Raw genomic sequence first — 144179 nt, forward strand, 5'->3', positions numbered from 1 at the left:
TTCAGCTGTAAAATTACACAAAAGAGTTGGTGATTCGAATTTTCTGGGGTTAAAGTTCTGACTAAGTGTTGGTGATGAGCTTCGGTCTGTGTAGGATGAAAGAATAGGAATTCATTGGTGATGTAATAAATAACAATTGAATAGATGGTGCAATGTTTGACCTGTTTATGTAATGTAATGATAAATAGTTAGCCCTGTGCTTACAACAGAAACAGACGAAAGTCTATCAGGCTGCAAGTGTGGACAGAGGAAGGGAGGCTTAGTATTTCAGAGTTAATTATGTTGTTGAAATTAGATGATCAATTTTTGACTCTGATCGTCTGATTTTAATATGCAGGGCCTCACAAAGACTAAACTGGTTTTAAAAAAGACAAAAAATGATGATTTACACTGGTGCAGTGGTCATCTGACCAATCTGAAACAAGTTCACAAACCCATGAGTAAATAAAAACTGCTCTGAACTGACATCAAAATGACTGCATAAACTTTTTGAAAAGCAGGCTAAATCCAAACTGGCCAATTATTGTCCCAGTGAGTCTGCAGGTCATTCAGATATATGTATTTTCTGTTGGTTTATACCTATCCAAAAGTTTGGAGTGGCACAGTGACTCAGTCATTAGCACTGCTGCCTCACAGTGCCCGGGACCTGGGTTTGATTCCACCTTCAGGCAATTGACTGTGTGGAGTTCTCCCCGTGTCTGCATGGGTTTCCTTCAGGTGCTCTGGTTTCCTCCTACAGTCCAAAAAGATGTTCAGGTTAGGTGGATTGGCCATGCTAGATTGCCCATAGTGTCAAGGGATGTGCAGGCTAACCATGGGAAATGTAGGGTTGCAGGAATAGGATTGGTATAGGTGGGATATTCTTTGGACTCAAAAGGCAGAATAGCTTGCTTCAACACTGCAGCAATTCTGTAATTCTGCTTAATGTTAAGATGAAAATCTCTTGCAGATCATTCAATTTGGAAAAGGCAATTAAGCTGGATATGTGAATAAACAGAGGAACATATATGGTTCTGTCCTCAAAAGAGGGCACAAATGAACTCCCAGAAATGTGAGGGAACCAAGTTAGTGAGAGGGCAGAATTGAGTGAAATCAGTATTAGTAAGAAAACAGTGCTGGCAAAATTAATGAAATTAATGACCACTTGCCAGGGTCATATCCCAGTGTATTAATGAAAATGGCACCAGGAATATCGGATGCATTAGTGGTCATCTTCCAAAATTCTATAGAGTCTGGAGCAGTTCCTATGGAATGAAGAGTGGCAAATGGAACCCCACTATTTAAAAAGGGAGAGACAGAAAAAGTAGAATTACAGACCAGTTCAACCTAACATCAGGAATGGGAGATGTGTTAGAGTCTATTATAAACAAAGTAATAACAGAACATTTGAACAAAGCCAACATGGGTTTATGATAGGAAAATTGTGCTTAACAAACTTACTGGCATTCTTTGAGCATTTAACTACTAGAATAGATATGGGAGAACCAGTGGATATGGTGCATTAGATTTTCAGAAAGGTTTTGATTAGGTCCTTTATAAGAGGTTAGTGGGCAAAGTTAAAGCACATAGGATAGAGGTAAGATATTGACATGGATCAAGACTTGGTTGACAGAAAGGAAAGAGAGAATGTGAATACATGGGTCTTTTTTCCAAGTGGCAGGCTGTAACCATTGTGGTATTGCAAGCACTGGTGCTTGTGCTATTCAAGAAAAATGTATATATTATAAATGACCTGGCTGAGGTCACCAAATGCAATAGTTCCAAGTTTTCTAACAGGACAAAACAGGGCAGAATTGTGATTTGTGAGGAGGATGCTTGGAGGCTTCAAAGTGATTAGACAAGTTTAGAGAGTGGCCAAGCACATGGCAGATATAGCACAACATGGCTAAATATGAAGTTATACACTTTGGTATGAAAAACAGAGAGCAACAGTATTATTAAGTGATGATATTTTGGGAAGTGGGATGTACAAAGGTACTTGGTGTCCTTGTCCAGCCAATGAAAATAGATAAGCAAGTGCAAAAAGCAATTAGGAAGGTATATTACCGTACATTACAAGGGGATTTAAGTTCAAAAGTAGAAAAGTCTTACTGTTGTTAGACAGGGCCTTGGTGAGACCACACCTGCAGTATTGCATGCAGTTTTGGTCTCCCTACTGAAAAAAGGATAGACTTACCGTAGAAGAATTGCAACAGATGTTCACTGTCGGACACCAGGAATGGCAGGTCAATCTTCTGAGGAGGGATTGGTTCAACTGGGCTTGTATCCCTAGAAATAAGAGGAATGCGAAGATTCTACAAAATAAATGGTGGGTCTTTATTAACAAAATGCATACTATTCTGTATGATGGGGCAAATTTCCAGTATCCATTGGACCTGCTGCCCATCACAACCAGAGAGCCTTGAGATCAAGCTAACAATTACTTGCTGGTCTTACGTAAGAGTATCAAGCCGCTTGGTGATATCTTTAAGGTAGGGACTGTTATCGTAGCTCACTTTGTCTACATATGGGTTGGTATCTATTCCCTCTACCCGTAGCTACATTCAGGACATAAGGCATTCCTATTTCACATTCCCAATTCAAAGTCTTCAACCTATGCTGCTTCCCAGCCCTGACTTGGGCCTTCCCAGTCGAGGCCTCCAATCAAGCCCTTACTCCTTTTCCTTGTGTCACAGAGTTTAACACTGACCTCTAACCTCAGGCACAACTGCACAAAGTAGACTGCTGTACACCACTTTTACTTCAGCATGTGCCAGATGCCACGGGTTTCATATGAGTTGCTGACTTTTGTCTTGATGGCCATTAAAAACTAAATGATGCTAATAAGAAATATGTTACAACTGTAAACAGGACAGTCTGAGGTGTGACACATTGCAAACATACCATCAATTTGGTCTCTGCATCTCAACTGCCGGGAAATTGAAATTTTGTATCCCATTTAATCCAATGCAACTGCGCACACCACATTTCCCCAGTCTGTGGGCTCCATATAGCTCTTGGTTTCTCCTGAATTCCTATCAATAGATGAGTTTTGTGACCTTATTATCTTCCTGAGTTTGGACTGCTGTGTGAATTGTGCCTTGAGACCACAACCAGATCAGCCAAGATCTTATTAAATGGTGGAACATCTTGAAGGACCGAATGGCCCAATCTTGCTTCTGCATCCTATATTCTGACCTTTTAAGGTTAAACTGGAATAGAAATTGCCTTGAGCAGCTTTACCAGGTCATTGGTATACAATGGTGCCTTATCTTTCAGAGATCTGCTTTGAGAATGGGAGAACCAGTCTTTCAAGAATTCAACATAAAATAAATGCTAACTTCAGAGCACTGATAGGAATCATCCCACTCTCACCCACAGCAGCCATTTTGAGTGGATTTCACAACATAGACTAAAGATTAGTAGCTGTTGGGGGAAGGGAAATTCTTACAAATATTACAAGGCACTGGCATTTGGTCACATCATCCCGACTAGGATATATCAGCATTCCTTTCTCATTGTTGCTTCAAAAATCTGGAATGCCCTTCCAAATAGATTGTGGAACCTTTCCAGTCCAACAGCATGCGGACAGGAATTATTCAAGAAAAGGACCCATTGGAACCTTCTTCATGGTAACTGGTGACAGCCAATGAATGCTCTCTGTTTCATATCGAGAATGAGTGAAACAAAACACACAAGTCAGGACAGAATAAAGATAAACGGGAAAAGTATGCAACAAATGGGTAGTGGATATGTATGTTCTGTATAAACAGTGGCAGTGACCAGTTCAGCCAAATGGCCTGTTGCACTGCCAAATCAGTGGATAGCCCATGTGACTGCTAATGTTAGCCACCGGAAGCAAAAACATTGTTTAGATTTTTAAGAATCTTTCCTCTGTTGGAAGGTTGTGGATTCAGTTCCTAGTGACTTAAGCTTAGACTGAACCTCATTGCTGTACCCACTCCTTGGATGCTGCCTGACCTACTGTGCTTTTCCAGCACCACTCTAATCTAAACTCATTGCTGTAATGTCAGAAGTGCCATCTTTTATAGCGGACTTTAAACCACTGCTGTCCTTACTCTCTCAGGTAGATGCAAATGGCCCCGTGTCACTGTATGAAAGAAGAGCAGGGGATCTCCCCAGAATCTTGGTGAGTAATTATCCCTCAACCAGCATCATTCGGAAGATGCACTATCTGCTCCTAATCACATTGGTATTTAGGTGTAGAGGTTCCTAAATTGCAACAGCACCTACAATTAAATACTTCAATTGCTGTAGAGTCCATTGGGACTTCCTGATGTTGTGAAAAGTGGTATATAAATGCAAATCTTATTTTTCTTTAAACTTCTCTATTATTGCTATAGCTAAGTAAGGGGAAGACTATTCCAAAAACAGTAACAGTGACTTGAATTAGTGTTACATTCAATAATGTTAGGTGACCACACACAAGAGGCTTGAAGTCACCTCAAGGAATAACTGGAATGTATACAAGAGGTCATGTCACCACAATATGACCAGTTACCTCTCGCTTTGGAATCACTCAAAATGCCAGGTCCACATTTCAATGCCAATTCAATGTCATTTGAACACGTCAAACATAAATTCAATAAAAGAACTGATTGCCTTTTTATTCTCTCCAATTTTATTATGAGGAATTGAAAGTTATAAATTGAAAAATGGAATGTTTGATAATTATCACATTTAAATAAGTTACGAACGAGCACCAGTTTTCAGAATGATGCCATTCTGATATATACTGATGTTCACTGGGATATATCTCAGACCAAAACAGTACTGTGTACATTCTTACAATTATACATATTGATGTACAGTAACACACTGACATGAAACTAATCTATCAATTTATTGGAACAACCAACCAAAGACATATTTAATGCATTTTCTTTACTCAGGAGAAAAAATGGTTGTACCATGTGCTACCGCAGAGAGCACTGTGAAAAGGGACAACAGGTGGGACCAGGTGATTTTGGATTTTGGTTAACATGCGTCACACAGTCATTTCACATTGTTGTGATGAAGTTTCTGAAAGACTTTCATTTGTTGTTTCATTCATTGCAGTTGTATGCTTTTTATAGCTCAATGTGACAATGAGTCAGATGTCACTGTTTACCTCAGCGTACACAGTATATCATATTGTGTAACTTCAATAAAGAGCAGACTGAATGTCTCAATATAGCTTTGTGTCTTTAAGTTCAAATGGATAAAGAGCCATTTTGGTCTTCAGGGAGTTCTAGTTTCTGCTTGGCCTTTTAGACTGATCTGGATCTGCGATGTAACTGGCTTTCTTATCCTTGTACGTAATTCAAAATCACTGGGAGAATTGTTTCTTCTCAAGAAAGGAGCTCACCTTAAATCAACCTGTCAAATGATGGATAATGAATGAGTCTGATGAATAATTGATTAATTATTAATTCAAAACGATTTTGTGACAGGCACAATTTGTCTAACACTGATTACACTTTTGCTGCCAATGAATGCAGTAATCTAGTTAATCCAGGCAGAGGTAACAAAAGGGCCGTTATTGGCAGGAATTTCTAAGGAGGCTTCGTTCCTAGTACAGCTTTCACTGATGTCGTGTTGACATTCTGCAGTGAGTGGGGCTAAGGAGGATTGATCCACCAAAAACCTATTGACGCATTTTAGAAAGTTAAGGTAATACATTCACAGCAGAGACGGTCAGTATGATTCTGACTTTGTAACATCGCTTCCTTTATTTAAAGGAAACAATTTTGGAAAGCATTCAACAGAAAAGTACTGAAAGATGCTGAACATCTAAATATAACAGGGTAAAAACAATGACTGCAGATGCTGGAAACCGTGTTCCTGATGAAGGGCTTTTGCCCGAAACGTCGATCTAAATATAACAGATAATCTTTAATGCAGCTTTGATCCTCACATACGATTCAAAATGCGTTCAGAAAATTCCAATTTCCCTTTGCTCCCCTCTTCATTTCCTCTTTCCTCTTTTATGTGCTTTGTAAAGGTAGCTGTGAGATAAGACTGGAAAAGTGTGGTGCTGGAAAAGCGCAGCCTGTCAGGCAGCATCCGAGGAGCAGGAGAATTGACGTTTCAGGCATAAGCCCTTCATCAGGCAGGATGCTGCCTGACCTGCAGTGCTTTACCAGCACCACACTTTTCGTGATGCTGCCTGACCTGCAGCTGTGATCTCCAGCAGCTGAAGTCCTCACTTTGTCCTCGTAGCTGTGAGGTAAGACTAACAATATGATATTAAAAAACAATAAAGATGCAATTTGCTTAACCCTTGAATGAAATAGGTGACACAATGAGGAGAACATGGCATGAGTGGAAAAATGAGATTCTTGACATCCAGAAAGAAAAGTGAGTTTTCACCGAAAAGTTTAATCACCAGGTAAGGATACTGTAGCCAGTGATGAAGAGCTTATATGTATCAGCATCTCACTATTATCTAATCCAGCCACAGTTATATACAAGTTGTTATCTTCTCAGGCAATACAGGGTAACAAGTCCTGAAGTGAAGTCTGAGCAGCTGTAGTCCAGTGTAGACAGGCAGGAGGCTGGAAGAACACATCAAGCCAGGCAGCATCAAAAGGTGGAGAAGTCATATTTCAGGTCTAACCTTTCTTCAGGACTGGGGGTGGATATGGGGGAGCTGCAGATAAAGAGGGTGGTGGGGCCAGGGTGGTGAAGTGGAGATAGGTGAAGACAGGTTGGGGATGTGAACTGGTTGGTCAATGGGAGCAATGAATCCGGTTGGTGGCTGGAAGGAGTGGAAGGAAGCAGGAGGGCTGGGAAGGGAGTTGGGGGATGGGGAGGGAGGTTATTTGAAATTGGAGAACTCGATGTTGAGTCTACTGGCATCTTGTCCAGACCAGCATTCCCCAGCATCCCAGGGCACACTCCATGGGCACTGGCCACCTAGCTCCCCATTCATGGAAAACTGAAAAAAACTACAAGATGCCATAAATCAGAATCAAAAACATACATTGCTGGAAAAGCTCAGCAGGTCTGGCAGCAGCTGTGGAGAGAAATCAGAGTTAACGTTTCAGGTCGAGTGACCTGCCCTCAGAACCTCTGAAGTCACTCGACCCGAAACGTTTACTCTGATTTCTCTCCACAGCTGCTGCCAGACCTGCTGAGCTTTTCCAACAACGTCTGTATTTGTCCCCATCCCTGGAGGTTGGCATCGATCACGCACCAGCCTCACCACGTCATTACGACACATTAGAATACAGAATGCAGTTCACCAACTCAATACTGTCCTCTGGAGCTCAGTGATGCCTGACATGGCAATGCTGCCTGCCAGGCCAGTTAGGAGAGCAGTCTCAGCCAAGTCCAGCAGGACTGTTGTCATAGAATCATTGAATCCCTACAGTGTGGAAGCAGGCCATTCAGCCCATCGAGTCCACAATGACCATCCGAAGAGCATCCCACCCAGCCCCACCCCCTACCCAATCCCTGTAACCCTGCATTTCCAATGGCCAATCCACCTAGCCTGCTCACCCCTGGAGACTATGGGCAATTTCACATGGCCAATGCACCTAGCCTGCACATCTTTGCACTTTATCAGTTGGGTGATGTTCCCACTGTCAGTCAGGGGCATCATCTAGGGACTTGGGCTCAGTTAGATACTTGAGGCATTCCGGATCAGAGTTCCATATAACCCCAGCTTGCTGCGAGCTGCGCTACTGGAGTAGGCAAACAAGATTCATCATAGAGGCTGAGGAACTCGGTAAGAAGCAGCAGTCTTCTGAGGGGGAGGAAGTTGAGGATATTGAACATAAGGAACATAACCTGAATTGAATCAAATCAAATTGAATTAGCTTTATTGTCACATGTACACACATGAGTACAGTGAAAAGTTTACAAGTCACTACTTCGGGTGCTATCTTAGGTACATTGGTACTTAGGTACAGACTCTTGAGTACAACTTCTTAGGAAAAGAAAAAATAGAAAAAAAAGAATGTCCAGCATTACAGAAATTCAAAAGTACAAATTCATAGTAACAAATTAGAAAAATAACAAAATAAAAACGTTCAGGAGAAAAGAGCTTCCATTATAACATAATAGAATAAAAAAAGAGAATTTAAGACAAAATTAACTGGGTCCAATTGACAGCTCAGGGCTCAAGGAACTGATCCCTGCCACCCTGGCGCACATTGGAACCCAGGCTGGACCCACCATGCTGTCGAAGAAAACTCCGTAAGGAATCACAGATGGGTGCTGATGAAAATTATCTTCAGCAAGATAGAACACTGTAATGTTAGGATTTATTGACACATACTTTCAAAGGATCTGAGCTGGTTGACTGGTTGAGGCTGTATAACATCTGATATTTGAAAATGATAAAATGTGATGCTACAGTGAGTGTTAGGGAAAGAGTAATGATGTTGAGAGCAGGTAGTCTCTTGCAGTTTCATTCTTGTAGCAATGCCAGCCAATCAGGCAGAGGATGATGTAAAGTGGCAACACGTTTACAAACGTGATATTCCATTTCCAACACAGTAAGACCTGGGATTCTTAAGTGCCCTCAGAGGTCTTCCTTTCTTGCTTCCCTCCATGAATAAATCTATTGTGAGGAGCTGGTCCTGGCTGGCAGTATTCCAGCATGGTGCACAGCTCGACTTTAAATAGACACCAGCAGTGGAAATCCTGGAAGGTCCTGGCAGTGGAGAGTAATCCTGCTGGTGCTGACCACAGATAGCAGAGCTGGGCAGTATGGTGCACTCTTAATGATGTGAGAATTGTGTGAGATCATTCACTGGAGCTCACAGAGTAAAGCCCTGGATGAACCTCCCTGAAAGTAGCACTTAGCTGATTCTTGGGAAAATTCAGTCCCAACCTACAATTGTTCCGAATATTGTATCACTTCAAATAGAGATGAGAGAACATTGCCGATTAATGACAAGTCATGTGGTGCTGGTTAAAACCATTCCTGTGGAAGACGTGAAGGATCAAGAGTGGCACGGTGGCTCAGTGGTTAGCACTGCTGCCTCACAACACTAGGGTCCCAGGTTCAAATTCCAGCCACAGTTTGCACATTCTCCCTGTGTCTGCATTTGTTTCCTCCGGGTGGTCCGGTTTCCTGCCACAGTCCAAAAACGTGCAGGTCAGGTGAATTGTCCATGCTAAAAAAATGCCCATAGTGTTAGGTGCATTAGTCAGAGGGAAATAAGTCTGGGTGGGTTACTCCTTTGAAGTCTCGGTGTGGACTTGTTGAGCCGAAGGGCCTGTTTCCACATGGTAGGGAATCTAATTTAATCTAATCTAATCTGCTGCTGCACTCTAGTGCTCCAAGTCACAGAAATGGATTGGGGAAAAGAGGGACTCTGTTACAGTAATCAGTGGCTGCAAGGAATGACCCGATATAGAGGACTGGTCATCTTGCAATGAAGTGTGCAGTCTCAGCAGGATTAAAGGTGGTGACAGAGTGTGTAACTGCTGTAACACCTGAGGTTCAAACCTGGCAGCCGATCAGAAAGAAATTCTGCATTGCACAATGTTGCCAAGGTGGCAATGAAAACATGTGGCAACATTGTTATAAATTACCTTGTGAAATAGCTTTATTGCTTTTTCAGTGTGAACTTACAGTACTATTACCAAAAGGAATCGCTTATATTTCTACAATTAGTCATGGAGCAAATATTCTCTCAGTTTGCATTGAGAGGCCACAAAATAATGTGGGGTCCTGGTTTTCCTATTCACAGACAATCTAGAACCATATAGCCATCTTCTTAAATATTAACCATATCTATTAATGACTGATCTAACAGATTGGAAATCCCTCATTTCTAGTTGCTGAAGCCAGGTCACTGGACCTGAAATGTTAACTCTGATTTCTCGCCATGGATCCTGCTTGTTTTTCTAGCAATTTCTAGCAATTAGGAAGGGCTTATGCCCAAAACATCGATTCTCCTGTTCCTTGGATGCTGTCTGACCTGCTGTGCTTTACCAGCAACACATTTTCAACACAAGTTCTTTTTGCTTGTTTATGAGATGTGCTATTGCTGAGAAAACCAGCATTTATTTCTCACCTTTAATTGCTCCAGAGATGATGGTGTGAGCCTCAGGCGACTGACTGTGTGGAGTTTGCACGTTCTCCCCGTGTCTGCGTGGGTTTCCTCCGGGTGCTCCGGTTTCCTCCCACAATCCAAAAGATGTGCAGGTCAGGTGAATTGGCCATGCTAAATTGCCCGTAGTGTTAGGTTAGGGGTAAATGTAGGGGTAGGGGTATGGGTGGGTTGCGCTTCGGCGGGGCGGTGTGGACTTGTTGGGCCGAAGGGCCTGTTTCCACACTGTAAGTAATCTAATCTAATCTAATCTAATCTAATCTAATCTAATCTAATCTAATCTGAACTGCTTCTTGAATTACTTCAGTCCTTGTAGTGTAAATACACCCATCACCCGGATTTTGACCCAGCAACTATTAAGGAACTCCAAGTCAGACTGCTGTGCGACTCAAAGGAACACTTGCAAATGGTGGTGGTGACCTTCCACAGTCAGATACCCGTGACTTTTTTTGGTGGCAGATGTTACAAGTTTGAAAATTGTTTTTGAAGAAGTCACAATGTGTGCTGAGTGCAGCGTGTGGATGGTACACACTCAGCCAAGCACAGCCAGTAGTACAGATAGTGAATGGATAATGTGGTGGATGTGGTTCCAATCAAGTGGAATTTTTTGACCTCTGGTTCACGTTTTTTAAGTGTTGTTGGAGCTGCATTCATTTAAGCAAGTGGTAAATCACTCTCCTGACGTGTGCCTTGTTGATGGTGGACAGGCTTTGAGGAGTCAGAAGGTGAATTACTCGGTGCAGAATTCCCAGCTTCTGGCCTGCTCTTGTAGCCATTGTGTTTATATGGATGATCAACATAAGTTTCTGGTCAATGGTAATCTCCTAGATGTTGACAGTGGGGTATCCCAACAATCTGAATATCAAAGTAGAGGTAATTACAGAAGGCTTGAAGGGCCAAATGGTATACTCCTGTTTCTATTTTTTTTATATTTCAAAATTTCTAAATAGTAGGCAGCTTCTTTTCAAAATTAACAGAAGCAAAATAGTGGCAGTGAAGAAAATAATGACACATAGAATGACACAAGTCCAGGACAAGATAACTTCTACCCTAGAGGTTGAATGAAAATAGGTGCCTTAACATTCACCTTCCAAAATAACTCATGATTTGACACCTCTTCCTTTCAATAGAATATTGTGTACCTTGGAAAGGAGAGGGAGGGAAATCAACGAATTATAGATCACTTAGCCTCACATCGGTTGCAAGCCTTTAATTAAGTGTGGAATGACTGAACACCTTGACAGGCTGCATGGAGTAAAGAGAGACATATCTCCTGAACACAGTTGATTCTTTTTGAAGAGTTAACCAGAATAGTAGATCAGGGAATGTCTACAGATATTACTTACATGGATTTCCACAAAACATTTGATAAAATCCCTTGTAAGTGACTGCTGATCCAAGTTGAAACTCATGGATTGTAGGTTGAATGTTATTCTGGTTAGGAAAGTGGATTTAGGGACAAAGAACATGACAGGATTGCTGGCTGGTTTCAAGACAGAAAGTCAGTGTATTAACAGTAATTGTAGTACGTGACCTGTATGTTATCTCCTGTAACATAAGGACAAGATGTGGTCATGTACTACTGAAGAATTCAATGAACTTTTATTACAGCACTTGATATTTACTTGTGGACATGACCCAGCACTTGCATGTCTGGGTAAAGCTAAGCAATTTGGACATACTGAGGCATGCTTCCCTTAATGTGTCATACTACAAGAGGACAAAACTCAGTAAGACAGAGGTCGAGAGCTTTATATCATTAGGTCACATGCCATGTTAACATAGAAAAATACAGCGCAGTACAGGCCCTTTGGCCCTCGATGTTGCGCCGATCCAAGCCCACCTAACCTACACTAGCCCACGATCCTCCATATGCCTATCCAATGCCTGTTTAAATGCCCATAAAGAGGGAGAGTCCACCACTTCTACTGGCAGGGCATTCCATGAATTCACCACTCGCTGAGTAAATAATCTACCCCTAACATCTGTCCTATACCTACCACCCCTTAATTTAAAGCTATGCCCCCTCGCAATAGTTGACTCCATACGTGGAAAAAGGTTCTCATGGTCAACCCTATCTAAATCCCTCATCATCTTGTACACCTCTATCAAGTCACCCCTAAACCTTCTTTTCTCCAATGAAAACAACCCCAAGTGCCTCAGCCTTTCCTCATACGATCTTCCTACGATCATCCTGGTAAACCTCCTCTGCACCCGTTCCAGTGCCTCCACATCCTTCCTGTAGTATGGCGACCAAAACTGCACACAATACTCCAGATGCGGCCGCACCAGAGTCTTATACAACTGCAACATGACCTCAGGGCTCCGGAACTCAATTCCTCTACCAATAAAAGCCAGTACGCCATATGCCTTCATTACCGCACTATTTACCTGGGTGGCAACTTTCAGAGATCTGTGTACATGGACACCAAGATCCCTCTGCTCATCCACACTACCAAGTATCCGACCATTAGCCCAGTACCCCATCTTTTTGTTACTCTTACCAAAGTGAATCACCTCACACTTACCTACATTGAACTCCATTTGCCACCTTTCTGCCCAGCTCTGCAACTTATCTATATCCCGCTGTAACCTGACACATCCTTCCTCACTGTCAACAACTCCACCGACTTTCGTATCATCCGCAAACTTGCTCACCCAACCTTCTAGCCCCTCCTCCAGGTCATTTATAAAAATGACAAACAGCAATGGTCCCAAAACAGATCCTTGTGGAACACCGCTAGTAACTGCACTCCAAGATGAACCTTTACCATCAACTACTACCCTCTGTCTTCTTCCAGCCAGCCAATTCCTAATCCAAACCTCCAACTCACCCTCAATGCCATACCTCCATATTTTTTGCAGTAGCCTACCATGGGGAACCTTATAAAACGCCTTACTAAAATCCATATACACCACATCTACCGCTTTACCCTCGTCTACCTCCTTGGTCACCTTCTCAAAGAATTCAATAAGGTTTGTGAGGCACGACCTGCCCTTCACAAAACCATGCTGACTATCCTTGATCACATTATTCCTATCCAGATGTTCATAATTCCTATCCCTTACAATTCTCTCTAAGACTTTGCCCACAACAGAAGTGAGACTCACCGGCCTATAGTTACTAGGGTTATCCCTACTCCCCTTCTTGAACGAGGGAATCACATTTGCTATCCTCCAGTCTTCTGACACTATTCCTGTAGACAACGAGGACATAAAAATCAAGGCCAATGGCTCTGCAATCTCCTCCCTTGCTTCCCAGAGAATCCTAGGATAAATGCTATCAGGCCCAGGGGACTTATCTATTTTCACCCTTTCCAGAATTTCCAACACCTCTTCCCTACATACCTCAAAGCCGTCCATTCTAATTAATTGTGACTCAATATTCACATCGGCAACAATGTCCTGTTCCTGAGTGAATACTGACGAAAAGTATTCATTCAGTGTCTCCCCAATCTCTTCAGCCTCCACACACAACTTCCCACTACTATCCTTGACTGGACCTATTTCTACCCTCGTCATTCTTTTATTCCTGACATACCTATAGAAAGCCTTAGGGTTTTCCCTAATCCCAACAACTAAGGACTTTTCATGTCCCCTCCTTGCTGCTCTTAGTTCTCTCTTCAGATCCTTCCTGGCTACCTTATAACTCTCAATCGCCCCAATTGAACCTCCACGCCTCATCTTTACATAGGCCGCCCTCTTCCATTTAACAAGGGATTCCAATTCCTTATTGAACCACGGCTCCCTCACACGACTCTTTCCTCCCTGCCTGACAGGTACATACTTATCAAGGACACTCAATAGTTGCTCCTTGAACAAGCTCCACATATCAATTATGCCCATGCCTTGAACCCTACTTTTCCAAGCCACGCATCCTAAGTCATGCCTCACCGCATCATAATTTCCCTGCCCCCAGCTATAACTCTTGCCCTGCAGTGCACACTTATCCCTCTCCATCACTAGAGTAAAAGTCACCGAATTGTGGTCACTGTCCCCAAAGTGCTCACCTACCTCCAATTCTAACACCTGGCCTGGTTCGTTACCCAGAACCAAATCCAGTATGGCCTCACCTCTTGTTGGCTTATCTACATATTGTGTCAGGAAACCCTCCTGCACACATTGGACAAACACCGACCCATCTAACGAATTCGAGCTATAGCTTTCCCAGTCAATATCTGGAAAGTTAAAGTCCCCCATAACAACCACCCTATTACTTTCACTCTTCTCCTGAATCATCCTCGCAATCCTTTCTTCTACGTTTCTAGGACTATTAGGAGGCCTGTAGAAAACTCCTAACAGGGTGACCTCACCTTTCCTATTCCAACCTCAGCCCAAACTACCTCAGATGGCGAGTCTTCATCCATCGTCCTTTCCACCGCTGTAATACTATCTTTGACAAGCAATGCCACACCTCCCCCTCTTTTATCCCTACCTCTGACCCTACTAAAACATTTAAACCCTGGAACCTGCAATAGCCAATCCTGTTCTACCATGTCTCCGTAATAGCCACAACATCGAAATCCCAGGTACCAACCCACGCTGCAAGTTCACCTACCTTATTTCGTATACTTCTTGCATTGAAGTATACACACTTCAAGACACTTTCTTGTTTACAGGCACCCTCCTTTGAGATTGATGCCATGTTCCTAACCTCCCTACACTCCAGGTCCTGCATCCTAAAGCTACAGTCTGGGTTCCCATGTCCCTGCAGAGTTAGTTTAATCCCCCCCCAAGAGCACTAGCAAACCTCCCGCCAAGGATACTGGTGCCCCTCAGGTTCAGGTGTAGACTATCCTGTTTATAGAGGTCCAACCTTCCCCAGAAAGAACCCCAGTTATCCAGATACCGGAATCCCTCCCTCCTGCACCATCCCTGTAGCCACGCATTTAACTGTTCTCTCTCCCTATTCCTCGACTCTCTATCACGTGGCACGGGTAACAAACCAGAGACAACAACTCTGTTTGTTCTAACTCTGAGCTTCCAACCTAGCTCCCTGAAAGCCTGCCTAACATCCTCAGCCCTCCTCCTACCTATATCGTTGGTGCCTATGTGAACCACGACTTCGGGCTGCTCCCCCTCCCCCTTAAGGACCCGGAAAACACGATCAGAGACGTCACGTACCCTTGCACCTGGGAGGCAACATACCAAACATGAGACTCTCTCGCCCGCACAGAACCGCCTATCTGTGCCCCGAACTATCGAGTCCCCAATAACTATTGCTCTGCTCTTCTCCACCCTTCCCTTCTGAGTAACGGGGACCGGCTCCGTGCCAGAGGCCTGAGCCCCGTTACTTACCACTGGTAAGTCGTCCCCCCCACAAGTATCCAAAACGGTATACTTGTTCTTGAGGGGAACGGCCGCAGGGGGTCCCTGCACTGGCTGCTTCCTCCCAGTCCCCCTCACTGTCACCCATCTGTCTGCAATCTTTGGAGTTACTACTTCCCTAAAGCTCCGATCTATGACCCCCTCTGCCTCCCGAATGATCCTAAGTTCATCCAACTCCAGCTCCCTCCGTGACTCCCTCGTCAGATCCACACCCCCCCACCAACCCAACCTCCACTCCCGGCACCTTCCCCTGCAACCGCAGGAGGTGCAAGACTTGCGCCCATACCTCCCCCCTCACCTCCCTCCAAGGCCCCAAAGGAAACTTCCATATCCGCCACAGATTCACCTGTACCTTCACACATATCATCTATTGCATCCTCTGCACCCGACGTGGCCTCCTCTATATTGGGGAGACAGGCCGCCTACTTGCGGAGCGTTTCAGAGAACACCTCTGGGACACCCGGACCAACCAACCCAACCACCCTGTAGCTCAACATTTCAATTCCCCCTCCCACTCCACCAAGGATATGCAGGTCTTTGGACTCCTCCATCGTCAGACCACAGCAAAACGACGGTTGGAGGAAGAACGCCTCATCTTCCGGCTAGGAACCCTCCAACCACAAGGGATGAACTCGGATTTCACCAGTTTTCTCATTTCCCCTCCCCCCAGCCTGTCTCAGTCAAATCCATCAAATTCATCACCGCCTTCCTAACCTGCAATCTTCTTCCCGACCTCTCCGCCCCCACCCCAGTCTGACCTATCACCCTCACCTTGACCTCTTTCCACCTATCACATTTCCGACGCCCCTCCCCCAAGTCCCTCCTCCCTATCTTTTATCTTAGCTTGCTGGACAAACTGTCCTCATTCCTGAAGAAGGGCTAATGCCCGAAACGTCGATTCTCCTGTTCCCTAGATGCTGCCTGACCTGCTGCGCTTTTCCAGCAACACATTTCCATCTCTGATCTCCAGCATCTGCAGACCTCACTTTCTCCTCAATAATTGCTGGGATAAAATTGTAGGAGCAGGTGGCTATGTATTAGAAAGAATGCCCAGGGCATGGTGCCCAAATGTACGGACACACCCATTTGCTTGAGTGGGTGGGTAAATCTGTCAAATCAAGCCTGGAATTTTGACAGAGTTGCCCCCCTTGCCCCCAGTTGGCAAATTCCCCATTCAATTGGAGGAAATGATTACCTCAGTCCAGTTTGAGAAATGTAGTAGCCTACAATGGCTGGGAACTAACTGAGAGGGCACTTCAACATGGAGGACATACTCACCAACTTCTAATGTTGAAAATAAAAATGGCCATTGCTGTGAAGTTAGGGAGCTGGTAGTGGATGGTTGGTTCCATCTGCAAGGCCTTTGTCTTGCCCTCAGAGGAGCAATAAGGACTTGTAAGGCTGTGTAATGCACTAATTTCTCTTTAGGTGTTGCCACTTTATCCATTTTTCCAATGTTGATTATTCTTCTAATAAACCTCATGCCATCTTCTTCATATGTACTTTTAGGCAAACATAATTATTCCATAGCTTTTAGATTAGATTACATTACAGTGTGGAAACAGGCCCTTCGGCCCAACAAGTCCACACCGACCCGCCGAAGCGTAACCCACCCATACCCCTACATTTACCCCTTACCTAACGCTATGGGCAATTTAGCATGGCCAATTCACCTGACCTGCACATCTTTGGACTGTGGGAGGAAACCGGAGCACCCGGAGGAAACCCACGTAGACACGGGGAGAACATGCAAACTCCACACAGTCAGTCGCCTGAGGTGGGAATTGAACCTCGGTCTCTGGTGCTGTGAGTCGGCAGTGCTAACCACTGTGCCACCGTGCCGCCCTTTTGCCATCCTTTTCTTCAAAATATCCCACTGTGGCTCTGCTTTCCTCTCTGATTCATAGAATCATAGAGTCATAGAGGTCTCCAGCCAGGAAAAGACCCTTTGGCCCATCAAGTCTGCACCTGTCAAAAAAATCACCTAACTATTCTTATCCCATTGCAAGTGCACCTCAAAATACCTGTTTAATGTTGTGGGGGTTTCTGTCTCTATCACCCTTACAGGCAGTCAGTTCCAGATTCCCACCACTCTCTGGGTGAAAAGAATTTCCTGACATTCTCTCTAAACTTCCTGTCCCTTACCTTACATACATGCCCCAGTAATTGATCTACAGAGAATATAGACGTCCTTCCTTCATGCCTCCTAAAATTATGTCATTCATATGATAGAGTCATTGAGGTTTACAGCACAGAGAAAAGTCCTTCAAGTCATTGAGTCTGTGCCAGTCAAAAACAACCGCCTGACTATTCTATCCCCATTTTCCAGCACTTGAACCAAAGACTTGTATGCCTTGGCTTCTCAAGTGAACATCTAAATATTTCTTAACCATCATGAAGGTGTAATGAAGATCACAAAACCAATCCAGCAATTGAGGTGTTAAATTTATAACAAAACCTCAGCAGCATAAAGTTTTAAATTTTGCCAGAAGCAAGTTCTCCAATAGTATTGTGCACAGACTTGTGATTCTTGATCAATCTTGCAAACAGCTTGTTTTGTTCATTTTGAAAAAGAGGGCTATTACAATTCTCAAGAACACACAATAGATAACATTCTTACAATTCATTTTGAAGCTAGGTCCTGATTTTTGTAAAGATAGACAAATTATTTCAGCTATAACCTATCTATAGACATATTCCATTCTGAAATAATTTTACTCTCCTGAAACTCCTGGGCAGGGGGAGAGCAATATTTTATTATGGGACCCAATCTGTAGCTGGCAAAGCTAGGATATTTTAATGATCTGAAATTTCACTACGTTGTGGTTTTAGGCGAACAGTAAATTTGACCGGAGACTGTTATCTTGCTGGGAGTGAAAGATAGTGGAGCCATTGACATTGGTACCAATGTGCGATGAAGAAGATATTTATGTGTGGATTATACTTTGAATAACCATGAAGCAAATAATGTAACAGAAGAGTATTACTATTACTGAGAGGATGAAAATTAAAGATGATAACTGGCATAGTACCATCATGAGGACATTTATAAAGGAAGACGATGGCATTGTGGTATTTAGAAACGTGAACACCTAGGTAATGTCTCGGGACTTGGATTCCAATCCCACATAGCAGATGGTGGAATTTTAATACAATTAAAATAAAACTGGAATTAAAAATCTTACTATGACCATATGATGATTGTGAATGGTTGTAAAAACTATCTGGTTCACTAAAGTCCTTCAGAAAAAGGAAAAGTGGTCAACTGTTATTGGTCAGAGTATTGAGTACAGGAGTTGGGAGGTCATGTTATGACTGTACAGGGCATTGGTTAGGCCACTGTTGGAATATTGCGTATCAGAAATATGCTGTGAAACTTGAAAGGGTTCAGAAAAGATTTACAAGGATGTTGCCAGGGTTGGATGATTTGTGCTATAGGAAGAAGTTGAATAAGCTGTTTTCTCCGGAGCGTCAGAGGCTGAGAGGTGACCTTATAGAGGTTTGTAAAATCATTAGGGACATGGATAGGATAACTAGACAAAGTATTTAGCCTGGGGTGGGGGAGTCCAGAACTAGAGGGCATAGGTTTAGGGTGAGAGGGGAAAGATATAAAAGAGACCTAAGGAACAACTTTTTCTTGCAGAGGGTCGTATGTGTATGGAATGAGCTGGCAGAGGAAGTGGTGGAGGCTGGTACAATTGCAGCATTTAAAAGGCATCTGGATGGATATATGAATAGGAAGGGTTGGGAGGGATATGGGCCAGGTGCTGGCAGGTGGGACTAGATTGGGTTGGGATATTTGGTTGGCATGGATGAGTTAGACCTAAGGGTCTGTTTCTGTGCTGTACATCTCTATGACTACATCTGTATGACTCTATGACTCTGTGTGGTTCACAAACCACAGCAGTGTCAGTGACCCTCAATAATGGTCTCGTCATCCACTCAGTTGGATCAAAATGCCTAAAGTCCCCAAAGAAGGAATGAAACCAAATGGATCACTGGGCATTTACTGAGGCACCCGAAGCAACAAAGGCAAACTCAGCACTATTGAGCCTTCCTCACCAACATCTGGAGGCTGGTTCAAAACTCAATGCATTAATTATCTATCCATTTCCAATGGTGTCTCTCAAGTTTGATTTCTGCCCCATCATACTATACTCTGTTTCCGGAACAACTCAACATTCACCCAAAGACTGGAATCCCATTCCATCCATGCCATCATTAAAGCTTGTGGTGTACCCAGACATACACTGCCAGTCCAGAGTCACCCTGCATGGCTACTGATAAATACCTCCAGACCTGGCAGACAGGGGATAATTGGTGCCCGACCCTGTGGACAGGGACCTGGAGCTCCTATTGGATGGGGCAATGTGAGACTTCCTTTTCTCCCTGGACAGGCAGTGGAGGCCATGACACCAGATCCTGCCAACCTGCTCTGAGGTCGCTTCCCAGTTTAAAGCAATTGCACCTGTACTAACATTAACAGCTGTACCACCTGCTTTCATCTTCCTTAATACTGGCCTCTTTCTCATTCCAGGAGGAAAAGAGGCCACGATCGAACAGGAAGAGTCAGGATGGGCAATGTGCAGCATGCCATTTGCTCACCTCCCTCTATGAGGAGGGGGTTCTGACTCTGACGAGACTGAGCAGGAATCAGAGGCTGCTCTTGACAAAACAGTGCTGGGACCCCCAATGCAGCTTATCCCTCTTGACTGATTTGAGGCCTATTGACAACTATGACAAGCTTTCTGGATTTGTGTCTGTGCTAAGACAGCTTTAATAGGAGCCTGGTACCTCTGGCTTCTGGGTGGGGCAAGGAGGGGGGGGTGGTAAAGTCCAAAAAGAGAAGGCATTGCAGGGCGGGGATGCTATGAGCATCTAGCTAGGCTCAGAGTGAGGGAGCTCTATGACAATCTAAACGTTGGGTGTGTGTCACTGTGTGCATAGTGTCCTTGCTGCAGCTTTACAATCAGTTACTGGTTCAGCCCAAAATGCAGCACTGAAGTCCAGAAGCATCCTGTAGCTGAATTGGAAATGTGGTAGGAGAGTTCTTAAAGACTGGCAGCTGTTGGATGGCAATGTCTGTGGACGTGCGTGAATGTAGCTAGTGCCCATGAAGCGTGCCCTGAGACGTTAGTGAATGGTGTCCAAAGTGGAGATTGTTGGAGTAAGCAGTGAGCAGAATCTGCCAGATGTTTCCTCTGGTCTCTTTGTTGAGTTTTCTTAATGCTGAGTTAGTTTGGTGAATTTGATAAAATTAGAGTCTGAGTAATAAAAAGAAACAGTTGGACATTAACAAGATAGTTCAGAGCAATAACCACCGTCAATTGACATCTCCCCACTACCTCGTGAAAACCTCACCACGCTGCTTGAGAAAGGTAGACCAAATGGGGCAACTTGTTCCTGGTGCCAAGATGGATCCTGTCACACTTGTTATCTGATTCTACCTCATGTCTCGCCAGACCCCACATCACTCAGACCCCGATAAGGTTTTGCTCAAAGTTCATTAAAATTTCCTGTTTGATGAAAGAACAGAAATAACCTAATGCAGTCATCAGTGTAGCAGGAAAAGAGATGAGAGACGGAACAACGTGGGATCAGAACAAAGAACAATCCATGCGTCCCACTAAAAAGGTAGGTGTAGCTGGTGTCTAAATAGGTTCCTATAGCAACGGCTTAAAGTTGTATTTGTGTTTGTAATTGACTGTGAATGAAGTTGAAGGACCAGTTGTTCAATGTGGGAACCAGTACATTGAGCTGAGCACAGTGTTTAATTGATGTTGATTAAAGGATACATATTGGTAAAGACACTGGGAAGACTGCTTTGCCTGCCATGCTTTCTATCAGTGCCACAGGATTCCTTTGGTCCACTGACAGACAGAGTCTTGGTTCAATATGTCATCTGAAAAACAGAAAGCCCAAACAAGGAGAACCCTGCCAGTACTGGGCAGGAAAGGGTTAATGATACTTTCACTCCCAGAATAGCTACTGAGCATGTGTGAAAGGGGCTATTTTATATTGACATCAGGTCACATGGTACTGGAGCCTGAGTCTGAGAGGTTCCAGCAGGATGTCTGCTCTTACCAGGCCTTGTAGATAGCCTCTGTTTAAACAAGCCTGATTTGGAGATGCCAGTGTTGGACAAAGTTAAAAATCACACAACACCAGGTTATAGTCCAACAGGTTTATTTGGAAACACTAGCTTTCGGAGCGCTGGTCCTTCATCGGGTGGTTTCAGAGCCGTGTTCCAAAAGCTAGTGCTTCCAATTAAACCTATTGGACTATAACCTGGTGTTGTGTGATTTTTAACTTTAATCAAGCCTGTTAATCATCTCTTATAGGATTGTAGACCTCATATTACTATAAAATATCAACCTCGATTCTGGAGTTTAACACCAATCGTCTTAATTAATTGCTGACTTACTCACCTCAATTGGTGGCAGGGCAGGATGAATAATTCCACTATGGATTTAATCATGTGAGTGTCGTAACACAGTCCTTCCTTACTCAGCAACCTCCCATTAAATTAACTGCCTTCCTGTCACCAAGCTCGCTGGGGGAGGGGGTACGTTAAATTACATCCATGGCTAATTGCCCAATTACTTCCTTTAAATCCAAGTATCTTTCAAGCCAGACGATCACTGGCATCCCCAAGGACCCATTTCCCTTTCATTAGACTTGTCATGAAGCATGTTTTTAGTCAAAGGGTATGAGCTATAAGGAGAGGCGAGAGAAAATTCGGGTTTTTTTCTCTGGTTTGGTGTGCAGGTTCATAGCTCCTTAAAAGTGGAGTCACATGTAGATAGGATAGTGAAGAAGGCGTTTGGTATGTTTTCCTTTATTGGTCAGAGTATTGAGTACAGGAGTTGGGAGGTCATGTTGTGGCTACAAGACATTGGTTAGGCCACTGTTGGAGTATTGTGTGCAATTCTGGTCTCCTTCCTATCGGAAAGATGTTGTGAAACTTGAAAGGGTTCAGAAAGGATTTACAAGGATGTTGCTAGGGTTGGAGGATTTGAGCTCTAGGGAGAGGCTGAACAGGCTGGGGTTGTTTTCCCTGGAGCGTCAGAGGCTGAGGGGTGACCTTATAGAGGTTTACAAAATTATAAGGGTCATGGATAGGGTAAATAGACAAAGTCTTTTTCCTGGGGTCGGAGAGTCCAGAACTGAGGGGAAAGATATAAAAGAGACCTACAGGGCAACTTTTTCACTCAGAGGGTGGTACGTGTATGGAATGAGCTGCCAGAGGAAGTGGTGGAGGCTGGTACAATTGCAACATTTGAAAGGTATTTGGATGGGTGTATGAATAGGAGAAAGTGAGGACTGCAGAGATGCCGGAGATCAGAGCTGAAAAATGTGTTGCTGGAAAAGCACAGCAGGTCAGGAAGCATCCAAGGAGCAGGAGAATCAACGTTTCGGGCATAAGCTCTTCTTCAGGAATGAGGAAGGTGTGCCAGGCAGGCTAAGATAAAAGGTAGGGAGGAGGGACTTGGGGGAGGGGTGTTGGGAATGCGAAAGGTGGAAGGAGGTTAAGATGAGGGTGATAGGCCGGAGAGGGGGTGGGGGCGGAGAGGTCGGGAAGAAGATTGCAGGTCAAGAAGGTGGTGCTGAATCCGAGGTTTGGGACTGAGATAAGGTGGGGGGAGGGGAAATGAGGAAGCTGGGGAAATCTGCATTCATTCCTTGTGGTTGGAGGGTTCCTAGGCGGAAGATGAGGCGCTCTTCCTCCAATCGTTGTGTTGCCATGGTCTGGTGATGGAGAAGGCCAAGGACCTGCATGTCCTTGGCAGAGTAGGAGGGGGAGTTAAAGTGTTCAGCCACGGGGCAGTTGGGTTGGTTGGTGGGGGTGTCCCAGAGGTGTTAGGAAGGGTTTGGAGGGATATGGGCCAGGTGCTGGCAGGTGGGACTAGATTGGGTTGGGATATCAGGTTGGCATGGGTGGGTTTGTCCAAAGGGTCTGTACATCTCTATGACGCTATGAGTGGCAGAGAATTGATAGAAGTCTATAAAATGATTAGATGCATAGATAGGGTTGACAGTCGGAATTTATTCCCTGCAGTTGGAAATGTCTAAAACTAATGGGCATGTATTTAAAGTGAGGGGGGAATGCTCAAATGAGAAATGAGGGGCGAGTGTTTTACATAGAGAGTGGTAGGAGTCTGGAATGTGCTGCCAGGAGTGGAGGTGATGTTGGTGAAACGATAGAGGCGTTAAAGGAGCTTTTTGATAAGCACATGAATATACAAGGTATAGAGAGATATGAGGAGAAAGTGAGGACTGCAGATGCTGGAGATCAGAGCTGAAAGTGTGTTGCTGTAAAAGCGCAGCAGGTCAGGCAGCATCCAAGGAGCAGGAGAATCGATGTTTTGGGCATGAGCCCGAAGGTAGGGAGGAGGGACTTGGGGGAGCGGTGTTGGAAATGCGATAGGTGGAAGGAGGTTAAGGTGAGGGTGATAGGCGCTCTTCCTCCAGCCATCGTGTTGCCATGGTCTGGCGATGGAGGAGTCCAAGGATCTGCATGTCCTTGGTGGAGTGGGAGGGGAGTTGAAGTGTTGAGCCACAGGGTAGTTGGGTTGGTTGGTCCGGGTGTCCCAGAGATGTTCTCTGAAACGTTCCGCAAGTAGGCAGCCTGTCTCCCCAATGTAGAGGAGGCCACATCGGGTTCAGCGGATGCAGTAAATGATGTGTGTGGAGGTGCAGGTGAATTTGTGGTGGATATGGAAGGATCCCTTGGGGCCTTGGAGAGAAGTAAGGGGGGAGGTATGGGCGCAAGTTTTGCATTTCTTGCGGTTGCAGGGGAAGGTGCCGGGAGTGGAGGTTGGGTTGGTGGGGGGTGTGGACCTGACGAGGGAGTCGCGGAGTCATAGAGAGATATGAACCAAGGGCAAACAGGAGGGATTAGTTTAACTTGGTGTCATGTTTGGCACAACATCATAGGCTGAAGGGCCCGTTCCTGTGCCATACTGTTCTATGTTTTCCTAATGTACCACTGCTTGTTTTATCAAAGAGACACAGCACACAGGAACAGAGTGTAGGCTTATCAATATTTCCACCACTTCTGTGCTGTCATCATGGAGACAGCTTGGGTACAGCTTGGCTCTCCATCAAAAGCCGAGATTAGAAATACATAATTATTCTAAAATAAAAATGAAGAGAAAGATCTTTTAGAAATCTATTCAAACTCAAAGGATTAAATATTTATCCCAGGTGGGTTGTATCCGTGTGTTTTAGAAGAATCGAAGGAAAATGTAGAGAGACATTGAATACTTTGATGGAAAGTAGTGTGGTAGAGATCTTGCCACAGTCCATGTCACTCAGACCTCCATAAAATTCTGGACAAAATGGATTTAAATTATTATTAAATTAACTAACAGTGAACAAACTTTGAGAGGGCAGCTAGAGTAGTCAGAGTAACGTTGGTGGCAGAAATGATAATGAAATTATTACTAATTAAGAGAAAACAGGTAACGAGATCTTTAAAAATCAACAATGCTTCACTGAAAGAATGTTTCACTGTGGGGAAAGAGCAAAACAAAGCTCCTCGGATGCTGCCTGAGCTGCTGAGCTTTTCCAGCACCACAGTTTTTGACTCTGATCTCCAGCATGTGCAGTCCTCACTTTCTCCTAACAATTTAAGAGATTTGTTTGATGGACTGGCTAAGAGAAAGCAGTTGAGACCATTTTCTCCATCCTAAATTTCCACAATCAGGGAAGTTTGAGAGAAAGTTGTGGATTTGGGTGTTTGCACGTCATAATTCTTGGACATGTGGGCATGGTAGAGGGCCTTCTACACTCTTTAAGTGCAATTTAAGTGAGTTCAACAGCGAAAGTCACAGTCAGAAGTTGTTGGCAAAGGACTTCTCAAAGTGATGGACTTTCAGCAGGTGATAAAGCCAGTTTAGATTCTCTACAGTATGGAAACAGGCCCTTTGGCCTAACAAGTCCACACCAACCCTCCAAACAGTAACCCACCCAGACGCATTCCCCTACATTTACCCCTGATTAATGTACCTAACCTACACATCTCTGAACACTATGGGCAATTTAGCACGGCCAATTCACCTGATCTGCACATCTTTTGGATTGTGGTAGGAAACTGGAGCACCCGGAGGAAACCCACACCGACACAGGGAGAATGTGCAAACTCCATACAGTTGCCTGAGGTGGGAATCCAACCTGAGTCCCTGGTGCTGTGAGGCAGCAGTGCCAACCACTGAGCCACCGTGCCACCCAGTTTCTTATCATCCTGTTATCAGTGAGTGGGGCTGGGTGGTCAGTTAGCTGTCTGGGTGGATTGGAAGTGACATGGTTCCTATGACCTTATGAAGCCACAGCCTTTTGGTCTTTCTCCAGGAAACATGTTACTGCCATTCTAGTTCCTGAAAAACAGGCCTGGCTAAAGTTGGGTCTTGAAGACAGCGGGTGTCACAAGATCAGTATTTCTCTCCTTCGTCATTACCAAATATGGTGTCTTGTACTGTAAAACATGCATTCCATCTTCTTTATTCTTTGTCATTGCTTAGCTCATTGGTTGACAATATAACATCCGTTGCTTCATCAACAGTTTGGTACCATTCAGGAGATGAGTTGTTAGCACTTTTAATACAATTTAAGAACAGCATTAGCAGGCTACAGGACCTTGAGCCAACAACAATTGAGCAAAAGACTAATACAAACTAATAAAGTAAAAAATCACAAAACACCAGGTTATAGTCCAACAGGTTTATTTGGAAGCACTAGCTTTTGGAGTGCTGTTCCGTAATCAGGTGGATAAAGGAGCAGCGCTCTGAAAGCTAGTGTGCTTCCAAATAAACCTGTTGGATTATAACCTGGTGTTGTGTGATTTTTTACTTTGTACACCCCAGTCCAACACCAGCATTTCAAATCATGACAAACTAATAACAATTATTAGCAACTATTTACAATAAATGTTATGAATAAGCTTGGTAGAACAGGACTTCACTAGTGCCTTATTACATCTTGTCTTAGTCTCATTTAATCTAACATCGTCATGCTCCTCACGCACATGTGCAATAACTGACCTTAGACTATTGATACAGTTAACCCTTTACTGTACATCTCCCTTCAAGTCTGTAACCCCGCCTTTCACTTACATGGGATCCATGTTTGTCTGTCTTTAAGGACATAGATAGACAGTGAGTCAGTTCCAGAGTTCATTCCTCAAATGTACAGACCAGGTCATCTCACCTCTAATGACCACCTTTTCGGAGCGTGTTGTCTATTTTAAAAGATGTGGGGGTGCCGGTGTTAGACTAGGGTGGACAAAGTTAAAAAATCACACAACACCAAGTAATGGTCCAACAGGTAAAAACTAGGTAAATAGTCCAACAGGTTTATTTGGAAGCACTCGCTTTCCGAGTGCCACCTGATGAAGGAACAAAACTCCAAAAGCTTGTACTTCCAAGTAAACCTGTTGGACAATAATCCAGTGTTGTATGATTTTTAACTTTATTTTATAAGAAGCATTGTAGGTAGTGGAATGTCCCATTCAAAGTAACAGCTGTTTGGGCTGAAAATGTGTTGCTGGAAAAGCGCAGCAGGTCAGGCAGCATCCAAGGAATAGGAGAATCGACGTTTCGAGCATAAGCCCTTCTTCAGGACGGGCTGTTTGGGGCCAATATTGGCCAACTAAATGGCATGCTGGGAATTGGGTCAGGCCAGACAGATAGGGTATGCAAACTGGTTACTTTGTTTGATTATATTGAGCATGTGTTAATGAGACAGGGAAACTAAGATATTAAGAGCTGAAAATGTGTTGCTGGAAAAGCGCAGCAGGTCAGGCAGCATCCAAGGAACAGGAGAATCGACGTTTCGGGCATAAGCCCCTTGGATGCTGCCTGACCTGCTGCGCTTTTCCAGCAACACATTTTCAGCTCTGATCTCCAGCATCTGCAGACCTCACTTCCTCCTCAAACTAAGATATTAAGCCAGGAAACTCGGAGCATTCACTATCAAATTGAAACAAGCCAGACAGATAGGGAAGCTATTTACCATGACTGACTATTGAATGGGTTGCTAATGAGACAATGCTGCAAGGTTTCGGGTGGAACAATAGATCAGAGTTTCAGTCGAACTGTTTTTCAGACAGTCCGGTTTCCTAGGTTCGGTTCAATCAATAGGGAAAATTACAATATCCAATGCTGTCTTTTGTGGTACCCTTCCCGAGTTAGCAACTCAATTTAAATTATGCTAACGACATTATTAGATTAAACTACTGACACGTCATTGCACTCGAAAATGACCTGGATAAGGAAAAGAAGCCGCTCAAGTCGGGGGGAGAGGTGGTCTCACACATGCTCCAGAGAACCGCAGGACCAAGAAGCAGGAACTTTGGGAGCAGGCTGAACAGGCCCAACTCCAGTCCCACGGCTGCAGTCAGGGCAGTACAAGCTTTTTAACATCTTGCATCCACAAAGTAAATTTTAAGCTAGTGTGCGGGCATAGACATTTAAGAACTGTAAGGTTACTCGGAATATTAGAGGGAAATACTAGTTTTGTAACATATATTTATCTATCTTGTGTTTCAATGATAATAAACCACGTTTCACGGTAAACCATGTCTCATTATTAGTGTGAAACGAGTTCCACTAAGTAAGCAGATCATATGAAAACAAAGCTTACACCATCGGTTAACATATTCAGCATTAAATAAAGTTTGCAAGTTTAAAGGTCATGACATGATTTGTCTCCAATGAAGCAACCACTATCATCACTAAAAGATTCTGAAGAAACGTCTTTGTGTTGAATACGCTCCCATTGGGAGTGTCTGAAGTGAATAGTATAGATGTGTTTAACGGAAAGCTAGATAGGCAGAAGGAATTTGTGGGTCGTTCTGGAAGTGAGAACAGAAGGAGGCTTAACTGGAGCATGAATCGTGTTAGTACAGAAGCCATCGTCCCAGAGGACCATAGCGCTGCTTTCTCACTAAACAGAGATCACTGTCTCCATCTAACCAAAAATCACACAACACCAGGTTATAGTCCAACAGGTTTAATTGGAAGCACACTAGCTTTCGGAGCGACGCTCCTTCATCAGGTGATTGTGGAGGGCTCAATCGTAACACAGAATTTATAGCAAAAATTTACATTGAAATTATACATTGAAAAATTGGTTGTCTGTTAAGCCTTTCATCTGTTAGAATACAGTGATTGGCTTAACAGACAATCAATTTTTCAATGTATAATTTCAGTTACATCACACTGCAAATTTTTGCAATAAATTCTGTGTTAGGATTGAGCCCTCTACTATCACCTGATGAAGGAGCGTCGCTCCGAAAGCTAGTGTGCTTCCAATTAAACCTGTTGGACTATAACCTGGTGTTGTGTGATTTTTAACTTTGTACACCCCAGTCCAACACCGGCATCCGCAAATCCATCAAACCAGTTTTCCAGCTAACTGACTCCCACAGATAGCTTGTAATGCAGAGTGATGCCAACAGCGTATGTTCAATTCCTGCACTTGCAGAGCTTATCATGAAGGACTCTCCTTTTCATCCCGTCCCCTTGCCTGAGGCGAGTTGACACTGTAATAAGAGAGCAGCCTGTGGTCATGTGACAATGGTGACTATACTTATTAAATTCCAGCACCGAGTAGTTATTCAATGTAACATGCGGTCGTTCTACCTGAAGAGATCTATTGGATTGAGCGACCTTTTGAAAAGGAATAAAAGAACTCACATGTTGGTTAATTTAATGTCATTGAAGAGCAACAGTTATAATTAGCCCTGAAACTGAATCTGTTATACTTTTCAATATTAGTAGTGCAGAAGGAGACCATTTGGCCCATCATGTTTGTACTGGTTCTACTTCCTACTGCCAAGTTCCTGCCTTTTCCCCATATCCCTGCACACCAAATCTATCTAAGTAATTATCCAATGCCATTTTTATTGCCTCAGTTAAACCAGTCTCCATCACATTTCCAGACACTGCAACTTACTGTGTGAAAACGTTTTTTTCTCACATCACTTGCATTTTGTTTGCACGTCTCTTCAAATCTATATCCTCTCATTCACGTTTCTTTTACAAAGAGCTTCTCCCTATCTAGCCTGCCCAGCCCCCTCATGATTTTGAAAACCTCTATCAAATCTCCTCTCAGCCGCCTTCTCTCCAAGGAGAATAGTCCCAACTTCTTCAATCTATCCTCATAGCTTAGGTTTCTCATTTCTTGAGCCATTATTGAAATTTGGTAGGATTTTGGCTAGTTCCCTATGTTACAACAGTGATTACACTTTCAAAGTACTTTAATTGGCTGTAAAATGCTTTAAGGCAGCTTAAAGTTGTCAAAGGCATTACATTCATGGAAATTCATTTTTTTTGCTTTCTTCTCAAGAACAAAAAAGGTGTTCATTCTGAACATTTTGATCATAATATAATGAAATCATTTGTGGTTATAAATATGGAAATACTTGTACAATCATACTCTATGACCTGGGGGCCAGTTTCACAATGTTTCCTATTTTGCAATATGCTATGATTTATTCAGGTACATATGTTGATGGACAGGTACTTCCATTGAAAAAGAGACAAGACAGAAGCAAAACTTTTAAGATATACTGCAGCCAACTTTTAATTACACAATATGTTCTCAACATTTCAAAAGAAATAGATTGACATACGAAACCATTTTTGGGTATTTCCAACTGGCCTAGCTGGTTCTTGAGTCTGCAAGCCCCTAGCTTGTCTTGATTTTGTAGCTCATGTGGATTTTACGAAGTCAAGAGGTTTTAGATTAGGTTTGGCACAGCCTCCATTTAACACCTGCTCAGGCTAGAAACCCACTCTGATAAACAGTCAATTCTAAAGAGGAAAATAGTGAAAAGATCCAGCCCATTAACACTGTGTGAAACAACCATGAATGTGCACCTAGGAACACTCACCAACTCAACCACTATTTTATTTAAATGACAGCAGCACATGTAGTGTGTGAACGAACAATGGAGCGATTAAAATCAGGTATGGAAGGAATTCTCATTACTTTGAAGTAAGGCTGGTGGAGTTTCCAGTATTATTTTATTAAAATTATTCATTCAAGCTTTGTGGGTGTTACTGGCTTGGCCAGCATTTATTGTCCATCACTAATTGTCCTTGAGAAAGTGAGGGTGAGATGACCTCCTTGAACCGCAACTGTCTTTGAGTGCTGTTAGGGAGGGAGGTCCAGAATTTTGACTCAGCAACAGTGCAGGAGCACGGATATATTTCCAAGTCTGGAATGTCTCTCACTTGGAGGGACATTTATAGTGTGTGAAATTTCCATGCATCTCCTGATCTTCTAGATTGTAGGGATCAGAAGTTTGGAGCATGCTCTTTGAGGAGACTGGATGAGTTACGGCAGTGTCTCTTGCTGTCACTGTGCATTGGAAGTGAAGGGAATATGTTGAAGCTTGTGAATGGGGTCCCAAACAACTGGGCTGCCTGGCTCCTCTGAAGGAGCGTCGCTCCGAAAGCTAGTGTGCTTCCAATTAAACCTGATGGACTATAATCTGGTGTTATGTGATTTTTAACTTTGTACACCCAAGTCCAACACTGGCATCTCCAAATCCTGGCTCTGGAGAGGCATTGTCCAGAAATACGAGTGGGACATTCCTTCCAACCTGATTCTGTTGCGTGTCGGTGATTGGAAAACCCAATCGATATTGTCAGACTGCTTGTGTCAGGTGAGTAGAAATTCACTCCAAATAAATATTGGAGAGATAATGGGAAGACATTGTCCTCAGTGTTAATGAGGAACTCCATTTCCTACATCCCAAATCAATCGCTTTCCCTGGATGCTGAGAGTTAACTGGAATGTTCACAACTTTAGCGCCATTGTTGATCCCAAGATGAGCTTCTAACTACAGCTCCACTCATCATGCCAGCTTGAAAACTGCCTCTATCCACTCCCCTAGTTGACAGGCAGGAGGCTGGAAGAACTCAACAAGCCAGGCAGCATCACGAAGGGGAGAAGGCGATGTTTCAGGTTGGGTTACACCTTCTCCACCTCCTGATGCTGCCTGCCTTGCTGTGTTCTTCCAGCCTTCTGCCTGTCTACTTTGGATACCAGCATCTGCAGGTTTTTTGTCTCCATCCACCGTCCTACCATGCTAGACTCTGCTCCCATCCCAGCTCTTATTTTATTTCCTTTTGGTAGATTCCTGGCCAAAAGCCAACTTCTCATGCAGCTCACATTCATCCAAAATTCTACTGCCTGTATCCTAACTCCCAGCAAGTCCCACTCACCCATCACACAGTTTTCTGCAGATGTGCCTTGCTCCTGGTTGAACAACATCTCACGTTTAAAACTTTTTACATGTTTTCAGATTTCACCATGTCCACAACACTTTTTGACTCTGTGGGCTTTTCCAGCTGACCTCAAACTTCAGCCTGTTCAGTATCCCCAATTGTCATCATTCCATCATGGGAAGCTTTGTGTTCAGATGCTGAGGGAAAAAGTTCTTGAATTCCTTCCCTAAACATCTCTGCCAATCTGCTTATCCTTCCTCTTTTGCTCCAGACTTTACTTGATAACACTCTGTAAAGTGCCTTGGTGTGCTTAACAGTGTAAAGATGCTATCTACATACATCTTGTTGTAATGCAGGCAGCGCCCCAGTAGATTGCGTTCCAAGATGGTGGCGGGGTAGGAAACTCCACCTCCTTTTTTTCCCTTCGACTCCTGGCCTCCGGTGTTGAATCCCAGTCTCTGGCAAGCAATTATTCCCGGCCTCCAGCAACAACTCCTGGCCTGGCACAGCGGCTTCTTGGCATGACATGAAATTGGCATGGTCCAGAGTCAGGACCCAGTGCGGACTAGAAGCTAGGTGCCAATGTGGTCTGTTATTCTGAACCTTTAGTTCTATAACGCTGGCCATCTTTCTTCTGTGTTGTCTAAAATTTTTTAACTAAAGAAACTGGGCCTAGTTACCCTTATACCTAAGTTGGCTCTGAAAATGACATATAAACTTTTCATTATATCATTGACTAAATGTGACAAGAAAGGCTGTTCTATTTTATTTAATTTTAGATTGATTCAAAAATATTTCGTTGTGTTTGTCCTGTGTTTATGAAAGGTCTAAGTGCAAGCTTTTACATTCTGTTTTCCATGGAGAGCATGGAGGTGACCTGTTATACAACAGAAAGCAGCCATGGATGCTTCATTGCTGTCACAGATCGAAATTCCATTTTCTTGTTGGTATGAATATTACAATTTTGGAGCTCCATGTACCTCATACCTTCAGCCATCTTTATATTGATTAGCAGGCAGCAAATGTTTGTACTTCCATTAGCCTACAAGCCCCAACATCACAATGCTGAACGGCAAACAGGGGGAGAAGAGACTCACTTCTTTGAACCACATTTGCTTTCAGCAGCGTAATTTGAGATCATGCAAAGTCACATAGCAACATAAACACAAAAAGGTTCACCATCTTTAGAATCATAGTGCTCCTTGACGATCTCACTGTTGTTTTGTTTTGGCCAGGTGTGAGAAATGTTTGAAGGAATTTCCACTGCAAGACCTAGTGAGATTTCTTGATGCATCTACCCTGCTGTATGGCATCACTCAAGTCTGATTCCAGCTCACCTTGTTCCCAAAAAAACTCACCATTCAGTATATATTCTGGAATTCACCACCATCCCTTACAATCTTTAAAACCTACAGTGCATTCAGACAAGCTCGGTCAGCCTGGAGCTGCCCTGCACAGTTGCTGCCATTTGCCCTGGTCATGGCAAATGGGGAGAAATGGCTTTGTGGTATGGTCCTGCTGGATGGGGTATTGCCAAGTTGGGTCAGGTATCCCCCAGGACCAGCAGTAGCGGCTACAATACGAGTTCATGCCAGTTCGGTCCAAGTTTTCCACCTGGGTTAGTGCACTCTCAGTGGTTTCGAGGAATGCCCAGCAATGGAGGAAGAAGGTCATTAAAGCTTCTCCACTCCATCAGCATTAGTGTCACTGATACCTCACACTCACTCTGTCTCTGCTACTGTGCCCCTGACTCCCCAAGGCTCACCTTTTACCACTCTCTCACTATTCAACTCATTCAATAGTTGCAGCATTTGCAACTGCAGCATCTTCCCTCACTCATCCTTACCCACCTGCACCCTGACACTACCATCCCTGCGTGCCCACTGTGCTGCCTACTCACTCACTCAGGACACCACCTCACCTGCACCAACAGTGATAGTTGTGTAACCCATCTTCATCTCCTGCAATATCCACCTCTCTTTCATCTTGGAAGGAAAACAGCCCCCTACTGGGCAGATAGCATCAAGGCGGGTGCTGAGGGGTTTTATTACTCAGCTCCTCACCTTCTATGTGGACTGGTCCAGTCCAGGAGTTGGGTGTGTCCACCTGAGCACACAGTGCCCTTGCTGCAGAATTGCAGTGAGTGTAGCCTGACGTGCAGCTCTGAATTGCAGGAGTGTGCTGTAAGTGGATCAGAGATGTGCTATGAGAGGTCTTAGAGGTTGGCACATATTGACTATGACTCCCTTGAGCAGCTGACTGACTGTGTTCAAGCCCCTGGACTGGTATCAGAGGCTCCCCTTGTGTTAGGACCCCTGAGATAAGGCTAGCCCCTTTTGACTTGACTGAGACCTGCTGACAACTGTAAGAAGCTTCTTCCTTTGTGTCAGTGCTATAGGACAAGACATGACAGCTGGAACATGAGCCTGGTATGTTTAGTTGAGGAAGTAAAGTGCAAAAAGGCATGTAAAGGTAATACAAGGCAAGATTACTGTCAGTATTCAGAGTGAGGGAGCTCTATGAGAGCAAGCAAGGAGCCTGGAGATACAGCCGAGTCCAGTCCAGGAGCTGGGTGTGTCCCACTGATCACACAGCGCCCTTGCTGCAGAATTACGACGAGTGTAGCCCAGTGTGCAGCTCTGAATTGCAGGAGTGTGCTGTAAGTGGATCAGAGATGTGCTATGGGAGTCTTGGAGGTTGGCACCTATTGGATATCAATGTCGAATTTGTGGATGCTGTGGCCAATGCTCCTGAAGAGTGCCCAGAGTTGTTGGTGCTCTGTGTACAATACAGAGATCATTTGGAACAAACAGTGAGCTGAAGTCAAAAATAGAAATTGCTGGTGAATCTCAGCAGGTCTGGCAGCATCTGTAGAGAGAAATCAGAGTTAATGTTTCAGGTCGAGTGACCCTTCCACAGAATGCCATTCTGAAGAAGTTTTCATTTCTGATTTACAGTAACTGTAGCTCTTCTGGTTTCTATTTAGTGAGCTTAAGTCAACAGGTACTCACTCTAATTTCCATGTTGTCATTTCTTGACATCATGTTTATATGGCATGTTTGAAAAGGTAGAAAGCAGAATATTAATGAGTTGAATTGGCCACTCGCAAGACATTTGACAAGCATAATCCTCCTGAATTGGCAACGTGCAGCTGCTTAGTGAGAAACTTGCCTTGCCTGTCATGAAAAGCATAAAAGGTGGAGCGATATGCTCCTGATGTTGAGGTAGGCGTCTCTGGAGATCTCATATGATTCTCCCACAAATTTCTCTCGAGACCTTGTCGCTGAGACCCCTATGAAATTGCACTCTATATATATATCTTAAAGGAGGTTGATTTAAACTCATCCTATACCATTAGAGAAACTAAAGCAGAACGATAAACAAATTTGCATCTGCTGAGTAGGAATCCCTCCTTTAAAGGTATTTTCTCTCTCTCTCTGTTCAGGGCTCCTTGCTCTGTATGCTAGTTCTGACAAGTGTAAATTGTGAGCACTCCTCCGGTCTCACTCAGCATTTTGAATGTCTCTGCCTTAATCTGCATGGTCTTGTCTGCAACAATTTGTCTATCTTCAGCTAACAATCTCTGCTGAAGGAAAACAGAACGTGCCATATTCACTAACGCCCATGTTAATAACTCCTCTCTGGGACAGATTAGGGCCCCAATGCATGATACTGTTTAGCACTTCTAAAGCTCTGCAAAATTGAGACTGTAAAGAATAGGAAGAGACTTCGTTTTGAACTCCCACCAGTTACAGAGGCTTTACTATAAAGGTAGGACTGGGGACTGCGTTGAGTGGGCCTTGGGGCCCCTCTGAGGTGATGGTGCAGAGGTTTGGTCTGAACCCTTGTGGAGTTGCCTGTTGTTGGTTCAATGTTATGAATTATGAGCACGGTGGCACAGTGGTTAGCACTGCTCCCTCACAGCGCCAGAGACCCGGGTTCAATTCCCGCCTCAGGCGACTGACTGTGTGGAGTTTGCACATTCTCCTCGCGTCTTCGTGGGTTTTCTCCGGGTGCTCCGATTTCCTCCCACAGTCCAAAAATGTGCAGGTTAGGTGAATTGGCTGTGCTAAAATTGCATGTAGTGTTAGGTGCAGGGGTAAGTGTAGGGGAATGGGTCTGGGTGGGTGCGCTTCGGTGGGTCGGTGTGGACTTGTTGGGCCGAAGGGCCTGTTTCCACACAGTAAGTAATCTAATCTAATTCTCACTGGAGAGTGTGTTGTAAATCATGGTTCATTGTTCCCTGAGTCATCAAAATTTGAAACTCTGATTAAATCACTGAATTGCCCAATTTACCTAATTGTCCAATTTAGGTTAAAAATAATATGCACGTCAGTATTTTGTTAACAAAACAAAAATATTAATTGAAATCAAACCATAGCAAAACATTGACAAGGTGAATTGCTAATCCAAAAGTCTATAGCTTAAACTCTATCACTTGTTAAAATTCCCTTGTATGTTCAAACAGACATACAAAGAAACAAGACAAATATTACGGGCAGGGGTGGGAAAGGAGATCAGAAGCACAGTGCTGGCACCAGCCCAGATCATGGATGTCAATGAGTTGCTTTCCAAATCATTGCTGCTGATGTGAAATTGTGGGCCCACCCATTCACAGTCTTTCATTCATTTCTTCAGGATCTGCCCTTTCAATCGCTCTGAAGCAATTTTTCCTCTCCATTGAACCAGGGTTTTGCAGAGACAGCAATTGACAGAGGAAAGATGTGGGAGAGTAGCTAGTTGTCGGGGATTTTCTTTTACTTCTCCCCGCACAGAAGAGAGAGAAGGAGAAATAGATGCTTTGTCATTGTCAGCTAATACAGTTATTGGTAGAGGCGTAGGAAGTGTGGTTGAACAAAGAGACCTAAATGTACAGATGCATAACTCCATGCAAGTGGAGTTTAGATTAGATTCCCTACAGTGTGGAACCAGGTCCTTCAGCCCAACCAGTCCACACCGATCCTCTGAAGTTTAACCCACCCAGACCCATTTCCCTCTGACTAATGCAACCAGCACAAGAGGCAATTTAGCATGTCCAATTCACCTGGCCTGCACATCTTTGGACTGTGGGAGGAAAACAGAGCACCCAAAGGAAACCACACAGACACAGGGAGAATGTGCAAACTCCACACAGACAGTCACCCAAGGGTGGAATCGAACCTAGGACCCTGATGCTGTGAGGCAGCAGCGCTAACCACTGAGCCACCGTGCTGGTAGATAGGAATGGAACACTGTGTTCAATTCTGGTCTCCCTGCTGCAGGAAAGATTTTGATAAGGGATAGCATTACTGCTGTACTTAGGGAGGATAATCCCAGAAATACATCCAGGGAAGTTATTTGGGTGGAACTGAGAAATAAGAAAGGGCTGATCACTTTATTGGGATTGTATTATAGACCTCCAAATAGTCAGTGGGAAATTGAGAAACAAATTTGGAAGAAGATTTCAGCTATCTGTAAGAATAATTAGGTGGTTATGGCAGGGGATTTTAACTTTCCAAACATAGACTGTGACTGCCATAGTGTTAAGAGTTTACATGGAGAGGAATTTGTTAAGTGTGTACCAAAACATTTCTGATTCAGTATGTGGATGTTCCTACAAGAGAAGGCACAAAATGTGACCCTACTCTTGGGAAATAAGGCAGGGCAGGTGACTGAAGTGTCAGTGGGGGAGCACTTTGGGGCCAGCGAACATAATTGTATTTGTTTTAAAATAGTGATGGAAAAGCATAGAACAGATCCAAAAGTTGAAATTCTAAATTGGAGAAAGGCCAATTTTGACAGTATTAGGCAAGAACTTTCAAAAGCTGATTGGAGGCAGATGTTCGCAGGTAAAGGGACGGCTGGAAAATAAGAAGCCTTCAGAAATGAAAGAACATGAGTCCAGAGACAGTATATTCCTGTTGGGGTGAAAGGGAAGGCTGGTAGGTATAGGGAATGCTGCATGACTAACGAAATTGTATGTTTGGTTAAGAAAAAGAAGGAAGCATATGTCAGGTATAGACAGGATAGATTGAGTGAATCCTTGGAAGAGTATAAAGGCAGTAGGAGTATACTTCAGAGAGAAATCAGGAGGGCAAAAAGGGGACATGAGATGGTTTTGGCAAAGAGAGTTAAGGAGAATCCAACGGGTTTTGACAAATAAATTAACTAGGTAACTAGAAAGCGAATAGGGTCCATCAAAGATCAGCAAAGTGGCCTTTGTGTGGAGCTGCAGGAAATAGGGGAGATACTAAACAAGTATTTTGCATCAGTATTTATTGTGGAAAAGGATATGGAAGATATAGAATGTAGGGAAATAGATGATGATATCTTGATAAATGTCCATATTACAGAGGAGAAAGTCCTGGATGTCTTGAAATGCATAAAAGTGGATAGATTACCAGGACCAGATGAGGTGTATCAGGGAACTCTGCGGGAAGCTAGGGGAGTGATTGCTGGGCCTCTTGCTGAGATATTTGTATCATCGATTGTCACAGGTGAGGTGCTGGAAGACTGGAGGTTGGGTAATGTGGTGCCACTATTTAAGAAGGGTGGTAAGGACAAGCCAGGAAACTATAGACCAGTGAGCCTGATGTCGGTGGTGGGCAAGTTTTTGGAGAGAATCCTGAAGGATAGGATGTACATGTATTTGAAAAGGGATAGTCAACATGGCTTTGTGCGTAGGAAATCATGTCTCACAAACTTGATTGAGTTTTTTGAAGAAGTAACAAAGAGGATTGATGAGGGCAGAGCGGTAGATGTGATCCATATGGACTTCAGTAAGGCATTCATTCGACAAGGTTCCCCATGGGAGACTGGTCAGCAAGGTTCGATCTCATGGAATACAGGGAGTACTAGCCATTTGGATACAGAATTGGCTCGAAGGTAGAAGACAGAGGGTGGTGGTGAAGGATTGTTTTTCAGACTGGAGGCCTGTGACCAGTGGCGTGCCACAAGGATCGGTGCTGGGTCCACTATTTTTCATCATTTATATAAATGATTTGGATGCGAGCAAGGTACAGTTAGTAAGTTTGCAGATGACACCAAAATTGGAAGTGTAGTGGACAGCGAAGAAGGTTACCTCAGATTACAACAGGATCTTGATCAGATGGGCCAATGGGCTGAGGAGTAGCAGATGGAGTTTAATTTAGATAAATGCGAGGTGCTGCATATTGGAAAGGCAAATCAGAGCAGGATGTATATACTTAACGGTTAGATCGTGGGGAGTGTTGCTGAACAAAGAGACCTTGGAGTGCAGGTTCATATTATCTTGAAAGTAACATCGCAGGTAGATAGGGTAGTGAAGAAGGTGTTTGGTATGCTTTCATTTATTGGTCAGAGCATTGTGTATAGGAGTTGGGAGGTTATTTTATGGCTGTAAAGGACATTGGTTTGGCCACTTTTGGAATATTGCATGCAACTCTGATCACCTTCTGATCAGAAGGATGTTGTGAAACTTGAAAGGGTTCAGAAGAGATTTACAAGGATGTTGCCAGGGTTGGAGGGTTTGAACTATGGGGAGAAATTGAATAGACTTGGGCTGTTTTCTCTGAAGTGTCGGAGGCTGAGGGGTGACCTTATTGAGTTTTAAAAAATCATGAGGGACATGGATAGGGTAAATAGACAAGATCTTTTCCCTGGGGTGGGGGAGTCCAGAACTAGAGGGCATAGGTTTAGGGTGAGAGGGGAAAGATATATAAGGGACCTAAGGGGCAACTTTTTCGCATTGAGAGTGGTGTGTGTATGGAATGAGCTGCAGAGGAAGTGGTGGAGGCTGGTCCAATTACAGCATTTAAAGGGCATCTGGATGGGTATATGAATAGGAAGGGTTCAGAGGGATGTGGGCCAAGGGCTGGCAAATGAGATGAGATTAGGTTAGGCTATCTGGTCAGCGTGGGCGAGTTGGACCAAAGGGTGTGTTTCCCTGCTGTCCATCTCTATGAGTCTATGACTATACTACTCGACGACTCTATGTTGTTAAACTTAAAAGGGTGCAGAAAAGATTTGCAAAGGTGTTGCCAGGACTGGAAGGTTTGAATTATCCGGTCAATCATGGAGCCTTAGAGATGAATAGCATGGAAACACACCCTTCGGTCAACTCGTCCATGCCGACCAGATATCTTAATTTAACCTAGCCCCAATTGCCAGCGCTTCACCCATATCCCTCTAAACCCTTCCTATACATACACCCATCCAGATGCCTTTTAAATGTTGTCATTGGACCAGCCTCCACCCCTTCCGCTAGCAATTCATTCCATACATGCACCACACACTACATGAAAAAGTTGTTCCTTAAGTCTCTTTTAAATCTTTCCCCTCTCACTTAAACCTATACCTTCTAGTTCTGGACTCCCCCACTCTCGGGAGAAGACCTTGTCTATTTACCCTATCCATGCCCCTCATGCTTTTATAAACCTCGACAAGATCACCCTTCAGCCTCCGACGCTCCAGGGAAGGCTGAATAGGCTGGGGCTATTTTCCCTGGAGTTTCAGAATTTGAGGAGGTTTATAAAATCATGAGGGGCACAGATAATTAAATAAGCAAGGTTTTTTCCCCAAGGTGGGGAGTCCAAAATTCGAGAGCATAGATTTGAGGTGGAAGGGCAAAGATTTAAATAGGAGCTGTTTTCATGCAAGGGTGGTGCATGTATGGATTGCGCTGCCAGCAAAGGTGGTGGAGGCTGCTCCAATGACAACATTTAAAAAGGATTCTGGATGGGTGTATGAAGAGGAATGGTTTGGAGGGATATGGGCTAAAAGCTAATAAGTGGGACTAGATCAGTTTATGATATGTGTTCGGCATGGACGAGTTGGATCAAAGCATTTGTTTCAGTGCTGTATGACTCCATGCTGTGTGACACACCGGGACGTGCCATCGTGTCGGGCAATGGGACCCTATGTGAGAATTTCTCCGGCTATATGGAAGGCATCTTGAAACCTATTGTACAGGGGATCCCCAGCTTCTGTCGCAACACTACGGATTTCTTACAGAAACTCAACACCCACGGACCAGTCGAACCGGGAACATTCCTCGTCACAATGGATGTTTCTGCACTCTACACCAGCATCCCCTGCAATGATGGCATCGTGGCAACAGCCTCAGTACTCAACACCAACAACTGCCAGTCTCCAAACACCATCCTACAACTCATTCGCTTTATCCTTGATCACAACGTTTTCACCTTTGACAACCAATTCTTCATCCAGACACACGGAACAGCCATGGGGACCAAATTTGCACCTCAATATGCCAACATTTTTATGCACAGGTTCGAACAAGATTTCTTCTCTATGCAGGATCTCCAACCAACATTGTACACCAGGTACACTGACGACATTTTCTTCCTCTGGACCCATGGCGAGGAGTCACTGATAAAACTACACAGTGACATCAACAAGTTTCATCCCACCATCAAACTCACCATGGACTACTCTCGACTATCTGTCTCATTCTTGGACACATGCATCTCCATCAAGGATGGACACCTCAGCACCACACTCTACCGCAAACCCACAGACAGCCTCACAATGCTACACTTCTCCAGCTTCTGCCCAAAACATATTAAAACAGCCATTCCCTATGGACAAGCCCTACGCATATACCAGATCTGCTCAGATGAGGAGGAACATGACAGACACCTGGAAGTACTCAAGGATGCCCTCACAAGAATGGGGTACGATGCTCAACTTATCGACCGCCAGTTCCGACGTGCCACAGCAAGGAACCGTAATGACCTCCTCAGGAGACAGACACGGGCTGTAACTAACAGGGTACCCTTCGTTATTCAGTATTTCCCAGGAGCTGAAAACTTACACCATGTTCTTCTAAGCCTGCAACACATTACCAATGAGGATGGGCACCTCACCAAGACCTTCCCCACACCTCCACTATTTGCCTTTAAACAACTGCCAAACCTCAGCAGATCATTGTTCGTAGCAAACTGCCCGGTTCTCAGGACAACTCCATACAACCCTGTCACGGTAGGTGCTGCAAGACGTGTCAGAGTGTGAACATAGATACCACTATTTCGCGTGGGAACACCTCCCACCTTGTACGTGGCAGGTACTCATGTGACTCAGCCAACGTTGTCTATCTTATACGTTGCAGGCAAGGATGCCCTGAGGCATGGTACATTGGGGAAACCGAGCAAAGGCTACAGCAACGGATGAATGGGCACCGCACAACAATCGACAGACAGGAGGGTTCCCTCCCAGTTGGGGAACACTTCAGTGGTCCAGGATATTCGACCTTGGACCTTCGGGTGACCATCCTCCAAGGTGGACTTCGGGACAGGCAGCAGAGAAAAGTGGCCGAGCAGAGGCTGATAGCTAAGTTCGGTACCCATAGGGAGGGCCTCAACCGCGACCTTGGGTTCATGTCACATTACAGGTGACCACCATTGCACTATACACACACAGATACTCCTACACACACACACTCTCACACACACACAGGCACTCCTATACACACATACACACGGACACACATACACACAGACGTGCACACAGACACCCACACACACACTTACAGACATACACACTCCCACACTCACACATGCACCCCTTCACAGACTTAAGACACTCTGCACTCACTACACACACACACACACTTTCTCACACTCACAACCCCCACCCCAGACAGACACACACACACAGACTGACAAAGACCCACATGCACACATATATTTTGTGGGGTGAATTTGTACTTGCAGGGTTACATTGTACTTTGCTGAAAATGTGTTGCTGGAAAAGCGCAGCAGGTCAGGCAGCATCCAAGGAGCAGGAGAATCGACGTTTCGGGCATGAGCCCTTCTTCAGGAATGAGGAAAGTGTGTCCAGCAGGCTAAGATAAAAGGTAGGGAGGAGGGTCTTGGGGGAGGGGCGTTGGAAATGCGATAGGTGGAAGGAGGTCAAGGTGAGGGTGATAGGCCGGAGTGGGGGTGGGGGCGGAGAGGTCAGGAAGAAGATTGCAGGTTAAGAAGGTGGTGCTGAGTTCGAGGGATTTGACTGAGACAAGGTGGGGGGAGGGGAAATGAGGAAACTGGAGAAATCTGAGTTCATCCCTTGTGGTTGGAGGGTTCCTCGGTGGAAGATGAGGCGCTCTTCCTCCAACCGTCGTGTTGCTATGGTCTGGCGATGGAGGAGTCCAAGGACCTGCATGTCCTTGGTGGAATGGGCGGGGGAGTTGAAGTGTTGAGCCAAGGGGTGGTTGGGTTGGTGGGTCCGGGTGTCCCAGAGGTGTTCTCTGAAACGTTCCGCAAGTAGGCGGCCTGTCTCCCCAATATAGAGGAGGCCAAATCGGCTGCAGCGGATGCAATAAATGATGTGTGTGGAGGTGCAGGTGAATTTGTGGCAGATATGGAAGGATCACTTGGGGCCTTGGAGGGAAGTAAGGGGGGAGGTGTGGGCGCAAGTTTTGCATTTCTTGCAGTTGCAGGGAAAGGTGCCGGGAGTGGAGGTTGGGTTGGTGGGGGGTGTGGACCTGATGAGGGAGTCACGGAGGGAGTGGTCTTTTTGGAACGCTGATAGGGGAGGGGAGGGAAATATATCCCTGGTGGTGGGGTCCGTTTGGAGGTGGCAGAAATGACGGCGGATGATACGTTGTACATGGAGGTTGGTGGGGTGGTAGGTGAGGACCAGTGGGGTTCTGTCCTGGTGGCGGTTGGAGGGGCGGGGCTCAAGGGCGGAGGAGCGGGAAGTGGAGGAGATGCGGTGGAGGGCATCGTCGATCACTTCTGGGGGGAAATTGCGGTCTTTGAAGAAGGAGGCTAGCTGGGTTGTACGGTATTGGAACTTGTCCTCCTGGGAGCAAATGTGGCGGAGATGAAGGAATTGGGAATATGGGATGGCGTTTTTACAGGGGGCAGGGTGGGAGGAGGTGTAGTCCAGGTAGCTGTGGGAGTACATTGTACATTGTACAAAGTACATTGTACTTTGCTCAAAAACTGCATGCATTCATGTAGAACTCCGTTATCTCACGTTTTAGATTAGAATCAATCTAAACATCATGGCATAGACAGAGAACACAGGGGGCTAACACCTTCAACATATTGTCTAGCTATCACCATTGTTAACAGCTAACCCGAGAATGCAACTTTTAAAAAAAGGTTTTGTGATTTACACATGAAAGAAGTGAAACTATCACTGTATTCTAACAGATGAAAGGCTTAACAGACAATCAATTTTTCAATGTATAATTTCAGTTACATCACACTGTAAATTTTTGCTATAAATTCTGTGTTACGATCGAGCCCTCCACAATCACCTGATGGAGTGATGCTCTGAAAGCTAGTGTGCTTCCAATTAAACCTGTTGGACTATAACCTGGTGTTGTGTGATTTTTAACAACGTATGACTCCATGACTCTGTAAATGTTTTTGTTTTACTGTCCACAAACAAGGATATAGCCATTTATCCAGGAACCAATCAAGAGATTGTTATTATGATAAGTACTCCTGACTGACAATGACTGGTGTCAATTGTAAGGCCAATTAAAAGTGTGTGCAGAATCTACACACATGCACTCACACACACACACATACACACACACACACACAAACATATACACATACACACAAATATACACACACACAAACACACACACACAGACACACATACAGACACACAGAGACACACACAGACAAAGAGACACAGATACACACACAAATATACACATACACAAATACATACATACACACACACATACATACACAGATACACTCACATATTCACATACACACACACATACACACACACACATACACACACTCACACACTCACACTCACACACACATACACATACACAAACATACACACATATACACACATACACACACAAATATACACACACAAACACAGACACACATACACACAGGCACACATACACACACAGGCATACACAGACACACACACATACATACACACACAAATATACACACATACACACAGACACACACAAATATACACGCACAAACACATACACACAGACACACACACATACACACATACATACACACAGACACACACACAAATATACACACACATACATACACACACACACACATACACCCACACACACATACACAGGCACTCACACACTCACACTCACATACACATACACAAATTCACACACACATTCACACATACACACACACACACTCACACACACAAATATACACACACAAACACTCACACCCACAAATATACACATACACATACTCATGCACACACATACACATACACACGCATACACCCACACAAACACCCACACACACATATACATTCACAATCACATACACACACACATTCACACACACACAAACACTCACACACACAAATATACACATACACGTACACATACACATACTCTCACACACATACACATACTCATACACACATACACATACACACACATACACCCACACAAACACCCACACACATACACTCACACACTCACACTCACATACACCCACACACATACACTCACACACAAACACTCACACACACAAATATACACATACACGTACACATACACATACTCACACACACAAATATACACATACACGTACACATACACATACTCACACACACAAATATACACATACACGTACACATACACATAGTCACACACACACACACACATATACACATACACACAAATTGCATTATCTGTGAAGGCATCAACAGGGAAGTTGTATAGAGCAGCTGCGACAATTGGGACATCAGAGAAAAATTTAGGAAAAGATAATATTTCTAATGACTTCACCTGTTGATCACATTTGAATTAAGTTGAAAGTTATGTCCCCCCACCAATTGACTGAACACCTCAGCCTTTGTGAATTGTTCTTCCAGTCTACCCAGCATTTATAGTCTAATGATAGGGTTTCCAAAGCTATTGAAAGAGTACTTATCATGATCTATCTCTTTATTTCTTGTTGGAGGTGGATAAATGACTTTTAATATTGGAAAAAAGTAAAACACTATCATTACGGTTGAGTTAAGTTACAATTCATTTGACCTTTCGTGACTGGAATTTCCAATTCATTTAATAAGAATGCATGATCAGTTTGATCTCTCAGCCTATTTGATGTCATCATTTGAGAATCCCAGTCTTATCTCTTGCCATCTCACACCTCACTGAGTATCACACTGGAAATCAAGCTTTACTATTATTGGTGTCAACAACAAAGTTAAAGATTCTATAGGAATTGAAGAATGTACCTGATTTTCTGACCCAGTTGACAGAAAGATGGACCAGGTTAATGCCATAGAGTCACAGAGTCATAGAGATGTACAGCATGGAAACAGACCCTATGGTCAAACCCGTCCATCCCAACCAGATTTCCCATCCCAATCTAGTCCCACCTGCCAGCACCCCATCCAGATCCCTCCAAACCCTTCCTATTCATACGCCCATCCAAATGCCTTTTAAGTGTTGCAATTGTACCAGCCTCCACCACTTCCTCTGGCAGCTTATTCCATACACGTACCACCCTGTGCATGTAAACGTTGCCCCTTAGGTCCTGTTTAAATCTTCCCCCTCACCTGAAAGCATTGCTCTCTAGTTCTGAGCTCCCTCACCCCTTGTCTATTTACCCTATCCATGCCTCTCATGATTTTATAAACCTCTGTAAGGTCACCCCTCAACCTCTGACGCTCCAGGGAAAACAGCCCCAGACTGTTCAGCCTCTCCCTATAGCTCAAAACCTCCAACTCTGACAACATCCTTGCAAATCTTTTCTGAACCCTTTCAAGTTTCACAATGTCCTTCTGATAGGAGGGAGACCAGAATTGCACACAATATTCCAAAAGTGGCCTAACCAATATCCTGTTTAGCCACAACATGACTTCCCAGCTCTTATACTCAATACTCAAGATGAGGCGTTCTTCCTCCAGGCATCTGGTGGTGAGGGAGCGGCGGTAGAGGAGGCCCAGCACCTCCATATCCTCGGCAGAGTGGGAGGGGGAGTTGAAATGTTGAGCCACGGGGCGATTTGGTTGATTGGTGCGGGTGTCTCGGAGATGTTCCCTAAAGCGCTCTGCTAGCAGGCGCCCAGTCTCCCCAATGTAGAGGAGACCGCATCGGGAGCAACGGATACAATAGATGATATTAGTGGATGTGCAGGTAAAACTTTGATGGATGTGGAAGGCTCCTTTAGGGCCTTGGATGGAGGTGAGGGAGGAGGTGTTGCAGGTAAAACTGGAGGAAGAACGCCTCATCTTCCGCCTCGGAACACTTCAACCCCAGGGCATCAATGTGGATTTCAACAGTTTCCTCATTTCCCCTTCCCCCACCTCATCCTAGTTTCTAACCTCCAGCAACTCGATCCCCTGACTTGTCCGGACTTGTCCGACCTGCCCAGCTCCTTTTCCACCTATCCACTCCACCCTCTCCTCCCTGACCTATTACCTTCATCTCCTTCCCCACTGACCTATTGTACTCTATGCTACTCTCTCCCCACCCCCACCCTCCTCTAGCTTATCTCTCCACGCTTCAGGCTCTCTGCCTTTATTCCTGATGAAGGGCTTTTGCCCGAAACGTCGATTTTGACTGTCCTCGGATGCTGCCTGAATTGCTGTGCTCTTCCAGCACCACTGATCTAGAATCTGGTTTCCAGCATCTGCAGTCATTGTTTTTACCATCGGATCAAGAGCCTGTTGTACTCACATCCACAAATGAATTTTTTAAAAAAGTATCCTTGGACAGCTAGAGGAAAGAGCTCTGCATTATATCTACACTTTTCCACACCTCTGCTTTGACCTGTGGCACCTTTGTGGATTGTGAGGTGGAATGCTAGATTTAAAGCTGCCTTGATAATTAGGTAAATAACTGGATTATCCACCAGGCAGGGACTGGTTTTAATTTTAGGCAGGGCCCCTTATAATGTGTGTTATAAAGAGCTCTACAGAGTGATAAAGAAAAGTAAGATAAATTATGAGAAAAAATTAGTTCAGAATATAAAGGCAATCACAAAAGTTTATATAAATATATAAAATGAAAAAGAGTGGCTAAAGTAAACATTGGTCATTTAGAGGATGAGAAGGGGCATTTAGTTATGGGAATACAATGAAATGGCCAAGGCATTCAACAGGTAATTTTTGTCAGTCTTCACAGTAGAGGACACTAATAACATGCCAGTAAGTGACAAAGAGACAAAGGTGAGTGATAACCTGGAAACAACCATTATTACAGAAGAGGTAGTGTTGGGTAAACTAATGGAGCTAAGGATAGACAAGTCTCCTGGTCCTGGTGGAATGCATCCCAGGGTGCTAAAAGAGATGGCGGGAGAAATAGCAAATGCACTTGTGGGAATTTTCCAAAATTCACTGGGCTCTGGGGTAGTTCTAGCAAATTGGGAAACAGCAAATGTGATGCCACTGTTTAAAAAGGGAGGTAGATAAAATATGGCAAATTATAGACCAGTTAGCTTAATTTCTGTAGTGGGGAAAATGTCTATTATCAAGGTATTTAGATAGAAATTGTCCCATTGAGCAGACGCAGCATGGGTTCATGAAGGGCAGGTCATGCACAACTAATCTTTTCGAATTCTATAAAGACATTATGAACATGGTTGGATGACAGAGACCCAGTGGATTTTGTGCATTAAGATTTCCAAAAGGCATTCGACAAGGTGCTGCACAAAAAACTGTTGCATAAGATGAATATACAAGGTATTGCAGGCAATGTATTAGCATGGATAGAGGATTGGTTAACTAACAGGAAGCAAAGAGTGGGGATAAATGAGTGCTATTCTGGTTGGTAATCAGTGACCAGTGGTGTGCCTCAGAGATTAGTATTGGGACCAGAATTATTCACAACTTACATGGATGATTTGGAGTTGGGGACCACATGTAGTGTGTCAAAGTTTGCGGATGTCACTAAGATGAATGGTAGAACAAAGTGTGCAGAGGATTATGAAACGTTGCAAGGAGACGTAGATAGCTTAAGTGAGCGGGAAAAAATCTGACAGATGGAGTATAATGTTAATAAATGGGAAGTCATCCAATTTGGTCAGAGTAACAGTAAAAAGGACTATTACTTGAATGGTAACAGCATGCTGCTGTCCTTGTACATGAATCACAGAAGGTTGGTCTACAGGTGCAACTGGTAATTACAAAGGCAAATGGAATTTTGTCCTTCATTGATAAAGGAATTGAGTTTAAAAGCAGGGTGGTTAAGTTACAGCTGTACAGAGTGCTGGTGAGGCCACACCTGGAGTACTACATGCAGTTTTGGTCTCCTTACTTGAGAAGGGGTGTACTGGCACTGGAGGGGGTGCAGAGGAGGTTCACTAGGTTGATGGTGTTGGCTTATGAGGGGAGACTGGGATTATATTCATTGGAATTGACAAGAATGTGGGGAGGGAATCTTACAGAAACATATAAAATTATGAAGGAAATAGATAAGATAGAAGTAGAGAGGATGTTTCCACTGGCAGGTGAAACTAAGACAAAAGGGGATAGTCTCAAGATTAGAGGGAGCAAATTTAGGACTGAATTGAGAAGGAACTTCTACACTCTGAGGGTTGTGAATCTATGGAATTCTCTGCCCAGTGAAGTAGTTGAAGTTTCCTCAGTAAATGTTTTTAAGGCTAAGATAGATAATTTTTTGAATAGTAAAGGAATTAAGGGATATGGTGAGAGGGTGGGTAAGTGGAGCTGAGCCCATGAAAAGATCAGCCATGATCTTATTGAATGGCGGAGCAGGCTCGACGGGCCGGACGGCCTACTCCTGCTCCTCGTTCTTATGCTCTTATGTCATACTTAGTGCCAGCCTCCATGCTAATCACAGCCCCCACAGCAAGCTCTGATGATCTGACACACTGGATTATATATATTACAGGCTGTATGTGTAAGTGTGTGGGTATCAGGAGATGGGCACAGTGTGTCTCATAGCTTAATCCGACTGGCATTACTTTAATGATCTTCTTTTCCTCTTTTCCAAAAAAGCAGAATGGGTTGGGGAGGGAGGGGGCAGGGGGTGGGGTTTGGGAAGGAGGCCATTCCCTTGGCAATACCCATCACACAGTAAATGCTCTTTCACTTTAATAAATTATTTAGGCTGCAGTAAAATACATGCTTCTGAAAAGTTGTATACATCTTGTGAGAGTTCTCTTGACTTCTGCTTCAATCAATGGAAGCAAAAGCAGTCTCATTATCCCACTGTTTAAGCTGTAATTTATATTTATTAGAACTAAAACTCTGTTTCATGGCTTCATTTACACCTGGCTGTGAGTTGAGACTCAAAGCCACAGTAAATCCTCGCATAGATTTGCTGTTTTGATGGAATTGAATCATATTTTGAGCATGAGCAGTCTAGGCCAATGAATGTACGTTGACTGCAAGTGGATTTAGTTTGAAATGTTTAATTCTGGGGCTGGATGGGTTACTGAGAGGTGAATTGGAAAGGCATATTGCCAGCAACCTTAGCTTACAATTTAAGCCTCAAGATTAGGGGGAGCAGATTTCGGACTGAATTGAGAAGGAACTTCTTCACCCGGAGGGTTGTGAATCTACAGAATTCCCTGCCCAGTGAAGTAGTTGACGCTACTTCAACAAACATTTTTAACACTAAGGTCAATTTTTTTTTGAACAATAAAGGGATAAAGAGATACGGTGAGAGGGTGGGTAAGTGGATCTGAGTCCATGAAAAGATCAGCCATGATCTTGTTGAATGGCAGAGCGGGCTCGAAGGGTCAAATGGCCTACTCCTGCTCCTTGTTCTTATGTCCTTATGCCCTTAAAATAAATCTCTTTGTTTTAAAATTGAATGAAAGCCTTTCTATTCAATCTGTCAACAATCAATTAAATAAGTAGATCGTGCCAAATATACACTGGTTCCTGCAACAAACTCCCCTGGAGCATATTTCCGACTTTGTAACCTGTGAAATTGGGCTCTGTGATTTCACTGACGGTGGTCCTACAGTATCCCTGCAGCACTTTGAATCTGCACTGACCCTCTGAAGATCAAAAGGCTCATATTGGGCTAGAAGTTGGCAGCCATTTCTGGTGTGGCCGGGAAGAGTGTGAGTGTGAGTCTGCAGTTTGTCCTTGCAATGGTTGAAGAGGTGCTATGAGTTCTGACAGCCATTCCTACTGACCTGATACTTAGGCTGTGCATGTACAGAGGCTGCCAGTGCTGAATAGTCCTCAATGAAAATGCATTAAAGGAGGTGAGAAATCTTCAATATCAGTAGCATTATTTAAAGCATCATATCAACCAACTGGTTGGGAGCTGTGGCACTATTGTGGCATTGCCATCCATAGACCTGTCAGGTGTTCACATTTTAAAACAGTAAAGGAGCTCCAACACTCAGCATCATTCGGTCACCGATTTTCATCATACTGAGGAGACTGTACACATCTGATTGCTTTTCAATAAAGGCTTGCCTGGGACAAAGTCACAATCACAAGAAGATGGCATTTTGATCAGGGCACCATTTTGAATGCAGCTCCATTTGCCAGTTGGCTAGCATCAGCGACTGTTGCTTCTTTGTCTCGGCAGGCTTGATGGACTAGTCAAGCTTCACGTCTAACACTGCAAGTTCTAACCAACCCACAGATCAGGACTGTGACTTCTCGTGTGGAGGTGTCACTGCTGATGGCAAGGAGCTTGTGCAAAGAAACCATTTGGTTATGAAGGAGCTCAGTGGGTGAAGAAACGCAAATCTTGAAGGAAGTAGTTTAAATCACCAGGTACATGCCCAATATTTATATAGTTTATGTTTGTGAACACATGTGTTCCTCAGTTTTGGATGTTTATATTGTGCTCATGAGCAGAATTCCAGAGGGCTGGAGTGTTAATGAGTATTCACAACATTTTAAATAATTCAAAGCTAGAGTCCACCCACCTGAGGAGTCTGAGAGCTTAATAGCAAAGCGTTCAACCTCTGCTGGAAAGAATTCTTGCCTCTTGCCCAATTAATTTCCCTGCCCAGCTTTCTAAAGCTTCAGGTCAAAAGGTCATATGACACCAGGTTATAGGTCAACAGGTTTATTTGAAATCACAAGCTTTCAAAGCGCTGCGCCTTTGTCAGTTGAAGTCGAAGGTGAAAGGTGACGAAGGAACAATTCTCCAAAAGCTTGTGATTTCAAATAAACCCATTGGATTATAACCTGGTGTCATATTTCTTTTGACCTTGTCCACCCCAGTCCAACCTCGGCACATCCACATTATGGCTTCTAAAGCTACCCATGTTTATGGGTTCAAATGGCTACTTCCTCTGGAGTGGCATGGTGGCTCAGTTGTTAGCACTACTGTCTCCCAGGGACCTGGGTTCAATCCCAGCCTCGGGAGACAGTCTGCATAGGGTTTGTACATTCTCCCCGTGTCTGCGTGGGTTTCCTTTGGGTGCTCCAGTTTTCTCCCATAGTCCAGAGATGTGCAGATTAGGTGTATTGGCCATGCTAAATCACCGTTAGTGTCCAGGGATGCGTAGATTAAGTGCATTAGTCATGGGGAATGCTGGGATACAGGGATAGGATAGGGTAGTGGGGGGGCGGGTCTGTTAGGATGCTCTTCAGGGGAGTCAGTGTAGACTTGATGGGCTGAATGGCCTGCTTCCACACTGTAGGGATTCCATGATTCTGAATTAAAGCAATATCTAGCAGTACTAGACACCTCATGACTGCAGCAAGTTAACCAATGTGTGATGTACAAATGCATTTCTCCAAACTCAACTCTCAGGCTCCATATCCCACAGCAGACATTCCCAGGCCTCTGATAAAAATGAGCAAACAGCCCTTTGAAATGCAGAAGAAGAGGGTTCTTAGTCAGAGGTGACCACTTAATATGAACTCAGTGATCAGCTCAAACTTGTCAGAACACACACACACAGAAACCAACGAGAAGAAATTTCCCTTTTCAACACAGGAGAAGCTTTTTCACCCTTGCCAATTTTCACTCTTCCTCCCACTACGTTTCCATGTATACACAAGCTAACTTGTTATACCTCTACAACAACAACTTGCATTGATATGTCAGAAAATGCTGCAATGAGTTTCGTTGGAGTACAATCAGAGTTACTATAACATGGAGCCACTTCAAGCAGATATTAGGACAGGTGATGAGAATTTCAGTCAAATAAGGAAGAAAGAGGGTAGGGTGAAGGGTCTTGGTGAGGTGATCACATGCTTTGGGTTTTGATCATGAATGTATGGCTACCAATAGTGGAACGAAGAATGCCAGTGATGTTCAAGAGGCTAGATTTGGAGGACTCTATCTCAACAACACTTGTCTGCCTGCTCCTTATATCCTTAGATTCCTTCCTTGAGAGTCCAAACCACTATCGATTTTGGTCTTGAATATTCATAACAATGGAGCCCAATGATTCAGAGATTCACAATCCTCAGTAAAGACACTTCTTCTAACCTCAGTTGCAAATGTTTCTTAACCTGAGACTGCTCCCCCATGTTCCCAGTTTCCCCAAGCTGAAGGAGATTACAGAAATAGGGAGGAGCTCCAATAAACCAATCAGCTTAAGTGATCAAACCTCCAAGCCAAGTCTTCAATCAGATCATTGGCCAAAGGTTGCACATGCACAGTTTAGTGAGATCAGAGCAAATCTTTCTCCACCTTAACCAAGAGACCCTGAGGAGAGTGGGTGTGTGTCCACACCACTGCTCCAGCTACCATTCTAACCCAGTACATATAACCTGGAACCTTTCTGGTCTGTATAGCTCATTTGCTGACTGGACACACTTAGTGTGCATGCATGAGTTTAATTTGCATTGAATTAATCGATATTCTGTGAAGCAAAGTAGTCTTTAAATGGACTGGGCAAACTGGCAAGGATCCTGACTGGTGTTACGACATAGTAGTGAACCCTTCCATTAATTAAACCAAACACCCAGAAAAGCTCACCTCGCCTCGTAATCTGTTAAGGTACGAGTGACAGAGAATTCTCAAATTCCACTATTTAAAGAAAAAATATCAATTTTATTCTTTAACTCTCAAAGTGAACATTAAACAAGAACAATTTACTACTCTAAGCTTCCTTTCTCTTAAAGGTCTGTTATCTACCTCCCAACTCTATAACAATATACTAATCCAATAAAAGGCCAGATTAAAATTATAGCAACTCAATTTTCAAAAGCAGACAGTCTTCCTCTGTTTGTGGATCTCCCTCAGTCGTCTTCAGTCTTCAGCTGCAAAGGTGTTTCATATGAAAAAGGTACCTTTGATAGAGAGTATTTTTCACATAGTCTTTCAATGGCAGTTGCTGCTCTCTCTCTGGCTCAAAATGACAGCTTATTTACACCCAAATAACATATCATCTCATTGATTTGATGTTGTCAAAACAGTAAAATTCAAATTTGATTGGGTTTAGTATCCCGGGGCATAATTTAAACTGATTAGTTAAATTCAAATGGTGGTCAAAACAAGTGAGGTATCTAGTTTACAGCCAAATGTTACATATTTTCAATTTTCCAGTACACACTGAGACTGCTGGTCTGTCACATGACAGTTGCCTGCTAACCCTCACTAACGGAATATCCTTCACTCTCTCTTAAAGGTACAGTACACGCCTTCAACTTTGTAACACTGCACTGATGCATTCTAAATTTTGCTGATCTACAGTCCTGGAAATACATCCAGAGAAACTATTTGGGTGGAACTGAGAAATAAGAAAGGAATAATAGCCTTATTGGGATTGTATTATAGACCCCTAATACACAGAGGGAAATTGAGAAACAAATTTGTAAGGCAATCTCAGCTATCTGTAAGAGTAATAGGGTGGTTGTGGTGGGGGATTTTAACTTTCTAAACATAGACTGGGACTGCCATAGTGTTAAGGGTTTAGATGGAGAGGAATTTGTTAAGTGTGTACAAAGTTTTCTGGTTCAGTATGTGGATGTACCTACTAGAGAAGGTGCAAAGCTTGACCTACTCTTGTGAAATAAGGCAGGGCAGGTGACTGAGGTGTCAGTGGGGGAGCACTCTGGGGCCAGTGACCATAATTCTATTAGTTTTAAAACAGTGACGGAAAAGGATAGACCAGATCTAAAAGTTGAAGTTCTAAATTGGAGAAAGGCCAATTTTGATGGTATTCCGCAAGAACTTTCAAAAGCTGATTGGGGGCAGAGGTTTGCAGGTAAAGGTATGGCTGGAAAATGAGAAACTTTCAGAAATGAAATAACATGAGTCCAGAGAGAGTATATTCCCGTCAGGGTGAAAGGAAAGGCTGGTAGGTATAGGAACGCTGGATGTTTAAAGAAATTGAGGGTTTGGTTAAGAAAAAGAAGGAAGAATATGTCAGGTATAGACAGGATAAATTGAGTGAATCCTTAGAGTATAAAGGCAGTAGGAGTATAATTAAGAGGGAAACCAGGAGGTCAAAAAGAGTTAAGGAGAAACCAAAGGGATTTTACAAATACATTAAGGACAAAAGGGTAACTAGGGAGAGAATACGGCCCCTCAAAGATCAGCAAGGTGGCCTTTGTGTGAAACAGCAGGAATGGGGAAGATATTAAGGAGTATTTTGCATCTTTGCTTACTGTGGAAAAGGACACAGATGATTAGAATGTAGGGAAATAGATGGTGACATCTCAAAAAATGTCCATATTACAGAGGAGGAAGTGCTGGATGTCTTGAAATGCATAAAAGTGGATAAATCCCTAGGGCCTGATCAGGTGTACACTAGAACTCTGTGGGAAGCTAGGGAAGTGATTGCTGGGCCTCTTACTGAGATATTTGTATCTTCGATAGTCACAGGTGAAGTGTCGGAAGATTGGAGATTGGCTAACGTGGTGCCACTGTTTACAAAAGGTGATAAGGCCAACCCAGGGAACTGTAGACCAGTGAGCCCGATATTGGTGCTGGGCAAGTTGTTGGAGGGAATCCTGAGGGACAGAATGTACATGTATTTGGCAAGGCAAGGACTGATTAGGGATAATCAACATGGCTTTGATTATGTTGTAATCTGAGGTAACCTTCTTCACTGTCCACTACACCTCCAATTTTGGTGTTATCTGCAAACTTACTGTCTACATCTCTTATGGTCACATCCAAATCATTTATATAAATGATGAAAACTAGTGGACCCAGCACCCGGGTGTGAAAATAATGTCTCACAAACTTGATTGAGTTTTTTGAAGAAGTAACAAAGAGGATTTATGAGAGCAGAGCAGTAGATGTAATATATGTGGACATCAGTGAAGTATTCGACAAGATTCCCTATGGGAGACTGATTAGCAAGGTTAAATCTCATGGAATAAAGGGAGAACTCGTCAATTGGATAAAGAACTGGCTCAAAGGTAGAAGACAGAGGGTGGTGGTGGAGGGTTGTTTTTCAGACTGGAGGCCTGTGACCAGTGGAGTGCCACAAGGATCGGTGCTGGGTCCACTACTTTTTGTCATTTACATAAATGATCTGGATGCGAGCATAAGAGATACAGTCAGTAAGTTTGCAGATGACACCAAAATTGGAGGTGTAGTGGACAGCGAAGAAGGTTACCTCAGATTACAACAAGATATTGATCAGATGGGCCAATGGGTTGAGAAGTGGCAGATGAAGTTTAATTTAGATAAATGCGAGGTGTTGCATTTTGGGAAAGCAAATCTTAGCAGCACGTACACACTTAATCGCAAGGTCCTAGGCAATGTTGCTGAACAAAGAGACCTTGGAGTGCAGGTTCGTAGCTCCTCGAAAGTGGAGTTGCAGGTAGATAGGACAGTGAAGAAGGCATTTGGTATGCTTTCTTTATTGGTCAGAATATTGCGTATAGGAGTTGGGAGGTCATGTTGTGGCTGTACAGGACATTGGTTAGGCCACTGTTGGAATATTGCTTGCAATTCTGGTCTCCTTCCTATCAGAAAGATGTTGTGAAACTTGAAAGGGTTCAGAAAAGATTTACAAGGATGTTGCCAGGGTTGGAGGATTTGAACTACAGGGAGAGGTTGGACAGGCTGGGGCTGTTTTCTCTGGAGCGTTGGAGGCTGAGAGGTAACCTTATAGAAGTTTATAAAATCATGAGGGGCATGGATAGGTTAAATAGACAAAGTATTTTCCCTGGGGTGGGTGAATCCAGGGCATAGGTTTAGGGTGAGAGGGGAAAGATATAAAAGAGTCCTAAGGGGCAACTTTTTCATGCAGAGGGTGGTACATATATGGAATGAGCTGCCAGAGAAAGTGGTGGAGGCTGGTACAATTGCAACATTTAAAAGGCATCTTGATGGGTATATGAACAAGAAGCATGTGGAGGGATATGGGCTGGTGCTGGTAGATGGGACTAGATTGGGTTGGGATATCTGGTCAGCATGGAGGAGTTGGACCAAAGGATTTGTTTCCATGCTGTATATCTCTCTGACTCTATGACTCTAATTAAAACCTCAAAGTTGTAAAAAAAAACAAGAGTTGGAATTAAAGAGTTTCATTTACCCAAAGGAGTCAAGTGCTCAGAATGAGGAAAAAATTAAAATATGCTTTGCTTTTAAAACAACAAATTGTCCAAACCCCACATTATTATCACGTGATTGCAAAAGCACAAGCCTACATTGATATCTTTATCTATCTGGTACACATACTCATGTGTGTGTACTTTATAGGTCAGCAAAGGCTAGTAAAAACGAGAAAACATTAAACTCCCAAGATTTTGTTTCTCTGAAATGTAAACAGAAAATACTGGAAACACTCAACAGTTCTAGCAGCGTCTGTGGAGACAGAGTCAGTACTACGCATATATAACTTTTTGGCATAGACTTCTGTTTCATTTTGGAGACTGCGAGTTCTGTCCTAGCAGTTTGGATGGCTCTCAATGTTACTGGCTGAAGAGAACTTGGTGTTCCAGCCGATGTGCATCTCTCCGATTGTCAAGAATAGATTAACTGCAGAGACATCTCAGTTTTCTGCTGCATGTACATTGGTTGCCATTTTCTCCCTTATAAGAATGATGATGACATCACATGTAGAGTACTTCATGTCGTGAGACATTCTGAGGGCTAAAAGACGTTACTCGGACTGTCCACTTTATCGACACAAGTGATGTCAAAATAAAATTATAATCCAGTGATTTGGAAAAAATGGTGGTGCCTTGGCCCTCTGCTTCATACCCACTGATAGGTACATGTGCATAGTAACAACCATCTTTCCGACTCTCCTGTTATTTTGTAGCACTCTTGCTCATGAATCAGAACATTTCGGTTCATGTCCTCCTCCAGAAAAGGGAATGTCACACCGTGAGTGGTATCATCTTTTGGACGAGATGTTAAACCAAGGGCCCCGCCTGCTGTCCCAGGTAGATGCTAAAGGTTCCACAACATGAGCATGACAAAGAATGGGGAGCCCTCCTATACTGCTGGCTAACATTTTATTCCTCAGTCAACAATACCAGATAAAACAGTCTGACCACAGTCACATTACCGTTTGGAGCTTGGTGCACATCTCCCTCACCTCCAAGGTTCTGACTTGGCGGGAAAATGTTTTGGAACATTCTCAGATTGTGAACGGTGCTATGTAAATGCAAACTTTTCTATTTACTTATGGATGAGCAAGCATTTGAAAAGAAAAAGTTAGACAATTGAAAAACCCATGAGTGCTGACCATAACCTACTGTTAACACACACTTTATTTGTAAACATAACGTCTCTCCATAACGTCAGAAGATAAGCGTCTGGAATCTCAGTGAGACCACTTTTTCCAATTGAACATTAACCAAGGTTTTTCTGTTAAGATCATTAAAGTTTAACTTGACATGAATATAGATTCTAATATGAGGGCAGGAAGTCTCAGTTTACTCAGTGCTATTAAATGCGATAGCTTTAAAATGTAAGATGGAAAAACCTGAAAACTGCAGTACTTTTTTGAAATGTATTTTCTTCATATGGTATGTTTGAATGGTTGCAACTTACTTGCAAAGATATGATGCAGAGGACAAGTACAAATTGCATTTTTACTGCTGCTTGTGCATAGTGGAACTGTCTAAAAGGGGATACAGGAGTGTGAGAGGGAGGTAGATGGCCATTGAGCAAATGCCTAGGAGATTCATTGGGGTTGGTTAGCTCAGTTGGCTGGATAGATAGTTTGCTCCTGTCGTGGAAATTAAATGGACTCGACTCAACTATTAGCAAGAGCAAAGAAAAGAGCTTTATTAATTTTTTTTAACCTCTGCATTGCAGAAGGGCCACATGCACTTGACAAAATTGCCTTGTGCAAGGGCTCTGAGCATAATCCAGGTATTCACACTCTCAAGGACAAAGACTGTGAAGATTTGAGTTGTCATTCTTTTCATTCCCTTGTTGTGGACATACTGTTCTTATATTTTTCTCTTGTTGCATGTTTACAAAGTTCCGCAGAGACAAGCTGTCCCTCGGCTGCAGACTTCAGCAGTGTCGGAAAGTTTTAAATTTAGAAAAGCATTGTCTTTCAGATTTCAGAGTAAATGGATTTCAGAGTGTATGTTAATTTTGTTAATTTTCCATTACATTTTCCCCCTTTTCGTCATTTTATGACAATCAGGACAAAAAATAGAGCCAGATTTTAAAAAGTCTACAGAGCCAGTTAGCTAAAACTCAGCGATCTTAACAGCTGTCTGTGTTTAAGGAGTTTTAAACGGTCACAGCCAACTCTTCGCTTTCCAGTTTTTCCTCCTGAAGTCTTTCACCACTATCCAATCTCCAGGTTCTAGATCGTGCAGCTTCCCTTCTGCTGGTTGGGGTAGTGCTGCTTTCACTTGATTCTGTACCTTGTGGGCTGCCTACCTCCACCTCGGCCTTCCCCTGTCAGCCACTCTGCTGCCCAGCCTCCAGGGCCGATTTGAACTGTCTATGTGGGAACTGCCTCGCCCAGTGGTCCATTGCTCCACAAACAAAGCACCCGCCAGATCTACCTCTGTCAGCGCCTCGTCCTCTCTCTTTTCCCGCAGCACCTCACTCCAATGGCTGGGTGACCATCTGCATCATAGTAAGCTGAGCTTTATGAGCTTGCTGTTCCATCTTTAGTTTCCGCTTATCTTTCTCTTGGATAAGCAATTTTTCAGCATGTATCGCATGTTATTCTATCAAATCCAGCTTCCCCATGTCCCAGGTAATACTTGTGTCCTTTACCTTCTTCACTATTTCGTCCTTCATTCCATTGATGAAGCTGTTCCTCAGGTGTGCCTCATACGGCGTGATTTCTGCTGCCGTTATGTCCTCGGGTGGTCTCACTCCACTACGGGTGGTATGAACTTCAGTGAGACGTGTAAGGTACTGGGACACTGTCTTACCTTCTCATTGTTTACACATTTCCAATTTTGGTCATGTCCATTCACACTGGGAATGCCTCCCTACAGGCGGTTGCCAGCGCTGCAACAAAAGCATTAAAGTCTCCCTTCTCTTCCGTTTGCAGGTTGGCTGCTCTGGCATGGACGTTTGTGGCTGGCCAGTTACACTTCTCTTGGCCTTCTTGCTTCCACCTGTTGTGGGTACAAGATGCTACTGGTGATCCAGCAGGCCCTGAGGCGGTGGCCGCTGACGTGGAACCTTCACCAGGCGGACCTTATGGGGGGAGGTTGTAGATCTCGGAGGGCAGTCGTCAAGATCAGGATCTGAAACAGACTTAAGACACTGTACAACTTTGTTAGGTTGTTTTCCGCACTCGACTGCATGTGCGCTGGTGTTTGTACGTGTATTTGATCTATCCTTTACTTGAGATTTCCTTTCCCTGATATCAGCCTCAGCCTTCCAGATATTATAAGCACTCCAATTCACAGGTTCTATTTTTCCCTTCCGTTTCTCCTTCTCTCTCTCCAAACGTGATCTCAATATTTCCAACTGCCTTTTACTAAAACATCCCTCCTCCGGAAAACCACATTCCTTGATCCACAATTCTAACTGCCTTACTGACTCTGGACCATAATGATTTAACATGTACTGTATTTTTGGTTGGCCATTTTCCAAGTCCTCTGTGGACCCTCTTTTTGTTTGCACTTGCCGGAGCCCATTTTCAGTGTTACTGGAAAAGTCTTCAGCTTTCTCTCTCTCTCACGGTACCGTTATCTTTTTCCCTTTGACTTGTTTTTTTTACCTCTGGAGGTCCCCTCTCGCATTGGGCACGTCTGCCTCAATGCCTTGGTTTTCCTAAACCAAGAAACCACGTGCCCGGTACATCTTTGGCGAGTCCAACTCAGCCAGTGGTGGTTCCAAGTCTAAAACCACCCTTAAACTTGCTGTCTCTTAAACACTCTAGATCCCCTTCCGTTGGGTTTTGCTCAATACCACGTGAAAGTTCACTGAACCCTTTTCCTTCTTTATTTATTCTCTTAGAATGAGTCTCTATGTAGGATTACTTAAGCCACGACTCTTACCCCGACCCTATTCAGTTCGGACCCCGGCACCAGGGCGATCCACAGATTCCCAGTCCTCTCACGCAAAAGGGCCAACTCAGCGCTCAAGAGCAAGTGAAAGACCTTCACGGCGCTGGCGCCTGCGCCTTCTGGGAATCCTCAGAATCTCACCCAGTCGCGGGGTCCCAGGACGAGCTCCCAAGTTTACTGTCGTGGAAGTTAAATGGACTCGACTCAACTATTAGCAAGAGCAAAGAAAAGAGCTTTATTAATTTTCTTAACCTTTGTATTGCAGAGGGGCCACATGCACTTGACAAAATTGCCTTGTGCAAGGGCCCTGAGCATAATTCAGGTATTCGTCTTATACTGTTTCTTATCACACTCTCAAGGACAAAGACTGTGAAGATTTGAGTTGTTATTCTTTTCATTCCCTTGTTGTGGACATACTGTTCTTATATTTTTCTCTTGTTGATTGTTTACAAAGTTCCGCAGAGACAAGCTGTCCCTCGACTGCAGACCTCAGCAGAGCGTCGGCAAGTTTTAAATTTAGTAAAGCATTGTCTTTCAGAGTTCAGAGTAAATGGATTTCAGAGTGTATGTTAATTTTGTTAATTTTCCATTACACTCCTCACGCAAGGTGTGACAACCCTCAGCATAAACCATTACCAGTCGTCTCTCGCTTTCTAATGAGGGAGTGGGATGATGCTGACTTTACTTTTACCTGCCGAGGAGCTTGAGGAGGAGGCATTGAATCCTGAAGCATTGTCATAGGAAGGAAGATGCAATGATTCCTGAAAAAATCGCCAATGGATGAGAGTGATTGAAAGAATGATCACTAATGCTAGACGAATGACTATTCAGCAATCCGGGTGGGGCAGGAGGGAATTTATAGCTGTAGATTTCACGGATGAGGGAAGGTAAGACTTTGGAGTCCTTTGAAAATGAGGATGAAGATATTCATGTCAATACACTCCGGTATAGGAGCCAAAGGAGCTTAGTGACAAGAAAGTTAATGGGGCCGTGAAGTGGGTTTATAATCTAATTTTAGATTCATTAGATTAACAAGAGGGTTGTCACTGTGTATGGATTAGACCACAGGGAGAAAGTGAGGACTGCAGATGTTGGAGATCAGAGTCAAAGAGTGTGGTGCTGGAAAAGCACGGCCAGTCAGGCAACATCAGAGGAGCAGGAGAATCAATGTTTCAAGCATAAGCCCTTCCTCACATTCCTGATGAAGACCTTATACTTGAAACATTGACTCTCCTGCTCCTCAGATGCTGCCTGAGCGGCTGTGCTTTTCCAGCGCCACACTTTTTGATATGGAATGGACCACAGCCAAACTGAACTCATTCAGTTATTCTCACCATCGGCAATCACTCACTAATGAGTGTGATTGCCCACTAAGCGATTCCGTGTCACTGGTTATGGGTTCTGTGGGTCCTTGCATGGCTGATGAGCCCAATCCTAGACCCACATTTCCCACCACACATTGGGCAGGTATTTCCGGGAGGTGGAGTTTGTCCTTGGCCTTGCAATCATTGGCATTCCTTTCTCTGATTCCTTTCCATACTTCCTCTTGCCAATGAGTGTTCTCAAAAAATAGTGTCCTTTCATTCAGAAATTTCCTCCAAGTCAGTTTCTTCTGCATGAGGGTCTCCCACACGTTGACATCTATGCTGCAATTCTTAAGTGAAGCGCTCAGGGAGAAATTGAAACCCTTCCTTTTGGGAGGATTTCTCCATTGGTCTTGATGGACGGATGGACCAGAACTTAGTCGAGGATGGATTGTTCAAGGATCTGAGTTTCTCATTCACAATAGCCAGATAATCTCCCAACAAACCCTTCACTGGGTCTTGGGCGCCTCCTAGCAGAGCGCTTTAGGGAACATCTCCGAGACACCCGCACCAATCAACCAAATCACCCAGTGGCTCAACATTTCAACTCCCCCTCCCACTCTGCCGAGGATATGGAGGTGCTGGGCCTCCTCCACTGCCGCTCCCTCACCACCAGACGCCTGGAGGAAGAACGCCTCATCTTCTGCCTCGGAACACTTCAACCCCAGGGCATCAATGTGGATTTCAACAGTTTCCTCATTTCCCCTTCCCCCACCTCATCCTAGCTTCTAACCTCCAGCAACTCGATCCCCTGACCTGTCCGGACTTGTCCGACCTGCCCAGCTCCTTTTCCACCTATCCACTCCACCCTCTCCTCCTTGACCTATCACCTTCATCTCCTTCCCCACTGACCTATTGTACTCTATGCCACTCTCTGCCCACCCCCACCCTCCTCTAGCTTATCTCTCCACGCTTCAGGCTCTCTGCCTTTATTCCTGATGAAGGGCTTTTGCCCGAAACGTCGATTTTGCCTGTCCTCGGATGCTGCCTGAATTGCTGTGCTCTTCCAGCACCACTGATCCAGAATCTTTTAATAATGCTCCATAGCTAAGAGAAATAATTCCAGCCAAAGAAAATGTTTTGTCTCACACACATCACAAATTGGTGGTCTGCATCCATAAGCAACCATAGTCCATAGGGGACCAAAAGCATCTTCCTCTGTTCATATTGCAGTCATGTCCAATTTTTGATGCTTTCCACCATCCAGTCTGTCTCTGCCCTAGCCTTCATTTGCCTGATGTTTCACCTTTTATTGTCATTAATGCTTGACTCACCTCCCCTACCGTGTCCAGCGCTCGATCTGTTTTCAATTTCAGCTTCTTTGCTCCATTTAAAAGTTTATGAGATGCTGGGACTTGGATTGTGCAGTGGACAAATGAATTGGTTCTGTCCATCACCAAGCACCTGTCATGAGGCTGGGAACTAATGAAGAACATACCAATGAGGAGCAGGAGTAGACCATTTGGATCTTGAGTTTGCTCCATTGTTCAATAAGATCATGACAGATCTGATTGTGATCTTAACCCCACTTTCTTACCTACCCCTATTTGTCTGTGATTCCCAGTCAGTGAAGAATTCTAAAATATTCAATGATCCTGCCTCTACCGCTCTCTAGGGAGGAGACTTGGTTATTCTGAGAGAAAGAAATCTTCCTCATCTCTGAAAAAAATCCACATTTAGACTCTCAGGTGTAGATCATAGACATAACTAGGGCATTTTAGAGATGAGAACGAGAGAAAGACAACAGTGAGATGGATAATTTAAATAGTCTCATCAGATGTATTTTTAGCTTTCCCCTCAGTCATTACCCTATGACTAATCAGTTGGATAAATGTCTACACAGAGTCATCGAATCATAGCGATGTACAGCACAGAAACTGACTTTTCAGTCCAATTCGTCCATGCCAACCAGATTGCCTAAATAAATCTAGTCCCATTTGCAAGCGTTTGGCCCATATCCCTCTAAACCCTTCCTATTCATGTACCCATCCAGATGCCTTTTAAATGTTGTAATTGGACCAGCCTCCACCAATTCCTCTGGCAGCTCATTCCATACACACACCATCCTCTGCATGAAAAAGTTACCCCTTAGGTCCATTTTAAATCTTTCCTCTCTCACCCTAAACCTATGCCCTCTAGTTCTGGACTTCCCCACCCCAGGGAAAAGACTTTGTCTATTTATCCTATTCATGCCCCTCATTATTTTACACACCTCAACAAGTTCACCCCTCAGCCTCCAACGCTCCAGGGAAAACAGCCCCAGTTTATTTAGCCTCTCCCTGTAGCTCAAATCTTCCAACCCTGGCAACATCCCTGTAAATCTTTTCTGATAGGAGGGAGACCAGAATTGCACACAATATTTCAAAAGTGACCTAACCAATGTCCTATACAGCTGTAGCATGACCTCCCAACTCCTGTACTCAATGCAATGAACAATAAAGCATATTAAATGCCTTCTTCACTATCCTATCTACTTGCAACTCCAATTTCAAGGAACTATGAACCTGCACACAACTCCAAGGTCTCTGTTCAGCAATACTCCCTAGGACCTTACCATTAAGTATATAAGTCCTGCCCTGATTTCCTTTCCAAAATGCAGCACCTCGCAATTAACTAAATTAAACTCCATCTACCACTCCTCAGCCTTTGGCCCATCTAATCAAGGTCCCATTGTACTCTGAGATAACCTTCTTTGCTGTCCACTATACCTGCAATTTTGGTGTCATCTGCAAACTTACTAACTATACGTTCTATGTTCACAGCTAAATGACAGAACGCAATGGACCTAGCACCAATCCTTGTGACAGACCAATGGTCACAAGCCTCCAGTCTGAAAAGCAACCCTCCACCACTACCCTCTATCCAAATGGCTAGCTCTCCCTCTATTTTGTGTGATCTAACCTTGCTAACCAATCGACCATGAGGGACCTTGTCGAACACCTTACTAAGCCCATTTAGATCACGTCCATCACTCTGTCCTTATCAATCTTTTTCGTTACTTCTTCAAAATACTCAGTCAAGTTCATAAGACATGATTTCTCATAAGTGGTCCTGCCCGAAACGTTGACCCTCTTGCTCCTTGAATGCTGCCTGACCTGCTGTGCCTTTTTCAGCGCCATGCTTTATTATTCACCACGCACAAAGCCATGTTGACTATCCCTAATCAGTCCTTGCCTTTCCAAATACATATATATCCTGTCCCTCCAAGATTCCCTCCAACAAATTGCCCACTACCGACGTCAGGCTCACTGGTCTATAGATCCTTGGCTTTTCCTTATCACCTTTCCTAAATATTGGCGCCACATTAGCCATCCTCCAGTCTTCCGGCCTCACCTGTTACTATCAATGATACAAATATCTCAGCAAGGGAACCAGCAATCAATCTTTATTGCTGGAACAGCACAGCAGGTCAGGCAGCATCCAGGGAACAGGAGATTCGACGTTTCGGGCACAGGCCCTTCTTCAGGAATGAAGAAGGGCCTGTGCCCGAAACGTCGAATCTCCTGTTCCCTGGATGCTGCCTGACCTGCTGTGCTGTTCCAGCAATAAAGTTTCAACTTTGATCTCCAGCATCTGCAGACCTCACTTTCTCCACCAGCAATCAATCCCCTAGCTTCCCACAGAGTTTGTGGGGATCTATCCACTTTTTACACATCCTGCACTTCCTCCTCTGGAATAGGGACATTTTTCAAGATGTCATCATCTATTTCCCCACATCCTATATCTTTCATGTTCCTCTCCACATGAACACTGATGCAAAATGCTCATTTAGTGTCTCCTATAGTTCCACACATAGACGATCTTGCTGGTCTTTGAGGGGCCCTATTCTCTCCCTAGTTATCCTTTGTTCTTAATGTTTAAGGCCATTTATCAATATTCTCTTTCACTTCATTATAGTTAAGATTAAAGACATTTTAAAGAGAGCCAGTTATTCCCTAGGAGATCTACCCTATTGTCTTCAAGTAGTCACATTGTAGAGACGTCAATAGATGAAGCCAGCTTGCAGCTATCTATTGTTGGTGAGTCAGCAGCAATCTTTCTCTGAATTGTCAAAACCAAACAGTGATTAAAGGTGTCAAATCATTATTTTGGCTGGGGGAGGGGAAATAAATTGAATTAATTTTCCTCCACATCCCCGTTTGATGATGAAATGTTTGCAGAGCTGTAGAGAAACAGAAAAATAATCTTTTCGGTTCTAACATGTCTCGGATTGTCAATAACTAAATGATTGATAATGGCCAGTCTATTAATAGAGTCATAGATAGACTCAAAGAGATGTACAGCATGGAAACACACCCTTCGGGCCAACACGTCCATGCCGACCAGATATCCCAACCCAATCTAGTCCCACCTGCCAGCACCCGGCCCATATCCCTCCAAACCCTTCCTATTCATATACCCATCCAAATGCCTCTTAAATGTTGCAATTGTACCAGCCTCCATCACATCCTCTGGCAGCTCATTCCATACACGTACCTCCCTCTGCGTGAAAAGGTTGCCCCTTAGGTCTCTTTTATATCTTTCCCCTCTCACCCTAAACCTATGCCCTCTAGTTCTGGACTCACCAACCCCAGGGAAGAGACTTTGCCTATTTATCCCTCATAATTTTGTAAACCTCGAATAAGGTCACCCCTCAGCCTCCGACGCTCCAGGGAAAACAGCCCCAGCCTGCACAGCTTCTCCCTGTAGCTCAGATCCTCCAACCCTGGCAACATCCTTGTAAATCTTTTCTGAATCCTTTCAAGTTTCACAACATCTTTCCGATAGGAAGGAGACTAGAATTGCACGCAATATTCCAACATTGGCCGACCAATGTCCTGTACAGATGCAACATGACCTCCCAACTCCTGTACTCAATACTCTGACCAATAAAGGAAAGCATACCAAAAGCCTTCTTCACTATCCTATCTACCTGCGACTCCACTTTCAAGGAGCTATGAACCTGCACTCCAAGGTCTCTTTGTTCAGCAACACTCCCTAGGACCTTACCATTAAGTGTATAAGTCCTGCTAAGATTTGCTTTCCCAAAATGCAGCACCTTACATTTATCTGAATTAAACTCAATCTGCCACTTCTCAGCCCATTGGCCCATCTGGTCAAGATCCTGTTGTAACCTGAGGTAACCCTCTTCGCTGTTCACTGCGCCGCCAATTTTGGTGTCATCTGCAAAATTACTAACTGTACCTCTTATGCTCGCATCCAAATAATTTATGTAAATGACAAAGAGTAGAGGGCCCACTGGTCACAGGCCTCCAGCCTGAAAAACAACCCTCTACCACCACCCTCTGTCTTCTACCTTTGAGCCAGTTCTGTATCCAAATGGCTAGATCTAACCTTGCTAATCAGTCTCCCATGGGGAACCTTGTTGAACGCCTTACTGAAGTCCATATAGATCACGTCTACTGCTCTGCCCTCATCAATCTTCTTTGTTACTTCATCAAAAAACTCAATCAAGTTTGTGAGACATGATTTCCCACGCACAAAGCCATGTTGACTATCCCTAATCAGTCCTTGCCTTTCCAAATACATGTACATCCTTTCCCTCAGGATTCCCTCCAACAACTTGCCCACCACCGAGGTCAGGCTCACTGGTCTATAGTTCCCTGGCTTGACCTTACCACCCTTCTTAAACAGTGGCACCATGTTTGCCAACCTCCAGTCTTCCGGCACCTCACCTGTGACTATCGATGATACAAATATCTCAGCAAGAGGCCCAGCAATCACTTCTCTAGCTTCCCACAGAGTTCTTGGGTACACCTGATCAGGTCCTGGGGATTTATCCACTTCAACCGTTTCAAGACATCCAGCACTTCCTCCTCTGTAATCTGGATATCTTGCAAGATGTCACCATCTATTTCCCTACAGTCTATATCTTCCATATCCTTTTCCACAGTAAATACTGATGCAAAATATTCACTTAGTATCTCCACCATTTTCTGTGGCTCCACACAAAGGCCGCATTGCTGATCTTTGAGGGGCCCTATTCTCTCCCTAGTTACCCTTCTGTCCTTAATATATTTGTAAAACCCCTTTGGATTCTCCTTAAATCTATTTGCCAAAGCTATCTTATGTCCCTGTTTTGCCCTCTTGATTTCCCTCTTAAGTATACTCTTACTTTCTTTATACTGTTCTAAGAATTCACTCGATCTATCCTGTCTATACCTGACATATGCTTCCTTCTTTCTCTTAACCAAACCCTCAATTTCTTTAGTCATCCAGCATTCCCTATAGTTACCAGCCTTCCCTTTCACCCCAACAGGAATATACTTTCTCTGGATTCTTGCTATCTCATTTCTGAAGGCTTCCCATTTTCCAGCCATCCCTTTACCTGCGAACATCTGCCTCCAATCAGCTTTCGAAAGTTCTTGCCTAATACTGTCAAAATTGGTCTTTCTCCAATTTAGAACTCCAACTTTTAGACCTGGTCTATCCGTTTCCATCACTATTTTAAAATGAACAGAATTATGGTCACTGGCCCCAAATTGCTCCCTCACTGACACTTCAGTCACCTGCCCTGCCTTATTTCCCAAGTTTTGCACCTTCACGAGTAGGTACATCCACATACTGAATCAGAAAATTGTCTTGTACACACTAAAGAAATTCCTCTCCATCTAAACCTTTAACACTATGGCAGTCTCATTTGATGTTTGGAAAGTTAAAATCCCCGACCATAACCACCCTATTATTCTTACAGATAGCTGAGATCTCCTTACAAGTTTGTTTCTCAATTTCCCTCTGACTATTGGGGGGTCTATAATACAATCCCAATAAGGTGATCATCCCTTTCTTATTTCTCACTTCCACCCAAATAACTTCCCTGGATGTATTTCCGGGAATATCCTCCCTCAGCACAGCTGTAATGCTATCCCTTATCAAAAATGAAACTCCTCCTCCTCTTTTGCCTCCCTTTCTATCCTTCCTGTAGCATTTGTATCCTGGAACATTAAGCTGCCAGTCCTTCCCATCCCTGAGCCATGTTTCTGTAATTGCTATGATATCCCAGTCCCATGTTCCGAACCATGCCCTGAGTTCATCTGCCTTCCCTGTTAGGCCCCTTGCATTGAAATAAATGCAGTTTCATTTATTAGTCCTACCTTGTCCCTGCCTGCCCTGACTGTTTGACTCACTTCTGTTCTCAATTGTACCCGTCTCAGATCGATCTCTTTCCTCACTATCTCCCTGGGTCCCACCCCCACCACCTTACTAGTTTAAATCCTCCCAAGCAGCTCTAGCAAATCTCCCTGCCAGTATATTAGTCCCTTCCAATTTAGGTGCAATCCATCCTTCTTGTACAGGTCACTTCTACCCCAAAAGAGATTCCAATGATCCAAAAATGTGAATCCTTCTCCCATACACCAGCTCCTCAGCCACGCATTCATCTGCTCTATCCTCCTATTCCTGCCCTCACTAGCTCGTAGCACTGGGAGTAATCCAGATATTACTACCCTTGAGGACCTCCTTTTTAAAATTCTACCTAACTCTCTGTAACCTCCCTTCAGAGTGTCAACCTTTTCCCTTCCTATGTCGTTGGTTCCAATGTGGACAATGACCTCCTGCTGGCCCCTCTCCCCCGTGAGAACATTCTGCACCCCCTCTGAGACATCCTACTTTCTCTGAAGCACAGATAACCTGCTACTTTAATGATATAGATGAAGGTATTAAAAGTAATATTAGTAAATTTGCTGATGACACAAAGCTGGGTGGCAGGGTGAAATGTGAGGAGGATGTTAGGAGAATACAGGGTGACCTGGACAGGCTAGGTGAGTGGACGGATGCATGGCAGATGCAATTTAATGTGGATAAATGTGTGGTTATCCACTTTGGTGGTAAGAACAGGAAGGCAGATTACTACCTAAATGGAGTCAAGTTAGCTAAAGGGGCAGTACAACAAGATCTCGGTGTTCTTGTACATCAGTCAATGAAAGCAAGCATGCAGGTACAGCAGGTAGTGAAGAAAGCTAATAGCATGCTGGCCTTCATAACAAGAGGAATTGAGTATAGAAACAAAGGGGTCCTTCTGCAGCTGTACAGGGCCCTGGTGAGACCGCACCTGGTATATTGTGTGCAGTTTTGGTCTCCAAATTTGATGAAAGACATTCTGGCTATTGAGGGAGTGCAACGTAGGTTCACGAGGTCAGTTTCCGGAATGGTGGGACTATCTAATGTGGAAAGATTGAAGCGACTGGGCTTGTATACGCTTGAGTTTAGAAGGCTGAGAGGGGATCTGATTGAGACATATAAGATTATTAAAGGATTGGACACTCTGGAGGCAGGAAGCATGTTTCCGCTGATGGGTGAGTTCCGAACCAGAGGACACTTAGAACAGAGTTGAGGAGAAACGTCTTCACCCAGAGAGTGGTGGGTGTATGGAATGCTCTGCCCCAGAAGGCTGTGGAGGCCAAGTCTCTGGATACTTTCAAGAAAGAGTTGGATAGAGCTCTTAAGGATAGTGGAATCAAGGGTTATGGGGATAAGGCAGGAACAGGATACTGATTGAGGATGATCAGCCATGATCATAATTAATGGTGGTGCTGGCTCGAAGGGCAGAATGGCCTACTCCTGCACTTATTGTCTATTGTCTATTCCATAGAAAGGATATAAAACTGAAGAATGTAGCTGTCATGCATGGAGCTCATATCTTCAAACTCAAGTTTGTTCGCTGAAAGCAGGAGAAATCTAAGCCAAGTTCTCCTTTTATATTTGGTTTGTTTGACTTCATTGTCAATTTGGTACTTGTGCTGTATATGACCAATGTGGAATTTTCCATACAATGCATTCACCATGGTCCATGTTCATTCTCAAGCTGAGCACTTGTCTCCTCCATGAACATGGATTGTGCTGAATGCACTGTATGGAAAATTCCACATTGATCATACACATTTCATATCTGAACTGCAGTCATTATAATAAAACTGTAAAAGTTATAATGTTACTCGTGCTCCTGTTTCTCATGGTGTTCTTAAAATGAGCTTCCCACAGGTCCAGGATGAAACACATTTCACTGCAATGGTAACCAGGAGCACTTCATATCATGGAGAAAGATAGCTAGAGGTCCACTCACTTGGGTTAGCAAACAATGCAGAGTGGGCAAATTGGCACATGTTGTGTGATATTTAATGCAAGTGATGGGGAGTGGTGGATAGGTCGACGCTAAGTGCCAGGTAGACAATTAACTGGGCAGTGGTGGGTGCAGTCATTGGGATTTAGGACACGGTGGGGGGTGGAGGGTGGTTTGGGAGGGTGGATGGACGGGGTGCTGGTACCCCATCTACCAAGAGTCGCTGATCAACAGGAGGTCCCTCACGCTGATGCCAGTAATATACCTACCAGGATCATTCAGAGGCCCAGGTGAGCAATGGCAAGAAGGAGATTATGGGATGGAGGTTGAGAGGGGGTGGGGGTTTGCATTAAGCAAATATCCTCCCTTTCCTGATGCTGTGACCCTTTAGCAGGCATTGAGGGCCTTCGTGTGAGGGATGGAGCCTCATAGGTCAGCAGACAACCGCAACAAGGTTTAATTTGGCAGCTTCGCACATGATATTTCTGTTGCCCTGCTCCCCCTCCCCCGCCTTCGTCCGTGCCCTGTGCCTAACACCCGCCATGGGATGAGCACAAGAATTACCAATTGTGAGCCAGAATTGGAGATGATTTTTTTTGTAATAATTGCACAGAGGCCAGTGTCCTGTGACCAAGTTACCCTTTATTGTGTAGAGTACAAAGGCTGTGGCCAGCCAGCTCAGAGTCAGTATTCAGTGAGGAGATTCTAATCTCCTGGTTATATAGATAATTTTAAATCACCCTTTGTTTACATGCGCATAGTAGTCAGTCCCCTGAACTGAGGAGATTCTAAGTCTCTTGTTTTTTTTAAGGAAATTCTAAGTCTCCTGGTTATTTGTTTTTAAGGAGATTCTGAATTCCCTGTTAATTTGTTTTTATTCCCGGAGTACCGCCTAACAGCGGTAGGGCTTATTTTTTTCCCCCAGCACCCAAGTTGTGTGTGAGTCTGGTTATAGGTCAACCAAGGCTTTCCTGATTGGTCCAGACTAACAACTCCTGTCAAGAACCTTCTAGTTACCGGAGTCCAGCAGGTCAGGCAGCATCCAAGGAACAGGAGAATCGACGTTTCAGGCATAAGCCCTTCTTCAGGGCTCATGCCCGAAACGTCGATTCCTTGGATGCTGCCTGACCTGCTGCGCTTTTCCAGCAACACATTTTCAGCTCTGATCTCCAGCATCTGCAGCCCTCACTTTCTCTAGTTACCGGAGTCCACCTGTTTCCAAACACAATTGGTTTGGAGGCCATCGACGAGCTTTGCCACCATGAACTCACTCAGACAGGAGGAAGCATGCTGGCTGTTGGACATTGCACTGGCTAAGACTGGCACATTCTCAGCTGCAGGCAAATACTTCAAAACTAACTTTATAAAACCCCAACAGATGGAGTGATAAAGAGGGCATGAGAACAATTGCTTCAATTTTGTAATATATTACACTTGCTACTTGCTTAGAAACACACAGGTTTGTATGTTAAAATGTGAAGTTCCTGGAATATCCTCTGTCCTATATTCTATATTCTAAAACCTGAAAATTTTGCAGGTTGGGATATGTAATTCTTTTTACTGCAATCGCAACCAAATATACAAAGCTTATACTCAGAGTAATTTGCATGTAAATTAATTTTTTTTCCCCAAAAACAACTATGTGTTTAATAAGATGATGAGAGGAGATAAAAAGAACAACTTTATAAAAATCTCTTCCTACCTACCTACTTCCACGAACCTATCTGGCTGCTTTCTCTATCTGGAAAAAGTGAGGACTGCAGATGCTGGAGATCAGAGCTGAAAATGTGTTGCTGGAAAAGCGCAGGTCGGGCAGCATCCAAGGAGCAGGAGAATCAACGTTTCGGGCATGAGCCCTTCGTCAGGAACGAGGAAAGTGTGTCCAGCAGGCGAAGATAAAAGGTAGGGAGGATGGACTTAGGGGAGGGGTGTTGGAAATGCGATAGGTGGAAGGAGGTCAAGGTGAGGGTGATAGGCTGGAGTGGGGGTGGGCGCGGAGATGTCAGGAAGAAGATTGCAGGTTAGGAAGGCGGTGCTGAGTTTGAGGGATTTGACTGAGACAAGGTGGGGGGAGGGGAAATGAGGAAACTGGTGAAATCTGAGTTCATCCCTTGTGGTTGGAGGGTTCCTAGGCGGAAGATGAGGCACTCTTCCTCCAGGCATTGTGTTGCTATGGTTTGGCGATGGAGGAGTCCAAGGACCTGCATGTCCTTGGTGGAGGGGGAGGGGGAGTTGAAGTGTTGAGCCATGGGGTAGTTGGGTCGGTTTGTTCGGGTGTCCCAGAGGTGTTCTCTGAAACGTTCCGCAAGTAGGAGGCCTGTCTCCCCAATATAGAGGAGGCCACATCAGGTGCAGCGGATGCAATAAATGATGTGTGTGGAGGTGCAGGTGAATTTCTGGCGGATATGGAAGGATCCCTTGGGGCCTTGGAGGGAAGTAAGGGGAGAGGTGTGGGCGCACTTCCAAACGGACCCCACCACCAGGGATATATTTCCCTCCCCTCCCCTATCAGTGTTCCGAAAAGACCACTCCATCCGTGACTCCCTTGTCAGGTCCACAGCCCCCCACCAACCCAACCTCCACTCCCGGCACCTTACCCAGCAACCGCAAGAAATGCAAAACTTGTGCCCACACCTCCCCCCTTACTTCTCTCCAAGGCCCCAAGGGATCCTTCCATATCCGCCACAAATTCACCTGCATCTCCACACACATCATTTATTGCATCCTCTGCACCCGATGTGGCCTCCTCTATATTGGGGAGACAGGCCGCCTACTTGTGGAACGTTTCAGAGAACACCTCTGGGACACCTGGACCAACCAACCCAACTACCCCGTGGCTCAACACTTCAACTCCCCCTCCCACTCCACCAAGGACATGCAGGTCCTTGGCCTCCTCCATCGCCAGACCATAGCAACACAACGGTTGGAGGAAGAGTGCCTCATCTTCTGCCTAGGAACCCTCCAACCACAAGGGATGAACTCAGATTTTTCCAGTTTCCTCATTTCCCCTCCCCCCACCTTGTCTCAGTCAAATCCCTCGAACTCAGCACCACCTTCCTAACCCGCAATCTTCTCCCTGACCTCTCCGCCCCCACCCCCACTCCAGCCTATCACCCTCACCTTGACCTCCTTCCACCTATCGCATTTCCAACGCCCCTCCCCCAAGTCCCTCCTCCCTACCTTTTATCTTTGCCTGCTGAACATACTTTCCTCATTCCGAACAAGGGCTTATGCCCGAAACGTCGATTCTCCTGCTCCTTGGATGCTGCCTGACCTGCTGCGCTTTTCCAGCAACACATTTTCAGCTGCTTTCTCTTTCTGTCTGCAAGTCTGCTTTTATTTCCATGAGTTTCACTCTGCTTTCTCACCATTGTTGGCTGAATCAAATCTGAACATTAACTTTGACTATCAATTCCGTTTCATGGATGTGAATGTGACAATGATTGATTTGTCTTAGTCAAAGATCCTGTATTCACTTTGTCCTATTAGTAGACTTTGTAAAACTTTCAGTTTCTTTTTGACTTTCACTTTCTTTCTGACTTTCACGTGGGCGGTGGAAGAATTTGGATTATAAGTGCTTTCTGTGCTCTTTCTTTGTAAGTTTATCGCTTTCAAGCAAATTATTTACATGAAACTATCAGAATCTGTCTCCAATTGTCACGAGCTCTGTGAATACAATGAATATCTTTACAACAGCTCCAAACATCTACTTCTTCTGATCTCCTCTGAGCTTTTCCACCATAACATTCTGACCAGCACTAAACACTAAGTTTTAAGCATTGGGTGTTATTCTTGAATGATACCAGGCATGATAAAATCTTGACCTGTGAGCATGATAAAACACTAAATTACAAGGAGAGCCATCTATTATAGATTTTGGTTGGGGGGAGCTATTCTGTTTTAGAACAGAGAATTGTCTAGCCTATATATGAGAGAAACACAGATTTACAACCAACCTAACAGATGGTTGACCAAAAACCTCTTCACAATCTTCTTCCCGCATTAGCATTCAATGAATGATGATAATGTGATTTTGGAGTACATTTGACTCCATCCTTACTTAGAAATATTTTGAAATTTTTGGATGTGGGTCAAAATCTGACACCAGTACCTGCGGCGTCCTATGAATTGCAAGCCAACTTCTCAAAACTGGAATAGCTTTGGTAGTTGTAGAATTGTTTATGGATTCAGCATTTATCCCTTCCTATAACTATTGGCCACTCCCCTTCCACTACAATGCAATCACACACGTCCTTATTCCTATAGTTTTCTCGTGCGTGACCATGGAAAGTAAGGAAACTCAGTTGGTTCATTCTCAATCTGAGACATTCTTCTTAACTTTTCACTAACTCCTTAAAATCTTCAACAACTTTGGATATCAAATATTTCTTTTTCCCTCTGCTTTCTTATAAATTATTCCTGTGTGCTTTTGATCATGTTCCTCTGAAAATTTTGTTCTAAATCTTGGCAGAATACTGACTCTGAAATGGTGTAAGAGGCAGTCTTAATTTATAGGAGAAAGTGAGGTCTGCAAATGCTGGAGATCAGAGCTGAAAATGTGTTGCTGGAGAAGCGCAGCAGGTCAGGCAGCATCCAGGGAACAGGAGAATCGACGTTTCGGGCATAAGCCCTTCTTCAGGAATGAGGAAAGTTTGTCCAGCAGGCTAAGATAAAAGGTAGGGAGGAGGGACTTGGGGGAGGGGCGTCGGAAATGTGATAGGTGGAAAGAGGTCAAGGTGAGGGTGATAGGTCAGACTGGGTTGGGGGCGGAGAGGTCAGGAAGAAGATTGCAGGTTAGGAAGGCGGTGCTGAATTCGATGGATTTGACTGAGACAAGGTGGGGGGAGGGGAAATGAGGAAACTGGTGAAATCCGAGTTCATCCCTTGTGGTTGGAGGGTTCCTAGGCGGAAGATGAGGCGTTCTTCCTCCAACATAGAACATAGAACATAGAACAATACAGCGCAGTACAGGCCCTTTGGCCCTCGATGTTGCGCCGATCCAAGCCCACCTAACCTATACTAACCCACTATCCTCCATATACCTATCCAACCGTCGTGTTGTTGTGGTCTGGCGATGGAGGAGTCCAAAGACCTGCATATCCTTGATGAAGTGGGAGGGGGAGTTGAAGTGTTAAGCCACAGGGTGGTTGGGTTTGTTGGTCCGGGTGTCCCAGAGGTGTTCTCTGAAACGCTCCGCAAGTAGCCGGCCTGTCTCCCCAATATAGAGGAGGCCACATCGGGGGCAGAGGATGCAATAGATGATATGTGTGGAGGTGCAGGTGAATCTGTGGCGGATATGGAAGTTTCCTTTGGGGCCTTGGAAGGAGGTGAGGGGGGAGGTGTGGGCGCAAGTCTTGCACCTCCTGCGGTTGCAGGGGAAGGTGCCGGGAGTGGAGGTTGGGTTGGTGGGGGGTGTGGATCTGACGAGGGAGTCACGGAGGGAGTGGTCTTTACGGAATGCTGATAGGGGAGGGGAGGGAAATATATCCCTGGTGGTGGGGTCCGTTTGGAGGTGGCGGAAATGACGGCGGATGATGCGCTGTACATGGAGATTGGTGGGGTGGTAGGTGAGGACCAGTGGGGTTCTGTCCTGGTGGCAGTTGGAGGGGCGGGGCTCAAGGGCGGAGGAGCGGGAAGTGGAAAAGATGCGGTGGAGAGCATCGTCGATCACGTCGGGGGGGGGGAAATTGCTGTCCTTGAAGAAGGAGGCCATCTGGGATGTGTGTTTTTGGAACTGGTCCTCCTGGGAGCAGATGCGGCAGAGTCAAAGGAATTGGGAGAATGGGATGGCGTTTTTACAGGGGACAGGGTGGGAGGAGGTGTAGTTCAGGTAGCTGTGGGAGTCGGTCGGTTTGTAGTAGATGTCCGTGTTGATTCGGTCGCCTGAGATAGAAATAGAGAGGTCGAGGAAAGGGAGGGAGGAATCTGAGACTGTCCAGGTGAATTTGAAGTCGGGGTGGGAGGTGTTGGTGAAGTGGATGAACTGTTCAACTTCCTCGTGGGAGCACGAGGCGGCGCCGATACAGTCATCGATGTAGCGGAGGAAAAGATGGGGGGGTGGGGCCAGTGTAGTTGCGGAAGATGGACTGTTCCACATATCCTACGAAGAGGCAGGCATAGCTGGGGCCCATGCGGGTGCCCATGGATACTCCTTTCGTTTGGAGGAAGTGGGAGGATTGGAAAGAGAAGTTGTTCAGGGTGAGGACTAGTTCAGTCAGTCGAAGGAGGGTGTCAGTGGAAAGGTACTGGTCGGTACGGCAGGAAAGGAAGAAGCGGAGGGCTTTGAGTCCTTCGTGATGGGGGATGGAGGTGTACAGGGACTGGATGTCCATGGTGAAAATAAGGCGTTGGGGACCGGGGAAGCGAAAATCATGGAGCAGGTGGAGGGCATGGGTGGTGTCCCGAACGTAGGTGGGGAGTTCATGGACTAAGGGGGACAGGACGGTGTCAAGGTATGCGGAGATGAGTTCGGTGGGGCAGGAGCAGGCGGAGACAATGGGTCGGCTGGGGCAGTAAGGTTTGTGGATTTTGGGCAGGAGGTAGAAGCGGGAGGTGCGGGGTTGTGGGACTATGAGGTTGGAGGCGGTGGATGGGAGATCCCCCGAGGTGATGAGGTTATGGGTGGTCTGGGAGATGATGGTTTGGTGGTGGGGGGTGGGGTCATTGTCAAGGGGGCAGTAGGAGGATGTATCTGCGAGCTGGCGTTTGGCCTCAGCGGTGTAAAGGTCAGTGCGCCAAACTACTACCGCGCCACCCTTGTCTGCTGGTTTGATAGTGAGGTTGGGGTTGCAACGGAGGGAGTGGAGGGCTGCGCGTTCCGAGGGTGAGAGGTTGGAGTGGGTGAGAGGGGTGGGGGAGTTCAGGTGGAGGTTAATATCGCGGCGGCAGTTGGCTATGAAGAGGTCGAGGGCAGGTAGGAGGCCAGCACGGGGTGTCCAGGTGGATGGGGTGTGTTGGAGGTGTGAGAAGGGGTCGTCAGAGGGTGGGCGAGAGTCTTGGTTAAAGAAGTGGGCACGGAGGCGAAGGCGGCGGAAGAATTGTTCGATGTCACGCCGTGTGTTGAACTCATTAATCCGGGAGCGTAGGGGAATGAAGGCGAGGCCTCTGCTGAGGACTGATCTTTCATCCTCAGAGAGGGGTAGGTCTGGAGGGATGGTGATAACTCGGCAGGGCTGGGAGCTAGGACCTGGTGTGGGGCTGGAGCTGGGTGTGGGGTTTTCCAGGTGGATGGGGTGTGTTGGAGGTGTGAGAAGGGGTCGTCAGAGGGTGGGCGAGAGTCTTGGTTAAAGATTTTGATTAAAGTCTTAATTTATAGTCAATTCATTTCTACATGTGAAATATCCTGCAATTCCTCAATATGCCAGCCATTCATGACAATGATTGTATACTTCACTAAGCTTCACATCCTGATTTCTCTTCACAGCTGCTGCCAAACCTGCTGAGCTTTTCCAGCAATTTCCCTTTTTGTTTCTGATTTACAGCATCCACAATTCTTTCGGTTTTAATTCAAAAATTACTTTGTTTTTCTCCCTAATCAAGATCTGTACTCTTACTGATCCTTACTGTAAATAATTTGACCCTGTTTAATCATAGCTCCTTAAGCCAATTCCTTCTTATCATGGAGACTTTATGTTCTCTTCATCAATGGCAATCAGTAAAATATATCTTTGTATTCCTCTCTAACACTGGAATACTAGATTAGATTACCTACAGTGTGGAAACAGGCCCTTCGGCCCAACAAGTCCACACTGACCCTCTGAAGACCAACCCACCCAGACCCATTCCCCTACACCGAACATTATGGTCAATTTAGTATGGCCAATTCACTGCACATCTTTGGACTGTGGGAGGAAACCGGAGTAAACCCATGCAGTCCCGGGGAGAATGTGCAAACTCCATACAGACAGTTGCCCAATGCAGGGATTGAACCCGGGTCCCTGGCGCTGTGAGGCAGCAGTGCTAACCACTGAGCCACCATTCCACACTACTTTTGGAACAACTCGTCAGTTTCACAACATCAGTGGTTATCACTGCTGCCTCACAGCACCAGGGACCTGAGTTTGATTCCCACCTCGGGCGACTGTCTGTGTGGAGTTTGCACATTCTCCCTGTGTCTGCGTGGGTTTCCTCTGGGATGTCCAGTTTCCTCCCAAAGATGTGCAGGTTAGTTGAATTGGCCATGAAATTGCTCATAGTGTTAAATGTATTAGTTAGGGGTAAATATAGGGTAGGGGAATGGGTCTGGGTGGGTTACTCTTCGGAGGGTCGGTGTGGACTTGTTGGCCTGTTTCCACACTGTAGGGAATCTAATCTAATCTTTACTAACTGTAAAAAATTGTAACATAAGTTGTCAATCTCTGACTTTGGTTTCTACTGTTTTGCTGGAATTTTGTTTTCAGCTCTGTTACTTTCATCTTCTGTGAACTGTTATGCTCGCTCTCTGACTGAGTACAGCTCTTGATCTTCTCACTCAATAACATCAACTTCTGTTTCCATGCCTGTCATATTCACGCTGGAGGATTTTGAGGCTCCTGAACTGGCTTTCGATCTACCAGAACCTTGGCCCACTACATGGCTGTGACCTGGAGCCTGACTTTTACTTGGTGCATGTCTGTGTTCTCGAATCATTCATGCCACCCAGATATGTTGAGGTTGAACAGGATATTGGTGAGGCCTCTTCTGTAGTGCTGTGTGCAGTTCTGGTTATAGGAGGAATATTATTAAACTGGAGCGTGTTCAGAAAAGATTTACCAGGAAGTTGCTGGGAATGGAAAGTTTGAATGAGAAGGAGAGGCTGAATAGGCTGGGATTTTTTTCACTGGAGTGTAGGAGGTTTAGGGGTGACCTTATAGACCTTTATAAAATCATGAGGGGCATAAATAAAGTGAATGACAAGGGTCTTTTCCCTAGGGTGGGGGTGTTCAAAACTAGGGGGCATATTTTTAAGATGAGAGAAGAGAGATTTAAAAAGGACATGAGGGGCAAATTTTTTACATAGAGAGCAGTTAGTGTGCGGAATGAACTGCCAAAAGAAGTGGTGGATGCAGGTACAGTTACAATGTTTAAAAGACAATTGGATAAGGGCATGAATAGGAAAGGTTTGGAGGGATATGGGACAAATGCAGGCAAATGGGACTAATTTAGTTTGGGAAACTAGATCAGCATGGATGGGTTGAACCAAAGGATCTATTTCTGTGCTGTATGACTCCATCTATGATTAGCATAGCCCATTGACTGGAAACAGGGCCATTTAACTGGTTGGTGGCTACCATTCTAATGGTAACATCCAAATTTGAGACTCTGAGACTGTGAATGTGTTGCTGTGGCTTGGATCTTGTTGAAGTCTGGTGGATCTCCCCTATCAAATCAGGAAAGGAACTTCCTTGTAATTTGTGAGTATCTCCTTCTGCCACTTCCACTGTGGTGATGGCCTCACTACAAATCTCCTTCAACATTAGCTTCTTGTCTTTGCTCAAATATTTTGTTGTTCTTTAACCTCTTAAAAATGTGTCCAAGAGATAGGTTTCAAAGTTGACACCATACCAAGTTTTTTTAACTTGAGAATGTAATCTGTAACAGTCTCACTTGTCAATTGCTTCCTTTGATGGAACATAATGCGAATCTCATTCTTGATGTTCCATGATATGAACCTAGATTAGATCACGGCACTGGGATTTACTGGGTAACTGAGGTTAGAAATGATATTGAAGTACCTTGCTCCATCATGGTGAGGAAAATATTTACTCATCGTCTATTATTTTATTTGCTTTCAACTAGAAATGTAACCTTCATTTATAATTACAGCAGTTCTCTTCGTTTGACTTGAATCTCCCATTGTTTCAAATGTTCCTTCAGTGCCTCTTCTTAGAAGTATGTACTTTGCTGACTCATTGTGTACTTGAGTACACCACGCACTCGGAAAAAAAAATTAAACTCTTTAAACCTCTTGAAAATCAAAGTTAGCTGTTCCAAAATTATGTCAAAATGTTCTTGAAGTCCTAATTTCTCAAATGAAGTGTAAAAGAAAGTTCTACTGCAACCTTAACTGCTAATCTTCTGTGGTTTATTGCATCAAGTAAGACTAGTACCTGCTCAGTTGTAGGTGATCGCTATTGAAATAACTTTATTTATACCTCCCAAACAGAGAGGGCAACAGAAAGGACAATATAACAAAATGCTCAGATCTGACAATGTTCTACTGCAGTGGGGTCCTAACCTAATGAAATAACTCCATAGAGGCCAGTACCCTGTCACCATGTCACCCCTTATTCACACATGGATTGTCTTTGACACTGATCCAGCTCCCCCAGAGCCACTCTTGGAGTGAACAGGATGTCTGTCACTCCTGTTTGTATCTGTCAGCCAGGGCTCCCTGATTGGACCAGATTAACAGCATCAATCAGGGAACTCATATTCCATGAGATCCATAGGGCTGACCTCATTACACTACACCCATTTGCCTTCCATGTGACTAATGTGATCTCTATCAAACTTTCCATGGCATTAGAGTATTAAGGTTTACCTGCTGTGCATAGGTGGACATAAGTGAAGACTGAGGGAACTCTTCTGATGTTTTGATTAATATTTAAACATCATCTTAATTCACAAAAATAATTTTTTGCCCAGTTAGTTATCTCATTGCTGTTTATTGGGCTACATTGTGAATTTGGAAGGAAATTAGCTTCCTTTGAGTACAACAGAGACTACTTTAAATATATTTAACGGTCTCAGGCATTCTTTAAGATCTTCAATGATGAAAAGTGCTACATCAATATAGGTATTTGTGTTTCAGTGTTATTAATTTGAATTTGAATATCAGCGATTATTTAACATTGAAAAAGTATATACAAAGGTGTCAAGCTGATTTTCTTATGATTGTATTCATCAAATTTTCATACAGGTTTGGTTGCTGTAATTGTTGGTCAAAGGACAGTATAGGCTTTGACGTGTCTGCTAAGGCAACATGCTGAGATATAATATGGATTTTCTTACTTCAGATACCAGTCTGTCGCTGTACTAATGGATCCTGTCAAATTATATGAGGACTGAGCTGATATGTGGGTAATTGTGTTAAAATTACAGGGGTTCAAAGTTTGTGAGAAGATTTGTAGCTCGGGTGCTCGTTGTTGTGGTTCTGTTCGCCGAGCTGGGAATTTGTGTTGCAGACGTTTCATCCCCTGTCTAGGTGACATCCTCAGTGCTTGGGAGCCTCCTGTGAAGCGCTTCTGTGATGTTTCCTCCGGCATTTATGGTGATTTGAATCTGCCGCTTCCAGTTGTCAGTTCCAGCTGTCCGTTGCAATGGCCAGTATATTGGGTCCAGGTCGATGTGCTTATTGATTGAATCATAACAGCACACAAACCAACAGCCACTCTCAGACAACAACTCACCAGAACGAAGGACCCGATACCCAGCATGAACAAAACCAATGTAGTGTACAAAATCCCATGCAAGGACTGCACAAAACACTACATAGGACAAACAGGAAGACAGCTAACCGTCTGCATCCATAAACACCAACTAGCCACGAAACGACATGACCAGCTATCCTTAGTAGCCACACACTCAGATGACAAGCAACATGAGTTCGACTGGGACAACACTACTATTATAGAACAAGCCAAACAGAGAACAGCCAGGGAATTCCTAGAGGCATGGCACTCATCCACTGATTCAATCAATAAGCACATCGACCAGGACCCAATATACCGGCCACTGCAACGGACGGCTGGAACTGACAACCGGAAGCGGCAGATTCAAACCACTCCAAATGCCGGAGGAAGCATCACAGAAGCGCTACACAGGAGGCTCCCAAGCACTGAGGATGTCACCTAGACAGGGGACGAAACGTCTGCAACACAAATTCCCAGCTCGGCGAACAGAACCACAACAACTACAGGGGTGTTTGACATGGAACCTTAGAGCTTTGCTAAAGCGTCGGAAATATTTCACAATACTGGGGGCTGCATCAAAGTATTTGTGTAGCCATTTTGCAGGTAACTGTATATGACATGGCTGCCTCAAAAGTTACATAGATCAAGTATGTTCAATTTCATCATCTGCACTTCGTTACCTGATCTAAATTAGGAACCTGGAATTGATATAAAATGATGTCAGAACAATTTTGAAAATGGAGAACTAGCTAGTTGATCAATAAGCATCAAGTTCAAATAAAGTGTCTCACTAGGAAAGGGAATAGTTAGTTCAGGATTCGAATCAGGCTCAGCCTTGATTCTTTCCACTGACACATGATTTTGTAATGAACAGTACACTGACTAATACCAGCACACGTGCAAAGACATGGACCAGGGGTGACTAATCTGTTTGTATTTGGCGCATTTAACCTTCCTTTCCCTTCTCTTTCTGACTTAAAGTTTTTATTTGGACATACCCTTTCAACATATCTCTTTCAAAAGCAAAATACTGCAGATTTTGAAATCTGATTTTAAAAACCACAGAGAATGCTGGAGAAACTCAGCAGGTCTGGAAGCATCTTTGGAGAAAGAAGTAGAGTCCAGAACAACTCTTCTTCAGGGGTTATGTAGGTGCGAATGTTTGTGGATGTGGTACCAATCAAGGACTACCTTGTCCTGGACAATGGAAAGCTTCTTGAGTGTTACTGGAGTTGCACCTGTCCAGGCCTCTATTCATTAAAAGCCCAGGCTCTCAGTAACATCATTCTCTATGTAGCTACTGGCTGCTCTGCCTTATACCCTCTCATTCTCTCATTCCCCTCCAAAAGGATTTTTTTTAAACTTTTCTTCATGATCCCTTTCAAACTGCACAAGCAACAAACATTTCTTTCATTGCAATGTTATATAGAGTGAAGCTAACTACAATGACTCTTGACACTTGTTCCGGGCTGTAATGCAGGGCTTCACGGATTGGTCCAGATCCCTAAGAAAGGATTTTTCAGGATTCATGCTGTATGACCTTCACATGGCTCCCACTGTCTCTGCTGTCCTCCTCCGTTTCTGTTATGTTTCTCTTCACTCAACAGACTGACTTGAGGAGAAAGCCCCAATCTATCAGCCAGCACTATATAAACCTGGCAGCTAAATGTCTAACTAAATCATCAAAGTATGAATGAGTTTAATATGCAAGCATAGTAACATTATAATTTAATTGCTGCACACAACATAGCTTTCTTAAATCTAAATCTATCACTTTTAGCATTATTTAGGACAGGATTGGGACAGTCATTGGAGGTAAGGGTTTACTCTAGACCCTCTAACTTCAGTTTTGATTGGGCCCTTGAGGGATGGACAGTGTTTTGGACAGTAATACCAGTGCAGTGTTTCAGAGATGACTTTTAGCCAATAAGGACAGCAATGCACAGGTAAATTTGGACCACGTGTCAACTCCCACAGTAAACTGGCACAACCAGTTTTTACTTTTAAATATTTGATAAACTACCTTAGAATGGGAGGAACCAAGTTTAAAAATGAATGTGATAAAATAAGCATGAATTGCTTGATGCAAAACAAAATATACTGGTTTCACTGGAACAATCTTTATCGAATTAATATCCTCTTTTATTGCTCCATTTATCAGTCTTTAATATTGCCTCATACTGCAGTACATTGCATATTCATGCAATCACCTTATAGAGTAAATAAACCTAAGATATAATTTGCCGCTTGTGTCCTGTAGCTGCCCTTTCAGTTTTCCAACAATGGCAGTATGATCTAACTTTTATAAAATGTACCATGGTTTTGTTTTATTTCCAGTGTCTTTTTCTGATTCTCTCTGTCTTGTTCTCCCGTTCCTTTTTCTTTGGTCTGACATTTTCTGTTTTTATTTCCACGTCCAACTCTGATTCTGTTCTGCTGTCACTGTTTACCTTTGACCTGTTTCGCTCTGTTTCAGATGCATCTCCAATATCTGTAAAGCTCACCAACGTACATTGTCTGTCGTTGACACCATGGCTGCAGTAAAAATATTGATATTACCACATCAACGTCTTCCTATATTCTAGAATACATCAGAGATCAGAGAATGAGCACTATTAACAGTAAATAAAACATGAAAGACCTGCAGATGCTGTCAATCAGAAACACAAACCAAAGCTGCTGGAAAAGCTCAGCAGGTCTGGCAGCATCTGTGAAGGAAAATCAAAGCAACCCTCATGAAGGTGCTGTGAGGCAGCAGTGCTAACCGCTGTGCCACTGTGCTGCCCAGTCATCTCCTCTGTTCAGATGGCTCTGTACATTTCTAAATATGTTGACTATACAAGAGGAATTTTAAGGGTACGTCACGTAAATGGCAAGGATGATATTTCTACAACATGATGATGCATTTCAACATGAATTGTGTCATTGTATTTCAGTGTTTGGCAAAGATCGTAACAAGGTGTGTCAGATGTTCTCTGATAACAATAACCGTTCTTCAAACGATGATGTAAATCTAGTTCCTTGGAAGTGATGATGGATGTATCACCATGAGCTGTAAAAATACAATTCTAGGCAGTGTTGTGGGTTAGCAGGTTAAATAACTTTGTCATGGAAATGTTAAAGTGCAAAGGATAAAGGAACATTGTTCAAAAAGTAATTAGTTAATGAGTACAGTTTAGTAATGAACATAATAGTGACCGAAAAGATGACTATAACATATGACCCATTCCTGCGAAAGTCTATAAAAATACTATAGGATTATCAAAATATTAGGTAAGGCAGTACACGGCAGCACACACTTTTACATACATTTGTAGCTTGCCCTTGTGAATAGTGCTGGTAGAGATTCCAACATGCTTTTTATCTCCTGGTGCACCAGGAATTTTCCCCATTCTTACTGCCTGGCATTTGGGTGGATTTGTAGGGTGCTATTCCATCTGCTTGCTCACACTATGCATGCACCTTCTTCGATGTCTCCAGTCAAGGTGGCAAGAATGGGGAGGCTTGTCTACAGTCATGGTGATTTGATGTTGGATGGAAATGGGAACAATTCACAGAATGACAGAACGAGTACCACACAGAAGGACACAAATTGACCCATCTCGTCTGGCCCGGCTCCACTATCCAGTCCGACTCTATTATCTAGTACCAATCTCCTGCCTTTTTTCCTGTATTCCTATAGGTATTTCTGATGAAGGGCTTTTGCCCGAACCATTGATTTGACTGCTCCTCGGATGCTGCCTGAATTGCTGTGCTTTTCCAGCACCACTAATCCTGCATCCCTATATACCATTATCATCCAAAACAAAAGCTGAATGCCCTTGTGAATGGTTCAGTTGTATCTGAGTCCTCTGCATTTCCAGGAACAGACTTTGTGAAAAAGTTTATTTGTCGTATCTCAATTGCTTTGTTTGCACATTATCTTAAACTGATAAAAAGCTTAGGAACACATGATTTAGCCTGAAAAGCTCATTCACCATTTAATTTGATTATGGCTGAGGACCCATTGTTTCTCAAACAAAATGCTGCTTCTGAAAGCTGTTGTGAAAGCAAGAGTTACATGTCCTCTCTACCTCTCTATGTGGGTGGCACAGTGGCCTCACAATGCCAGAGACCCGGGTTCAATTCCCGCCTCAGGCAACTGTCTGTGTGGAGTTTGCACATTCTCCCCGTGTCTGCAAGGGTTTCCTCCGGGTGCTCCGGTTTCCTCCCACTGTCCAAAAATGTGCAGGTTAGGTGAATTGGCCATGCTAAATTGCCCGTAGTGTTAGGTGAAGGGGTAAATGTAGGGGAATGGGTCTGGGTGGGTTGCTCTTCGGAGGGTCGGTGTGGACTTGTTGGGCCGAAGGGCCTGTTTCCACACTGTAAGTAATCTAATCTAAACACTTCAAAGTCTTTCCCTACTCCATCCCCATAACCCTGTCTGCCACTGGGAATCATAAAACAGGCACAGAGGTCATATGGGTACAAGGCTGAGGACCTATTGTTTCTCAAACAAAATGCTACTTCTGAAACCTGTTGTGAAAGCAAGAGTTACATGTCCTCTCTACCTCTCTAGTACATCTCTCCATCTCCCTGGAATCTGATCCTGAAACACTCATCGACAGGTCTTTCCTCTGAGCATCCACACCCTCATCTTGGTCTGAAGAAGAGTGCAGTTCCTGTCCTGTCTCTAACTGATAAATCCTCCCCAATCTGCAGCATGAGGTTCTGCTGGGCCCCAGAGAAAATTATTACCCTTGAGATCCATTAAGGTGCATAATGGAGGGCATCACCAGTCAGCAGAACCTCAACTGTAGCATTCTGACAGTCTTCTGAATAGCTTCTGTTGAACCATTGGAAAAACCATAGCCAGATTTTGAGGGTTTCTAATCAACCAGGTTTTAATTGTATGAAGTTCAGTCACCCAGAGACTTAAGAATCCTCAGAGCTCTCTGGGAACCAAACAAGGCCTGGCAGATATGCCTCCTGTGGTTACACACCAATTGCACCTTAATGGAGGGAAATCCTTTTCACTTAATGAAGGTTGCAGGCCTCATCCTGTAGTCTCCAAATGACACTGTGGGCCATCAAAAGCAGCAGAACTGTACTCCAGCAGAATCGTGTGGCCTAGCATATTACCATTCAGCTAGGAGATCAAACCTGGTTCAGTGGAGAGTGCAGGAGGGCATGCCAGGAGCAACACTAGGTTTATCAAAAAATGAGGTGTCAACCTGGTGAAGCTACAGCTGTGTGCCAGACAGCATAAACAACAAGGGATTGATAGAGCTAAGCAATCCCACAACCAATAGATCCGATCAAAATTCTGCAGTGTAGCCACAGCCAGTTGTGAATGATGGTGGACAACGAAACAACTCACTGGGGGAGAAGGCTCCACAAATATCCCTATCCACAATGATGGAAGAGCTCAGCACATCACTGCAAAAGATAAGCCTGAAGCTTTCACAGCAATCTTCAGCCAAGTGAATGATCCATGTCAGCCTCCTCCAATGGTTCCCAGCATCATAGATACCCATCTGCAACCAATTTAATTCACTCCACATGATATCAAGAAGTGGCTGGAGACACTGGATACTGAAAAGGCTATGGGCTCTGACATTCTGGCAATAGTACTGAAGACTTCTCTTCCACAACTTGCTACTCCCATTGCTAAGCTGTTCCAGTACAGTTAGAACACAGACATTTACTCGACAATGTGGAAAATCGCTCAGCTATGTCCCATGCACAAAAAAACAGGACAAATCCAAACAGGCCAATTGCTGCCCCATCTGTCTACTCTTAATCATCAGTAAAGTAATGGAGGGTGTCATTAACAATGATATCAAGCATCACCTGCTCAGTGACACCCAGTTTGGGTTCTGCTAGGACCACTCAGCTCCTCGGTTGAGAGTGTGTTGCTGGAAAGACACAGCAGGTCAGGCATCCTGATAAAGGGCTCTGGCCTGAAAAGTCGATTCTCCTGCTCCTCAGATGCTGCCTGACCTGCTGTGCTTTTCCAGCACCACACTCTCGACTCTGATCTCCATTAACTGCAGTCTTCACTTTCTCCTAGTTGATTTCACTCGACTCCTGACCTCATTACTGTTTTGATTGAAACATGGACAATAGTGTTAAATTCCAGAGGTGAGGTGAGAGTGATAGCTCTTGACATCAAGGCCACATTTGACTGAGTTTGGCATCAACATGCCTTAGCAAAACTGAAGTCCATGGGTATTGGGATAAATGCTCCACTGGTTGGAGTCATACCAGGAAGATGGTCGTGGTTTTTGGAGGTCAGTCATCTCAGGTCCAGGACATCTCTGCCGGAGTTCTTCAAGTTAGTTCCCTAGGCCCAACCATCTTCAGCTGCTCCATCAATGACCTTCCCTCCATCATAAGATCAGAAGTGGGAATGTTCACTGTTGATTGCACAATGTTCAGCACCATTCATAACTCCTCAGATACTGAAGCAGTACATATTCAAATGCAACAAGATCTGGACAATATACAGGTTTGTGTTGACAAATGGCAAAGATACTCACACCACAAAAATGCCAGTCTATGACTTTCTACAATAAAAAATGATTTAATCACAGCTGTTTAACATTCAATGGTGTTATCATCACTGACTCCCCCTTATCAATATCCTTGGGATTACCATTGATGAGAAACTCAACTGGACTTGCCACGTAAACACATTGACCACAAGGAGCAGGTCAGAGGCTAGGGATACTGTAGTGAGTAACTCACTAAAGCCTGTCCACCATCTACAAGGAACAAGTCAGCCTGTCCAGTCCTGTTAGAACTTTATAAGTTTCCATGAGATCCCCCTTCAATTATCTGAATTCCAGTGAAAACAATCTTAACCTCGTCAATCGCTCCTCATACACCAGTCACGCCATCCCTGGAATCACTGGATTATTTTCTATACATATTGTATATGTCTGCAGTGCCACAAGTTTGTTTGCATGTTGTGTTAATAGCTTTTCACCTTTTTAAAAAAAGTCTTTGTTCGGTACTTTTAGGTCCAAATTGCATTTGTCAACATTAAAGTCCAATTACAGTTCACCCATTCACTGCATGTGAGGTGTGGCATTACAAGTACCACATTGTAATGCCACACTTCCGATTACATTGTTTACATTGTCTACCTTTATGTCATTGTCACTGAGAAGCACAACTATGAGCATCAGATTCCACTTGATGGTGGAAAACCAAATTATTCGTTGATTTAGACTGAACCATGTTACCAGCTTCTGATTGTCCAATCTCAACCTAAATGAGATGACAGAATGACATGCCTCTTGCCATGATTAATTTGTGAATCTAATATGCCCAGTAGAAGTACTTTGAACTTGATTAATTGCAATGCTGAAGTTTGTAAAATATTCACTGGTGAATGTGCAATTCTGGTCTCCCTGCTAAGGGAAGGATGTTGTGAAACTTGAAAGGGTTCAGAAAAGAGTTACAAGGATGTTGCCAGGGTTGGAGGGTTTGAGCTATAGGGAGAGGCTGAACAGGCTGGGGCTGTTTTCCCTGGAGCATCAGAGACTGAGGGGTGTGGGGTTTATAAAATCATGAAGGGTAAATAGACATGGATAGGATAAATAGACAAGGTCTTTTCCCTAGGGTGGGGGAGTCCAGAACTAGAGAGTATAAGTTTAAGGTGAGAGGGGAGAGATTCGAAAAGGACCTAAGCGGCAACATTTTCATGCAGAGGGTGATGTGTGTATGGAATGAACTGCCAGAGGAAGTGGTGAAGGCTGATACAATTACAAAATTTAAAAGGCATCTGGATGGATACATGAATAGCGGGATATAGGCCAGGTGCTGGCAGGTGGGACCAGATTGGGTTGGGATATCTGGTCTGCATGGATGAGTTGGACCAAAGGGTCTCTTTTTGTGCTGTACAACTCTATGACTCTATGGCCCGAAGTCGATATCCTCTACCATTGTCAAGGCCTCCAAACAGAACCTCGGGCCTTTGGATAAATGGGAGCCATCTGGTCTTCTTTGACCATAACCTGAAGTTTCTCTCATTGTCCTCAACATTCTCTGAATCACTCTTAACTTTCCCTCTGTCACTTTCAAGCCCTGATTACCTGTGCCTTCCCTCAGTTGTCTCTTGACTTTTCCCTAATCTGCCTCCTCTTTCCTGCAATCAGAGATTAGATTAGATTACTTACAGTGTGGAAACAGGCCTTTCGGCCCAACAAGTCCACACCGCCCCGCCGAAGCGCAACCCACCCATACCCCTACATTTACCCCTTACCTAACACTACGGGCAATTTAGCATGGCCAATTCACCTGACCTGCACATCTTTGGACTGTGCAATCTCCCTTGGACTCCCCACACTCACCCTTGACCCTCCCTTGAACATCCTTGATCCTCCAATCACACTTAACCTTCCCTCAACCTATTCTTGATCATCTTCTAATTTCCCCTCACATCCCTTGACCTTCCCTTGATATCCCTCAACACAGGAAGAAAGTGAGGACTGCAGATGCTGGAGATCAGAGCTGAAAAATGTGTTGCTGAAAAAGCGCAGCAGGTCAGGCAGCATCCAAGGAGCAGGAGAATCGACGTTTTGGGCATAAGCCCTTCTTCAGTAATGAGGAAGGTGTGCCAAGCAGGCTAAGATAAAAGGGAGGAGGGACTTGGGGGAGGGGCGTTGGAAATGCGATAGGTGGAAGGAAGTTAAGGTGAGGGTGATAGGCCAGAGAGGGGGTGGAGACGGAGAGGTCGGGAAGAAGATTGCAGGTCAAGAAGGTGGTGCTGAGTCCGAGGGTTGGGACTGGATCTTCCTCCAGGCGTCGTGTTGCCATGGTCTGGCGATGGAGGAGGCCAAGGACCTCCGCTCCAACCCCAACCTCAGTATCAAACTGGCAGACAAAGGAGGCATGGTGGTAGTTGGTGCACTGATCTTTACATTGCTGAGGCTAAACGCCAGCTCATGGACACCTCCTCCTATTGCCCTCTTGACCATGACCCCACATCCCACCACCAAACCATCATCTTCCAGACCATCCATAACCTCATCACCTCAGGGGATCCCCCATCCACCGCCTCCAACCTCATAGTCCCACAACCCCGCACCGCCCGTTTCTACCTCCTGCCCAAAATCCACAAACCTGACTGCTCTGGCCAACCCATTGTCTCAGCCTGCTCCTGCCCCACCGAACTCATCTCTGCATACCTCGACACGGTCCTGTCCCCCTTAGTCCAAGAACTCCCCACCTACGTTTGGGACACCACACACACCCTCCACCTCCTCCATGATTTTCACTTCTCCGGCCCCCAACGCCTTATCTTCACCATGGACATCCAGTCCCTATACACCTCCATCCCCCATCACGAAGGCCTCAAAGCCCTCCGCTTCTTCCTTTCCCACCGAACCAACCAGTACCCTTCCACTGACACCCTCCTTCGACTGACTGAACTGGTCCTCACTCTGAACAACTTCTCTTTCCAATCCTCCCACTTCCTCCAAACCAAAGAAGTAGCCATGGGTACCCTCATGGGCCTCAGCTATGCCTGCCTCTTCGTCGGATATGTGGAATAGTCCATCTTCCGCAGCTACACTGGCATCACCCCCCACCTTTTCCTCTGTATCAGGGCTACCTCGTGCTCCCACGAGAAGGTTGAACAGTTCATCCACTTTACTAACACCTTCCACCTGGACCTCAAATTCACCTGGACCGTCTCAGACTCCTCCCTCCCCTTCCTAGACCTCTCCATTTCTATTTCAGGCGACAGACTCAACACGGACATTTACTATAAACCGACTGATTCCCACAGCTACCTAGATTACACCTCCTCCCACCCTGCCCCTGTAAAAACGCCATCCCATATTCCCAATTCCTTCGCCTCCGCCGCATCTGCTCCCAGAAGGACTATTCCATTACCGAACAACCCAGATGGTCTCCTTCTTCAAAGACCGCAATTTCCCCTCAGACGTGGTTGACGATGCTCTCCACCGCATCACTTCCTGCTTCTCCGCCCTTGAACCCCGCCCCTCCAATTGCCACCAGGACAGAACCCCACTGGTCCTCACCTACCATCCCACCAACCTCCAGATACATCGTATCATCTGTTGTCATTTCCGCCACCTCCAAACAGACCCACCACCAAAGATATATTTCCCTCCCCACCCCTATCAGCATTCCGGAAAGACCATTCACTCCGTGACTCCCTCGTCAGGTCCACACCCCCCACCAACCCTCCCGGCACCTTCCCCTGCAACCGCAAGAAATGCAAAACTTGCGCCCACATCTCCCCCTTCACTTCCCTCCAAGGCCCCAAGGGATCCTTCCATATCCATCAGAAATTCACCTGCACCTCCACACACATCATTTACTGCATCCGCTGCACCCGATGTGGCCTCCTCTACATTGGGGAGACAGGTCGCCTACTTGCGGAACGTTTCAGAGAACACCTCTGGGACAACCACACCAATCAACCCAATCGCCCCATGGCTGAACACTTTAACTCCCCCTCCCACTCCACCAAGGACATGCAGGTCCTTGGCCTCCTCCATCGCCAGACCATGGCAACACGACACCTGGAGGAAGAGCGCCTCATCTTCCGTCTAGCAACCCTCCAACCACAAGGGATGATTGCAGATTTCTCCAGCTTCCTCAATTCCCCTCCCCCCACCTTATCTCAGTCCCAACCCTCGGACTCAGCACCACCTTCTTGACCTGCAATCTTCTTCCCGACCTCTCCGCCCCATCCCCTCTCCGGCCTATCACCCTCACCTTAACCTCCTTCCACCTAACGCAATCCCAACCCCCCTCCCCCAAGTCCCTCCTCCCTACCTTTTATCATAGCCTGCTTGGCACACCCTCCTCATTCCTGAAGAAGGGCTTATGCCCGAAACGTCGATTCTCCTGCTCCTTGAATGCTGCCTGACCTGTTGCGCTTTTCCAGCAACACATTTTTCAGCTCTATCCCTCAACACCTCCAAGATCAATTTTGATCTTCCTTTCATGTGCCTCTTGATCCTACTTTGATCACCTTTGGCTTTCCCTTAATCCTCCCTCAATCAACTTTGACATGCCCCACAATGCTTCTCATTCCTCTCCACTGTCTCCCAGTAAACTCTCCACATTCTAACAGTTAGCTCCAACTCACAGTGCATCAGGGAAGTAAACATTCAGCCCTGGAGCATCAAGACACTGTAAGTGAATACCTCTGACTCATATCTTGCACAAGTTTCCATCATGTTGACTTGATTTCAACAATGAGTGAAAATGACGAGCATAGCGATGCTGAATGGTATCATCATTAGATTCTGCTGTCATTTTGCATGTATTAAATCATATCCTTTTCATCTGGCAGTGTTAATCAGTCAATGTTGCTGACATTGTTTTCAGAGAACCTGATTATTTTGACAGTATACTGTCACCAACACACTGCCTGGCCGCAGTACAATTTGGTTAGTTCTCTTAAGACGGTGGGGGCCATGTTCACTGTGGAACACCAGAGAGAGTCTGCTCAACGGGCTGCAGTCTGTCAAACTCTTGTTCATGTCAACACTGGGGCCATCGATGTGAATCATGGGAATAGGAGTTACAGTGTGCTACGCACACTCTGTCCAATTGCAGGCAGAATGCAGGAGTCCAGCTGCACCTTTCGGGGATTAGTGTTGCAGGGATATTTCAGAAATATTTGTTATGAATAAAGTAACCTCCTTTGTGTGGAACTAAGGCAGGCAAGTCTGTGCAGAGCACGGTAACAGCCTTTCTGAGTTTAGATACCCACGTGCCAGCTGCCTTAATTACGGTGAAGGATAATTTAACGGTGTCGTCGTAAGGTGTACTGAACTGCATCCTGTGCTGCTGAGAATGAATGGCAGCACAGATTGTGACCATTAGAATTCCACTCACATTGATCCCAAAGAGCAAGTTTCACCACAGATTAGGCTCCATGGGAAGGTTTAGCAGCCAGGATTGAGATAGAGGAATCTGAGCCACCCACTTGTCGATGCAATGCAAGACCAGAGAACCAGCAACGAATCCAGGCTGGTCATTTACATATTTTGATGAGGCTGAGCACCTTTATTTTAACAATTGTACTTGTGGTTGGCCTGGTTTCCCAGACCTTGCAAGAAGGCAGCATGGGCTGAATCGGTGAGGTTTTACAGCACTGCTTGTGAAGACTCACTGAGGCAAGAGATGTGTTTGTTAATTTGGTCGACAGTGAGTGACTAACTGAACCCTGGCGTTGTAGGTAAAAATAATTCCAAGATATGAATTTAACAGTGAATCAGACTAAGCTTTATTTAGCAGAAGGTTTTGGGAGAAGCTGGGTACATTAACACAGTTCCACCAGGCTTCTCGTTTGGTACAGATTACAGTAATTTTTTATATCCTCGACTGCATGTCGTGTCACATTCGCCTTCTTCTGGAAGGACTACAGAGCCTTCCGGGCCATTGTCAATCGCAAGATGTGTTGGCTGATACAAGATGCTTCCATTGTTACTGAACACAACCCCTAATGAAGGAGCAGCGCTCCGAAAGCTAGTGATTCCATATAAACCTGTTGGACTATAACCTGGTGTTGTGTGATTTTTAACTTTGTCCACCCCAGTCCAAGACCAACACATTAGATCAGACATGATCTTATTAAATCCAGAGTAGGCTTGAAAGGCTGAGTGGCCTAATTTTGTTGCTTGCTTGTATTTTCATTCCGCCATAAAGAATGTCATTTCTGCTTTAAGTTGCAGTGAATCGACGTGATTGTAGCTGAGTCAACCAGGAGTAAGAATGCTGGTGATTACCTGTTCTTGGCCTGCCCCGTGGTGCTAAGAATTGGACTCTGGCCGTATTTGCATATCAGGGTTTTTTGAAATTATTTGTACTGTATATAATCAAACCATAAAAATGTGCTTTGCATAAGACTGAAGATTAATCTTTGATCAGAAGTAACGTTAGCATATATAACCAGCCAATTACTGTTCACTGTAGTTAAGTTCAAAACACATTTGTCAAGTAAATACTCACTTTGCGAATTGCCAGTCCTTCGGCAGTGAAGTTGCAATACAGATAACTAGAAAAAATCAACTATTTTATAACCATCTGTTTGCTCTATTTTGTACTAATTATATTTCCCAATTTTATTCCCCTGTTGGCTAATCTATTTCCACTCCTGAACTCTGGCCTTTATCAAATCTCTGTCTATTACAGTATTCTCCGAAAGGAGAGAGAGGTTCGCATTTATATGGCGTCCTTCACAAACTCAGTGAATCACTGTTGCTTTACACCATAAGGTTTTTCTTTAAGTGACATCATTTCAAGTGTTGCCATGTAAGCAAACTTGATGGGCAATTTTCACACAGCAAGATCCCATTAACATATTCGCGACTGACTAATTAGGTTTTGGCGATCTTGTTTGGAGTTCTAGATTGTCAAGGACAGAGGGAAGAACTCCCTGATCCTCTTCACTTTGGAGACGTGGGATTTTCTGCATTCACCTGAGAGAGAACTACCAAGTCTCATTCAAAAGGCAGAGCTGGTGACAGTACAGCCATCTCTCAGGACTGGACTGCTGTTTCAGACTAGCCTGCTTTTGTTCTGAAGACTCTGGAGTGAAAGTTGAACCCACAGAATTACTTTAATTTATATATGCCTTTAATGGAGTAAAAGATCCCATGAAGTTTCACACAAGCATTATCATTTTTAACAATTCATGTAAGCAGATGTTAAGACTGGTGACCCAAAAATTTTATTAAAGAGGCATACATTCAGGACCTTCTTAAAGGACAATGAAATAGAGAGTTGAACAGATCTGCAGAGAATTCCAGGGGCTTCATGCCTAGATAGCTGAAGCAATGGGCACCAGTGAGCAGTGGAACTGCAGAGATAGGATGAGTGGAGGCTTTGGAAGCATTAGAAAGCAAGGGTGATTTTGTTTGTAATTTGAGGCAATGCTGGACCAATATAGGTCAGCAAGCATAGAGGTAGTGTACAAATGGGACTTGGTATCAGCATGTCCTAGGTATTCTTCAGATGCACAGACATAATCACTAGTCAGAGTTAATAGGATAACCATGGTGAATTCCCAGATATAATCACTAGTCAGAGTTAATAGGATAACCATGGTGAATTCCCAGACATAATCACTAGTCAGAGTTGATAGGATAACCATGGTGAATTCCCAGACATAATCACTAGTCAGAGTTGAAAATGTGTTGCTGAAAATGTGTTGCTGGAAAAGCGCAGCAGGTCAGGCAGCATCCAGGGAACAGGAGAATCGACGTTTCGGGCATAAGCCCTTCCTAGTCAGAGTTGATAGGATAACCATGGTGAATTGTGAGCTGTGAAGGATAACATGGGTTAGAAACAAAGCTTACAAACGACACTCAGTGCATTTCATCTGATAATGATACAGTGAAGAAGGGGAGGAGGAGATCAGCAAATTTAGCACCAGAGGCTAAACCAGCCTTTCACCTTGCAGCTGGGAGGATAGCCAGGTGAAGGTGTGAAATTGAAGGGTTAAATGGACAAATGCTGTGCTAACTGTAGAGTGACCTTTAGCAGTGTTCTGAAAGATAGTGCTTTCAAATAAACCTGTTGGACTATAACCTGGTGTTGTGTGATTTTTAACTTTGATCTAATGTTAACCTCAACTCTATATTCCTGCATACCCCAGAAATTCCTTCATCCCTTTGGTCATCAAGAAAGTACCTACTTCTTAAAAATGTTTGAAGATTCTGCATCCACTGTCTTTTGAGGGAAGGAATTCCAAAGACTTTCAACCCTCTGAGAGAAAAACATGTTTCCTCACCTCTAACTTAAAGGGACATTTCCCTTATTTTAAAACTGTGATCCTTAGTTCTAGATTCTCTCGTGATCTATATGGACTTCAGTAAGGCGTTCGACAAGGTTCCCCATGGGAGACTGGTTAGCAAGGTTAGATCTCATGGAATACAGGGAGAACTAGCCACTTGGATACAGAACTGGCTCATAGGTAAAAGACAGAGGGTGGTGGTGGAGGGTTGTTTTTCAGACTGGAGGCCTGTGACCAGTGGAGTGCCACAAGGATTGGTGCTGGGTCCTCTACTTTTAGTCATTTATATGAATGGTTTGGATGCGAGCATAAGAGGTACAGTTAGTAATTTTGCAGGTGACACCAAAATTGGAGGTGTAGTGGACAGCAAAGAGGGTTACCTCAGATTACAACAGGATCTTGACCAGATGGGCCAATGGGCTGAGAAATGGCAGATGGAGTTTAATTCAGATAAATGCAAGGTGGCTGCATTTTGAGAAAGCAAATCTTAGGATGACTTATACACTTAATGGTAAGGTCTTAGGGAGTGTTGCTGAACAAAGAGACCTTGGAGTGCAAGTTCATAGCTCCTTGAAAGTGGAGTCACAGGCAGATAGGATAGTGAAGAAGGCGTTTGGTATATTTTCTTTTATTGGTCAGAGTGTTGAGTACAGGAATTGGGAGGTCACATTGCGGCTGTACAGGACATTGGTTAGGCCACTGTTGGAATAATGCGTACAATTCTGGTCTCCTTCGTATCGGAAAGATGTTGTGAAATTTGAAAGGTTCAGAAAAGATTGGAGGATTTGAGCTATAGGGAGAGGCTGAACAGGCTGGGGCTATTTTCCCTGCAGCATCAGAGGCTGAGGGGTGACCTTATAGAGGTTTACAAAATTATGAGGTGTATGGATAGGGTATATAGACAAAGTCTTTTCCCTGGGGTCGGAGAGTCCAGAATTAGAGGGCATAGGTTTACGGTGAGAGGGGAAAGATATAAAAGAGATCCAAGGGACAACACAGAAGGTGGTGCGTGTATGGAAGAAATTGCCTAACATACTTTCTGACATAGAATCATAGAGATGTACAGCATGGAAACAGACCCTTCGGTCCAAATTGTCCATGCCAACCAGATATCCCAACCCAATCTATCCCGCCTGCCAGCACCCAGCCCATATCCCTCCAAACCCTTCCTATTCATATACCCATCCAGATGCCTCTTAAATGTTGCAATTGTACCAGCCTCCACCACATCCTCTGGCAGCTCATTCCATACACGTACCACCCTCTGCGTGAAAAAGTTGCCCATTAAGTCTCTTTTATATCTTTCCCCTCTCAAGCTAAACCTATGCCCTCTAATTCTGGACTCCCCGACCCCAGGGAAAAGACTTTGCCTATTCATCCTATCCATGCCCCTCATCATTTTGTAAACCTCTATAAGGTCAGCCCTCAGTCTCCAGCACTCCAGGGAACACAGCCCCAGCCTGTTCAGCCTTTCCCTGTATCTCAGATCCTCCAACCTTGGCAACATCCTTGTAAATCTTTTCTGAACCTTTTCAAGTTTCACAACATCTTTGAGAGTGGAAGGAGACCAGAATTGCACGCAATATTCCAACAGTGGCCTAACCAATGTCCTGTACAGCCACAACGTGACTTCCCAACTCATGTGCTCAGTACTCTGACCAAAAAAGGAAAGCATATCAAAAGCCTTCTTCATTATCCTATCTACCTGGGACTCCACTTTCAAGGAGTTATGAACCTGCACTCCAAGTATATAAGTCCTGCTAAGATTTGTTTTCCCAAAATGCAGCACCTCGCATTTATCTGAATTAAACTTCATCTGCCACTTCTCAGCCCATTAGCTCATCTGGTCCAGATCCTGTTGTAATCTGAGGTAACCCTCTTCGCTGTCAACTACACCTCCAATTTTGGTGTCATCTGCAAACTTACTAACTGTACCTCTTATGCTCACATCCAAATCATTCATATAAATGACTAAAAGTAGGGGACCCAGCACCGATCCTTGTGGCACTCCACTGGTCACAGGCCTCCAGTCTGAAAAACAACCCTCCACCACCACCTACCGTTGAGCCAGTTCTGTATCCAAATGGCTAGTTCTCCCTGTATTCCATGAGATCTAACCTTGCTAACCAGTCTCCCATGGGGAACCTTGTCAAACACATTACTGAAGGCCATACAGATCACATCTACTGCTCTGCCCTCATCAATCTTCTTTGTTACTTCATCAAAAAACTCAATCAAGTTTGTGAGACATGATTTCCCACGCACAAAGCCATGTTGACTATCCCGAATCAGTCCTTGCCTTTCCAAATACATGTACATCCTGTCCCTCAGGATTCTGTCCAACAACTTGCCCACCACCGAGGTCAGGCTCACTGGTGTATAGTTCCCTGGCTTGTCTTTACCACCCTTCTTAAACAGTGGCACCACATTTGCCAACCTCCAGGCTTCCGGCACCTCACCTGTGACTATCGATGATACAAATATCTCAGCAAGAGGCCCAGCAACAACTTATCTAGCTTCCCACAGAGCTCTCGGGTACACCTGATCAGGTCCTGGGGATTTATCCACCTTTAACCGTTTCAAAACATCCAACACTTCCTCCTCTGTAATCTGGACATCTTGCAAGATGTCACCATCTATTTCCCTACAATCTATATCTTCCATATCCTTTTCCACAGTAAACACTGATGCAAAATATTCATTTAGTATCTCCCCTATTTTCTGTGGCTCCACACAAAGGCCGCCTTGCTGATCTTTGAGGGGCCCTATTCTCTCCCTAGTTACCCTTTATGTCCTAATATATTTGTAAAATCCCTTTGGATTCTCCTTAAATCTATTTGCCAAAGCTATCTCATGTCCCCATTTTGCCCTCCCGATTTCCTTCTTAAGTATACTCCTACTTTCTTTATACTGTTCTAAGGATTCACTCAATCTATCCTGTCTATACCTGACATATGCTTCCTTCTTTTTCTTAACTAAACCCTCAATTTCTTTAGTCATCCCTATACCTACCAGCCTTCCCTTTCACCCCAACAGGAATATACTTTCTCTGGATTCTTGTTATCTCATTTCTGAAGGCTTCCCATTTTCCAGCCGTCCCTTTACCTGCAAACATCTGCCTCCAATCAGCTTTCGAAAGTTCTTGCCTAATACCGTCATAATGGGCCTTTCTCCAATTTAGAACTTCAACTTTTAGATCTGGTCTATCCTTTTCCATCACTATTTTAAAACATCTTTTCAACATCCACCTGGTCAAATACCCTCAGGATCTCTGTATTTCAGTTAAGTCACCTCTGAATCTTTTAAACTCCAGAGGAAGCTGAACTAACCTGTCTAAGCTTTTCTCATAAGACAATCCACCCATTCTAGATTTGAATCTGGAATGGATAATGACATGTCACACGATTGTGATGGGATTGACAATTCTCTTGTGAATTATTATCAGGCTTCTCAGATCCTTCTTATCCATCTCTCTCCAGACTCAATGTTTAAATCATCCTTTTATCAAGCTGCCTGACCCATCGCAGCACTGAGATGTTTCTTTACAAAATCACACATGACATCCTGGGTGGGTGTGTGCTCTGTTCTCTTGCTATGGGCTCCATCCCTCCCCTGGTAATCTGAGACAAAATAAAACTATTCACCCACTTGGTACCAAAGTCAATCATCTGACCATATAGCTGCATCATTGTTAAGACTGTCTGTTTTCACCTCTGTAACAGCAGCTGGCTTCACACCTTCCTCAGTTCATCTACTGCTGAAACCCTCATCCATAGCCTTCGCAGCCCACAGATTTGACTATTTTACCACACTGTATTGGTGTTCCATCTTCAATTTTCTGTAGACTTAAGGTCATCCAAACCTCCACTGTGTAACATCATAACTCACACCCAATTCCATTTTCTATCACCCAACTTCTCCATAATTTACATTGACTCCCGATCAAGCCTCACTTCAATATAAAAATTCTCATCCTCATTTTTCAGTCCCTTCATGGTCTCGTTTTTCCATATCTCTATCATTTGATCACATCCATTAATCCTCTGAGATTTTTGCACTTTTCTAATGAGCATCTACAATTCTATTTGCTCCACCATTGACAGTATTGCTTTCAGTGGCTTAGCCTACAGATAACCCACAATATCTCTCTTCCTCTCTTTCTCTAAGATGCTTCTTAAACCATCTATCACTAATTGAACATCTAGTAATTTTGTCAATATCACCCTATGTGACTTGCAGTCAAACTTTGATAAGTAATGCTTCTTTATCATACAAGTTGTTCTTGCTGTTACTTACTCTTGACTTGAATCTGGAATGATACCTTCATCAGTCCCAGGACATCGCTGCAGGAATTCCTCAGGCCCAACCATCTTCAGCTGCTTTATCAACAACCTTCTCTCCATCATAAGGTCAGAAGTGGGATGTTCGCCAATGATTGCACAATATTCAGCACCATTCACAACTTCTCAGATACTGAAGCGTGTATCATGCTCAAATGGAGCAAGATCTGGACAATATCTAGTCTTGGGCTGAAAAGTGGCAAGTGACATTCATGCTACATAAATGCCGAACAATGACCATCTCAAAAAAGAGAGAATTTATCCATTGTCCCATTGGATGCACCACCATCAATGAATCCCCTACTATCTATATCCTGGGGTTTACCACTGACCAGAAACTGAATCGAACTGGCCACAAATAATATGGCTGGAAAAGCAGGTGAGAAGATAGGAATTCTACGAAAAGCAATTCACCTCCTGACTCCCCAAAGCTTGTTTAGCACCTACATGGCACAAGTCAGGTGTGAGATGGAATATTCCCCATTTGCCTGGATGAGTGACACCATCAAGAAGCTTGACACCATCTGGAACAAAGTAGCCCATTTGAATAGGACACCATCCACTACCTTCAGCATTCATTCCCTCCATAACCAATACCCAATAGCAGCAAAGTGTACCATTGACAAGGTGCACTGTAATGACTCACCAAGTGTCCTCCCACAACATCTTCCAAACCCACAGCCATGTTCACCTGGAAGGACAAGGGCAGCAGATACTTGGAACAATACCCCTGCAATGAGCCAGTCACCATCCTGACCTGGAAGTATATTGTTGTACTTTCACTGTCACTATGTCAAAATCCTGGAACTGCCTTCCTAACAGCAATGTGAGTGCCCATACACCACTTGACTGTAATGGATCAGAAAGGCAGTTCATTACCACTTTTTCCAGGATGATTAGAGATGGACAAAAGTACTGGCTCAATTAGGGACTCACATGTCCCATGAACCAATAACAAAAGTGGCTGTTTTTAAATCGATCTGTTATTGGTTAAGTGCACCTATTATGGAGGATTCTCATACATTGGTGTAAGGTGTTATGATTTCCTATGTGTTCCTGACTAAACATTTCATCTTTTGTTTCAAGTTGGGGAACATCAACTATCATGGAATCCCTAGAGTGTGGAAACAGGCCTTTAGGCCCAATAAGCCCACACCAATCCTCCAAACCCACCCAGATCCATTCCCCTACCCTATATTTCCCCTGACTAATGCAACTAACCTATACATCCATGTATACTATAGGCAATTTAGCATGGCCAATTCACCTGACCTGTACATCTTTGGACTGTGGGAGGGAACTGGAGCACCTGGAGGAAACCCACGCAGACATGGGGAGAATGTGCAAACTCCACAAAACCTGAGGCTGGAATCGAACCTGGGTGTCTGGCGCTGTGAGGGAGCATTGCTAACCACTGAGCCATGATGCCGCCAAATTGTTCTGACTGCTCACTGTCCTGCAATTCTAAGGTGCAACTCCTTCTGAAGATGGTAACAATTGCTACCTGTTAACCTTTGCCAATTTTCGCAGTTCTTCTGTGAAAAGTACTTGGCTGAAACTTACCTGAACCAGGCTCGCGAGGGATCATTTTATGTTTTATAATTACACATATTTTAGTAGCATCTAATTTGTGTTGGGCTTTTAAAAATAAATGCTTTTGTTCCTTTCCTGTGAACATTCCAAAGAATGCTCTTGGACTCTGTTTGTTACTTTGTTATTTTTGGATCAAATAGAATTTAGAAACAATTCAGCCATTTGTTGCAAAGGACACAGTGGAATGAAATTCCTGTTTAACAAGATGTGCTATGAACTTGATCTCAGTTATCCACTCATGGAAGAAAAATAAACTGGCAAGAATGGCATTCAAATGAAAACATCAGCAGATAGACGAGATTAAAGGCTCTTAAACTATGCGATGAGATCTGGAGGATTGGATAAAAGCAGATATCAGATCCAAAGGTGATACATGTGACTATAACATGGTTGCTTTAGCAGTAGCAGCTCCACAGGTCCGAGAATTCCTGAGGCTGCAGAAAAGGAAAAAAACCTAGCTTCAACCAGGGAAGGACAGTAAAAAGTGCTTCAGTCTGGACATCTGCTCTCTTCACCACTCTCCACATTAAAAAGTCTATTGGGAGACTTCCAAAGCCTCCTTGAGAAATGAATTATTGATAGACACTAGCAACAAGTTTAAATTTTAATGAAACCCCAATAACTCCTAACATAATGACCATATGATATGATTTTTCTTTATTTTTATTGTTGTGGTTCTGTTCGCCGAGCTGGGAATTTGTGTTTCAGACGTTTTGTCCCCTGTCTAGGTGACATCCTCAGTGCTTGGGAGCCTCCTGTGAAGCGCTTCTGTGATCTTTCCTCCGGCATTTGGAGTGGTTTGAATCTGCCGCTTCCGATTGTCAGTTCCAGCTGTCCGCTGCAGTGGCCGGTATATTGGGTCCAGGTCGATGTGCTTATTGATTGAATCTGTGGATGAGTGCCATGCCTCTAGGAATTCCCTGGCTGTTCTCTGTTTGGCTTGTCCTATAATTGTAGTGTTGTCCCAGTTGAACTCATGTTGCTTGTCATCTGAGTGTGTGGCTACTAAGGATAGCTGGTCGTGTCCTTTCGTGGCTAATTGGTGTTCATGGATGCGAACCGTTAGCAGTCTTCCTGTTTGTCCTATGTAGTGTTTTGTGCAGTCCTTGCATGGGATTTTGTACACTACATTAGTTTTGCTCATGCTGGGTATCGGGTCCTTCGTCCTGGTGAGTTGTTGTCTGAGAGTGGCTGTTGGTTTGTGTGCTGTTATGAGTCCTAGTGGTCGCAATAGTCTGGCTGTCAGTTCAGAAATGTTTTTGATGTATGGTAGTGTGGCTAGTTCTTTGGGTTGTGGCATGTCCTCATTCCGTTGTCTTTCCCTTAGGCATCTGTTGATGAAATTGCGGGGGTATCCTTTTTTGGCGAATACATTGTATATGTGTTCTTCTTCCTCTTTTTGCAGTTCTGGTGTACTGTAGTGTGTTGTGGCCCTTTTGAATAGTGTCCTGATGCAACTTCTTTGTGTGTGTTGGGATGGTTGCTTTCGTAGTTTAGGACTTGGTCTGTGTGTGTGGCTTTCCTGTATACCTTTGAGGTGAATTCTCTGTTCGGTGTTCTCTGTACCATCACGTCTAGGAATGGGAGTTGGTTGTCCTTTTCTTCCTCTCTAGTGAATCGGATTCCTGTGAGTGTGGCATTGATGATCCGGTGTGTGTTCTCTATTTCTGTGTTTTTAATGATTACAAAGGTGTCATCCACATATCTGACCCAGAGTTTGGGTTGAATTTGCGGTAAGACTGTTTGTTCTAATCTTTGCATTACCGCTTCTGCTATGAGTCCAGAGATGGGTGAGCCCATGGGTGTGCCGTTGATTTGTTCATATATTTGGTTGTTGAATGTGAAGTGTGTTGTGAGACACAGGTCCAGTAGTTTGAGTATGCCGTCTTTGTTGATAGGTTCAACGTCCTGTTGTCTGTTCTGTATGTCCAGCAGGTTGGCTATTGTTTCTCTGGCTAGGGTTTTGTCGATAGAGGTGAACAGTGCCGTTACATCGAATGAGACCATAGTTTCTTCCTTGTCTATGTGTATATTTCTGATGATGTCCAAGAATTCCTGTGTTGACTGTATAGAGTGTCTGGATCCGCTGATCAGGTATTTCAGTTTTTGCACCTTATAAACCTCTATAAGGTCACCCCTCAGCCTCCAACACTCCAGGGAAAACAGCCCCAGCCTATTTAACCTCTCCCCATAGCTCAAATCCTCCAACCCTGGCAACATCCTTGTAAATCTTTTCTGAACCCTTTCAAGTTTCACAACATCTTTCCGATCGGAAGGAGACCAGAATTGCATGCAATATTCCAACAGTGGCCTAACCAATATCCTGTACAGCTGCAACGTGACCTCCCAGCTCCTGTACTCAATACTCTGACCAATAAAGGAAAGCATACCAAACGCCTTCATCACTATCCTATCTAGCTGGGACTCCACCTGCATTCCAAGGTCTCTTTGTTCAGCAATACTACCTAGGACCTTACCATTAAGTGTATAAGTCCTGCTAAGTTTTCACTTCCAAAACGCAGCACCTCACATTTATCTAAATTAAACTGCATCTGCCACTTATCGGCCCATTGGCCCATCTGATCAAGGTCGCATTATAATTTGAGGTAACCTTCTTCACTGTCCACTACACTTCAAATTTTGGTGTTATCAGCTAACTTACTAACTATACCTTTTATGTTCACATCCAAAACATTTACATAAATGATGAAAAGTAGAGGATCCAGCACCGATCCTTGTGGTAGTCCACTGGTCACAGGCCTCCATTCTGAAAAACAATCCTCCACCACCACCCTCTGTCTTCTACCTTTGAGCCAGTTCTGTATCCAAATGGCTAGTTCTCCCTGTATTCCATGAGACCTAAACTTGCTACCAGTCTCCCATGGGGAACCTTGTCAAACACCTTACAGAAGCCTATATAGATCACACCTACCGCTCTGCCCTCATCAATCCTCTTTGTTACTTCTTCAAAAACCTCAATCAAGTTTGTGAGACATGATTTTCCACGCACTAAGCCAGGTTGACTATCCCTAATCAGTCCTTGCCTTTTCAAATAACTGTACATCTTGTCCTTCAGGATTCCCTCCAACAACCTCCCCACCACCGATGTCAGGCTCACCGGTCTATAGTTCCCTGACTTGTCCTTATCGCCCTTCTTAAACAGTGGCACCACGTTTGCCAACCTGCAGTCTTCCGGCACCTCACCTGTGACTATCGATAATACAAATATCTTAGCAAGAGATCCAGCAATCACTTCTCTAGCTTCCCACAGAGTTCTCAGGTACACCTGATCAGGTCCTGGGGATTTATCCACCTTTAACCGTTTCAAGACATCCAGCATTTCCTCCTCTGTAATATGGACATTTTTCAAGATGTCACCATCTAATACCCTACATTCTATATCTTCCATGCCCTTTTCCACAGTAAATACTGATGCAAAATACTAATTTAGTATCTCCCTCTTTTTCTGCGGCTCCACAGAAAGGCTGCCTTGCTGATGTTTGAGGGGCCGTTTCTCTCCCTAGTTACCCTTTTGTCCTTAATATATTTGTAAAAACCCTTTGGATTCTCCTTTACTCTATTTGCCAAAACTATCTCATGTCCCCGTTTTGCCCTCCTGATTTCTCTCTTAAGTATACTCCTACTGTCTTTCATCTCTTCTAAGGATTCACTCGATCTATCCTGTCTATACCTGACGCATGCTTCCTTCTTTTTCTTAACCAAATCTCAATTTCTTTAGTCACCCAGCATTCCCTATACCTATCAACCTTTCCTTTCACCCTGACAGGAATATACTGTCTCTGGATTCTCGTTATCTCGTTTCTGAAGGCTTCCCATTTTCCAGCCATCCCTTTACCTGCAAACATCTGCACCCAATCAGCTTTTGAAAGCTCTTCCCTAATTTCGTCAAAATTGGCCTTCCTCCAATTTAGAACTTCAACTTTTAGGTCTGGTCTATCCTTTTCCATTGCTATTTTAAATTTAATAGAATTACGGTCGCTGGCCCCAAAGTGCTCCCCCACTGACACGTCAGTCACCTGCCCTGCCTTATTTCCCAAGAGTAGGTCAAGTATTGCACCTTCTCTAGTAGATACATCCACATACTGAATCAGAAAATTTTCTTGTATACACTTAACAAATTCCTCTCCATCTAAACCCTTACCTTCATTTAAGATGCATCTGGACAGATGCATGAGGAATTGGGAGCAGAGGGACACAAATGCTTAGGAATTGACCGATAGGTTTAGACAGTACATTTGGATCAGCTCAGGCTTGGAGGGCTGAAGGGCCTGTTCCTGGACTGTAAATTTTCTTTGTTCTTTGTTCAACGCTATTGCAGTCCCAGTCTATGTTTGGAAAGTTAAAATCCCTGACCATAACCACCGTATTATTCTTACAGATAATTGAGATCTCCTTACAAGTTTGTTTTTCAATTTCCCTATGACAATTTGGGGTCTATAATACAATCCCAATAAGGTGATCATTCCTTTCTTATTTCTCAGTTCTACCCAAATAACTTCCCTGGATGTATTTCTGGGAATATCCTCCCTCAGTACAACTGTAATGTTATCCATTATCAAAAATGCCAATTCCCCTCCTTTCTTGCCTCCCCTTCTGTCCTTCCTGTAGCATTTGTATCCGAGAACAATGTCCTAGTCCTGTCCACCCTGAGCCACATTTCTGTAATTGCTGTGATATCCCAGTCCCATGTTCCTAACCAGGCCCTGAGTTCATCTGCCTTCCCTGTTAGGCCTTTTGCATTGAAATAAATGCAGTTTAATTTATCAGTCTACTTTGTTCTATAGCTCTTGGCCTTCGGCTTGACAGGCAGCATGGACAAAGTCTGCGCAGTTGGTCAAAATATGAGAAGGAGAGCTGGCTTTTCAATAGGCAGCCACATCCACCCAGGATCCTCAGGGAACAATCTTCTCATATCATTCTCAATGAGGAATAGAGTGTTAGGCACTTTCACTTCATCAAGGAAGATTCCACCAGTACAGATCATGATGCAAGCTGAGACAGTTACTATGACAGGACAGTACAAAGATTGTGGAAGTTGAAAGGCTGTGCGAGAGATTTTGACTGACAAAGTACCTGAAGGAGGAGAAAGGAAAGGAGAAATGATATCTCCATAGGAGTGCAGTATCAGCCCATTAGGCTCGATGACAATATTTCCAAAATGCAAATACAATGTAATTGGAAAATTAAGAATATTATTCATTTTAACCTTCAAGTATGTTACGAGAATATAAGGAATACTGCTCTGTTTTCACATGTTTATACTCATTACCCTATAATTAATTATCATTCCATTCAATTGTATGAACTGTGCTTACATGTCAGTGTGTTGATGTGTGTGTATATATGTTCTTGCAAGTACATTTGTGTGTGTGCGTGTATATGCTGGCATGCCCATGAGTGTGTTTGTGCGAGTATATACTTGTGTACCTATTTTTGCACATGTTTGTGTATGTTGGCATGTTTGTATATGCGTGCATAGGCATATATTGGAGATGGAGTCTCACCTTTCTGAGGGCAGCTCATATCTGTTTTTTTTCCTCTCTATTGAATGACAACAGCTCATATAATTATAAAAGAAGATTTAGAATAAAAATGTCTTATTGGAAAGAATTAGAAGGTTTCATTATCTTTCAGTGCCTTCCTTTAATTTCTTAGAGCATAAGAACTCGGAGAAGGAGTAGGCCATCTGGGCCTTGGAGCCTGCTCCACCATTCAGTAAGATCATGGCTGATCTTTTTGTGGCCTCAGCTCCACTTACCTGCCCTCTCACCATCACCCTGTATTCCTTTACTGTTCAAAAATGATCTATCCTACCTGTAAAAGCATTTGCTGAGGAAGCCTCAAATACTTCACTGGGCAAGGAATTCCATAGTTCACAACTCTCTGGGTGAAGAAGTTCCTTCTCAATTCAGTCCTAAATCTGCTCCCCCTAATCTTGAGGCTATGCCCTCTTGTCCTAGATTCACCCGCCAGTGGAAACATCCTCTCTGCTTCTATCTTATCTATTCCCTTCAGAATTTTATGTTTCTATAAGATGCCCCCTCATCCTTCTATATATCAATGACTATAATCTCAGTCTACTCAGTTCTCTTCTCATAAGCCAACCCCCTCAACTCCGAAATCAACTCAGTGAATCTTCTTACTATAGCTTGGGCATGCTGAAAGGCAAAGATCCAAGTGAGCAATCCTAACAAGTGAAACATAACCTAGCAAGTCAGAGACTCATACAGCATGGTCCAACCAGTCCATGCCAACCGTAATCCCAAACTAAACTAGTCCCACTTGCTTCCTCCTGGCCTATATTCTTTTCCTTTTCATGTACTTATCCAAATGTCTTTTAAATATTGTAACTGGAGCCGCATCCACCACTTCCTTTGGAAGTTCACTCCATACACAAACCACTCTGTGTGTAAAAAAAAAGTCTGCATGCTTTTTAAAATCTCTCTCTTCTCATCTTAAAAATATACCCCTAGTCTTGAAATACCCACTGTAGTGAAACAACACTTGCCATTCTATATCCCTCATGATTTTAAAACCTTATAAGGTCACTTCTCAACCTCCTATGCTCCAGTGAAAAAGATCCCGGCCTCTCCAGCCTCTCCTCAGACCTCAAATCCTCCATTCCTGGTAACATCCTAGTAAATCTCATTTGAATCCTCTCCAGCTTAATAATATCTTTCCCATATCAGGGCAACCAGAACTGGACACTATGTCAGAAGAGGACTAACCAATGTCCTGTGCAACCTCAGCATGACATCTCATCCCCCATACTCAAAGATCTACGCAGAAGTGTGCTAAACACCTTCTTAACTACCCTGTCTATACGTGATGCAAACTTCAAAGAATTATGTATCTATGCCCTATGCCTCTATATTCTACAACACAACCCGAGGCCCTACTTTCAATTTCATAACTTCTGCTCTCGTTTGTTTTACCAAAATGTAATACCTTGCATTTATCTAAACTAATCTCCATCTGCCACCTCTCAGCCCATTGACTCAATTGATCAAGATCTCTTACATAACTTTCTTCACTGCCTACTATACCACCAATTTGGTGTCATCGGCAAACTTATAAACCATACCTTCTTTATATTTTCACCTAAATCATTTATCTAAATGACAAACAAAGTGGACCCAGCACCGACCCCTGTGGAACATTGCTAGTTACAGGCATCCAGTCTGAAAAAACAACCCTCCACCATCACTTCCTGTTTTCTGCCATTAAGCCAATTTTGTATCCAGTTGGCAAGCTCACCTGAATCCCATGTGATCTAACTTTAGTAATTAGTCTGCAATGTGGAACCTTGTCAAAGGCTTTACTGAAGTCTAATAACTTCCTGATGAAGGGCTTTTGCCTGAAACATCGAATTTCCTGCTCCTCAGATGCTACCTGACCTGCTGTGCTTTTCCAGCACCACTCTCACCTTGACTGAAGTCAAATAACGTCTACCATTCTGCACTCATCAACCTTCTTGGTTACTTCCTCAAAAAATTCTTTTTTGGCACATTTGTCACCAGGAAATACATTCAAACAAGCAGCTTATTGATAGCTAGCTTTCTGAGCTCAGTTTGTTAAACATGACTTTAGGTCTAGATTCCAATCAATATTTTGAAACGACTGGAGAACCTGCTTGTATCACGAGGGTGAGTCTGTACAAAACATTATTGGTACTTTATCCAAGTAACAGAATGTTAAAGGCTGCCATCCTCAAAGAGAGGTCATCAGCGCCAGGCAGCAGAATTGAAAATTAAACTTCTGGAGTTATGATTCCACGGGTTTATATCTGAAAAGAGATAACTTGACCAACCGAGGACTGTCCATTTTTATGGTCCATGCATATTCTCTGAACCCTATTTCCAGTTTTTTTTCCCTCAGATGTTTAGTCACCTTCCCTCCAAGCACATCTTTGGTGTTTGTCTCAACTACTCTGTTTGGTGGCAAATTCCACGTTCGAACTATTGTCTGGGCACAGCTATGTCATTCTTAATTTCTTGTTTTGGGGCTTCCTCATATGTGGGAATACATTTTCTATGCCTATTCAAAAACATTTTCACGATTTTAGAGGTCTCCAGCAATTTAACACTCTGCTTTCCCTTTTCTTGAGAAAGGAATGCCACCTTGTACAATCTTTACTGAAATTTACAATCTCTGGTATCTTCCTTATGAATCTAATTCTGGCATCATTTTTAAACATTGTTACAAAGAGAGAATAAATCAAAGCTTTTTGTCCTTCACACATCAGGACTATTTTGTAAGGAAGACTTGAGAAACGAGGCACCAATTTATTCAGTAAGACAAGAGGGTGCTGATTGATTGGGAGAAAGTTAGGACTGCAGATGCTGGAGAGTCAGAGTCAAAAAGTGTGGATCTGGAAAAGTACAGCAGCTCAGGCAGCATCTGAGGAGCAGGAGAATCGACATTTCCGGCATAATTTCTTCATCAGAAATGCATTGGGTTGGTGCTAGTGGTGGGAGGGGTGGGGTTTGGAGGTTTGGGAAAGGGGGTGAGATAAATATGAGGGTGGGGTGGGTGTGGGAGGAAGGTAACTGGAAGGTAGATGCAGGTGGGTGGTGATGGTGATTGGTCAGAGCGGAGGGTGGAGCGGATAGGTGGAAAGGTGATTCATTGGGCCATCACTTCCATGGAGACACTACAAAGCAGTTAACTGTCAACCTTAGTTGTCAGACCAGACAGGCAGTTTCAGAATGGTCAGGGTTTCACTTTCGGAAAGCAGCAGAGATTGGTAGTCTCTATGACATTTGTTTTCATGAAAAAGGTACAAGGTACATAATAAAACAGAATCCTGTGTACTTATATATATATATATATATATATATATATATATACCTTCAAGCAAGCACAATTATAGCATACTGCAGGCTCAACTCATGATCATAAACTTTTGGTGTAACTCTTAGTACAGTCCAGGTTATTTCTGGTTTTTGCTACTGGTAGATATACCCTCAAGCCAAAATGATGTTTTGCCTGCCAAGCAAATGATGACTATGAAATGAGTTTCAATTCTGGTGTGATGTCTGGCATTGGGGTGAAATATCCGAAAGACTGGTGAATCACAAATGTCCTGTTGGCATGGAATCTCCACAGTGCAGGGAAAGGCCTTTTGGCCCATTAGATCTAGACTCAACCTCCAAAGAGCATCTCACCGAGACACATTCCATCCCTATAACCCTGCATTTCCCATGGCTAATCCACTTAGCCTGAACACTATGGGACAACTTAGCAATGCCAATCCATCACGCATATCTGGAGGAAACCAGAGCACCTGGAGGAAACCCCCACAGACACATGGAGAATGTGCAAACTCCACACAGATGGTTGCCTGAGGCTGGAATTGAACCCAGTTCCCCGGTGCTGTGAGGCAGCAGTGCTAACCACTGAGCCAATTCACATGCCAGTCATGGGCCATCATCTCGTGCCTGCAAACTTCAGAAAAATATGTCCGCCAGATATGATTGAGCTGCTGGAAATCATCGATAAAATAATCCAGGTTGTGTTCAGAGTTACACCACAACCATTTGAAGATCATCAGTCAGGTATGAAGGGTGATGTATTTGTGTGAGTAGAAAGCTGCATATCTTAATACTCAGGTCCCTATTTTATGTTGTGGTAAAAAGAATTGATGTCCACTTAAGAAGTCTGTTTCTCTTGTCATTGTTCTGATGAGTGCATGATGAAAAGCTTTGACTTCTTGTTTCCTTTTAGCAATGTTTAAGTTCTGTACTGCCAAACAGTTATAGGTATCATTTTGTAAATCTTAGCACTTTCAGTATGATGGAACAATTAAAATAAAAAGACAAATCAAATCTAAGCAGGACTCATACATTTAATGGTAAGGTCCTAGTGAGTGTTGCCGGACAAAGACACCTTGGACATAGCTCCTTGAAAATTGAGTTGCAGGTAGATAGGATAGTGAAGAAGGCATTTAGAGTCATAGAGTCATAGAGATGTACAGCATGGAAACAGGTCCTTCAGTCCAACCCGTCCATGCCGACCAGATATCCCAACCCAATCTAGTCCTACCTGCCAGCACCCGACCCATATCCCTCGAAACCCTTCCTATTCATATACCATCCAAACACCTTTTACATGTTGTAATTGTACCAGCCTCCACCACTTGCTCTGGCAGTTAATTCCATAAACGTACCACCCTCCATGTGAAAAAGTTGCCCCTTAGGTCACTTTTATATCTTTACCCTCTTACCCTAAACCTATGTCCTCTAGTCCTAGACACTCCAACCCCAGGGAAAAGACTGTCTATTTATCCTGACCATGCCCCTCATAATTTTGTAAACCTCTATAAGGTCAGCCCTCAGCCTCCGACGCTCCAGGGAAAACAGCTCCAGCCTGTTCAGCCTCTCTCTATAGCTCAGATCCTCCAACCCTGGCAACATCCTTGTAAATCTTTTCTGAACCCTTTCAAGTTTCACAACATTTTTGCGATAGGAAGGAGACCAGAATTGCACGCAATATTCCAAAAGTGGCTGAACCAATGTCTTGTACAGCTGCAACATGACCTCCCAACTCCTGTACTCAATACTCTGACCAATAAAGGAAAGCATCCTATTTATCTGCTTCTCCACTTTCAAGGAGCTATGAACTTGCACTCCAAGGTCTCTTTGTTCAGCAACACTCTCTAGGACCTTACTATTAAATGTATAAGTCCTGCTAGGATTTGCTTTCCCAAAATGCAGCACCTTGCATTTATCTGAATTAAACTCCATCTGCCACTTCTTAGCCCATTGGCCCATCTGGTCAAGATCCTGTTGTAATCTGAGGTAACCTTCTTCACTGTCCATACACCTCCAATTTTGTGTCATCTGCAAACTTGCTAACTGTACCTCTTATGCTCGCATCCAAATAATTTATATAAATGACATAAAGTAGAGGATCCAGCACCGATCCTTGTGGCACTCCACTGGTCACAGGCCTCCAGTCTGAAAAACAACCCTCTACCACAACCCTCTGTCTTCTACCTTTGAGCCAGTTCTGGATCCAAATGGTGACTTCTCCCTGTATTCCATGAGATCTAACCTTGCTAACCAATCTCCTATGAGAAACCTTGTCAAACGCCTTACTGAAGTCCATATAGATGATATCTACTGCTATGCCCTCATCAATCCTCTTTGTTACTTCTTCATAAAACTCAATCAAGTTTGTGAGACATGATTTCCCATACACAAAGCCATGGTAACTATTCCTAATCTGTCCTTGCCTTTCCAAATACATGTACATCCTGTCCCTCAGGATTCTCTCCAACAACTTGCCCACCACCGACGTCAGGCTCACTGGTTTTTATATTTCTCTGGCTTGTCCTTACTACCCTTCTTAAAGAGTGGCATCACGTTAGCCAACCTCCAGTCTTCCGGCACCTCACCTGTGACTATCGATGATACAAATATCTCAGTAAGACGCCCAGCAATCACTTCCCTAGCTTCCCACAGAGTTCTAGGGTACACCTGATCAGGTCCTGGGGAGTTATCCACCTTTATGCGCTTCAAGACATCCAGCACTTCCTCCTTTGTAATCTGGACATTTTGCAAGGTGACACCATCTATTTCGCTACTTTCTATACCTTTCATATCCTTTTCCACAGTAAATACTGATGCAAAATACTCATTTAGTATGTCCTCCATTTTCTGGGGATCCACACAAAAGCCGCCTTGCTGATCTTTGACTATTTTCCTTGGAGCGTTAGAGGCTGAGGGGTGACTTTTAGAGATTTATAAAATAATGAGGGGCATGGATAGAATAAATAGACAACGTTTTTTCCCTAGGGTGGGGGAGTCCAGAACTATCAGGCATAGGTTTAGGGTGAGAGGGGCAAGATATAAAAGGGACCTAAAGTGCAACTTTTTCACACAGAGGGTGGTATGCTTTGGTATGATTTCCTTTATTGGTCAGAGTATTAAGTACAGGAGTTGGCAAGTAATGTTGCTGCTGTAGAGCACTGTTTTGCCACTGTTGGAATATTGCGTGCAATTCTGGTCTCCTTCCTATCGGAAGGATGTCATGAAACCTGAAAGGGTTCAGAAAAGATTTACAAGAATGTTGCCAGAGTTGGAGAATTTGAGCTATCAGGACAGGCTGAGTAGGCTAGGGCTGTTTACCTTGGAGCGTTGGAAGCTGAGGGGTGACTTTATTGAGGTTTATAAAATCATGAGGGGCATGGATAGAATAAATAGGCAAAGTATTTTCCCTGGGGTGAGGAAGTCCAGAACTAGAGGGCATAGGTTTACGCTGAGAGGAGCAAGATATAAAAGGGACCTAAGGTGCAACCTTTTCACGCAGAGGGTGATGTGTGTGTATGGAATGAGCTGCCAGAGGCTGGTACAATGGCAGCATTTACACAGCATCTGGATGGGTATATGAATAGGAAGGGTTTAGAGGGATAAGGGCCAAGTGATGGCAAATGGGACTAGATCAGGTTAGGATATCTGGTCGGCATGGACGAGTTGGACTGAAGGTTCTGTTTCTGTGCTGTACATCTCTATGACCCTATGACTGTAAATGCAGTAATATTAAGGTTGACCAGGGAATTACAAATTTTTAGAGACTATGCCGGATCTTTGTACTGGGGGAGCTTAGAGCACATTTGAGAGATAGTCAACAGCAAATCATCAAGATGGCACCAAACATTAACAGATAATGCAAGATTGGAGAGTAATCTAATCTCGAGAATGATGATTTCACTGAGATACAAGATACTAGCAGCACTGATCAATGAAATAAGAATTTTACTCTGAATTAAATCAGTTATGGTTGGCATACATTTAAATTAGTGAGAGAGAACATATTTTACTAAATGAAAAACAAATTGCTGGAAAAGCTCAGTAGGCTTGGCAGCACCTGTGGAGAGAAATCAGTGTTAACATTTTGAGTTCTGTAACCCTTCCACAGAACAGTTGCTGATTTACAGTATCCACAGGTCTCTCCGCTTTTATTGTTATCTGGATGTTTGACCAATATTCAAGGCAAAAGCATTAGGGTCATTCAGAATTAGAGTAAATGATAGCTATTAATGCTTGAAAGGTGGGCTTTGATGAGTGACATGTCTATATTCATGATTTCAGATTCACTCTGCCATCAACAAGTGCCAGTCTCCAGGTGGGAAGAAGTTGGATTGTTTTTCTGAACTGAAACTAATCAGGGTCATAATCTTATCTGGTAGATACCTATCTCCATGAAATAATAATATTTGGCAGCAGTTCTTACTTATTCTGACTGCGTGATTCACAATGATTGGATGCTGTCTCCTATGTCATCAGAAAGCTGGTAATTGTGGAAACTGCCAACCTTCTTGTGCTGAATCATAGTTTTCAAGTCGACAAACCAGTCTTTTGTTAACCTTTCCACGAACGCGCTATAATTTCATAAACTAGTACAGGTAACAGTTTGGGAAAAAGGGGCTCCAAACTAATACAGCCTTGAAACAACCAAAAGCAGAAGTTGCTGGAGAAACTCAGCAGGTCTGTGGAGAGAAAAGAGAGTTAACATTTCAAGTCCAGTGACTGCCAACAGTTTCTGTATTTTGGTTGTTTCAGATCTCCAGTATCTGCAGTTTTTTTGTTGTTTTATACTAATACAGACCTGTCGGTTTTAAGATTTGAAATAGTTCTGAGTTATGGAACAAGATATAAACTTAAAAAAAGATAAACAGAAATTGCTAGAAAAACTCAGCAGGTCTGGCAACATCTGTGGAGAGGAATCAGTGCTAACGTTTTTGGTCCAGTGACCCTTCTTCAGAACAGACCCAAATCATTGACTCTGCTTTCTCTTCACAGATGCTGCCAGACTTGCTGTGTTTTTCCAGCAATTTCTGATTTTTTTTTGTTTCTGATTTCCATCATCCGCAATTCTTTGTTTTCTTTTCTTTTGTTTAAAAAAAGTATAAATCTGTCAGCCGTGGTGTGGTTCAGTTTATAGGCAGCATGCTTTCCTCAGAGCATTGATGCTTTTCACGACCAGCTCAGGGTGAACCCCAGGCTAACACCCCAGTGCACACTGAGGGATGTGGGGGTGCCCTGTCAAGGATCTGGCTGTGGCCTCTACAACATTGCACACTCAGAAAGGAATGATGTTACAGGAGAAAGCAAGTAGCATACAACTGACATCTTGCAAGACAGAGGAGAGAGCAGAGCCGGCTGTGACCACAGTGCCCTCAGCCATACACTTGTCTGCCAGCGAAGACCACGACAGACTTGTCCAGGAACCCTTTGCTTGGTCTCCCATTCATGAGGCCAGCAGTAACTTTTCAAGCATTGCGTCTGATGGCACAACATTCTCCTCAGGAAAGATAAAGGAAAACCACAGGCAGTAGCAAAGACAGAAATTGCTGGAGAAACTCAGCAGGTCTGGCAGCATCTTTGGAGAGAAAGCAAAGTTAACGTTTTGGGTCCAGTGACCCTTCTTCAGAACTGATTGCAGCTGGTGAAGGTGGGATAGATGCTGAAGATGGGATTGGGGGTGGGGGACAATAGGTGGAGATGAAATCCAAAGAAAGAACAGCACTTGGATAAACAAAGGGATAGATAATGGTGAACTGGGGGAAAGAAAAGCTGCTAATGGGGACCATGAGTGGGTGAGAATGGGTTGGCTGTATTGATATCGGCCCATTTTACGACAGGGGCTGAGGTGTGGGAGTAGGACAGGCCCTAAAATCGCGGCACTCGATATTGAGCCCTGAAGGCCGCAGGCTCCCCAAATGAGGTGTTGTTCTTCCAGCTTGTACTGAGCTTTGCTGGAGTACTGTAGTAAGCCTGATACAGAAATATTGGTCAGCAATCACAGTGATAGTGTTGAAGTGGCAGGCAATCAGAAAGTCGGGTCATTTTTAATACACTAGGAAGACAAAATGTAGACTGGGTGACCATTTTTGGGACATCTAGGTTTTAACAATAGAAATGACACTAAGCTTCCTGTTTCTTGCCTCTTCAATGCACGACTGTGCTCTCTGGCCAATATCTGTGTCTCGGATTTGCTGCAGTGCTCCAGTGAAGCTCAGTACAAGCTTCAGGAAAAATAGCATCTCATTTTCCATTTGGGGATCCTGAAGCCTTCAGGACTCAATTTTGAATACAATAATTCTAGGGCTCCTTTTGTGTCCTTTAACTACTCCCACACCTCAGGCCTTGTCACAATATGGGCTGCTGTTCAACACTGCCACACAGCCAATCATTTTCACCTACTCATAATTGCCATGAAGAGCTTTTCTTTCTCCCTGGCTCATCATTATCCATCCTTTAGTCTGCCCACTTGCTGTTCTCTCTCCCTGGGCTCCATTGCCATCTTTGCTTCGTCCTCCCCCTATCACCCTGTCCTGACTGGAATCAATTCTGAAGAAAGGTCTCTGAAACTGAGACAATAACTCTGCCTTCTCTCCTCAGATGCTGTCAGACCTGCTAAGTTTCTCCTGCAATTTGTTTTCGTTTCGGATTTCTAGTATCCACAGTATTTTGTTTCATTTTTGTGTTTAACCCTAGGCTGTAATTCAGTTAATTAAAATATATTGAAACAACCCCTTTCTATTATCCTTATGTTTGAATAGTTGAAGACTATACAACTTGAGCTATTGTCATGATTTCAACTTTTTCACTTATTTACAAAATTACTGTCTTATAATTCCATGAGAGCTGAAATCATAACAAGGAAGATATATCTCTATCTCACTCAGTCCAGGTGAATGGTTATGTCAGAACCAAATAGCATTTAATCTGGGCTAGTGTCCATGAATCCTGGGCTAACATTTATCCTATAACTTGGTTAAAAGAGACTGGGGCCTGCTAATGCTGATGTACAATTCAGAGTGAGGTTACATCAGTTACAGCGAAAGATATTCTTGATTACTGAATAAATGTCGAGGTTCTTGAAGCACTAACCCTAATCCTAACCCTAAACAATTTATTTAAAGGCATCTAGCTTCCCTCTAATTTTGAAAGCTATAACATCAAACTCTTGTTGTCATTTTGGGTAAAGTGGAGATGATTTAAGAGAAATTTGCCGAGGAGGAGAATGGATTTGAAAATTGCACAGCGAAATGGAGTAGTAGTTAAATATTTGGCACCACACTGTGGTTTCAGTTTTAAATATCAGCGTGGAATGCAGTTGGTCAGCAGTGAATGACAGATTATAATCTAAAATTGGTGCCTTGGACTCGTCTGATTAAATTGTTGAACAGTAAGAGATTTTGTAGAATTTTATCTTGAAAGCTGTCTCAACTTGTCATTTACATAAATGATTTGGATGTGAGCTTAAGAGGTACAGATAGTAAGTTTGCAGATGACACCAAAATTGGAGGTGCAGTGAACAGCGAAGAAGGTTATCTCAGATTACAACAGGATCTTGACCAAATGGGCCAATGAGTTGAGAAGTAGCAAATGGAGTTTGATTTAGATAAATGCAAGGTGCTGCATTTTGGAAAAGCAAATCTTAGCATGACTTATACACTTAATGGTAAGGTCCTAGGGATATTGCTGAACAAAGAGACCTTGGAGTGCAGATTTATAGCTCCTTGAAAGTGGAGTCGTAGGTAGATAGGATAGTGAAGAAGGTGTTTGGTATGCTTTCCTTTATTGGTCAGAGTATTGAGTACAGAAGTTGGGAGGTCATGTTGCAGCTGTACAGGACATAGGCCTCTGTTGGAATAATGCATGCAATTCTGGTCTCCTTCCTATCGGAAAGATGTTGTGAAACTTGAAAGGGTTCAGAAAAGAGTTACAAGGATGTTGCCAGAGTTGGAGGATTTGAGCTATAGGGAGAGACTGAACAGGCTGGGGCTGTTTTCCCTGGAGTGTTGGATGCTGAGGGCTGACCTTATAGAGGTTTACAAAATTATGAGGGGCATGGATAGGATAAATAGACAAAGTATTTTCCCTGGGGTCGGGGAGTCCAGAACTAGAGGACATAGGTTTAGAGTGAGAGGGAAAGATATAAAAGAGACCTAAGGGGCAACTTTTTCACACAGAGGGTGGTACATGTATGGAATGAGCTGCCAGAGGAAGTGGTGGAGGCTGGTACAATTACAACATGTAAAAGGCGTTTGGATGGGTATATGAACAGGAAAGGTTTGGAGGGATATGGGCTGGGTGCTGGCAGGTGGGACTAGGTTGGGTTGGGATATCTGTTCGGCATGGACGGGTTGGACCGAAAGGTCTGTTTCCATGCTGTACATCTTTATGACTCCATCACTCTATGAACTCTTGTTCAGCTGTCTTGACAATAATAAGTTATAGAAAGTTTATGAAGTATAAAATGGACCCAAAGTTATTGAATGTGCATCCTATGAGTTGTAATTCAGGTCCTTCCCTTCATTGCGTTTACAGCAATTCAAACATTTCCACAATGAGCTTGTGAACTCTAACAGCTTATAGATATACAGCATACAGTGAACAGAATAGCACTTCCCAGTTTTAGATATAGACCCCCTGTGGTAAAAGTGCTGCTGGATATTACATAGAATTATGTCAAAACATGTGCTATGTAAGTGAACAATAGCCAACCTACGTCTTACCAATTATCAAGACAGATGATGGTGTAATAGCAATGTCACAAGATTGGAAATCCATAGACTCATTTTGCATTAAGTAAATAAATATGAAATTAAAATTTCTTTATTTTGAAGTGGCAAGAATGGTAGTGAGCGAGAGTCAAACAATCAGATTTTGATATTGAGGAAAAAAACTCTGCTAATATAGTCCACATGTTTTACATGGTGAGTTTAAAATCTTGTGGTTGCTTGGCAGAAACTGATTTCTATGCAGTTGGTTCTCATTAATAACCAACTCACAACATTAGCGTCGCCTTTTGAATCCTTTTCTCTACAATCAAGAAACATGGTGGTGCCAAAAATTTGACAAGTAAAATGGAGCAGGTACCTTGTGACTTGTCTCCTCAGCGTCCTGGAATGAGGGAGATTTGTGGGTCACAGGCAGAGCCTGAAAATCATGCACACAAACACAAAATTGGAATCTTGCCATTTTGGATGAGAATCAACTATGTAATAAGTTAATCAAATGACTAAGATTGGGTGCTACATGGATGGAGTAAATTATTGCTGTCTTCTTCAGGGCCATGAAGGCAAAGATTGCAGTAATCATGCATTAACTAATCTGGATTCAAATCTCCCTTCATTTGGGTGTCAGTATTCATGAAAGAATGCAGATAACAAATAATAGCCTCAAGCAATCATTGTACTCACTAATGTTCTCATTAAAATGTAAGCTCAGCCAAGCAATGAATAATATAAAAACTGAACCTGATTTTCGCAATTGGCCATGACAATTTATAGTATAGACACTTTGGTTGTCCAAGAGTTCCTTATCAAAGCCAGAAGATGACCATTTTACGAAGCCTCCATGTCCCGCCACATGAGCGTATGAGTGTTTACTATGCGAGGGCTCAGGCATCTGCCAAGAACACGGTGCCATCTTCTGGCTTTCCCACAGATTATGTGGCCTTGCTCCTACTGAGAATTAACATGGGAAGGGGACTGTAGAAAAGTGAGCAAGAACAGTTTCCTCTGATAGTGGTCAGCCAGTCTACAGAGAGGGGGGCAGCGGACAAGATCTACCAAGGGACACGGGAATAGCGAGAGCCAGTTTATAGGCTTTGTTGCTGTTTTGTAAACACGTCAGAACAGCAAAGCTGTCGAAGATTATGGCTCCATCATTTAGGGTGGCACAGTGGCTCAGTAGTTAGCACTGCTGCCTCACAGCGCCAGGGGTTCGATTCCAGCCTTGGGGGACTGTTGTGTGGAGCTTGCACATTCTCCCTGTGTCTGCATGGGTTTCCTGTAGGTGCTCCGGTTTCCTCCCACTGTCCAAAGATGTGCAGGTTAGGTGGATTGGCCATGGGAAATGCAGGGTTACAGGGATTGGGTGGGATGCTCTTCACAGGGTCAGTGTGAACTCGATAGGCCATATGTCCTGCTTCCACACTGTAGAGATTTAATGATCATCTTGGAAGTAATCCAATTGTCAGACAAAGACATGAGCTCACAAGGACTGGATGCCATTCCCATCCAGGCCTTTATTTTTAATGCTGGCAGCTCATTTCAGGAAATAACTGGGCACCCCTGTGGTGTCACCCACTCAGATTTGCACCTCAGGATGTTATAAGTGATATTTTCACAAGTGCTGAGTTCAACATTATCTTCAACCTTGATGAGGAGAGTCAAACAATGAGGCCATTAGAATTATTCACCAACACTGGCTTCTCCCAGGTATAAGGTGCTGTTGATTGCACCCACATTGGTTTGAAAGAGCCTTTTCACCAACCAGCCATGCTTCTGATTAGAACTGGATTCCACTCCATATTTGGCTCATTGTGTCTGCACTGGCTTACTAAGCAACCTCACTTAGTGCCAATCTCTCACCTTTTCCCTGTAACTAAGCAGGCTGTTTCTATATTTTCCCAATATAATGGATGCCTGTGAGAAATGTTGATGGCATAAGTGTAACTAGTGTTAGTCATTACTCCATTTTGAAACTGCTTCCCTGTTGGATGCAACACCAGAATTAGGGAGTGTGCTATTTTCATCTTCATATTTTTGTAGACTGAAAAGATAGAAGAATCCAATCGCCGACCTGACTATTGGCTTTAAAATCTAGCCACCTGATATCCTTGCAAACATTATGATTTATTACCCAGAGCCTTATAAATAGAAACACAATTTTCCAGGACTGTATGCAATAATAAAACATTGTAGTGTTTGGTAAATGATCAGGTTACTGCGAGGACTGTTTACCTGGCTTTTGGCAGATGGGATCTGAATAATTGGAAATCTGATCTGGGAGTAGCATCTCGAATGTCCCCCATAAATTCATATCAAGACCTGATGAGGAAAGACATTATTGAAGTGCTCCAATTCCATATATTTAGCAAATTTTAATTTTTGAAATCAAAATGGAACAATCTTGAATTCACTGTGAGTTTTTACACAAGGTGGAGTCACAGGTAGACAGGGCAGTGAAGAAGGCTTTTGGCATGCTTGCCTTTATTGGTCAAAGCATTGAGTATAGGAGTTGGGATGCCATGTTGCAGTTATACAGGACATTGGTTAGGCCATTTTTGGAATAGTATGTTCAATTATGCTTTACTTGCTATCGGACGAATGATGTTAAAATTGAAAGGGCGCAGAAAAGAGTTACAAGGATGCTACCGAGGTTGGAGGATTTGAACTACAGGTGGAGGCTGCAAAGTCTGGGGCTATTCTCCGGAGTATTGGAGGCTGAGGTGTGACCTTATAAAGGTTTATAAAATCATGAGCGGCATGGATAAGGGGAATAGCCAAGGTCATTTTCCTCAGGGTTGGGAAGTCCAAAATTTGAGGGTAAAGGTATAAGGTGAGGGGGGAAAGATTTAAAAACGGCCTAAAGGGCAACACTTTCACACGGAGGGTGGTGCATGTACGAAATGAGCTGCTAGAGGAAGTAGTTGAGGCTGGTGCAATTACAGCATTTAAAAAGCATCTGGATGGGTACATATTCCTGACTAATGCACCTAACTATGGGCATGGCCAATTCACCTGACCTGCGGGAGGAAACCTACACAGACATGGGGAGAATGTGCAAATGGCCAGCAGTTACCTGAGGCAGGAATTGAACCTGGGTTTCTAGTGCTGTGAGGCAGCAGTGTTAACCATTGAGCCATCATGCTAGTCCACAACACTCCTTTAATTTGTTCGTGTGATGAAGCATTAGGAACAAATTAGGGGACTACTATATAACCAATTATCATATTATATTCAGTCCATGCCATGCATCCTAATTTTAAACTGGCTGTGACATCTGATCCATGCATTTGTCTCAGTTGGACCTGGAGTTAACACCATTACTTGGTATACAGTCCAGCATCTAGATGGTATGCTCAGTTCTGTGAGTGATCCTCAGGTATCAGGTATAAAATGTTGCAATGCCTCCTGATGGCTTAGAATTGTTGGTTTTCTTAGCAGGGTCAGGAAGCAGGCAGTTTGGATATTTAGTATTGAGCGGACTGTTGGTGGAGATAGAGGGGCCCTGCAATATCATCAGAACATGTATTGTGCATAATTGCAGGCTGATGTACCCCTTCCAATGTTGTCACCCAGAAAGGGCTAGAAATGGGTACTTTTGGGGATGGGGTGGGACATCTGTTTCAAAGAGAGAGACCAACTTGGAGGAAAGCATCTCAATGGCTGTCCCTCTCAAGGACTGCTCAGTGACTATTGCAAGAGGCATCAGGCCCTATCTAATCAGGAAACACTCTCCTCAGGTCAGTGCATTATTGTCATCACTCTTCCTTCTCAGCTTTCAAATATAACACTCATTCTTCAATCTTGTGCCCATTCTTTATCTCACATTACTAAATCAATAACCATTACCTAATTGAATAAATAAAGGTGAAGTAATTGTTTAATTTCTTGCATTATCCCCATTTCTGAAACAAGTGAGTTAACATAACATGTAGCACACTTCCCCTTAAGTGAACAACAGCCAATCTATAATGGTGTTGCTGGAGTGGAGCATTTGAGCTATATGGAAAGGTTGAATGGACTGGGGCTAATTTCCTAGCACTGATCTTATAGAGACTTATAAAATCATGAGGGGCATGGATATGGGTGAGCATTCAAAGTCTTTTGCCCAGGGTAGGGATTGCCAAACCTAGAGGGCATAGGTTTAAGGTGAGAGGGGAAAGATATAAAAGGGACCCAAGACGCAACCTTTTCACAGAGAGGGTAATGTGTGTATGGAATGAACTGCCAGAGTAAGTGATGGAGGCTGGTACAATCACAGCATTTAAAAGGCATCTGGATGGCATATGAATAGGAAGGGTTTAGAGGGATATGGGCCAAGTGCTGGCAAATAGGACTAGCTTTACTTAGGATATCTGGTCGACATGGATGCATTGGACCGAAAGGTCTGTTTCCCTGCTGTATTGTTCTATGACTCTATAACTACAGAAGCTGGAGATCTGAAACAAAAGCAGAAAATGTTGGAGAAACTCAGCAGGTCTAGCAGCAACTCTGGAGAGAAAAGCAGCGTTAACATTTTGAGTTCAGTGACACTTTCTGTGTTTATTGTAGCAGCCGATCCATTCCTTACTCAATTCCCTTTAGGTGTTGAAACATGGTTTTCTTTCCTGCAGCATTGCTGGGTCAGTCATTGGAGAGGCTGCTCTCCTGACAGACTGAGCTGACTGTCCCCTCCTTGCAGCACGTTTCTGGAATTGAGCTGATACTGGCTTCCTCTAGCTTGTGTTTGTTCAATAGTCAGCTCAGGGAGACACAGAGCGACACACTCTCTCTCAATATCACCTTGCTCTTCATCATCCTGGCCACTATAATTGGCTATTAAATCAATTAGCACCTCCTTCTTAACAAGTTGAAGTTTGTTTCAATACCTCTTATTGATAAAATATGAGCAATGTGGACTCAAGGAAGGAAAGTCTGTCATTGAGTTGTGATATCTGCTCATATCAAATGTTTAAGATTTCTCCAGCACTGGAAGCAGTTCTGGGAATGAGAAAGTTGGAACATAGGGACTGGAGAGATATTTTTCAGTTTCTTGCCTAAAAGACAGCACTTTCACCTCTCTTTTGCTGACCCTCCTCTGTTGTTGCTGGATGGAAGGCTAGACAATGTTTGCAGTGTTTGTAAGGTAGTGAGGTAGCTAGATCACTGGTTCTGTTTTAAAGCAATTATGTATTTACACCATGGTAACGATGTACATCATAACTCTGCATGAGATCTAAGCTTTTGCATCTTCTCTAGGATCTTGTTATCACCGTGACATCATCAATAACACAGCTCCCTATGCACAGAATCTGGAGTTAACCATTTATTCTCCACATCCCTCTCACCAAAGTTGCTTGCTCTTATTTTGTTGCCTGTTCAAAATAACTTTCTCCCTTTTTTTAGAATCTCTGCAAAGTATTCTTGTAGAAGATATTTTAGAGAAGTGAGAGTCACTCACTGAGGTCTTGGCAATTCTGCTGACCTGCTACTCCACTCGCCCTTTTTCACCTTCCCTGCAGTCACATTCTAGTTCCTAAGTAATCCCTGAAAGGGTTCCTACTTTGACAGAAATTTGTATTTGATTTGTAAACTAAATTCTTGTGCGGTCGGGGTGGCAGAGCATTGACAAGTGCAAATCCTGCCTCCAGAACAAATTCCAAACGCTTGTTAATTCAATTGGCCTTTGTCTTGGCAATTTGCAATAGTTGATGTTTTAGTGACAAGATGTAAAAATGCATTAAAAAAGTAAAGAGAGAGACAAAATGGATTACGAAGGTCATTCTGGAGTTTAAGATGGTATCCCCCTACTAGCACACATACCCATTGGCCCCAGGTAGGCGAGATCCCCTGGACCTGATATTAAAATCTCTGATGGATCTGGTAGTGAGGGGCATGAGCAGAATTACAAAATCATGACAGTGCAAAAGGAGGCCTTTCAGCCCATTATGTCTGTATAATGGTTTCAGATGCAAACCATTCGGATGATCTTCCTTCTGGGCATACTGGCCACTCAAATTAACTGCCGTGGCTGACTGTCAGCTTGAAAGTAGTTTCTGTCAATAAATAATCACTGCCAGTTTAGAGTCATGTGACTTGTGGAATGGAAGGTCCCAGTTCGACTCCCACCTCAGGAATGTAGTGGTCACTGAGGTGTGCCATAACAGCTCCAAATGGGTTGTTGAAAAATATTGCCTTATTGATAACTTCCAGGCTTGGTCAAGAAATATTCCATTCTGGCTAGTTGAATAAGAGATAGATTATCCACTCCCAAACATTGTTTTCCACAATCAAGTGAAGTGATTGTTCAAAACCAAGATTGTGGATTAATATTCTGGGGCCTGCGGGTGCTGTGTATATGTGTCTGTGAGGAGTGCACTGGCATTAGGGATTAGGATACTAATCCATTGACTATCATAAATCATAAAATTTACAAAGTGTAGATAGAGGCCATTTGGCCTATCAAACCTGCACCGACTCTCCAAATAGCATCCCAACCAGATCTACCCTGTCCCTGTAACATGAAGGTCCTATGGCTAATCCACCTAGGACGCACATCCCTGGACACTATGAGACAATTTAGCACAGCCAATGCACCTAATCTGCATATCTTTGAACTGTTGGAGGAAACCGGAGCACCCAGAGGAAATGCATCAATATTAACTGCTTTCAAGGAGCAAAGCAGGCATCATCCAAACAGATATCTCCCCTCAGGCCTGTAAGATTCCATGAACTTGAAGCATCACTCCTGTTCCAGTACTTTGATGACTGTGATTATAGAGGCTTGTACTGATACAGGAGGAAGACAATTAAACATTTAGGTCAGCTGATACTATTGCTCAACCACTATCTTATTATTGAGCAACAACTCACCTGTGTTCTACATCCAGAAACATCAGTCATTCTTTCATATAACAAAAAAAACCCTTCTGAAAATTTTGGACCAAACCCACTCAGTTCACATGCTGGCCAGTGACTGCAGGTACCTCCTACTGTCTGTGACAAATGCCTTCCAACATTTAACCTTGTAATACTCATACTGACCCCTGTACACACACCCGACCCTGTTGGGACTCTCTAAATCATCCCACTGAAATAGCTCATTCAGATGAACAGAGTTTTTCTTTATTTAATGACCTCTTGAATAATTTGTGTGATTCCAAAATCCCCGAAGTGGATCCCAATAGCTACGGTCTCACAATCAAGTTCAGACTAAAGCTTTATCGTTTGAATGTAGATTGATTTTGATATTTTTATGACTAACCTGTTCAGAGATGCTGCAGTAGGTGGGGCTTGAACATGTAAAGGGTATAATGGGTGGAACGTTATTGGTGCCAGCGTGTTGGGCTAGAAACAATTTGGTCATTGGAATGCCATCCTCAGGATATGATCCAGTAGCAAGGTTAAGTTTCCCAGGTATGGAAATGGCTGTCAGTCTGCTGCCCAAAAGAGGGAAGCAGGCATCCAGTTTGAAAACTTAATGGCCCCACTGAGGGTGAAATGTTTGGCCATGGGGCAGAAGGGTTTATCCAGCCATGTGGCAAGACCACCAGCTTCATGGAGACCATTATCCTAAGGAGACGAAATCAGAGGGGGTCATCCTGGGATGGTTTCCTTCTTCATTCACTGGGGCCCATCCACTTGCCCCAATTAAAAATGCATGTGGTGCCCCTCCTCTTAATTCTGAGGCACTTTCCCGTTCTTCCTGTGGATGGCATTCCCTTTGGCTCCAGAGTTTCTATCCCCTGGATTTGTCAGCCCCATCAGCTCCATTGTTGGCCAGCTCCAAGTTGCCATCTCCTGGAATATCCCAGGTAATGTCCTGTCCACCAGCCTGAATGGGACTGGGCAACCTAGAGACTATTTAGTCAACAGGGTGAATAGTTAAGTGCTTGTTTTTGACCGGTGCATATTGCAATGGGCAAAAGGGACTTTCTTTTCAGTACAGTATTTCTGAGATATTTATTTATTGTCACATAGATCAGTAATATCATAATGAAGTGTTTTGTCGCCACAACCCAGCAGACTCTGTGATGTTCACTGTCTTGGCAGAATCTCAGCTGGCAAGCCTTTTCTTGCTTCCAGTTTTAATTCATATTTGAAGTGCCAGTCTATTACTGTGTTGAACAGCCCATTTCTCCATCCTGAGTTAAAACCAACCTCAGAATCTCCCTTCTATGATTGAGCTGTACATCTTCCCCTCGGCAGTGATTCAGAAACTGACCCCAAATGATAAGGCGGAACCTGGCTGCAAGGTTTACCTGTGCAGTTACTCCACAGTCAATCTGATTGGCGAGATTTCTGCTCCCCTCACTTGTCTACTCTCAGAGCCAGCATTCTCCTTCCTACTCCCCAGCGTGAACTCACTGGTGGGTTTGGAAAGATATCAGACATTGTCATAAGTTTGATTCAGTCTATCTTTTCTCAAGCCTTTACATTCAGTTGAATGCATGGTTCCCTCTGAGTCAGAGGGTCAGCCCATGTCCCCACTCCACATAACCAAGGCAGGCACTTTAATATAACACAGAGAGTATGGTACCTTTACTCTTTATATCTCCTGGCTGTTTGAGGGTCCTTAAAATCTGGTGTACCGTGAGGCTGTGGAAGTGCTATATCAATAGCAGACAAGGTGGCCCTGTGGCTCAGCGGATAGTGCTGCTCCTTCACAGCACCAGGGACCCAGGTTCGATTCCACTGTTGGGCGACTGTCTGTGTGGAGTTTGCACATTCTTCCTGTGTCTGTGTGGGTTTCCTCTGGGTGCTCTGGCTTCCTCCCACAGTCCAAAGATGTGCAGGTTAGGTGGATTGGCTACGCTAAATTGTTCATAGTGTCTAGGTGGATTAGCCATGGGAAATGTAAGGTTGTAGGGGGATGGGTTTGGGTGGTATGCTCTTCAGAAGGTTAACATGGGCTGAATGGTCTGCTTCCACACTGTGGGGATTCTATGACCATTCCTTCTTCCTTTATTTTTCTTTACCCCCACCTTCCTTTCTTCTTCTCTCCTTTCTTCCTAGAATCATAGGATCCCAACAGAATGGAAATAGGCCCTTCAGCCCAATAAGCCTACACCCACCTTCTGAAGAGTAACCCACCCAGACCCATTCCCTACCTTATATTTACCCCTGACCAATGTACCTAACCTACCCATCCCTGAACACTACGGGCAATTTAGCATGGCCAATTCACCTGATCTGCATGTCTTTGGACTGTGGGAGGAGACCGGACCACCCGGAGGAAACCCACACAGACAGAGAGAGAATGTGCAAACTCTACACAGGCAGACAAAGAGTCATCAAGATGTACAGCATGGAAACAGACTCTACAGTCCAACTCCTCCATGCCGACCAGATATCCTTAATAAAGCTCGTCCTATTTGCCAGCATTTGGCTCATATTCCTCCAAACCATTCCTATTCATATATCTATTCAGATGCCTTTTAAATGTTGTAATTGTACCAGTCTCCACACTTCCTCTGGCAGATCATTTCATACACACACCACCTTCTGCGTAAAAAAGTTGCCCCTTAGGTCCCTTTTATATCTTGCCCTTCTCACCCTAAACCTATATCCACTAGTTCTGGACTCCCCCACCCTAGGGAAAAGACTTTTTCTACTTACCCTATCCATGCCCCTCATGATTTTATAAACCTTTTTAAGATCACCCCTCAGCCTCTGAGGCTCACCCAAGGCTGGAATCAAACCCCAATCCCTGGAGCTGTGAAGCAGCAGTGCTAACCACTCAGCCACCATTCTTGTTGTCCGTCAGCCACTCTCCCTCTTCCTTCCCGCCTTTACCCTGACCAAAATACTGAGTTCAGTTACTGCTGTAACTACATTCACTCCACTATATTCGCCTGCTGTTACGGGCGCCACCTAGTAGAGCTGTCATGAACAGCAGCCAGAGGAAAGCTGCATCAGGATTGGTTTCTGCTTTGATACAGCCAAGAAGGATAGTTTCACTTCAGGGCATGAGACTTGGATTTGGATTTGAATTCAGATCTATAGTTACTCTACACTTCTAATCATCCGAAGTGTACTCATACATGAAGGTTTTCCAACATTTAGTCACTGACAAACTCCCCATTTCTAATTGAAGGTGTCCTATTAATCCAGGGCATAGACAAGCACTAACCCACAGAGAGTTTCTTTTATTCGTTCATGGGATATGGCCATCATTGGCTAGGTCAGTATTTATTGCCCATCCTGAATTTTGTTTGTAGAGTGATTGAGGATTACATAATCCATGGCAGACTGCTGCAATCAGCTTTAGTGTGCACCCTGACTGATCTGCTTTGGCAGTGATGGAGTCGTGCTCAAGATGACTTTTCATACTCATGAAGGAGCAGCACTTTGAAAACTAGTATTTCCAAATAAACCAGTTGAAACTCTAACCTGGTGTTGTGTGTTTTTTGACATTGTCCACCCCAGTCCAACACTAGCACCTCCACATCATGTTCATACTGAGGCAGATGTGTAGAATGGGGAAATCTCATGGAAAAGTGCCCAGCATTGGAGTGGGCATGATGGCTTTGTGGTTAGCGTTGCTGCCTCACAGTGCAAGGGTCCCAGATTTGATTCCAGCCTTGGGCGACTGTCTGTGTGGAGTTTGCACATTCTCCCCGTGTCTGTGTGGGATTCTGCCATGGTCCCTGGTTTCCCTCCAAAGATGTGCAGGTTAAGGTGATTGGCCATGCTAAATTGTCCATGGTTCACAACTTGTGAAGATTAGGTGAATTAGCCATGGGAAATGCAGATTTTATTGGGGAGGGGAGTGGGTCTGGATGGGATGCTCTTTAGAGGGTCGGTATGGATGTGATGGGCCAAATGGTCTCTTCCACACTGCAGGGATTCTCTGATTACAGAATTCACATTCAGCGGGTCACAGTGTAGGATGGACGCAGACCAATGGCACCCATTGAAGACAGCCAGAGGGACTGCTCAGTGTAATGGCAGACTGGTTAGAATTCCAGCATTGGTTCTCTGGGACTTTATCCCAGTTATTTTCTTAAACACTAAATGAGTTTTAAATGAGCTATGAATTTTCAGTCTCCTGCTGTGGCAGTGATAAGGTTGCGGAATTCAATCAAGCACTAGTATTTGTTTGAATGATAATGCTTGAGGATATATCAATGACTATTGAAATTGCTAGAACAGAGTTTTAAAAACAAAATCAGGGTCTTTCAGTCACAGGTAGGCATTTATTTTAATGTTATAAGAGCAGCAGTTTTAAAATCTTTGAAATGTTGATTGTTCTAGAAACCTTATTTGATCTCCAAGAGTCTATTTTAAAAATGCATAACACGCATTGCAGGTTAAAACTCACAGGAAACTGAAGAAGGGCATGTGCCCGAAACGTCGAATCTTCTGTTCCCTAGATGCTGCCTGACCTGCTGTGCTGTTCCAGCAATAAAGTTTCAGCTTTGATCTCCAGCGTCTGCAGACCTCACTTTCTCCTCTAAAACTCACAGGACACAACCATGGCCACTTCCACAAAGAAGGACAAGGGCAGCAGATGTATGGGAACACTACCACCTGAAAGTTCCCCTCAAAGCCACTCACCGTCCTGAAATATATTGCCATTTCTTCACTGTAGCTGGGTCAAAATTCTGCAATTCTCTCCCTAAGGGCATTTTGGGTCTATCTGCAGCATGTGGGATTGCAACCATTCAAGAAGGTAACTCACCAACATCTTTTGAAGGCAACTAGGGACGAGCAATAAATGCCCACATTGCATGAAGTGATTAAAGAGAAGGCCCTCATTCACATGAGAACTCAGCATCACTGGGTTTACATTTACCATATGTATGAGTCAGACCCTCCTCCCCCAACCCCAGGCTCCCCCTCTGTGAAAACACTTTCCATCAGGCATGGCATCAGAATATCCAGATGCAGGATTAATCAATTCTGGAAAATTCATGCTTTTCTGTGGACAACATATTAGGATGATTCGGAGATGCCGGTGTTGGACTGGGGTGTACAAAGTTAAAAATCACACAACACCAGGTTATAGTCCAACAGGTTTAATTGGAAGCACACTAGCTTTCGGAGCGACGCTCCTTCATCAGGTGATTGTGGAGGGCTCGATCGTAAACAGATCGTAGACAGAGAACACAGGGGGCTAACACCTTCAACATATTGTCTAGCTATCACCATTGTTAACAGCTAACCCGAGAATGCAACTTTAAAAAAAGGGTTTTGTGATTTACACATGAAAGAAGTGAAACTATCACTGTATTCTAACAGACAATCAATTCTTCAATGTATAATTTCAGTTACATCATACTGCAAATTTTTGCTATAAATTCTGTGTTACGATCGAGCCCTCCACACTCACCTGATGAAGGAGCGTCGCTCCGAAAGCTAGTGTGCTTCCAATTAAACCTGTTGGACTATAACCTGGTGTTGTGTGATTTTTAACATATTAGGAGGTTGCCTCCGAACCGGTATGAGCCTGCAACTCCAGAAATGGGAGAGGGCAACAAAACAAGAACAAAAATGCAACGCCATGTCATCAACAGATTTCAGGGAGCTTCTAAGTACAGATCCTTCAGTAAATACCTTCAGAAAGGCATGGGTCCAGCTGTAAAACTAGCTGTTCATACTGTGAAAGAGTTCAGCTACATTCTGCTTCAAAAAGTTGGATGTGACCAGAATGGAAGAGGAAGGGAATTGTAACTAATAAGGTCTAATACCTGCTCGATGGCTTACTTGTACCCTGTAATGATGCTGTGAAATCATATTTTGAAAATGAAGAAAGTTTCTTGTCTGTTTGAAGTTGAATCACTCCCACTCTTACAGCTGAAACTCAGAATCAGCTTTGAAGGATGACCTTCCTTTGGGACATCTCCTGCACCATGGCCTTGAAGGTTTCATTACCCAATGACAAGAATATTTCCAAAACACAGCTTATGGTAGATCTTCACCCAGTATCTACCTTCTTTCAAAACAATACAAGAAAATTCCCTTTCAAAGAGGTAACTTGCATTTATGTAGCAACTTTCATGAGCTCAGCTATTGAAATCCCTTTAAATTTCACTCATTGTTGTAATGTAGGAAATGAGAACACAGCAAACTCCCATGAAAAACAATGTAATGATGATCTAGAAACCTGTCTTAATGACATCTGTCCATACAGAGACAGGACACTGGGGAACATTTCTTAGAGTCATAGAAATGTACAGCATGGAAACAGACCCTTTGGTCCAACCCGTCCATGCCGACCAGATATCCCAACCCAATCTAGTCCCACCTGCCAGCACCTGGCCCATATCCCTCCAAACCCTTCCTGTTCATATACCCATCCAAATGCCTTTTAAATGTTGCAATTATACCAGCCTCCACCACTTCCTCTGACAGTCCATTTCACTCATGCACCACCCTCTGCATGAAAACGTTGCCCCTTAGGTCTCTTTTATATCTTTCTCCTCTCACCCTAAACCTATGCCCTCTAGTTCTGGATGCCTACACCCCAGGGAAAAGACCCTGTCTATTCATCCTATCCATGCCACTCATGATTTTATGAACTTCTACAAGGTCACCCCTCAGCCTCCGATACTCCAGGGAAAACAGCCATGGCCTACTCAACCTCTCCCTATAGCTCAAATCCTCCAATCCTGGCAACATCATTGTAAATCTTTTCTGAACCCTTTCAAGTTTCACAACATCTTTCCAATAGGAAGAAGACCAGAATTGCACGGAATATTCCAACAGTGGCCTAACCAATGACCTGTACAGCTGCAACATGACGTCCCAACTCCTGTACTCAATACTCTGACCAATAAAGAAAAGCATACCAAACACCTTCTTCACTATCCTATCTACCTGCGACTCCACTTTCAAGGAGCTATGAACCTGCACTCCAAGGTCTCTTTGTTCAGCAACACTCCCTAGGACCTTACCATTAAGTGTATAAGTCATGCTAAGATTTGCTTTCCCATCTCGCATTTATCTAAATTTAACTCCATCTGCCACTTCTCAGCCCATTAGCACATTTGGTCCAGATCCTGTTGTAATCTGAGATAACCTTCTTCGCTGTCCACTACACCTCCAATTTTGGTGTCATCTGCAAACTTACTAACTGTACCTCTTATGCTCACATCCAAATAATTTATGTAAATGACAGAAAGTAGAGGGCCCAGCACCAATCCTTGTGGCACTCCACTGGTCACAGGCCTCCAGGCTGAAAAACAACCCTCCACCACCACCCTCTGTCTTCTACCTTTGAGCCAGTTCTGGATCCAAATGGCTAGTTCTCCCTGTATTCCATGAGATCTAACCTTGCTAATTAGTCTCACATGGGGAACTTTGTCGAACGCCTTACTGAAGTCCATATATATCACATCGACTGCTCTGCCCTCATCAAACAAACCTCTTTGTTCCTACTTCATGATTTCCCACGCATAAAGCCATGTTGACTATCCCTAATCAGTTCTTGCCTTTCCAAATACATGTACATCCTGTCCCTCAGGATTCCCTCCCACAACTTGCCCACCACCGTTAGGATCACTGGTCTATAGTTCCCTGGCTTGTCCTTATCACCTTTCTTAAACAGTGGCACCACGTTAGCCAACCTCCAGTCTTCTAGCACCTCACCTGTGACTATCGATGATACAAATATCTCAGCAAGAGGCCCAGCAATCACTTCCCTAGCTTCCCACAGAGTTCTAGGGTACACCTGATCAGGTCCTGGGGATTTATCCAGCTTAATGTGTTTCAAGACATACAGCACTTCCTCCTCTGTAATATGGACATTTTGCAAGATGTCACCATCTATTTCCCTACATTCTATATCTTCCATGTCCTTTTCCACTGATGCAAAATACTTGTTTATATCTCCCCCATCTCCTGCGGCTCCACACAAAGGCCACCTTGCTGATCTTTGAGGGGACCTATTCTCTCCCTAGTTACTCTTTTGTCCTTAATGTATTTGTAAAACTGTTTGGATTCTCCTTAATTCTATTTGCCAAAGCTATCTCATGTCCCCTTTCTCCTGATTTCCCTCTGAAGTGTACTCCTACTTCCTTTATATTCTTCTAAGGATTTACTTGCTTTCTCCTGTTTATACCTTACATATGCTTCCTTCTTTTCCTTAACCAAACCTTAAATTTCTTTAGTCATCCAGCATTCCCTATACCTACCAGCCTTTCCTTTCACCCTGACAGGAATATACTGTCTCTGGATTCTCGTTATCTCATGTCTGAAGGTTTCCCATTTTTCAGCTGTCCCTTTACCTGCGAATATCTGCCTCCAATCAGCTTTCGAAAGTTCTTGCCTAATACCATCAAAATTAGCCTTCCTACAATTTAGAACTTCAACTTTTAGATCTGGTCTATCCTTTTCCATCACTGTTTTAAAACTAATAGAATTATGGTCGCTGGCCCCAAAGTGCTCCCCACTGACACCTCAGTCACCTGCCCTGCCTTATTTCCCAAAAGTAGGCCATGTTTTGCAAATTCTCCAGTCAGTACACCCACATACTGAATCAGTAAATGTTCTTGTACACACATAACAAATTCCTCTCCATCTGAACCCTTAACACTATGGCAGTCCCAGTCTATGTTTGGAAAGTTAAAATCCTCTACCGTAACCACCCTATTATTCTTACGGATAACTGAGATCTCCTTACAAGTTTGTTTCTCAATTTCCTGCTCAATTATTGGGGGTCTATAATACAATCCAAATTAGGTGATCATCCTTTTCTTATTTCTCAGTTCCACCCAAATAACTTCCCTGGATGTGTTTCCAGGAATATCCTCCCTCAGTGTAATGTCTGCTTTGAAATAATTCCACTGGGATCTTTATATTCACTTAGAGAGGACTGATGGGGTGTGTTTAAGTCTCATCAGAAAAGCAACAGAGCACTCCCTGAACTTTGCAATCACCTACTATTAACAATGTCCAGCACACATGTCCAGACTGGGTCTTGAACCCAAAATGTTCAAAGCAACAGTGTTACCACTGAACTGTAGATAGCATAGTTGTAACAGTGATCGGTCTTATATCAGGTAATAGCTCTGTAAGGTTAATGTTGGAGACTAGATTAAGATCTACCCCATCTAATAGTGGCTTTGGGTGTGAGTAGGACAGAACATTCTATGATCTCATGGACTGACTGTCTATATTTACCCGTCTTGCATTAGTCTGGTAATCATGTCTGTCTTGCTATCAGGCTCTACCATTGTAAACCAAATGGGTCCTTAGATCCAGTCAAAGAAGAAGGACTGGTGAAAGCATCCTCCCATACACAATCAGCATCAGATCTTTAAAGCTCATAAGACTCAATTAACTCGCAGGTAGACTGGCTCCCTGCACATTTTCTCATGTATACTACAATATTAAAATTAAACGGAAAGATCCAGTGCATTTATTGCTGCCCTCTGTCATCCCTAACAAAGGGGGGGGGGGGGGGGGGGTTACATTCCCCATCATCTTGCTGCGATGTGAACATCATCAGTAAGGTTTGTATTTATTGTCCATTCCCTTCCCCCCACCCCCTTGGGAAAGTGCTGGTGAGCCACATTCCTCACCCACCGCTTTCCTTGTGGTGAGTGTCCTTCTACAGCCACTGTTCCAGAATTTTGCTACAGTGAGAAAAAGAGAAATGACCATCGGTGTGCACGTTATTTCATTCAAGTTTCTACATCTTCAAAGTTGAGTTTCAGGCCAAATTCTTGTTTCCCCAGGAGATTGATTACTCCTTGTGAAGTCATTATAATTTTTCAAATAAGTTGAGCTACTGCAAAATTGCACTCAGTCCCCTCTGCACAGTGGGAACTAAGATGGACCAGCAGCATTTACCAGAAAGAATCAGCAAAAGGACACGCAAACTAGATAGACTTTATGCAAAACTCATTGCCTCAGATAAGGAAGTGTTGCTAATATTTACAAGCTGCAGAAAAAAATCCCTTCTCTACAGAGCCCTTCTCTACTGTGCTTTGATTTGCATGTCATTCCAATTTATTTTCTTATATTTCAGTTCTGAGGAACTGTCAAACTGCATTCAAAATATTACCTCTGCTTCTTCCGCTATAGATGCTGCCAGACCTGCTGAGTTTCTCCAAGAACCTGTGTTTGGATCTGCAGAGTTTTGCTTTTGTATACTTTTCCTCCTTCCTGATTTTCAATTGCAGCTGCAAAGTAACTTTCAACTTTCACTGAAGTATCACGTTCTGAATTGTTTCTTAGACATTACTGTGTAGATATGGCCAACAGGCTTTGCTAAGCAACTGGCCTTTTCACATCCTGTTGATATATATTGCCGGTTCAGCACTTCATGATTTATAGTCCCATTTTCAAGCCATGTGCTATAATGAGGGTTATTGCAGTATATCAGACTAGTATTTAAAAGCAGGCAAGAGCTTTAGAATATTTGAGAGATATCTTTTGGCCTTATCAGCCACAGCTCTTGATGTTCTGAATTTTTGTAACTTTTTCTATCGAACGAGAGATCACTCCACAGAAACCTTTCAAAAGATGGCATGGGGTAAGAGTTTTCACTCTTCCTGTCATCGCTGAGCTCTGGCAGGTGAAAGCATATTAACCCTGGTGCCCCACCCAGTGACAGAGTTACTGAGGCTGTTGAATAATAGATGAATGAGCACAAGCTAGACTGTTCAGTTTGACTAACATCGAAAATGAAATCTCGGTGATAACCAAGTGATTAACATAACTGAGGCATCAATTTAGACTGATTCACGATGATCAGAAACTACTATGTTTGACATGAAATAAATTCTATACAATAAACCTAAGCTGTAATGAATTGAGGCAACTCGAAGTGCAATTCATTCTATTGAAAGAAATTTAAAAGTTAATTGCAGTTTACGCAAAATCAAGTTTGAGCCATTACATAATGTACTTGCTTAAATTTTATAATTCATTTCTAAAAGAAAAACAATAATTTGTGTTGAGAAAGCATCCAAAGGAGTTTCACAGAAAGGTTATCAGAGAAAATGTGATGTACATCCATGTGATATGAGGAGAGGTGACCCAGCCTTAGTTGGTTTTAAGGAGGAGTTTAAAGAAGTGAGAGAGAAAGACGGAGACAGAGAGAGTGGTGGAAATTTAGGAAGTGGAGTTCAAAACTTAGGGCTGAGGCATCTGAAAGTACAGCTACCAACGGCAGAAAGTTGAAAACTGGGGATGTAAAAGGCTGGAATTGAATGATCATGTTGCGGGTATACAGAACATTGGTGAGGCCACTTTTAGAATACTGTTTACAATTCTGGTCGCCCTTCTGTAGGAAGGATGTTGTTCCACTTCAGGGCGCAGAAAAGATTTACAAGGATGTTGCCAGGGTTGGAGGATTTGAGCTATAGGGAGAGGCTGAATAAGCTGGGGCTTCTTTCCTTGGAGCGTCTGAGGCTGAAGGGATGACCTGATCGAGGTTTATAAAATCATGAGAGGCATGGATAGGATAAATAGCAAAGGGGCGAGGAGTCCAAAACCAGAGGCCATAGGTTTAATGAGAGAGGGGAATGATTTGAAAAGGACCTGAGGGGCAACTTTTTACGCGGAGGATGGTGCATGGATGGAATGAGCTGCTAGGGGAAGTAAGGGAGGTTGGTACAATGACAGCATTCAAAAGGCATTTGAATAGGAATATGAATAAGAAGGGTTTAGACGGATATGGGCCAAATGTCGGCAAATGGGATTAGGTCAGATTGGGGTATCTGGTCAGCACAGACAAGTTAGACCAGAGGGTCTGCTTCCGTTCTGTATGACTCAATTTCTTGATGACAGTAAAAATAATGAAGGATTGGAGAGCTGGGCAAGCTCACAGAGTTGGGGAGAAATCACATCATGAAGAGATTTAAGTATAAAGATGATAGTTTAAAACTTAAAGTAATGCTGGGCTGCTTGGCCAAAGGGTTTATAATCCAAGGCTCTAGGTCAGTGCTTTAGATAAACATTAGACACAATGGAAGTGCTGTGACAGTATTCAGGAGTTAACTGCTCTGGTTTTCCCTTGATACTAATTTGTGGACGTGCAGTTTTAAGGGGTGTACTATACCTGCAGGTGAATTTTTATTTTCTAGTTCATTCCATGCATGCAAGGAGAAAATGACTGATCTGTATCTTGAATTAGATAATTGGCATTCCAATCATATACCACAGGAATGATAATCTGGAAAGTCCACATTATTATAACTTGAGTGACCTTATGCCATACACATTTGAGTTGTTGATATTAAGTCGTTGGATATGGGTATCGTTGGCTGGGCCAGCATTTATTACCCATCCTTAGTTGTCTCGAGAAAGTGGTGGAGAGGTGCCTTTTTCAACTGCTGCAGTCTTTGTGCTGATTAGTATTACCATTACACAAGGCTTCCTGCAGGCACATGACCTCATAAATCTGTCTACAAAATGGGGAGGTGATGGCCTAGTCGTATTATCACTAGCCTATTAATCCAGGACATTCTGGGGACCCAGATTCATACTCCTGCCAGAGGAGATGGTAACATTTGAATTCAGTTTTAAAAAAATAGAATTAGGAGTCTAATGGTGATGATCAAAACATTGTTGCTTGTTGGAAAAGCCCGTCTAGTTCACTAAAGCCCTTTCTGGTAGGAAATTGCCATCCTTACCTTGTCTGGACTACATGTGACTCCAGGCCCACAACAATGTAGTTGACACTCAACTGTACTCTGGGCAATTATGGCTCAGCAATAAATGCTAGCCTGGCCAGTGAAAACCAAAGCAAAACAAATAAATATATCTTTAAAAATCCAGTTGTTGTCTTCCTGCTTAATTATCCAGTTAGACGTGGAGAGTGAAAACTTCATCCTGGCTTGGTGAGAGAGAGACGAATTCAATGGATAGATCTCACTGACTATTGTAAGGGGAGTGCTGGCTGATTTGCTTCCATCTGGGTTGCCTGAGAATACCTAGCCGTTTCATGTGTCAGTGTCACACATGCACAATGTGTGCTTCTGTGGGTATCCCAGTTGAACCAAGTCCTTGCTGGTTCTGGGAATGTCCATCCACCCACGAGACTGCAGTGAGGAATAGGAATTGCGCAGGCTGGGAGCTCTGGCTGCTAACCCTGCAAGATGAGCTGACGTAGGACTGATGGGCAATATATCAAGGGACTAGAAGTTTACTGACTTCTGCTAGGTGTGTGAACCCACCTGTGGGAGACCTGGCCTTAACACACAAAGATACTTTATAAGTTCCAGTGCCACCCCTGTACCTTTAATCTAAGTGTAGCTGCTGTGCATGTATAAAAGAGCTCTGTAATTAGGATGTCAGATCAGGTGGAACTGGAGTCTGGCTCTGTATGGCTCCGGGTAAGATGACCTCTCTTACCATCTTCTATATAAAGTTATCTTCAATAATGCCTGTTGCTGCTCACTCAGATCTTTTATTACTGGGTGGTGAGAACAGTGACCAAGCCTGTGGAATCAGAAGCAAACAATAAGAGCCTGAAGTGGAGACCACTAACATGAGGCTGCCCAGTGATCCAAACCCAGGGGTGGGGAAATGTCCAGAATGAAGCTTAGCAGTGATGGGTCAGCTAGCAACAGACTTTGAGACATACCAGGCACTGAACCACAGAACGGGAAAGGCTGAAGCTGAATAAAGTTCAGGACAAAGCCTAGAGTCCAGTATGTGGTTAGCGGCAGGAATTAATAAGTTACAACCAGTGAAGTTTTTATATTCACTATTTACTATAGTACTTACAGAGATGGGGAAGAAATGAGTACTTAAAAATATGCAGATGGAAAATGCACAAAGGAAAAATGCATTGTCCAAGCAATAAAGGAAATCCAGTGGCAGGAACATGGTCTGTCACTTTAACAGAGAGCCATGAGTGCAAAGGCTGAAATAGCTGTACAGAATATTAAACAGACCACAGTGGTTGGCAGGATTTCCAGCAATAGGGATATAGTCAGGCCAGATGAGAACTTCCAACAAGCTGTGGTAGATCCAAATCAAGAATTAAACTTGCATGAGGGTATAGCACCACACATTGAACTTTGGTACGAAAAGGTTAAAGTAAATGGCGGAAAGGCTAGTTTTAAACTGGATACAGGAGTGTGTGTCAATCCTTCTGCATGTTCACATGATTAAAGTTAGGAATCCTTCATTACATTTTAAGGAGTTGGAAGAGCAACAAGCAGAGTAAAAGCTCAGGTACATGCTCCATTTGCGACAATGGAAAAGAGATTTAGGAGTTCCTGTGCATACTCCCACATCATTACGCTTCATTATGAAGTGGAGCTGCTTGAGTTGTTTTAGCTGACATCAGAGACTGTCCAGTCTTTGCATTGAAAGAGGATGAGGAAACCCTCCATTTCTCAATAGCATCTGGATGCAATGGGAATAGAAGGCACTGAAGAAGCCAATGGCCAGCCACCAGAAAATATTGCAGATAGTAGTTTTCTATTTTAGAATATAGCTACAGAGAAGGGAGTCAGCACACAAGTTGCTCCTTTAACATGGATCTGAAACTTCAGACTTTGCTTTGTCTTTGCATTCAAGTGACACCGTTTGTGAAAATCAAGCTGTCTCTTTTGAGAAGAATCAGTCCTTGCTTGAAGATGATAAAAAGGTAATGGTGTCTGCTTGTTGTTTTAACCTGTAGATTGATGCCACAATATGAGCTTGGGCTCAGGACTGATTGGTTGAAGAGAAAGCAAAGTTAAAAGATGGAATCTTTCCCACCCTGAACAAGGCCCTCGTTAGGAAAATTGCAGAAAGTCCCATTTTCCAACCAAGGATTGAATGATGAAATAAGATTTTCACTACAGAGCAAGGAAAGGACTGTTTGCATGGATTAGCACTCATGTCACCCTCAATATTGCTTAATTTTGCCTTAATTTTGACTTACTATGATGTTGTTCATTTTTTCACCGACTAGACAGAAACTAGACAGTGAGAAATCCTGACATGAAGGTTAGAGCATTTACATGGTGACTTCAGTTTGTTGCTCCTCTGGACCTTCATTTTGGATACCAACATCTCAGGGCACGCTCCATGGGCTGTGACAACACGTAACCCCCAGTCCATGGACCTTAGCATTGGACACACACGTTATCATACAACATCATCATGGCACATCTCTGATCCATTTACAAGTCTGGCTCTGCTCTTCAAAGCTCTATTTCAGAGCTCACTGACAGTTAACATGCAGGGTCATGCTACCAGATTGGAGCAGATTGCATATATATTCTGGCCAGTTTAATACTCACCCTTTTTGTGCATCCCTGGATACCCTCAGCATCTCTTGCCTTGCCTTCTTTTACACTTTGCCCCGTCAGTCAGAGCTATCAGACTCATGGTTCTTCTGACTTGTCATGCTGTTTAACCAAGTAATTTGTCATGGTTATCAACAGTCATCAGTCAGGAGGGTAGGCCATATTGTGGCATGGCACCACGCTAAGTCAATGTCACACCCTTCATTGTATCACAGCCACACTGCATGTGCTTCAAGAAAATGGCCCTGTCTCAAAGTCTATGGGGAGTATCCTCAGTCAGGCCAAGGGGAACACACTTCAGGCAGGAGGCTCCTATGTAGTAAGTCAAGGCCGTGGTCTGATTTCAATACAGAAACTTGAGAATGGTCAATTAAGGCAGTCAGTCAGGGTTCTGTCCTGGTACGGGGTGGGAGCGGTGGGTGCGGGAGCCGAAGGTCAGGCACTTCATCTGTTTCTACCCACACTGATACAAGGGGAGGGATTGGAGTGAGATGGAAGTGGTTAACACAGCTATTTGTGCTAGTGCAGGTGGGTGAAAGGTGGTGAGGGAGACTGAGTTAGAGTCTTGGAGACACTGAGCCCACACAGGGCTAGTACACCGAGGGGCTGGGCTGGGTCAGACTAAATGAGGGACAATGTTGCTTATGACAGTGAGACTGGTAGACCCCAATGGGAGGTGGGTACAGCAGCACAGATAGACTGAGTGTGAGGTGTCAGAGGGAAGATGGTGACCCTTTACCTAGTGGAGAAGGGAATGTATTGACTGTATCCCTACATTGCTGGGTGTTCCTCCAGAGGGTTGAGGTCACATTGTCCAGGGTGGCGAACTTGGACAAGGCTGGCCGTTTCTGGTGCCATGACCTTATCGGTCACTCCTGAGGGAGAAGATACCCCTCTTGTGCACCGTCCCATCCACTAGGTGCTTCAGGTTCCTGTCTGCCTCTTATCTGCCATGCCCAGGACAGATGGTATGAACCAAAGAGACCTTGGAGTGTAGGTTCATAGCTCCTTGAAAGTGGAGCTGCAGGTAGGTAGGTAGGATAGTG

The 144179-nt window shown here is 43.8% G+C and overlaps 1 pseudogene; it reads left to right on the plus strand.

Annotated features, from left to right (window-relative positions):
- The first annotated feature begins 40441 nt into the window (after positions 1 to 40441).
- On the plus strand, positions 40442 to 85712 carry LOC148145142 (uncharacterized; annotated as a pseudogene).
- Positions 85713 to 144179: the final 58467 nt, after the last annotated feature.

Source organism: Chiloscyllium plagiosum, unplaced genomic scaffold (assembly GCF_037043375.1).
Source record: "Chiloscyllium plagiosum isolate Xiang-an unplaced genomic scaffold, Cpla_swu_hap1 HiC_scaffold_26, whole genome shotgun sequence".
In the NCBI taxonomy this organism is placed as follows: Eukaryota; Metazoa; Chordata; class Chondrichthyes; order Orectolobiformes; family Hemiscylliidae; genus Chiloscyllium; species Chiloscyllium plagiosum.